The following is a 144,179-nucleotide window of genomic DNA, read 5'->3' on the forward strand; positions in this document are numbered from 1 at the left end:
AAGTCTTCTCTGTGAAGGGGCCCACAGGTAACACAACAGTGGATTGCGTAGCCTGGTTCAATTATGTGTTTGCTCTGGTAAACAAACAGGGTGCAGAATCCAGCCAGTTCCCAGATTTCATACTTTCCCCAAATGTTTTCACAGGAAAGAATTCACATTTCACTTCCTCTGTTGTTGCAAAGGTTCAAAGTGTTCATACTTGGCATATGGTTTTATTTTATTTTGAGCTTTATTTATCCTTGTTTTCCCTGAATATAGAAGCCACCATAACTAAACTGTGCTGTAATTCAAATACATGTTTAACTACGTAGTGAAAAAATGAAAAGCAAATTTAAACAAAAAGTAAGTGAACGTAGCACTAAACCACAGCATATTTCCAAATGAAACCCCTACAGAATCATTACACTGCCTGTGTGGTGGGATAAAATGAAAATTACCTCCATGAACATTTTTCAGCAAAGTGACATCACTCTATAAATATATTTATATATGTGTGTGTGTGTGTATATATATATATATGTCTAAGGTAAAACTGGCTAACATAATTTGAACCTTATTCCTCTCTAGAATATCCTTGTTTACACAGTTATTTACCTTTGGTTTATATCAGTACAAGTGAGAAAAGGACCATGCCTACCACTTACAGATAATCATACCATCATATTCTCAAATGTAACCTCTGTAACAAGCACATTTTACATTACTTTTTTTCCTTCTCATATTGAAAGCTGTACATGCTATCTATATTTGTTGTGATTTTTTTCTTCTGTGGGAAGGATGATTAAATTGATTTCAGCAGCTCTTGAACTTTTCAAAAGTAGAAAAAAAATGATTATACAATATAGTTTTGAACTAAACTGATAGTTTTGTCCAAAAGTCATATTTCTGAATTGTTTGGAAACAAACTGTACATGATGAGAATAGATAATCCCACATTTCACCTGAGATTCTAAAATTAAAAAAAAAAAAAAAAAGAGAGAGAGAAATCTTTCTGTGAAGAGGTGAACTCTACACTTTAGAAAGACAGTACTTTTTTAGTTAAAATAGTACTAGATATGGGATTCATTAATGCAGGCAAACATCGGTCCTTTATCCTTTGAAACCAAATGCTTAATGTAGATTAATAGAATTCCTAGCAGTCACAGAAAACACCACTGTTACAGCTGGAGAAGAAAATGTTGGTAAAATATGGGAGAGTCATGGTTAATCTCATGAAGAACAATGAGTTCTTCAATTAAAAAAATAGGAGTTTCTGCACTCCAGTAATTTTATATCCCCCATTTAAAATGAAATAATGATCAAACAATTTGCTGTGCTGATGCATTCTCACTGCATTAATTGTGGCAGGGTGAACAAGTTCTAACAATATGGTGATTAAAACTGATCATATTTCAATCCAGAGCTAAAAAAGACTGTAAGGTTTCAGTAGATAAGTACTGCAAGACAGCATCTTTCATCTTTCTCTAACTGGCTGGAAGCAGCCCAGGTCAGTGGTAACTAGAAATTTTTATTGTCCTGAGTAAAGATCTTCTGAAGTTTGTTTTCTTGGTGAAATGAAGAAACAGTTTCAGTTCCATGTACCAGTAAACCTGATAAAAGTGTTGTCAGGGGTTTTGTGGGCTATCTCAGCACACATGCAGGAGTTCAACATTCAGGACTGTGCATTTACATCTCATCCTTAGGAATATTCCCCTGGAGGACAGGTTGGAAGAGCTTGCTGTGGGAATGTCTGCAGGACAGGCAGCATTAAAGTCATACACGCTAAATTAACATGTAAAATATACAAATTATTTCAAATAATTATACTTTTTTATTTGACATGTTGAGACCTGCTACAGACCTGCTGAGCATCTTTAGATGCTGCAGGAAATATACTCTAAATCACATGATGCAAGATGTTAATGTCAAACTGAAGAGTGTAGGAAGACTGCTTTATCTGCACCTTATACACTATTTCTGTTGGTCTGTCTTTTGTAAGACAGTTATATTAACACCCACTGAGAATCTTATACTGCTTGTTTCTGAATTTGAACCAGTCAGGAAAAAGTCTGCATTAAATTTAGAAAGATAGACTTGCCTTCTTTCTTTATTAGTGCAAATGATCTTGCTTCAAGTCAATACCAACCCCAAAGCTGCCAGACTTATGGGAAATGATAAGTAGACCTCTGCTTTGCATATAGGAGAAAAAGGCAGGAGGGAAAACCCCTCTAATTTGTTTGTATGAATTATAGCATTTCTCTTGTGCTGAGTGCTTGAGGTAGTCTCGTTGAGGAGCTGTTGTTCCAGTTTTGGAAATGACACCCTGTAGTGAATCTAAGCAAAATCTACAAAACTGGAGGCAAAGAGAGGGGTGGCTGATGGGAGGGCAGGAACTGCACACATCACTGTGAAAACAGGCTCAGGACTCCTGCCTGAGTAAAATATAGCTTTCAACACGGTAGACTGACTGAAAAAATTTTTTCATCAGATCTTGAATTGCCCAGCTCTATCTAGATGTTATTCCTCCTACTGAGAGCTTCTGTGTGAGACTGCTCAGGCAACAGCTGAATTCATGAGCTAAATTTGTGAAACTGGAGCATATAGCTAATGCCACAGAGACAGCTAAGGTCAGGCTCATCCTGCCTCTTTGAGCAGTCTGGGCAGATGGGCATGTAAAATCAATTTGGGGTGAGAGAGAATTGTTTGCTAATTATCCTGGAGCTAATCAGTTAAATTTTTGAACTGCGTGCCTGATACTCCTTTATTCTCTTCTAGCTTCAGATTCTGTAAACATCTTCCCAATCAAAACCCGCTTGTATTCCCAGAGATCTTAGGATGCTTTGAAAGAATCACTGAAAACATCACTGGTGGTAGGGACTACTTGTGACCCTCTGCCCTCCAACTCCAGCCTGAATATGACCCTGCAGGATTTTCCCAGTTACTGAGAAAATCAAAATGTTCTAGAGCAGACTGGCAACTTACCCTCTTGCTTTTATGTCCCTATCACAGCATGTGCACTGATGACCAAAGAGATGGGAGCCTATGAAATTAACTCTGTAATTGGTATGTATGTATCTTGCAAGTATGACAGGCAGGAACCTTAGTTAAAGATTTTTGCTTTTGCTCTTGAACAATAGTAAAAGGGTATGTTGGACAAGAGAATCTACTTGACTATTTTCAAAGTTCAAAATGTATTTTTGGAGAGTTGGGAAAGAATAAAAATAACTCCAGATTCAAGAAATTTAATCTTTTGGAGTATAAAAAACCCCGTGAAAGTCTTGAAAAACAAAGAGGTTTAAGAAAATACGCCAGATACATAAACATTTCTTGAAAGTTACTGCTCACGTTACCAAGAAAGGTAAGGAAACCAGAGAGTCACTTTGCACACATGACAATGTCACTTCCTAGTAAAAAAACGTAATTTGATGAAGACTTTTCACTCTGAAGGCAGGAGCGTGAAGATGCTTTTCTTTTTTTGCTTGAGCACAAGTCCTTTGAGGAGAGGCTGAGGGAACTAGGGTTGTTTAGTCTGGAGAAGAGGAGGCTCAGCGGTGACCTCATCACTCTCTACAACTACCTGAAAGGGGGTTGTAGCCAGGTGGGGGTCAGTCTCTTCTCCCAGGCAATCAGCAGTAGGACAAGAGGGTACGGGCTTAAGCTCTGTCAGGGGAGGTTTAGGTTGGATATTAGAAAGAAGTTCTTTACAGAGAGAGTGATCAGGCATTGGAATGGCCTGTCCAGAGAGGTGGTGGATTCACCATCCCAGGAGGTTTTTAAGACAAGGCTGGATGTGGCACTGAGTGCCATGATCTAGTAATCACAGTAGGGTTGGATCAAGGGTTGGACTTGATGATCTCGGAGGTCTCTTCCAACCCAGTTAATTCTATGATTCATTCTATTCTGTGATTCTATGGTGCCCACAAATAAGCGTAACCTTGGGCAAGCATGAATTTGATTATAAGAAAGCTGACTAGAAGGAAATCAAAGAAATTAAAAGGACACACATTAGAAGTGTTCTTACTGCAAATGAACCACATTTTGAACTCTGATGGATTCTGGTTTGTCTATAGTGTTGTGTGCAAGCTTGAATTGTAATGTTTTATGTACATGTAATGGTAGGTTAAAGTTACATGTTTATTAAAAGAAAAGCTACAAGGCTTAGCCAATATATGATCATCCTAGATAAAAGCTGATTCACTCTGGCCCAAGGGCAGAATCACTGGGATAAATCCTACTAAGCACTAAAATCAGAAAGAATCAAAGCTACAAATCTGGTATGCAAGAGCTTTAATCTAGAAGCACTATATACATTGTATTATAGTTTTGATTTTAATGTACTCGTTGCTTGAGGAAAAACCATCTGCTTTACATTATGCCTGTGGTGCAGAGTACATTGATTTCATCATATCTCTGTACAGAATAACAATAAATGGACTATGAACCATTCTTCAAATAACTTCTTTAAGAATATAACAACTGGTATAATATTTCAAGGTATGAAAACACAATGAGAATGAAATAGAATAACTGCAAAAATGCGCTTTGAAAGCATGTTTCAGAATGGTATTGGTCATCTTCCATTTACTTTTTTTTCCATTTTGATGTCTGGCTATCTTCTGCTGTCACTGAAAAACTTGATTCAAAACTTTCACTTTTTTCTGCTTTAGAGATACTGTACTATATTCAGAAGAGATATTGATCTTCTGCAAAAATGCGAGATATGTCCTGTGTTTTTTGTGGTTTTTTTTACAAGAAAGTTATTACTTAGACACTAAGGAAAAAAATTATAGAACTTCAGATTTTCAAGAATAGATTAACGCAGAAAACATTTCTAGGCTTTACAAATAGCTGGGTTTAGAAAAAGTTGACAGGTTGCTTTCTGGAATAGAACTTCTGAACAAAATAAAATATCCAAAACAAAGACAAAAGCACAGTGGTTGCAAGTAACCTGTTTTGATGCAGAAGAAAATCTAATGATTTGGAACTTTTGGAAAAGCAGCACAGATGTGATGATGGGCATAATGTTACACAAGCTATATCACTGTGCAGACATTATCTGCAGCATAGGGTGACATACATGGTTATTATGGTCATTGGCTAGCACAGAGAAAGTTCAAAGGATGAGGTAAAGAGGTGAAAGTAAATACAGTCAACAGCACAGCTGATGAAGAATGTGTGTTTGCTCCATGGAGTTCAAGGCAACAGTATTACAGCAGGAACTCATCCAGAACAAATTGTCAGAACAGAGCCTGAACTTTCAGTAGCAGCCAAAACAATACTGAGCTGGACTTAAGCAACTGCACGATGTGAGGAGGAAGCCGTTAAATCCTGTTGTTCTATCACTGTATCATCTGGATTCCCCTACTTTGGAGGATAAATAATCATTAACCAACAACAACTAGGTGAGGGATTAGAAAATTTGTCCTAGCTGTCAGAAAAATTCAGTGGTGCTTGATAACTTTGTGTGTGGGATTGTATGATCATATTCCTTTAATACTGAAGGTCTAGCTCTGGTGACCTACAAGTTCTTCTCAACTGATACTGGAGACCCTTTTTGTTTAGACTAAACCAGACTCCAGTATCTAAATCACTCTCCAGACTTCACTTGAATGTAGGTCAAGATCTCTGGAGACAATAATAATTGAAGTACGGGCATTAAGCTCACATGTAGATTCTAAAATTAGGCTGATGCTGACTCCCCACCCTTTCACTCTGCTGTTGCTGCTGTTGCACTTTTTCAGTTGTATGAGTCAAAACAGCACTAAGTAATGGCCATGCAGACTTGTTGGCGCGGATCATTCTGATTCATCCGTGAGTCTGTAAATCAAAAGAAGTTTCAAATGTTCAGTAAAATGGTCTCATATGCTGAGGTCTGCATACATGGAATATGAAACCACTTTTTTTCCTCAAGTTTAATTAAAGGGCCTCAGGTCTAAATGAGGATCACTTTATCACTGTAGTAATCTCCTACGTTTTGGGTGAGCCCCGCTACATGACTCAGTGCTTCACAAGTAAGCAACCAGGAGTGCAGGTTCCCATTTCCATCAAGAGCTAGCCTCTCATACTTATGAGAGAGGTGAACAGCTCACTTTAGAACAAAATCTGCTGCTGCAAATGCAATAAAACAGGTAACCTTTTGCATGGGAGTCCACTAATTCTCCCTGCTCAAGTCAGAAAGGCCCATCTCTAGCAACTTCTACGACTGCGCCTGGCCCTGTCAGGAGAGAAAGTACCTGAGCTCTTCTGTGAATACACCAAATAAGCTACATTTCTTTGAACCTATTTTGACATATTTGTGAGGACAGAAAAAGCAGGAAATGCCTAGCAAAACATGAAATGTAGGTAAGAGAACCCCAAACTAGTTTACATTTAGATTTATTACTTTACATTTTATTTTTAGCCTGGGACTGAAAATGATTTTGATGCAGGAGATCATCAAATCATAGAGTATCTCAAGTTGGAAGGAGCCCATAAAGGATCATGTTATACTCTAAGCCTTCATTTTTCATGTTTGTGGACAAAGCACACTTCTTTCACTGCAGTAGGCAGAGGAAGTGACTGTACATTCAAGTTCCCTTTTTGGTACCTAAAAGAAGACTATGAAACTAAGTGAAATCACTTTTGTGTGATGTGACATTGTAGATATTCTTTTCTTCCTCAATATAATTCAGTGGCTCTCAGCATACAGCAGAACCCAATTAAATCATGATAAATATAGATTCAAATAAGAGAGGGGGCTTTCACAAAACTAGTCAAGGTAATGGGGAAAGACTGCTAAGTGGGTCAAGGGGATAAAGCAAAATATTACTCTATCTTTATGCTAAACACAAAGGAGTCTGAAGACCTGACTCTACCTGACATCTGTTGGGATCCAGATGTCAGATCATACCTGTAATGTGCAGAGTCTGGTACAAGTGGTCAGTGGCTGTATGAGTTCAAGGGACGGTCATCCCCAAGCAAAATGTGTTGTACAAAGAAAACCCCTTAAGTAAATGACCTTTCCTGTAAAGACCATGTTGGTATTTCAGGTAAATCAGACAGTGCTTAAAAAAAAAAAAAAAAAAGAGCAGTAAAACCTTAATGAATGCTTCTGCATTTGGCATAAAGCCAAAGAAAAATGTTGTACCACTGCTTTTCAGAGAAAGTGAAGTTACTATTCACTTCATGGGTTTGGGAAAATAGTTTTGCACTTCTTTGAAGCCAAACTTTTTAAAAGGCAATTTAATGCATCAAGTAAATTGCATGTATTTTGAAAATAAAATACCTTTTATTGATGATACCAGACATTTGGCCAGGAGAAAATCTATAAAAGGAACAGATTTATAGGCAGAAGTGATAGGAGGTTTTTCTAAAGATTAGAACTCTATAAAATACAATCTTTTGGGGGGTTTTATTTGTGATTCTTACTGCATCTATTCTAACAAGATGCTTTCAGTGGGAATTTGGTTCCTGTGTATTTATACATATATATGTATATATATATATATATATATATATATATATATATATATAACTGCCTGATTCTCCTATGAGCCCAGATATCTTGGTGAATGATAGGAGTTCTCAAACTTATTCACTTTATAGGGGAGAGGCAGATTTTCAGTACACTTCCTGGAACCACTCTGCTTGTATTTAAACTTTATTTAGAGTAAAATCTTCTCTTGGATAGATAGTCTGAATGATTTAATGACTTGCAACAGCTAGTATGAGGGCTTATATTGTGCACGTCCCAGGTGAGTTGTTGGAATTTTTTCAGTCACAGATCAGCCAGTTTGTAAAACTGTGAGGCATTGTCCAGAGAATTTTTGGCCTGGTCAGCAAACTCGTCTTTAGTCAATTACCTCATCTGCAAACCGAAAGATTCTTCAGAACAAGAAATAGAAGATAAGAGGGGACCAGTTATGGTAGAGCTCCGATTGGAGAAGTGGATGCATCATCTATGAAAAATATCCAGCACTGTTCCAGCTAGCTGATGCTACCCAGAAACATGCAAAGGATATGCCTGAGGAATCACAATGAGCTTTGAAAGACTTTGCTTCAACATTATCTCTTCAGAAATGTTCTTCCTCTTTACCAGGCCAGACACCTGGAGAAAAAAGAGTTAGCATAGAAAACTAAGCTGAGTGCCAGCAGTTTCAGCAGAGCTGAAGTGTTGGGCTCACTGTATTTGTGCTTTCCTAAGGCAGCCTGGACCAATTGCTGTAGCACCCACTGGTACTGGCAGACAGCCTGCACTCTGCACTGTAAAAGCTTTGTGATCGACTTTCTTATTCCCTGCCACAGAGAGGGAAAGAGGCAAGATGTCACTAGCAGCAACAAATGGATGATTCCAAAGATCTTTTGCTCCCAGAACACTTAGAAGCAGGGTGCAACCTGGTTGAATGTGTTGGATAATTGATAGAATGGTTTTATATTGAAGGCTGAGCACAAGAGGCCAGAAATGATGTGCTATCAGGCGGTCATATTTGGACAAAGTGCTATGTCTTCTTCAGGGAGATGAGATTGTCAATTTTTTGCACGTAAAAGTGTAAATTGCTTCTGCATTCCAGATGCTTTGGTGATACAATTATCTCTTTCAAATTAAAAAAAAATAAAAAAAGAAATATCAGTACAACGTATACCGGTTATGAACATAAAAAGACTGTGACCTGGAGGTGGATTAAAAAGATGTTATTAAATTCAGTTTTTCCCTCCTGATTTTCATGTCTGTGAGAAGGTACTTAACTCGAACTGATTGCCTGTTAACGTCTTAAGCAAATCTACATGTTGATCACGTCAGAATGTAAAAGAGATGTAATTATTTCATAATTTTTTTCCTAGTGCTCCCCAGCAACGTGTGAATGCCACAATGTGGCAGTGATTCATATACATGGAATAGGCACCAATCTCTCCTGGCTTACCAACTGCTGCTGTAAAGGGTTGTGAAATTGCTAATGTAGATACATTGTACAGCCTGTAGCTAAAATGGCACTGGATGCCTGTGTTTAGGTCCCTGAATATCTTCCAATGCGTCATTCATCAATGTGGGTAGGAGATTGAATTTATGAGTTCTGAATTTCAAGATTTATTTGTGTAACCACTAGCTATGTACACCCTAAGTAACTGAACAGCTTATACCTTAGTCATGCTCTTGATATTCTGTAAAATACAGAAGAAAGGTACATCTAGCTTTACATCTGGAAAGAGATCCTTTCCCTTTGCAACAGTGAAGTATTTCAAATCGTCACTTTTCATTCCTCAGACTTAAGAGCAAAATGGATGATGACATTATCGCTGAGTGAGAAGGAAAATATGCATACCAGTAAGACTGTGTCAGGAGATTGCTAATTGCTGTGTCAGGAGATTGCAAAGGCTTCAATTTCTCAGTGAAGGGCAGAGACTACATTCTTTAAAACTACACAGTTGCTGAGGAAGGGCTGAGTGGCTGAGGAAAAAAATAGAAATTAGGAACAACACAAAAGCTGATTTCTCCACCTGTAGAAAAGATAATCTTCCAAAGGTGTTTGGAAAATAAAGTGCACGTTTTTTTCTATTGCCTCAACCTCTTTAAATAATATATCATCATTTATGAAAAACATCTGCCAAGGAGTGACAGGACTGAAATGTGGAAAGAGCCCTGTTTTTGTTCCATTATCATCAGTTTCTATCTTCCCTTCTTTGATGCTGAAACTGTTCTAGCACAGATCAGAAAAATAAAGTTAAGAAATACCACAGTCAGTGTTTTCCAAGATATATATACATTCACTTTTTAAATGGACATAAGAGCTTTTCTCTGTTTTGCAAGAATGACAATCATCTCCATCTTCAGAGGCAGTAACTATTACTGCTGGGATGGGAACAAAGTTAGGAGACCCAGAGGTGATATTCAATGCCAGAGACTGCCAGAATTGTTTTAGGTGTATGTGGACAGTACAGTTATTTTCACAAATATGTTCTGTATTTTTCTACATGGGCAAGCAGAAATGATCCCTTTCCTGAGGCATATAGTTCCTAAATAAGGTAGGCCACTTTTAAACTCACCTGTCAGCTTTAAACAAGGTAATTTTCTTACTTTGCAGACTGAGCTAAATCCACTGTGACTGGGCCTCCAGGTGAGGAAAAACAGTCAAGGGTACAGACACTGCCAGGGATAGAGGGAAACACAGAATGTCAGTGGGTAAATCTACACTTATCTTTTTGTTTGTTTTTTTTTCCTACAGGCCAAAAGAATTCCATGAAACATTGTCAGAAATACTGAGAACTGGCAAACATAGGATTTACATGTAATTTTTGTGAAGAATCTCAGATACTTTATGATGCAGTTTGCCAAGTTCCACGAGGTAAAATAATATCAGCAGCAAAGGAAGATGTATGTTCAGCTGCTACAGAGCATTCTGATGATAGCTGAGAACACCTGCTGCAGGCTGAGATATGACACACAAAGGCTGTCAACTAGGGAGTAAACACCTTTTCTCTCCAATTATTTTGGATGGATTTTGAAATGTTTGTGTGAGTAATTACCAAAGGTTTTGTAAGATTTTCAAAAACACATGAAAACAAAAAGCAAAGGCAATTTGGCAGGCAACTATGAGCCTTTCAAAAGCACACAAGCAAGCATCCACTCTTGGGCTGTGCACACATGTTTTTTCCATAGAATGAAAGGCCCCAGTCATGGACTAAGCAGTCATGAATAAAAGATGGGAGAAATCCATTAAGTCATATAAATTGTTCCCAGACTACAAGCTAGCTCAGTCTAGGTCTGAGTGTCCTACACAATGGCATCTCTAACTAATCCCAGGAGACCATCACTGGATGTCCTATTACTCCCCAAGATTCCTTAATACTGTATTTTATCTTTCTTTCAAAATTTTATCTAACAGCTCCCTGCTGCATCCTCTTCTGGCAAAACAGATCTCCCTCACCTTTTTATCTTGATTGCTTTGGAATTGCAGACTGTCACCTCTTTCAAGGTACAAAGAAGAAAAGGCATTCTTAGTGATGGAGAAAGAGACACCGGATAGGTACTTGACATGAGTTTGCAACATAATATTCAGCAAAACCAAAGCAATACAAATTTGGCATACATAAGGAATTTCATATAAAGAAGGAGGCAAGAGATTTTCCCATGTGTATAGGTCTCTAATATGATGAACAGTCAATTCAACTAATGTGTCTTTGTCCAGCACTGACATAACAGATTGCATTCACTTTCAGAAAAACAAACAATTAAAAAAACCACCACCCCTTTCCCTCCCCCAAAACACCCCAGCTTGCTGAAACTAAAGGCTTTTGGAAACACAATAATAAAAATGTTACAAGGGAAAGCCTTGGGGATTTTTATTGAAGAATTATCTTATCAAGAAAAAAATAGTAGCTTGTCACCTGCTACTTCTGCTGGATCAGTCTATTTCTTTTTACTCGTCTCTTCATGCCAATTATTTTATAGCATGGTGTATGGAAATACCAGTCCCTGAACACATATTGTTCAAATTGACTAAGGGTAATAGTCAAGAAATATTTTGTTGAGTGGCTGTCTGGAAAGCAGTATCTTGACATTGCATAAAGAGACTAGAGGGAAGCAATGAAGAACAGAAAAACATAGGATGAGTGAAGGGAAATCTTTCTCCCAGGGAGAGCTCATGCAGGCCTGTTGGGCTCTTGAGCGAATAGGAGGTACCACAGTTATCCTAGTCAGACAGATGAAGCTTTTATACAACAACGAGGAATCCTGTTCTGTCAGTGAAAGAGAGATGATGTAAGAGGTCTTTGTATCATTCTGTGATTCCTAGTCATGTTTCTGTTTACTGACACAGTTGAATAAAGCTAGTCAGGTGATGTACTTCTACTAAAGGCTCTGCTGTGAAATAGCCATTTTGAAGGTTGCTCACTGATAAGCAGTGATTAAACATTCTGATCACAAGCTGTAGAAAACCATAGGCCATAGCTTGTTTATGCTGCTCCCCAGAAAACGCTCAGAAGACTGATGACAAGTCTTATATGACCCTGCTTATATGAGCAGGGTAAAGAACACAATATAGACATAATTCAAAGCACTTGACTATTTTTAGTTTCTAGTGTGCCTAAAAACAGGCTTTGAAACATTAAAAATCAAAAAAATCAGAACAGGATGCAATTTATCCTGCAAGGCCAGAAATGTTAGCCTAAAGATCTCTTTAATGTGATCTTAATGGCATTGTACTGACATTCATCTGATGTGAATGATTTTGTTTAGGCAGAATAACAAAAAAAAAAAAAAAGCCACAGAGCCTGCACTGTGGTTACAAATGAGTATGATCCCAGAAGCAGATAAGTAGCTGATCTGCTCCCAAATGTGCAGGATCTCAAAATACACTCACGGTGGGTGAGACTTTTTTAATCTCCAGCCAAGAGTTACTATATTTTCTCCTTCTGCTACTAGGCAAAATGTGCCTGGACATTTTACAGTGTGTCATAAATTAAAGAACACCAAAGGGACCTTTCCTTTTTATTATAGCAATCCACACCAAAACCACAGTCTGATTTTATATTGTAAATAAAACAACATATCTAGTTTCTAATTCCAGCAAGCTGAGCAGCTAGTTGTTAATGTGGTTCTGGAAAAGCATTTCATGCATGATTTAAGAAGCTTAGTGTAGATAATTGTATCTCAAATTATACCACTAAAACTATAGCATGGTAAATGAGAGGTCAAATACTGGCTTTTGAGGGATGGAAGGAGGTTACTTCATAATTTGTTGCATGCAATTTCTACAGAAGTGTTTCTCAAATTTTGGGTTGCAACTAGGAAGTTATAAAAGGTTTCAAAGATGTCATGGGTGGGAGAAGTATGTACAAGTTCTATTCCTCTAACATGCGGAATGACAAGTGAATATGAGTGGGTTGTAATACCTGACTGGGTATGTTTATCTTAGCCAGAGAATTGCTACCTACCTCTCCCTACTGGCAGCAGCTCAGTTCCTCCTCGGCAGAAGAATTGACTCAGGGCTGCATGAAGACTGACAGGCCAAAAAGTTGAGAAAGATTGCTTGAGAGAAGACATGACTCAAGAAGCGACTGGCAAGGAGAGAGCTGAACGATTGCTTTGAGTCTGGCACTGGGGCAAGGTCCCTGTTCCCAGCATGCAGGGGGCAGAGGAGGAACAGTGATGACAAGGGACAGTCCCAAGACTGTCTACTTGCCAACTGTGCTGTCTCTGCTGTGAGACAGATGGTGAAGGCCTAAAAAAAGAAAAAAATCAATCTCTCCTCTAAAGCTGAGTAAAGAAGTATTATTCAAAAATTCCCTTTATGCTGCAAAGTAGGAAAAGCTGTTTAAGCTAACACACATAAACGTGTGTGTTAGATGTCTGTTACTTCCAGTGCTCTGAGCTGCTGTAGCAGGAACCATTCATTATGTGCCACAGTAAAGAGAGTGGCTAGCAAAGAAAGCAAGGAACAAGGCCAGTGAGAAGTTGCAAAGAACAGTAGCAAAGAAGTGTGGCAAAGCTACAAAAAGCAAATAAGCAACTTAGCAGCTGTTCAGATTAGGTCCTGTTACCCAACTGATTTTATCAATTGAGGACTGTTATTTAAGTGATATTTCAAAGTGGACAAGAACTGACCCAGCAGTTGCCACATCAGAGGAAAACAGATTCTAAAATAGTTTGGTATTTGCTTTAGGCATTAGGTGTTATAAATCATCCTGTTTATCTAACTTGTTGGAATTTTTCTTTCTTATCCCCACCCGTAAATAACAATGTTAGGTGATGTGTGTTTGCAAGCAGCTCATTTTGAACATCAGTTCAGATCTGGTATTCTAATTCCTGGGTGCAAGCTCAACTGGTGTGTTTGTTGTGATGCTCCACATTTGAATGCAGTCCTTCCTGATGCCAGTCAAGCCCTGGCAGAAAGCTTGTACTAGAACCACAAGGCTATTGCATAAAAGGGAGTCACCAGTCAGACAAGTCTGGTCTAGGAGCTTACAATTGGCTCTGGGCCCTGTGGTGTGAGCATTACTTAGCACTACGGGTCTCCCTGCACTGTCTGTACAGGAGTTAAGAGCCTTGGCAGCAATTCTGAGCCATATTTGTCCTTTGCATATCCTATTAATGACTTCAGCTACTGTGCAGCGTTTGGCAGGAGCCTAGCTACCTTGTTCCCTGACGAAATGGGCAACTGCTCCAGCCATGAAGCAACTGTTCTTGCTCTACAGACTCCCCTAGGCTAAACTCATCTGCCTTTACCATCTGGGAGCTATCTGCCAAAGTGATTTGAAGAGACTCATATTATGGCCCTTTCTGCAGAAGCTACACAGTTGTCTTCATTCAGAAGCAGCAGAGGGCTACAAACAACATTGATAATATCTAAACCGTGAGCTTAAATTGACCTTCTTGTACTATTATCTATTGGAGCAGGTTCTGTGTAAGGTTTATATGTCCTCTGAGAGTGGGTAGGCAAGTTTGTCCACTAATATACAAATATCCTAGTCCTAAAAAGAAATAAAAGCAATGAAAAATGTTTCAATGGTACATCTACTCAAATCTGGATCTTTTGCCACATGTTTCCCTTTAGCCCAGATTCTAGCACTAGAGAGCAGTGGGCATGCTGACTTCAAAGCACTTTTAACTTTCAGAAGTTTTGAAGTCACAGCTGAGTCAGAAAATCTGTATCTTTTTCATGTGTAGCAAGAAGTATTCTAAATGCTGTTTTTAGGTGCGTGCAAAACAAGGAGGGAATGAAACAAACCTGATGAATGTGACTTCACACAGCTATATTTGAGGGGAGGAGCAAGAGCTCAGAAACATGTTGATGAAGTTTATCTACATTCCTTAAACTGATCATTTCCACATTTTTTTCTACTTAACAGTAATATTCTTGGTCTGAAGATCCTGTGATTGTTATTTTACTTTGCAATATTAAAACTGAAATAAAAAGTTAGCAAAACTTCTTTTTTGCCTGAGAATTTCCTTTTATTTATTTTATTAAGAACTATTGGGGGGCTGAAAATAGATCTGAGCCATAAAGCTAAGTACATAAAATTTATGTACCGATAATAAGCCTAGGTCTGAAGTTGAATGCAGATCCTTCTTTACACTGAATGAGGCATCACAGGCTTTTATTACCCTTTCAAGGTTTGATTAGATGCCACTATAATTAGAACATTCTTTGGCACAGATCATGTGCCTTCATGATCACAGGCTGCTCTGTGTGCATGTATGTGCATGTTATGCAGCAATGCTTCTACCACACACAAATTATTTTGTCCAGTAACTTTAGGGACTTCTGCAAGCAAAGGACTGTTTTATTTTTTATAATTATTGGAAATACTGTGAAGTCCTGACCAGCTCTTGGCATTGTATTTGAAGCTCTACGGGTAGGAAGTCATTCTGCTCTTACTCCACAATTCTGTTTATAACTTGGAAGAGCAACTTGCAGTTTTGTAGAAAAAGGTCTCAGAGACACTTATAATGTTGATGAGAATTTGGAAAATATGTGCTTTAAAAACATATATAGCAGCATGGACAGCTAAAATCAAAAGGAATAAACTCTCTGATAAGGCCATTTATAGCATATTTCAGCTGCAGAGATCCTTCATCTACTGCAGATATAAAACCAAGTATGAAAATCATGCTGTTTTATTCTGTTTGTGGGCTTTTACATTTAAACCTCCATCCAAAATGGATTGCATTTCTCCCCTCTAGAGAAAAAAAAAGATGTTGATGAAGAGCTGAATAAATGTCCTAATTGCTGGGTCAGAGAGTGCCCTGGGCACATCCAGACAATTATGGTTATACATAACCTTCAAAACAGTGTTAAAATATCTGCTGAACTTATTAATTCCTGAATGTTGCTCATAATTTTATTTACATCCAGGCTGGATTCAAGAAAAGATAAGAGCCTGTTGGCTTATAAAAATATTGAGGGTTGAGGAACCCTTTCTCAAAGACTGCCTGCTTTGGAAACTAAAGTGTATATAGATTTATTTAATGCTAATAACATTGTCTGCTGGATGCTGGGTAGAAAGGTCAGGTTATGGAGAAGAAACCTCACTATCCCATCGTCTGATCACATTTTCAATTTCACATACTCAGTTGAATCTTCAAAAATTATTCACGTAGATGTTGATGGTTTACTATTATGGTCCTTCTTTACCTGTCAGGAAGACAAACTGCAAGAGTCTGCTAGAGTGGAAGAAAGGATATTTCTCTACAGAGCTGGCTCTGATTCCCTGGTAAGTAATCAAAGTGAGTAATGGTCCCTGAAAAAAACTAAAATGAAATAGGGGAAACCAAACAGTGCCCCACACTAGAACTCATTACATGTTCAGATCTTGTAAAGCGTACAGTGGGTGGAATTTCAGGATTAGTTTTAGATGTCAATTTTTATTCTGGATGTCTAAAGCTGTTTTGGTCTAGTATTACTTATTTAGGACTACAAGTGTCAGCTATAGAGAAGGATGCTTAGGCAGAGAGGGAAAAAGGTAGGTAGATAATTTGCCAAATTCATCAATGAAAGAATAAAAATATAAAAAGTGGAATCAGGCTCTTACTCCAGACAAAACCTTTAACCTAACTTACTAAGCCAGTTCTCAGACAAACAAAATCACCTGAAAATAAAACAGCTCTCAGATTAAGTGTGTGAGTGGAAAAAATGGTTGCTCACTAGGAAAATCTTCAAAAGTTTTCCAAAGCTTCAAAATTTTTTCAAATAGCTCAAAAGAACTATCTGGGAAAGTTTCCCTCTGACAGAGCCTTGAGTAAGTTGATGACTTCCACCAACAAACTGCCTGAGTTCTTGATGCAGTGCCCTACTGCAGGTTAGGGACCACCATGGTCGTTAACTTTCATGTTGAATTAGAAATAGAACCGAACTTCATTAATCATGAAGGAAATTGATTTCTTCAGAATAAAGCATCTCTCTCCTTTAAACAAAACTGGACAGTTAGGTCTTGTGCTTCTGGGAATAGGTTGATGTGCGTCTTGAAAGTATACTTTTAATAAATGCAACAGACTACAAAAAAAGGATGACCAATGTTGCTTATATTATTGCTTGATTATTTCCAGATGTTGCTTAATAGATTTGAAGTCTTGTTGAATTATTCCTGTACCTTGGTATGTCTTTTCATACTGTGCAAGAACAGTAAGCCACAGGACTGACATACAGAGTTCACAGCCTAGTACTGATTCCGGATAAGACGTGTCAACGCATTACAAGACAATAGTGTAGCTGAAACCAATTAAATCCATCTTGGCATTAAATTTGGTAAACTGCATGTGGGGTTACAGTGAAACATTTGATTCAGCATTACACCTGATTTTAAAAGATTATCATGCAAAGACAATATAGCACACAGAAAACAGTAATATTAGTAAATAGAAAGAAACGAAAATAATTGTTTTCTTAACTTAAAGTCACTATTTATGAACCAACAATAAACAGTAAATAGGTTACTAATCTCCAGATACAGATCACAAAAGAGAACATGCTTCTTTCTAGCAGCATCTATGCAGAAATCATTCCTACCTCAACTGTGAATTTGCTGTGACTAAGTAAAGAATATAAGAGCCTTCCAACTACTGACTGTGGCTTACTATTTACAAACTTTATTTATAAACTCATTTTCATGCATGTATAAAATGCTAATTCCATGGACAAATACACATTTGTTCACCACTCTAAATTATATACATTGTATTTGCATCTAATATTCACAGAAGTGCAAAGTCCACAGTGATGTAAATAACAAGTTTTGTAAACTATTAGATAACAAGCTCTCAAAAGATATTAGTAACGGTATGATAACGTACTTTTGTTGTATACTGCTGAAATCAAACATTTTTGCAGTAAAAGAACATACATTTCAGCTACATTCAAGTGATTATTTTATTACCATGTATTATGTCTTACAAACTTCAGTGGAGATGAGCAAGAGCGCTACAGAACCATACCTTAACGCAAGAGGTGTATTGCATGGTATGTGCAGGCATAGCTAAGGAGAGAGAAGAACTGGAAAGAAAAACAAGGTAAGAAAACTTGTACAAAAATGGACAGTAATACTGACTAACACTGGGTTATAAATCTTACTTATAACAGACCTGAAGGGCTAATAGAGATCCAATTCAGAAACACCTGTGCACTGTAGGTACAGTTTGGTGCAGATCAAGAGTGCACTAATACAGTCAACATTTTACGCTTAAGATAATGCACAAAATACGCTGATATGCATATCAACAACTAATTTGTTTACATTAAGTAGAGCAGCACAGTTTTAGTACTGCATCCTTGGCACTTAGTGATAGGACAACATGTATTTGGTTTAACTAAATTCAGAAACAGGATATATACTGGTTTGTAAGATGGAAAACATACATTATCCCTTTGAACCTTCCAGTTTTACAGCATTATTCTAATTTTCAAGTTCAATTGCCAACATGATACACTAGCTAGATATGGAAGACGTTTGAGATATTGGCTTAAAACAAGATCTTCAATTAAAAAAATGACAGAATCACAAATTAATTCAAATGATATTAAGTAAATCTATTACTGATGTAATTTGTGCTGAAAACAAATTCTGAAACTTTAAAAGAAAAAAGCAACCTCATAATAAAACCCACAATGACTTTACAGGCTTTTCCTGAATAGTAATTGCATCCTTAATGTCCCTTTTATATATGGTAATTTTACGTAAAAGAACTGCTTAAGTTATTAATCTGAACATTTATAACTGAGTTAGAAGTTTGGCATAGCATATCATATCACAATGAAGAAAATATGCTGTTCTTCAAAGAAAGCATGTTTCAGCTATGAAAGGATTCCAGTTTTATGTGATTGTCCTTTATTAAACAACATTAACAACTGTCTGGAGAGAGTCAATTTACTTTCGCCTGTTTAAAACAAACTGGCTAAATTGCCATTTTATATTATATATAACAAATGTAATAAAATTGTTCTTAACATATAGTGATGTAACACTTTAAAATTAACGGTTTAAAATATTTTACAAAGACATTTTATTATATATGAACTATACAACACACAAGAGTATGAAATATTTTGAACATATACACACTTCTGTATTTTTCATGTAGATTATTATTTTGCACCAAACATTGGTGTCTGCAATTTAACAATCCTCTCAGATAAAAGCAAAACAAAACCTCAGAATGTTTAGTGGATGTGTTTAGGTTTTTTCCTTTCCTGAAAATAAAACCTATTACAAGGAGAATTTCTCTAATGACTTTTTTCTTTCCCCAATTTCATATTTTGCACACAGCTTTCAAATGGATCAACATACACAAAAAAGAATAACCTCTTGTCAGTGCAATTTGCCAGGGATAAAGTTTAAACCAAAACGGACTCTTTCCCCACTACTACCATTGAAAATGCAATCCTTTTCAATATCTATTTTAATGAAAATATTTGCATAGAGCAGCCTTGTATTATTTCTAAAGAACATTATGAGCGTTTTAACACAAGATAAGGCACATGTTTTTCAGCATTAATAATCTAGAACTAATCCTGAGGATCTGCTCCTCCCCCTCAGCAAAATCTGCTTTTTTAATATACCCTGTATTACCTGAAGAAAGCAGAAAAGCAGTATAGAATAAAACCAAACTCTTTAGTTGAACTAAATTCAGAACATCAACAACTCCTGATAATAGTGTAACAAATCCACAGATAAAGAGTTAAGTCACTCTCTAAACAAATTATCATTAAAGGGAAAGAAAAAAGATACAGCCAGTAGCACTGTAGATGTTAGCTAAAAGTTCACAGACTACAGATGACATTTATAGTGAGCTTTGCTAAAATAAGCTCCCATCAGAAACAAGGTAGCTAAATTGTGAGGCACTTAAGGTTGACATGAAAAGGAGGAATGCAAGGGGTCTGTTTCATAGAAAACCTGAAGTTGCATATCATATCCTTGTATTAAGCCTTCTATTAAAGTGCTAGAAATGGAGACTTAAAACAAAAGGATTTAAATACAAAATAAGTGATTAAAGAGCTTAGTATGCATTAAAATGAAGTGCTTTTGATTCTTACGAATTTAGAGCTTTTTTAATAGATTTTAAAAAATAAAGTCTGGAAATAATCCACGTGTGAAATCATCTTCCTTGTGCCATCGATGCTGTTTGTAAAGTGCCCAATTATTTTCTAAACAACAAAACCATTTGCCTTATCTTATGTTGTATAGCATGACATCCTCTGTAGTACGTTTGTAATCCATACTGCAATGACAAAGTCAATCTGATGGAAAACAGCACATGCATACTTTTAGTCGGAAGTTTAATTCCACTGTCACACTAAAAACCCAGGTCTTAGATTACGTATCCACCAGTATATAGTGCAACCAACCTCATATTCTCAAAATGCAATTTAGCTGTTAAAGTCTGATAATCAAAGAGAGACTTATCAAGCTTTTCCTCAGAGCAGCCTGACGCCCAGACAAAATCACAGATGGAGCTCTAGATCTGAATCACATAAATCCACTAGATGCCACATCTGAGAAGGATCTGGGTTCTTTCGGATGATGAAGAGGCTGGAGATGTGTGGCAGTCTGTGCATTACTGATCACATCTAACTGAGAGGGATATGATTCATTTACGTTTCCTCCATTGAAACTGTTTGGGAACTGGCAGGAAATAAAGAGAATATAAATGGTTAGTATGGGAAACCAATTTATTTATAAGTATATAAAAATCCTCCTAAAGACATATGTTGGATGAAATAATCTTAAAATACATAGATTAGCTGTAAAACTTTTTTTTTTTTTAATGATGAATGAGAAGTTAATTTGCATTAAAGCAGGGACTGAATCATCATGAAAACTTACCCACGCTGAGGTCAGTGGGAGCCCTACTTCTGGCTAAGTAAAGAAACAGTTCTATTATCTAAAGCATAACATAGTTTCCATTTGTAGAAAATACAGCCTGACTGAGCACTCCTAATTGTCACATCCAGCTGTTACATTTTAAAAGCAACCTATTTACGTCTTTCCATGCCTGCAATAGCATTCAGACTTTACAGCTCTTCCAGGAATCCACATGAAGTCCTACTGGTAAGCTGAAGTGCACTGCGTTCAAATGGCTGAACTATTGCAGGGTGGGCTTTTTCTGACAAACAGTCTTCATATTGACAATGCCAAGTAAGAGCAATGAATGGCTTTCATCAGTTTTAGCATAATTGTTCACAGGATTATTTTAATCATCTTATGTAATGATTCCTGTCATGCTATGGAAAAGTCACTTTATCTACAAAATACTCCCTTCAGTAAAAGACAAGACAAATGCAAATAAAGTACAACAAAGTATTTTAAACATTTCCATCATCTCTTCTGGAGCAGCTTATATCTTAAGTACTAATTCATTCAAGATTTGTCCTCAAAAACATGTCTTACACATTCATTCATCTATCAAAATATGCTGGGTTTTGGTTCTTCTTTTTCTTTCAACGTAAGCATTGAAATGTGACTGACTGTGTAGAGTTCTGCTAAGTTTTTAACAACAAGACTATAGCCATGTGAATTAGGTTTTTAATCAAAGTTGTCATACTTTTAAAGACAGTCACAACAGCATATACTAGGATTACTTTTGACAGAAGCAGATTATTTCAATATTCTTCATTAACAGGATGACCATGTTCATTAAAATTTTTAAGAACATTCTTGACACAGAATCTAGTACTTAGGAAGGTTTCTCCTATTTAATAAAGGAATACTGACCCCAAACAAGCAGCTTAACTATCTAAGACCTTTCTGTCCACCTCCATCACTGAAAATGTTTTTAGACTACATTGATCCTACCACAGTTACAAGTTAGGCAGAAGGTTAAGGCAGATGACCACAACAGACCCTTCCGCCTTTCTAATCCCCTAGTCTTTTCATGTAGAAATCAATGGGAGTAAGAAGTCTGAGGAAAGGATAGCAATCATGGCTTGTGCAGCAACATCTGTCCTCTCTCTAGACTCTAACCACTGACAGGGATGTCAGTGTGCTAAATCCAGCCACAAAGACTGTCCTACTTTGGTTTGGCTGTGTGAACACAGGCTCAGACAGCAGTATCCTATCTGCTTAGTCTCGTGAGGCTTCTGCTTGTGCAGTGCTATGCAGCCCCACAAAGCACAGGAATACCCTAACAAGAGGGGCTGAATTTGCCTCTGAACAACTTAAGTAAGGAAAATTTTTCACAAAGTGGCCTTTGTTCATTTTTCGTGACAACAAACTAAATGCAATATAGTTATTGCAGCACAGCATTCTTGTAAATATGAAGCGATGGACAATAATTTTTTCAGAGGTCCTGTCTTAGTCATTAAACTTTTTACAGATAGATGTGAAGAAAATGTAAGGAAGAAAATAACAAAAAGGGGTCATGATTAAGGCAGTGTAACAACAAAATAATCTGCAAAATAAATGCAATGAAAACCAAATATTAAAAATAAAGAAATGGAATTGTGAATGCACTGGTCATTCAAAGCTCATGCATCACACCAGTATAGCTTTTGTGAAAAGAGCAATTCTTTGTTGTTATACAGGCAAATTTGGATGACCCTGGAATTGCTCTGCAATCCTATTATCAAGCACTATGAAAGACTAATAACACTGATACAGCCAGGCAATATCAAGCCAAGCAGTGCTCAAGTTTGCACACTGCAGTTTGTCAAAGTCACTTCGTGCTTTTTCAGCCCTTGGGCACTCAGGGAGAAGCCATTCATCTTGCTGAATTGTTCTGTATTTTAGGTAAATTTCTGCAATGCTCCAATTGTATTTTTTTCCTATAGTGAAGCAATTTTAAAAAGGGTATGTTTTGTACTTGTATTAAGCATATCAAAACCCTGGATATGTTCTAATTGCATTCCTCACCTTTGCCTTGCACAGGTTAAATGCCAATTAATACTTTAATTCTGTAAATGCTTATGCATGTGCATAAGCATTTGCAGGATCAGTACTTCAGAACATTAACTCATTGAGGAAGAAAAAAAAAAAAGAATTGTCGTTCTGTACTTGAGCAGTATGAACAGAAATAAATGGTACAATTGAAAGTACTTCAACAAAGATTATTCATATCAGGAATTTGTAATAATTTTGTTTTATTTCTAAGTTAATTTTACCTATGAAGAACGATGTTTAAAACTGTAGTGTGTGCTACTGCCAGGGTGCACTCTTCTACAGCTTTTATTGTGCATTCTTCTTTGTGAAAAAGGTCTAGCTTATCTTATTGCAATATAATTTTTCCTCTCTCCTATCTTCAGTAGATAATTTAGACAGCAGTTTGAGGAACTAGTTGACTTTCCCTTAGAGCAATATATAATTTTTTTTTTGCAGTAACATTGTGTGCAGGAGTACAATAGTTCAAATATTTCATGCCATTAATATATTGTAACCTAATACTTTCAGTAATCCTAAAATCATTGAGAAATCTGAGTAGCTAGAAAATACTAATACTTTGAAAACAAGATTGTTTTTTTTGGATACTTACAACATATGCTAATGAAAATCAATGTGCCAACAGTATTCCTGACATCACTCCTCTAAAAAAGGTGTATTAGCAAATTCCAAGCTTGTGACCAATCTACTTTTGTTTTGCTCCTACCAGGAAAATTACTGGTAGGTACAGCAGACCAGTTCACTCACTCTTGGTTAATAATGCCAAAGAGAGCTATCAGGTTGCCAATACGTGTACATATAAACTTGATCAAACGCAACCCTCTTCAATCTAACGAACCAATAAAGCAAACACATTCACACACTGCTAACCCATCTGTTTCAAACTCAGCAAGTCATTCATGACAAACTCTGCACCCTGGTAGCCACACAAAACAATATAAACTCGATTCAAAATGCAAGCAATGCAGCAATGCTGTTTACCATACCTTGTTCACCAAGGTTTGTTGTTGTTGATTTGTCATCATAGGATCATATTGCATTTGTTCCACACAGCTGGGCTGTGCCTCCTGCGTGCACTGGTACATGGAAACAGCGCCTGCATAGCATGCTTGAGGAGTTAGCATAACAGACTCAGAGTTTATCCCACACTCGAGATTTTCAGGGACTTGCTGCAAACGACTGAGAAAATCCTCAAAGTTGGAAGAAGCGGAATAGCTCGGTCTGTCAAAACCTGCTGCAGGGAAATCCATTTGAGCAAAATTAGAAAGCTGTGGTATCATTGCTGCGGGTTGCTTGTAAGGAATAAACTCTTGCCTACAATCATAAGGAGAAGTGTTCACTTCTGATTTGTAAGAGAACTCAGATGTAGTGGCATGCATGCCAGGGAACATGTATTGCTGGGGCTGCTGCTGTGAGCAGCTAAGAGGCATGCTGATGCCAGAGCTCCAATTCGTGAACATCCCATTGACTTGCATATGTTTCATCTTTTGACAGAGCTGCTGCTGTTGTTGCTGCTGTTGCTGCTGCTCCACGAGCTGTTTCTGGTGCTGATGAAGTTGATGCGGATCTAAGTCTTGCTGTACCAAGCAGCCTTCATTCTGGACCAATGGCTGCTGCTGGTTACAGTCTGAATATAAAAAGTCAGATTTATTTAAGGAATCCTGAACATAAGTCAGGATTTCATCAGTTATGTTGATGTCCCCAATGTCATCCACATCAGATAATTCAGTTTTAAAGAACTCTTCATCCTGCTGAATACACTTTAGATCTTCAAAGTCAATACCCAGACTTTTCATGATGCTGTACAAATCACTGGTTTTGTTATCCTGAAAGAGTGCTGCACTGTCTTCAGGAAGTTCAACAGTACTGTCCTGGGAACACTCCATCAGCTCCCGTTTGAGAATGTTGTGACTTCCAGCAGGTAGGAGATTATCTGTCCAGTTGCTGCTGACAACATCACCCAGTTCATCCCTACTGTCTGCAAAGAAGTTCCGCTCAAAGGAAAGTTTATGTGATGCTGGAGGGCAGAGATAAACAGACTCATCCTGCCTTAACATGACACCTAGGAGGGAGTTTGGATCAACAGGATCATTGTGTAGCGTTGCTTTGGCTCCTTTTCCCATTGTGCTTTTACTCTTCGTCTGAGAGGGATCCATAAGGCTTGACATAGGGAAAGATACCTCATATAACACAGCCTCACCAGTGGCAAACATGAAGGGCAACTTCATGTTACGCTTCCGTAGGTGTTCTGCCCCTTCTTCATCTCTGAAAATAAAGCATATACATACTATAATACTGCAGTACTAAACAGTTATCATAATTTTTTTGTCTCCTGGAATTATATAAAAAAATGAACTATTCTATTTGTAGGCATTTTTCAAATTCCTACCTATTCCAGTTCAACTTGCCTGAGTTAAACCAAGAGGCAGATTATGAAATAAGGAGCTTATAACTGTAATACCACATTTACATATTACATTTCTAATTAAATCTAGATAGCATACACCATTTTCTGTGCATTATGGGCTGAAATTAAAATAAATGGGCTTTGTTACATGCATTATGCTTTTCCTGGTGTAGCAAGTAAATGTATACTTCAAGTACCACTTTTTCTCCATTTTTACAGACTCCTTAGCAAAATTATTTAACCTGTATGAAAATGCTGAATTCCATGTCATGTAGAACTCAGTTCAGCACCATAAAGGACTGAATTTCTTTATATTATTTGTTGGTAATGAGGTCAATTTTTGCTAATGAGGATACCGAATTAAAAACAGGGTGGATGGAATAAACTTTGTCCTTGTACCACTGCCCTTACTCTCTACATGAAATCAGTGTCTAAAGTTTTACTCAAAAACAACTATGCCACTTACTGAAATATCAGAATTCTTTTAAGTGTTTGTTAGTAAATTGAAAGGTTTTCTCTTTGGAATTTAGAATCTAAAGGGCATTTATTAAAAACAAAGAAATCCTTTCTGAATATAAACAGGCTCAAAAGGTTTCAGTTTTTGAAGTGTGCAACTTTATGCAGTAATGACTTACGTGAGAGGTCTTTGTGTGGCAATGATGTAATCTGGTCTTCCATTTTTGTAGACAAGACGAGCATTTGCCTGTACCCAGGCCCATCGATTTTCTTTGGTTAGAAGCCTAAATACAGTCATTCCACTCTCACCTGTCTTCATCACTAGATTTAAAGAGTAAGCATACTGTTTACTGTCCAGCAAACAAAACCATGAAAATCTGTATGACAGTCATGAAAGGAATCCCATTTGCATAGCAATTTTACAAATCCCATGTCCTCCATCACCCAATTCTGTGTGGCACTAATGCATTTCCAGCGAAACAAGATGATTGATCACTTTAAGATGTTTAATTTACTGGTAAAATAAAAGTCAAAAGTGCAAGCAGTTGTAGGATATCCACTACAGATTGGTAGCATTCTGTATTAAGCTTCATCCTTTATTTCTTCAGTAACAGAAATTAATAAACATTAGAACATGTAAGTGACAAAAGCCTAAGACTCCTGTTTCCAAAAAGTGACTGTTACTTAAGCAGTTAGAAAACACATTGGTTCTGAATCCAATACTTCCACATTTTGACTAGTTAATGCAGAGGTACTTAAAAATCTAATTTTCACTCACACTACCACCTCACTAACAATGCTTGATAAACACAATACATTTTCATTGTACATTGCTGAAAAAAAGAATTTCTAGATAGAAAACTTAAATTAAAAGTATTAGGAAAGCTTAAGAATCATAACCAAAAATAATCTTTGCTACAAGATCTTTTTTTTTAATCTTAGCATTCTAAGTAGAGCAAAACCAGTTTTAAGACAAAGTTTCAAACCATTCATCCTAAACTTTCACCCCATTCTATTCTGGAACCATTTCTTTCTTATTTTTTATGAAAGAAACAAAACCACTGATAGGCAACAGTGACTGAGCTATACCTGAAACAGAAAATGAGCTTAATAAAGGCTGAGAACTAACCTACTGAGGGAGCTATTTAACTTTATATAAGGGCATAAAAGAAAAAAAACCTTTCAAGAGAAGTCAATAGAAAAGAACAAGCACCAAAATATCCTAAAGATGACTCTGTCAATTCCGAAGACAAATATGTTACAGCTAACAAAAATTAAAACCAAAGTCCACTAAATAGTTATAGGTTAGATAGCTCATACTTATTTCCTTAGCTTAAAACACCATACTTCTTTCCATAAAATGTTAGTTAAACCAAATCAAGCTGCCAAGAATCAAAACCAGAAATGGATAGGACACTAGCATGTTAAATCACAGATTAATTTCTGGTAAAAATCTCATACTAATATCAAAAGAAAATGCTTCATTTAACTTGCTAACAGGAAAGTTGTCTTTGAAAAGGTCTCCTTGCCCAAAGGAAGTTGTTGAAATAGCAGAAGTTGGGTTGAGCAGAGAAGGAAGTGAGAAGAGCAAGATGTGACAGAGACTGGAATATATATCCTAAAAGGGTCTAGATAGAAATTCTAAATATTTCTTCAACCACTATAAGTTTTTATAGGGAGGGAAAGATTACGTGAAATAAATAGTGTTCTTTTTGTTAGCTTTTTTTTAAACAGTCCTTCATATTACATTCTTACTGAAAAAATACTCCATACTTTGATTTTTCAGCCTTTCTTGGGGAACGAAACTTACTTCGGACATGATTTTCAGCACAATAAAGCATATCAGCTGCGTGAACAAACTGGTATCCTGTTCCTCGCATACACAGCTCTGCTTCAGTGTATCCCAGGACAATCTTTCCTCTGGAAGTTAAAAACAAAAAATTGCAAAGCTGCTGATGAACCAATTCACAGAATGAATGCTAAGCAAGTTAATTATGGCTAGCACATTTCAGATGCAAGTGGTAACTACCCTTTGTTGCAATATCAGTTGTACGCGGAAGTAGGACAGCTCTAATAAAAAATACAGTTAACAAATTATAAAATCTTCACTAGTCTGCCAGGTTGCATTCAGTGAGTAGAAATGGTTTCAAAAGTTGTTACATCATAAAAAAAATGTGGATGCCTACAGCTGGACTCTCAGTTCCATACTTTTGAACATATTCACTCCTAGCAGGCAGCTCCCATTTGTTACAATGAAAGACACTGTTTTCTTAGCCTTATTTCATAGCATTTACCTGTAGGTGCTTGCATGTAGAATTAAGTAGGGCTTTAACTGTAGTTATCTAAAACTTCTTGCCTAACTCAGTATTTTTAGTAGCTTAAAGTTCAAAACAGGGTGTATCTCATAACTATATCCCCTTTGCTATTTACTGATCTGGGACCCTTGTGTCTGCATTTAAACAAGATATGCCTCAGAGGAGTACTGTCAAGAGCCATGTTTGACCCTGGTAGCTAAAATTAGAGTACTTTACTAGATGTCAGGGAGATGAAAACTTAACAGCATCCATGTGATCCCTATGAGATACATGATAAAATAAAATCGTCAAAAAGAGACTTAAACAGGATTTAGAACAAAGAAATGGAGATTCAAAGGTAGGATGGTAAAAAAAGGAAAAAGTGGGGATAGGAAACAATATATGTAAGAGTAAAAACTGTTACAAAAATTGAAGGTTTCAAGTGAAAGAAAAAAAAAACAGAAGAAAGAAATGCCTGTGTTAACATTTTGTTAACTTTTACTTGTATCAGTTTACAGAAGTCAAGAAAAACATTTTGGTCTCACAGTAGACAGAATACTGAGTAATTTGAATCTAACCTACAAGTAGACATAGAAATCCATATGAGATTCCACTGAAAATGAATCTGAAAGCATTGTCAATCAAAAATAGGAGGGAAAGGAGAAGGAGGGAAGGAAGGAGGCCAGAGGCTTTTATTTTGATAAAGAAGCATCTTTATGGGTTTCTTGCCATGTTGATGCATAGTTACATTATTTTGATCTAGTAAGGCAGTAATGTTTCCAAATCTTATACAGAGAAAAGAATGGTTTGGAAATGGGTAAAAGTCGTATTATAAAAAGGACTTAATTTGTTTATTTTGAAGAAAATGACATTTCCATTGTATTTTACATCTATTTGAATTGAAGAAGAAAATATGCATGTAGAATAAAATGAAACACTTTGCCTATCAGTTCTAAAACCAAATTTCAAACCAGATTTAAACATGAAACTTTTCTTAACTCAGTAGTATTCTGTCTTTTGGGCTTTTTATTTTGGGTTCTTTGCTTTTTGTTTCATCATATTGTTTTTTTTTTGGTTTTGTTTGTTTTTGGGGTTTTTGTTAGTTTGTGGTGGTGGTTTTTGTGTGTGGGGGGGGATTTGTTTTGGTTTGGTTTTTTTGAGGGAGTCAGTGGTGCTGTTCTGGTTTTTCAACACTTGAAGGTCAGAAAGCAGTATGCCATTTCAAGGAAGTAGACTATGACAATGCCATTTCTGTTTACTTAGTAAAAGAGTTGAAGAAAAATCTTAGTAGTTTCTAAGCAGTCATCACTGAATCAGTATATATACTGAAAGAGTAACCTGCTTTATATTTCAAATACATACATGAAACCTATCTCATCAGCAAACTAATTATTAGACTATTATGCAGAATAATTTACACCTACTTTGCATCACAGCCAGTAGGTGTGAAATCCAGTTTGTGTTTAGTTCTGAAGATGAAGTTTTTGGTTCGTATCTCAAGGATGGATGGTGGCTGCAGGGGAGTAGCTACTGCAAACAGAGCAAGCTGAGGAGACAAAGTAGCACCATCCTTCCCTTTCTTGTTTTGTCCATGGAGAAACTTTAACCTTCCTTGAAAATTCATAGCCTTAGGATGAAGAAAAAAGTAACTGTTATACATTGGAAATATTTAAGAGTTAAGTATTTCTGTTATGGCATAAAACATACATTTTTATTTTTTCTAAGATCATCAGATTCAACCTTTGTAGCATGGCACACATAAAAGTTACCTAGCAAGTACAGAATACTGTTGTTACACCCCTGAGTGTGACACTTCAAGATCTACTAATTACCTCACTCAAAAAGGAATTAACAGAAGGTTGTTCTGTAAAAAAACCTCCAAACATGTAATAGCAAATGTCAACTGAGGCTTCTAATATCCTAACAAACATGGCACTATACATACATACAATTATAATAACATTTCTCTTGCAGATGTATATATTTGATTTTGCAATTGTAAACAATTCTATTTGTAGAAAGTCACAAACAGGATCATAACGTAATTGTTCCAAAATCTGCATAAACCCACATTAAAAAGACCAAGCACAGACTTTCCATAATAAGGGAAAACTATGGTCCTGTTAGTACCAATAACTTAGTGCATCTTAAGATACCCAACAGAAAATAATCTTGTAATGCTTTTTTATCTGCAAATCACACAGTAATTTACAAAAGCAGATGCTTATTTGCATTTCACTGAGGAAAGTGAGCCATGAGAAATGAGAGAAGCTGTACCTGGTTGTGACAACATCATGAAGGAGGCACATTCAGTGTCACTAACTGAAACATTCTCATTCAAGCAGCTCAGATATCTTTGGAGACTTAACAAATAAGTTTCTGTACATCTTGTTAGGATAATGCAGATGTCCAACTTCTAAGCATATGTGGAAGTTTTTACGTAACTCTATACTCACCAGGAATCCAGATGAATTATCAAGGAGGCATCGTAACCTGCAGATGAAATTCCTTTCCATAAAGGAAGAATTCTCTGGAGGAAGTTGGTCTGGGTTATAATAGGTTGCTGGCTGTGAAAAGCCATTATCTCCTGCAGGAAAGGATTATTTATAAGGATTATTTTTAGAAGAACACCTAGTGAAGGCTATCTATAACAAACGATCTTCCGTCTCATAAACAAAGCGTTAGGTCATGACCAGAGCAAGAACAATGTAAACTGGAAACATCCTCAGAACCTATAATGATTGCAACACTGGTTAGCTATCAGTTCTTCTGATGGGATTATGTTTTACAGACTATGGTATTTGAAAACTGCATACAATTTATTTGTAAGAATTTTTTCTTTGGGGTTTTTGCTGTGTTTTTAATTTATTCATTATGTTTGTCAACAACCTAGATTCTGAATCAGTTACAGAGAGCAGAGTTCTCAGCAGAGAGCACATCAGTAGGGTCTGCAAAAAGGGTGTCTGTAGTAGCAACTACAGGAACTCAGAATTCAAAAATTCAGGAGATCAAATGGTTACTTTCCAGACAGTCAGGTGAAACCTGTAGTAATAAATAAAAATAAGCATCTTTAAGAAACCACCACAATAAATCAACATTTCTCTAATGGATGCAAAACCACTCTACTAAACAATGAAAATGTTTCTGGGCTCTACTGATCAAAACACCCTAGTTACCTCTCCAGAGGTACCTGGAGTACTTGCATTTTGTGGATTGTTTTAAAAAATACTAAAAACCATGACTGCCAGCTAGGATAACAACATTGTATCCTACCCCTTCAGGAAAAGCGTTTGCTGATAAGTGGCATTCACAAAACAGACTTAAACATTTGTAATATAAAGTAAAAACAGAAGGTAAATCAATAAACTTCTGATAGAATACATGTGGTCTGCATGAGAGTACATATACAGAAACACCAGAGCATGTCTTCTCACATCAAATTCAGCAAAGTGATCGTGTTTGCAATACATATAAAAACCCACAAACTGTTGATTCTGTAGGAATTCATACATGTAGAATATTAAGAAAAAACAGTTTAAAATGTTATTCTAGAGTGTTAAATGCTCTACTATTTAAAAAAATATTCCACATACTCTGAGAACTGATTGTCATGTATGGACAAAAGAAAAGTACAGATTTTAAGAAACCATATTGACCTTCCAGAGTTGGAGATGAGGTGGAGAGAGTATATCACTTAATAAGGCACCAAATTATGGTTTTGGAACATAACTTTGTCTCTTGGACAGCTGGAAAAACTTACAGATAGGTTTAGTGGTTTGCACAATGGCGAACCAAACCCAAAGGAAAACAAATCCTTACCAAGAGCCAGTTCAATTTAATCTCCTATTAATTCAAGAGTCAGAACTGGAGCCAAATGAGATTGCTGATGGCTCACCAAGAGGCCTTGCAACCTAAGGCCATCTAAATCCAACAAAAAATGTTGATTTATCCAGCTTTTCAGATAAAATCAGGAGATGTCTTTTTTTTCTTAAAAGAACTGCTATGCAAGGTCAATTTTTGTTGAACAAACTTCAAGGTATGGAGAAAAAGATAAAAAGGGCTCTAGGTTATAGTGTGCACAGAAAGGGATAATCTGAAATTACAGCCATCTGCAGAACTGTGTATTGGCTAAAGCCACCATTATAAGCTAATCCCACAGGCCCAGAAACTCAGAAACTTGTAGTCCAAGATAGCTACCAGCCAACTTTGATATCAAAAAATAACAAATTCCCACACTCATCATATGAGTGGTTCTCAACAAACAAAGCAAATTTACTTCCTTACTTTCTGCTGTTGGAGATTTTATTTTTTTTTCTAATTAATTCCCTAAATGCAGGTGAGAATTTTCAACACTTCTGAGACAGTGCTTCTCCAAGAGAGAATTAAACAGGTTGGATGCTCTCCGAAGAAGCAATGATTATGAAGAAAGCACAAAGAAACGGTTTGCAAATCCTAACTTATTATTCAAAAATACCAACTCTTACTGAGTGCAGCTCTAGTATTCAACAAGAAGTGCAAGTCCTTCTTTGTTGAACCCCTATCTCTCATAAGCTTACACTGGATCTCATCAATATCACGGAGCGACGCGCAGAACATGCAGTGCATTAAGTCTTGTCTTTAAGTTCAAGACCATACGTGGTTGCATAGCATGCAAACTTTAAAAGATAATCCAGACTTAAGGTCCCAAAGCAGATATTTGGGACTGAAAAATAAGAATTTTGCAAACTTCTCTGGGATTAGACAGGACTGAGAGGATTGTCTGGGAAGCACAGTAACAGCTGAGAAAACCAGTGGTCTAGGGGCATACCAGACTACTGAGTGAGAAATAACCAGTCCAGGCTAACTGAAAGCAGTATTAGTTCCCAGACTCAGGCTGGAATCTGTGCTGAAGCCTGAGAACAATTATAATATATCTATAAATATCTACATAATGCTAGCTGAATGTATTAAAAGGAAAATTATTAACTTAGCAAAAATGGAGGGCATCCTCACGATCATAGCATTATCCTTTGTTATAAATCTAAATTCAGTTTAAAAATCCTCACCATTCAAACCTTTCATGCTACCTGAGGCTCAAAAGTCATCATAGAATCATAGAATGGTTTGGGTTGGAAAGGACCTTAGAGATCACCTAATTTAAACCCCCCTGCCATGGGTTGAACATCTTCCACTAGACCAGGTTGCTCAAAGCCCCATCCAACCTGGCCTTGAACACTTTCAGAGATGGGGCATAATTAGCAGCTTTTAGTAAACTAGAAACACAAGATACTAAAAAAACAATTGTAATCCTGCTCAGCACTTAGAGTGATTCAGTCAAATCTGATGTCAATTCAACCTGATGTTGTACTTTTCAAACATAACCTTTCATAAATCATATGCACTTGCTTAAGCGCTATAGAACACCATTTCACTCTAAAGCAAACAATAAGTCACCACATAAAAATCTGGTTTCTGAGTGCCAGCAGCTGTTTGCTATACTAAACTGTACTGTTAACTATTGTGCAGCATATGCAGCAGGACTGTGTAGATTGATCCACAGATGATAGAACAATGTTGAGCACTAAATGAAAAAAATGAAATATACTGAGCTGTGTTTCAAGCATCACAACATTTGTTGTTTTTTATTTCTCTCTCAAATCATGGTATTTCCTTACTCTAAAATATTAAATATGAAACCACTAAGAGCTTTAAATCAAATTACTTTATGCATGGTAGATTTAGTTAAAAACACTCTGGACTTCTTATGGATTAAAAAATAATTATCTATAATCAAGTCACAGTAACAGAGAATTTAACCTACATATTTCATCAGCAGTTGTGTAAAATGGAGAATTAAAATGTAGTAGTTGTCTCAATGGTTTTATTGTCATTATAAGGCAGGCATATGCTTCCTGGATTACATATAACTATCTGTACCTACTCTTTGTTCTGATACATAGGCAATGACTTTCCCCTTAGTTGTTTCTCAGTACAGCAGGTCACTTAATAACGTGACAACCCAACGCTCTAACAAGCATACTGTTTGATCTTAATGGCTCACCTATTTCGTCTTTTATTTCTCTACCCCTTTTATGCCCAAGAGAAGTGCTGGTCTATGTGGCAAGGAATGCACTATGCCCTATATTAACACCATCACTAACACATTCTTAGACTGATCAGACATGTAAGACACTGCCATTTGTGCTCCAAATTAAAATCTCCCAATTTAAAGTATAATTAATATTGTTACGATGCTGTGCTATGAATAGCACTGCCTATTTAAAATGCAAAATAGAGTAATTCTTACTGTTGCCTAAATACATACATAAAATTCTAATAAGTTTAAAAGATGTTATTCCTTCCTTTCTTCACATATTGTTAACTAAACTCTTCTACATACAAAAATCAAAAAAACCCCAGCTAATCAGACAGGTAAACACAGAAATTGGCTGCATTCTTACCTTGTACGCTTGGTCCAGAATCTGCCGACTGGGAAGGATTTAATGCCCAATGTAGCTGTCGCTGAAACTCAGGTCTGTCTTCTGTGTGAATCAACTCAAATACGCTCTGGTGTATAATATCCGACTATGGACAAATGGAAAGAGGTGGGAAAGAACAAGAATAAGAAAATTATATGACAATATGATACAAGTTGTCTGGTTGACAACACTGCTATGGATAAAGGAAAATCCATTTTGCTCAGGGATAAATACATACAATCATATGCACTTGGTAAAGCTTCACAAAACAGTTTTTAGCAGCACAGAGAATTCAGCTACACCCACGACTGCAAACATGTGAAACAATAATAAAAAATATTATCTTAGGAAAAGAAAATAACACTATGTCAACTATTTCTTAACCTACTTTTATCCAAGAAAGGCTGTAACTTTTATGCCTAGGTTCTGTTTAAGTAATTTAATTTTACATACTGGTAAATAAAGTACTTGCCAGTTAGCACTTGACTTGACCCATTACAGGTGCTACATGAATACAAAAGAAGCCAAAGACCCTGAACCAAACAACTTCCAAAACTAAGCCAAGTAGGTTATGAACAGTGGATTTGTTTGCCTGAAAGATTTGTCACTCCTTAAGGATGTGTAAAACATGTAATTATTAAGCTCCTATATCACCACCAATTGTTTTGTTAGGAATGTGATCTAAACGGCAAAGGTACAACAGTGGGGATCAGTCACTGAAGGAAATTAAGGAGGAAAAAAGCACCCAAAATATTCAAGAAAAGACTCAGTTGACTGAGAGGAGTGAAGTTCCCTGCTTTCAGTGTGTTTCAAAGACTCAACTATTATATAAACAGAAAATATTTAAAATAAAACATAGATCTAAAGCAATTGAGGTGAACTGGCAAAAGCCTAACTCAAAATTTGCTTTGATGAATTTAATAAAACAATCAGTATTTTCCAAAACAAATTGCCGGAAATGCTAATTTTTGTAAATTTAAGACTTCACTTCTTTATCACGCACTTGATTTACTAGTATTACTATATAAATTTTATGCCAAATTTGTTTTCCAAGCTTTTCTCTTTCTTCATTCCACAACACTGAAAGAATATGTATCCCCAGGAATAATGATGTTTTGTTTGAAATAATTTCTTTTACACAAACATTCCCCAGTTCAACAGATGGCAGACCAACCAGAGTTTCTCCCTATTTTTAGACAGCAACTATCAACATTCAGTATCCACAGATATACATTGATAACCCAGCTTCTATCATCTCCACATAAAGTAATCTCAGGAGTTCTGTAACGAAGGCAACATTTGCCTGCTCTGCCTTGGTCTTTACTACTTTGGTACCTGGCTTGCAAGCCCACTAAAGTCAGCCATATGTGATCTGCACCAGAAATAGTAAAGGAAAAAAAAAAAAAAAAGCTTGTTTTGAAAGAAATAATTAAATAAATAAACATGAGCAAGAGAACACTAAAATTCTAAAAATACTAAAATTACTCACTTGATACTTAAAATCTCAAGGCATATGGAAATAATTTCGCATGAAAGGTTTCCATTAAAATAATTACCTTCCCATTGAATTATGGCTCACTCAGCATCATAAACTGGGTAACACCACAGTATAAATTTCAAACAGTTGTTACAGTGAAGACTAATTAAGTGTGAAAACTTCCTATCTTGCCTAACTCAACTTTGGAAATTACATTCCTGTTGTGCTTGGCCTGACATCCTGGCTATGTAAAGCTGATAGAAAAGTAATATGGTTTCAAAGTGATCCAACCCAAAGTACCTAACTGAGGTTTTTATTACACAAACTATCAGACCCTAAACACAAACACTGATGTTCTCTGAAATTAAGCAAAACCTCTGAAAAAAATAGAGGAAAAAATAAACTTACTTGTTGGAAGCCCAAGTAGTCTTGGATGGTAGAAGAGACGTAAAAAACCAGAGCATCTGCTGTAACAACTAACACAAACCCATTTAATGCCTGGGGAAGAAACACACCAATCTGTCAGCTTTACAGACAAAATTCCAGACAATTATTGTGGTTTTAAGTCTACCCATACTCCACTCTCCCAATAAAATGTGAAGCATGCAAAAGCATATCATTACCTAACAGCATAAACAGAAGGATTCTTTATTGCATCTCTCTACCTGTTACAATGAAGAAAACTGGATCTAACAAAAAAACAAAAAAAAGTTCCTTTGGAAAATTCAGGGGAGGAGCCAAACCCTGTTGATGACTTTTAAATACTTTTGATTATGGACAAGGGACAACAGTATGAACAACTATAAGTTTTTCTGATATCAACCACAGTTCACAATGGTTGTGTGGCTCAAGCCTTTGGTACCCCCAGCTGCCCACCACCACAAACAAGAGCCACGTTACAAACCCAGTCCCAAAATCCACTTTATTCATAGCACTGACAGGCCTCTGTGAACAGGAAATCAAGCTATCAAGATCACCCATACAGTCCAAGAAAACATTTTATAGCTTACTTAAAATAGAAAACCTCTGCACAAGTGGACTGTTGCAAGTAAACAATGTTTTTGAAGAGATTTCCCCCTCTATGAAGCAGCAGACTAGGCGGCTCCACACTCAAAGTCACGCAAAGGGCATTTATCTGAACTCTCAATCAATACGGTTCATGGCAATTGTTGTGATAGCAAACAGTACATTTGTGACTTGGCAGCTCATCTGAAAGGTGCCGATTTACTTCTATGGATTTCAGTCAAGATTTAACAAAAGGTTGTCTCAAGGGGCTGGATTAAGTACATCGTGCCACTTAATTTCCTCAGCTGCATTCAAAGTGAAATTTGGCCAGCATACGCAAAACATTTTTAAAAAACTTTATTATGCAAAATAATGTAAAACAGAAAATGTTAAGTAAGTGAAGGATATCCTATATCTTACTGTAACAACCTAATAATATAGAAGTTAATTATCTGATTAAATGACTGGCCTTTAAATGCTGTGAACCACTCCTATTTAATGTGTAGACATTTCTTAGTCTACACTCATAGAGTTGTGAGCTCCGTAAAAACTCCTTATATAAGTTGAGTAAATTTTACATGAATAGTGTGCTAAAAAAACCCTTAATAATCATCTGAAATTAAATAGTAAAGCCAATCCAAGAAATCTTGATTTGTTACATAGAATCCTTGGGTTTGATGAAGGTTGCAGTAATTTCAAGAGAGCAGAATGTCGCAATGACAGGTGCTTGTGTCCTCTGCTGACCTACTCTGCAGGGCATTTCACCTCAAGTGCTGGATATAAAAAGTCTGCAAGCTGCACAGTATCCAACTCTGTCTCAAACATTAAAATTGGTTATTCTGGCCATGTAATATAACCTGGAATTCAACCACATTTTACTGTGGCTCTGGTACACAGTTCACCTTGAACCAGGATTGCTAATAAAAAAAAAAATGCATTCTGTAAGCCAAAAATACTGTAAAATGCATGTATCCAGATATATCAATAAAGGGGAGGTAAGTTCTGATGGAGGTTTTTGCAAAATGCAATCCAAAAATGATTATTTTTAAAGACATAATGAAGTTTCTCAGTGAGCACTCTGGAGCACTGAAGATAAAATATGTGCCTTTAAAAAATGCTCTCAATACTCCTAATACAAAGGCAACTACTGATGAGAAGTTTTAAAAATTTCTTAGAGGTCATCATTTGTCTTGCACTTTTTATCATAAATTTGCTTAGACCATAAGAGATCATGTGTTTAAAATAAGAATTGGAAATAATTTAAAAAATTATGAAGGACATAATTTTGATTTTAAGGAAGGCACATTTATGTATTTGATCTCTACTTCCACTTGCCTTACCACAGAACTGGTAAGGCAATTGCTGTGTTGGTAATTTAAGATAATTTCCTGTTTGTTAGGAAACAAGAGAAAACATCTGATGAACAAACAGAAAGAAATACAAACAACATGGTGTATATTCATACCACCTTTGCTAAAAAGCCCAAACTCAATTATACTTTAAGGGAAAGATTTTATCAATATTTACATCTTACTGTATTCCCAGTATCTTCTAGAAAATTCCCACTTTCATCTCTCATGAGTTCTTATTACCTAAGATAACTCTATCTGCATATTCATTCTCACAAATTTTTTCACATATATAAAATATTTACAAAACAAACTCCTGTAGGAAGTTCAGTTAATTTACTTACTTCACAAGATGGGCAGAATTTACAGTAAAATAAGTATATAATCCATTTAATTTTCATACTGGAAAACAGTTCCCTCATATCACTTCCACTTGGAAGTCATAGAAAACCCCTTATATTTCACATAAAATATAAACTACATAATTTACCTTTTCAGATAATTTTTGTTTAAAAAGAAAGCTGTTCACCGCAGTAACTCCATAACAGTTCTTCATTACACTTTATTAAGGTTAGAAAATTACATACATGTCCTAGCTTTTTAGTTGGTTAGAAAACAATTTTAAACTAGTATTAATTTAAGGTAACTGTTTTGTGGGATTCTTAGAACTTGTTTTCATTTCTACTCTTTGAACACTGAAATTAATTTTGCTCTAAGCAATGATTTGCCACTTCTAATAGATACATCAGTAGGAAACCTGTGAAGAAGATAGATTATCAGCATATTTCAAATGAAGTTGCAGATCACAGTAAAATCTGTTTTGTGAAACTAATTAGAACACTGTAATACTTTTATTAGCAATTTCTCAAGTTTAATCTGGACTACATCAGTATTCATATGTTTTGACACTCTAGGACATCAAAACAGGCTGGAGAATTTAAGAAAAATAAAAAGAAAACCACCAACACTGCTTTTTATTAATACTTTCCATTAGTTCATAATACTGAAAGTTATTGGAAGTACCTACACTATGGATGCTGAGTTCTTTCAAACCACCAAGAAAGCTAGATATTTCAGCAACCCTGAGGTCTTTTAAAGAGAAATTGTTTCTTTTAGACAATTAGTCACCAAATTTATAATAAATTACTAACTTATCTGCCCCTTACAAAGACAGCTACTTTATATTAATATCTTTATTATCAATAGATGCAAAGAGTTGTGAAAGAAACCTCTATGAAATTACTTGGAAACACTGAAGTGGAGCCCATATTATACCACCAGTCTACATCACTACCAGAAAAAGTGCATAAGCTATATAATATTACCTTAAAGGAAGTGAGAAAAGGATTTTACAATAAGAAAATTTACTGTTTCAATCTCATCAGTGAATCTAATATGCTACGTACAACAGGTTTTTTAATGTAAATCTTTGTACAATACATCCATTGCAAAAAATACCTGCAGTAGGAGTTCTCCTTCCAGGATCTGCATCCCTTCTCCACACTTTGCTGCTCTACTGTTTTCCTGAATGCCATTTCTTTCTGGTCTTGTAGAGTTAGAAGATTTTAATGCAACTAGAACAAAGAAAGAAAAATGTTGAGCTATCTTTGAAAGGCTCATTAGAAATGTACGTAATGATGTGCTATTTTGTGTAAGAAAAAAATGTATTTAAAAGATGCCTACAAAGTCAATCTAATGAAAATTTCTGTTTCCATGTCAAACTTCTTCCTTACCTTTAGAGCTAACCCCCAAATTTGTCATCCTTCTCAGTTCTATATTATAATACTTTCATAACAGAAGCAGAATTCTTGAAATCAATCCAAATCTCATTACTTTATACCTCTGTGTTTCCTTCTTCTTGTCTTTACTATAAGACTCACTTCTAGTCTGTCACTCTTGTGACAAACAAATGACACTTGTTTTCATACACCAACCTCCTATAACCTGATAACAGCTCTCTGTTAAGGTATGAAAACAGTTGCACTTATTCTTATCCCACCTAATTTCAGACATCAAACCATGGTTCATCAGATAGATAAACCTGCTCTAGACATAAAGTTCCCTTCAGGGAAAGGAGGGAAAGAAACATGAACCCTAAATGCACATTACACATTAAAGAAAACAGAGAAAGGTATTCCAAGCAAAAAGTTTTGGATTGGGGTTTCTTTTTTCTGTTATAGTTAAATTTTAACCATTTAAACAACTAAGCAAACTTTCCAATTTCAGATAAAATACTACAACCATGAATCATCAGTATTCAGGTCACAAATATATCCAATTGAAAGAAAAAAAATTACTTAGTGACTAAGAGATCGAGAATCAGACCATATTGTTACAAAGTTTCCAAAAGACATTCCCATCTCTGCATCCTTCCAATAAGCAGGATGCTGTCAAGTAAAATTAGTTACTAGTAGATCACCTATAACTCAGAATTTACCTACCTTATATAGTTCTAAAAAAGAGAGGAAAAAAAAAATCTTCAAATCTGAAGTTAGTCCGAGTAGGCTGGTAGTGCCTAAACAGCTTTAAATTACTTGAACAATTGTAACTTAAACCTTTACCATAAAGTTAAAGGTCACCACCCACCCCAACTCCAAAATTTCTAAGATGCAAAGTAAAGGAAATTTATAAAAACAACTGCACTTCTGTAAAATATCACAGTTTATCCTGTAGTGATGAGATATCCACCCTAAATTCCATCCAATTTTTCAACCTGCTGAAAACATTCATTTTTCCACTGTTCAGAACTTGAGTCAAGAATCCTGAAGAACTTCTGTTCACTTGTTTTAAACTATGCAAAATTATATTTTACACCACCTATAATGATGCCTTTCAGGTTTTTTTAAGCTATCACTGCAGTTAACAACTTTCAAGCTAGAGAGTTTTCATTAAAATATCCCTCAAAGGCACCACAGAGGAAATACATGTTCTAAAAAGACATTAACCGATTAATCAGATCAGAGTCATAAGGGTTTGCTTTGAAACTTAAACCTTGATGCTGTTCTTCCTACCACATAGTCAAAAAGTCCTGCAACAGGCCACACAGAGTTGCAGTTGCAAATTCACTTTGAATTCAAGTGAATGGGATATGTGTCAATTTTTTTTCCTGAGCATTATCTGAAAAGGATATCTAGAATATTCACTAAACACCACTGAAGTCCACTATCAGTAGAAGAAAACTTATTATCTTTTTAAGTTATATTTTATGATTACTGAAAAAGCCCCATTCAGCTGTGGAAGTCGCAAGTAAAGATGCCTAATCACATTTGCCATTCTGAAGAATACCATATATAATGATATACAGGTGGTTTCTTTATCTTTTATAACGTCTTATAGAATAAAATCTGATAGATAAAATCTATCAATTAACAGAGCTCTAGAGCTCAAACACAGACGGTGCACTGGTGTCTATATTCCTCCTAACTTTCTAAGCTTACAAGAGGTACACATGAAGTTAAACATTTTTCTGAATTGGAACCTACACCTTTTGCAGAAATCAGAATGTGGATAGAATCAAGCTGTTGTAAACTGAGGTAAATGGAAAATTGCTGACAATCTAGATTAATAAAAATGGAAGATACAATGGAAATTAGAGCTGTATCTGTCATTGGGTGTGTAGAGCTCCTGAAAAAAAAAAGCAACAAATCCAAATTTACCTTGTTTTGACAGATAAATCACAGGCCTGCTAACATCCAAGTCCCTGGCACTGAACAACCCTGGCTATGTGGATGCACACTATCAGTGTGTGGTTCTATACAGTCAAACTGAAGGCTACTGGAAACAAGGGACCTCACAGTAAGGAAGGGTCACCTTGCCAGGCAGTAATTCTGAACAGATGTGGTCACAGCACACAATGATGTGGCCTCAGAAATATCAACTGGAGATACAGTAACAGGTAACGGAAAAAAGAACTAAATCTGAAAAGCAGAACTTACCCAAAGGTAATATTACAGTCAACATCACCTAGGTAAAATCAGTCATGTGGTCTAAAAGTCTATGTTACTCATGTCATCAGACAAAATAATCCCAGTGGTTCATTACTCTATAATCTTTGAATCTCTGAATTAAGTAAAACTCATTTCAGCCTACCCCCTCCTAATTTTCAGCCATGGGAAAGCAAAACTTCCACAGAGTAAACAGAAAAAAATCTGTAAACATACTCTAGAATGCATTCATAATCAAACTACTTCTCAGAATTCCTCACTAATAAAATCAACAAAAATAAATCAAAAGTGTTTATACCTGTGAAAAACCAAACCAACCAAAACCAAACCCAAACCAAAAAATACCTGTTACACAGTTTTAGCAGGAGGACTGGATTGTATGCACCTGCTTTCCAAGTTAATGATTGTCATTTAATCCTATGTCCAGCAATAAGCATCATTTCCATTGCCTAGATGTTCCTGATTAGAAGTACAAGCTGTATCCCAAAGACAATAAAACTAGATAGTGAGCTTTGATAGATTTTTCTAGACATAAACCAATTGTATTTTCTGGTACATTTCCTTCATAGTTGTGGAATGCTTTAGCACCCAAAACAGCAAATGTAAAAGACAGTTGGTTTTACATTTTGTCTATAAAGATAAATTAAATAACAATGCTGACACCAGTGTTTACTCACTTCTTATCTCTGGTTCTAACTGTTACACTCAGGTGATAAGAGACTTCTATGGAGACGCAGTGTATTTTATTAGATTAACAGCATGTACTGGGGAAAAACACACCCCAAATTTGACATACAACTACTTCTTCAGGTCTGAGAGAGAATCCCAGCAACTGAGTTCTAACTACTGCCAAAAGCCATCTGTAATTTTAAAACCGCGTAACTATTTATTAAAAAAATTATATTCAATACCTTAGGACAACAGGCATTAAGGAATCTTTCTTTTTTCCAGGGACCAATGGTCAGTTATAAGGATAAGTTATAAGCAGCAGGCTGAATCAACTGGTAATACATGATAGATTAATGTAATGAATTATCTCTTGAGATATTCAGAAGTTAATCTGAGGAAAATTATTTAAAAAATAAGTCTATCCATTGTCTCATTTAACCTCCATGCTGTCCTCAAAGAAAGGTCCTAGTCCAGGATGAAAAAGGCCATTTTCACTTTCAAAACCTTGATCTCTAGGGTTTCTGCTTAGTAGGTATGCTCCCCTCCCTCCAGCTTCAACTCACAGCTGGTGTCCTCTCGCTTCCAGGCTGTAGCTCCTGTTCTCAATGACAGCCATTGTCATGACTTCCTCACTTGACAGCCAGCTGCTCCAAAGTCCCAGCTCCACTATTTCACCCACTTCAGCTTGCAAAATCAATGACCATGCAGCCATCTGTACCTATCAGAACACTTTCAGCAGAAATTCTGTAAATGATGATTCCTTACTCTGTTGACCAAAAATTCCAACAGCAGAGAATCACAAAATTGTGACAGAGTAAATGTGAATACACTCTACTGATTTCTTCAGCAGGGCTTTACCTGTAGTAATTGTTGCAAACTTAATAAAGTAACTGGAGATGCAGAGAATTCAGCATAAGGTATATGTCAGCAACTATTAGCCAAGTTTCTGATGGGCATTTATACTGAAGCCTAATTTAACACACAAATATTTGAGATGTTGACTTTACTATTACTTTAAGAGAATAATATTAACTGTTAAACTTCTTAAAGTAATAGAGAGACATTTAAAAACTGTTCCAGTTCCCCTTTTCATGAAAGAAGTGACAAACCTACAAGTACAAGTATTCAAAAGACATATCAGTAGAAATGAAATCTAATAAAAATGCCTCTAACATGCATGTGACTAATGTCTGATGCAATAATCAGTTATCTGCCCATAGAACAAGAGATAGTATTTATCACAGCCACACTGTGAATACTCAACTCATTCAAATCAAGTTTATTATATTGCTTTCCTCAAATCTAGAAACTACTAGAGTTGGAAAACAAACAAACAAACATTTTGTTTCAAAGCATCAGAAAGAACAAAATAAACAGGAAAAAAATAAAAAGGGGTGTTTTTTCTGTGTTGAGTGAATAAAGAAATTTTTCTGACATAAATCAAGAAAATATAACACATTTGCTAGTGTTCAGCCGTGGAGTCTGGAGAGAATATTCTCCATTGAAACCTGAGCATTCACAAACCAAATGTCTCTTCTTATTATCAAAGGATTGAAGAAATGTACGATTAAAGTTTCCATCTCAAAATTCATCTAAACCTGCCTTGTGTTATTAGAGTGCTGAATATAAACTGTTTCAGCAACTGCTGGCTGAAAAACTTCACAGAAACCATATGAAGGTACTCTGTGGTTATATCTTTTTCTTTTTCCTACATTTTTTTCACCAAAGAAAAAGCATAGTAAATAGTTTTAGAGGAGTCAGAGTAGCTCACAGCAGAGAGGTGTAGAGAATGGAAAATCAATATGCCAAGCTTTAACCAGACCTTTTTAAATCATATTGAGATGCAACAAATTTCTTTAAATAAGGTTCAAGACAATTTTTAATTTTAGGTGAATGATCTCTTCTAGTCTAAAACTGTATTAAAGTAACACTTGCCTAATATCACAAGTATATTGCTAGCACATCAGTCATGCAGTCCTGAAATTTAATCTTAAAAAACTTCACAGAACTGCTGAATATCAAATCTTGGCACAGTTTCCACAATTCGGCCAAACAGGTCAAAGTTTGCAGTCAAAGCCAATTGAGATTGTTTCATAACCTTTTCAGCAGATTTATAAATTCTATTAGTCTGTTCTGAATTACTTTGAAAAACCAACAGTCCTCTTGAGGGGGGTGGTCTTACTTCAGCAACAAATATGAACCCTCAACATGAAGTTCACCAGCCAAAACAAGACAAGAGCACTAATGAGAAAACAGAGATTAATATTAAACCCTTGCCTAAATCAGTAACATAGGATGAACTGTTTATACCGGGGAAAAATCCATTCCAAGTGGGAGAAAATATTATACACATCCACATTTTGCACCTGCAACCTCTGACACTGTAAAGGCAAAAATTTTTATAGAAGTTAAGTGACATGAAAAAAAAATCAATTACTTTTCTAGAAAGATAAAAGATGCATTGAACGCATATTTTTTAAATAGCTACACTTCTAGATAGCGGAAACTCTACATTTGACTAATAAAACTTCTGAAGGATTGCTCCATATTCAGAGTTACAAGAGAAAATAAATACAATTCAGAATTATCATACCTGTAGCCTGAAAGTTTTAGCTGTGCTACACAAAAAGGCAAGATGAACTTCCATGTAGGCTGCACGTACAAGTAAAACATGTTACATGCACTGGTGGCAAGTTTTCACTCTATTTTTCACACTTAAATTTTCCATTTACTCTTTTTCATTTATGAATTCTGAGTAACTTTCAAGATAGCTTTACAATGGATCATATTGTAAAGTGGGGATGGAGGAATGTATAACAACATGCATTTTCCATTATTATCAAAACTCCAAAATGTAAACACATTAATAAAAATGTAAAAAATACATCACTTTCCTAACACAGTCCAGAGCAATATCGGCTGAAAACAACTTACAAAAGCAGTCATGGAAGTTGAATAACCAGATTTTGTAAAAATATGAAAAATGAGGGTGATATTGTACATTTGGAAGTGACTAGTAATAAAGGATACCTTTTTTCCTCTTAAGCATCAGTGAATGAACCAAATTATGACAATACTAATTACTGTCATACTAATTCTAATAACATTAAAAATATATTTTAAAGCAGAAAAGTTACCACTAAAGCATAAGCAGGAGCTGCCTATGTTTTCCAGAAAAAAGTCAAAATAACTTAAAAAAATAGTAACAACCAACCTTCAGCCTCAGAAGACACAGTACTTTGATACATGAGCATATTTTTAGCTAATGTGGAGTCATATAAACATGTCTACATATTTAGGGAAAGCAATTGAAAGAAGCATTGAGTCACAAATGACAGGTATTTCTTGATTTGGCCTCAAAGAAATCGTTCATGGTTCAAGAGAAAAAATGCCATGAAGCAGTTATCACAAGAGATAAATCATCCCACCGTGAATATTTTAAAGAAATATTAGTAGGTTATGTAGGTTGGTGAAAGAAATAAAAAAAGAGATTGAGGGGAAATAACACTTTTGCCAGAATAAGTTTTAACAACAGAGATTAAAAAATATTAATTTTCACTAATCAAAAAAAGAGAAAGGAACAGAGGTAAAAAGTAAGTGGTCAGGTTCTCAGCAGTTTCTGGGCTTTTGAGAGGCAGTAACTTAACTGCTGTACAGATATAGATTGCCTATTGATGTACAAGTCTAGAAATCAGGAACTTCTATGTGTGCAGACTTTGCAAGTGACTCAAAACAGAGCCCCACGGTGCCACAGACCTGCACTGTACACATTGCAACTTCGCATGTGCACTCCTCCACTTCCAGGCATCCAGTACTTTCTTTATAACTCAAATTCAAACCCAGTAAAATGCAAATTTATCAGCTACACAGTCAGACATGGCAGAGAGAGCACAAGTCTACCCAGCTGTGAGGATGCTCAAGTATATAATAAATTTTATTTAAGGGAGAAAGAAATTTAGGATTTGCCCAAAGATGCTTAGGTTCGAGAGAATAACAGAAAAAGGAAATTTTCATCTCTAAAGTTGATGATTCCATAGGTTAAATGTGTCTTAACATAAATGGTTTTGACAGAAACTGTTAGGAAGCTTTGGTGAATGCCACCAAAGCAACTAATACAATAAATCTGTATGTGTTTGCCAGACTATATAGAAATATTTATACTCTGACATAATCAAGATAAAGAACTTTCAATATTAAGGTTCTATTATTAAGAGCCCTACTTGAACATGTCCCAGACCGTGGATGAAAACAGACCTACAAACCAAAAATAAACCACTCTGTCAGCATTGGACTGAAATTACTCAAGGTAAAGCTTCAGAACTTCCCAAGGGCCCCGCTGTACTTACACTTCAGACATGTCTTCATACATATTTTACACTCAACAAGAGAAAAGCACAGAAGTGGTACACATTACTTGAACTGCTGCAGGAATCTAAAATAGTCTCTTCATTGCAATCAATATATAACGAATATACATGAGGAATAAAAACAGGACACAGCATTTTTCTCAATGCCAAGTACCATGGTTTCTGAATGTGTGATATTTCAGATTCACCCAACAAAACCCATCTAATTTTAAAATGACCTTGGGTTTCCGCTACTAGACAAAAAAGGTCCAAAGTGCAAAATATTATTTTTCATTTATCTGTGATCAAACACTATGCTTAAATATTTTAGCACGAAAGCTATTTTTGGCATAAGGAAGTCTGTTGCTTGCCCTTTTAAAATTGACATGTCTGTGAGTTCAGAACAATTCTACTTGTTTTCCAGGTCTATGGCAAGGATACATTTCCAATGTTCAGAGTTATAAATCATAAAATGGACAAAAACTTGGCAGGATAATCACCATTTTTGTACATAAACTTCAATCAAATTTCACTGGCCTAGACTCAAACGGAGCCACAAATTTCCCAGAAATGACATTCCTGGATCACATTATTTATGAGATAGTAAATGAGCACACAGTTCTACCATGGGGGGAAAAATAATTTTTAAAAATCTAATATTGCTGTTTGGTAAAACTTATCAACACTAACAACAAACAGAAGCAGAAAAAAAAACTTTCAAAAAATTAATTCAAAATCTTTCTGTACAACTTCTGTTGATAAACCACCATATCCTGGGATACTGTAGCACATTATTTTAATTCACCTTTAGTCCGGTTTTGATATTTTATACTTGAACATAGCATGTATTTGAGTATATATCTTTTACAGAATAAGATTTTAATTTAAGTTTGTATTTTTTGTCTTTAAATTTTTATTAAATTATATAGAGAGAAAAAAAGAAACAAACCCATATCAGCTACTTTTTAAAATATCTTGAAAATTCACAAGGTGAACCAGCAAGCTGGCAACTTATTTGCTTTTTTATACCATTTAAAGTTATGTGTTCAATTAACAATTTAAATCACAAAACTCATTTGTAATAAAACAAGGAGATATATTTAAATAGTTGGTTGTACTAACAAGCCATTGTTCAGCTAAGTGCATAACTACACGTGTAAATACCTAAAAGGAAGAAGAAAACACTTTCTTTCTAGCATCTGAAATATGAGGAAGCCTGTATGAAACATTTCTAACTTTCCCTAGCATTATTTTTATACCAGCAGAAAGGCTGTTGGAAGAAATGAACCTTAACCTCCCTCTCCTATGGAAAGCTGAATAGGTAACAGCAGGTAACCAGGACAGGAATTAGATCTTACCTAATGAGTTTATTTGTGATGGGCTAAATGCATAGCAACTTCCTGAGCCGGAATTTGGACAAGATATTGAGTTTCCACTGTTATTTTGGAGAAACATCAAAACTTCATGGTTTAATATCCTGAAAGAATGATGTTTTAACTGCAACACTATGCAAAAGTGACAGCTGTCTTTCCCCATGGTTTTAGTCATGATAGCATTTTTAGACAGCAGAATCACGTATCCAAAAACAAGGAAGGCAAAAAACAGTGCAGCATCCGTAGCTTAAGTATATTTTTCACATGGTAGCAGCCACTACTATACTTTTCAAATAAATATAGGATTGTAAGATACACTACAGTGTATACATGGGGCAGAGTAGGTGTTGGGCAGGCAGGAAAGAGAAAGACTGAAAGGCTGAAGGAGGAAGTTATCAAAAATATGCCTAAAAGTTGAGAGGATGGATGGTTTTGTGGTTCTGACATCGTCTTCCTGTGCGATGTGGTAGAAATCAAACAGGCATCATACATTTCATTTCCTGAACTATGAAACTAGAACAGGTGTACCTCAGCTCCAGCAGCACTGCAAGGATAAATGCAATAAAGATTTGGAAGTTCAGATTCTCTGATTGAGAGAGATTTTAGTGCCCCACGAGAAAATCATATTAGATAACCAATAGTTTAAAGCAAATAATTGCACAGTACTTCAATATCATCTTTCCTGACAGTTTTGGTTTGCTATACTGAGCTGTAAAGTTTATGAATTAAAGACCTATGAATGGTTATAGTCTCAATATAACAAAAAAGGTAAAAATTTCAGTGGATTTCTACACAGAGAGCTGAAAAAGGAAAAAAAGGTTGGACTGGATTTCATCCCAGGCTCTTTTACTGAACACTGTGCTTAGGAGGTCGCACAGGACAGAGGTCTGTATTTCTGATCAAGCATCAGAAAACAGAAATAGCAACAGCAAGCATTATATAACTTATGTTGCTAAGGGTTAGACTGTGACGCAAAGGAAAATTATATTTTATTCATGATGACCCCTAGGAGGAGGGAAAGAGAAAGGCAAGGAATGCTGCAAAGAAAGGAAACTGGAGCAAATATACTAAACTAGAAGAAGAGTACTTGGGGGAAACAGGAACCTCTGTCATTTGCTCCCCAATAGGGATTCATTTCACAGAGGGCCTGTTTTAGTCTGTCCACAAGTGAACCTGACAGAGGTGGTCTGATAAAAACACAGACAAACCAAGTTTTAAAAAGTTTATTCAATTAATTCTAACTATTAAAATATACCTTAGATACAATGAGTACTAATACAAGCCCGATACTGGGACAACTCCTTTACTCATCTTTCAGAAACATAATTGCTCAATTGAGTTGAATGTGTATGAAGACTGACACAGCAAACATAAAGCAAAAGGTTATTATTTTGATTAGTGCATTACCAGGCTCATCTACCAGCTCTCACAGACAGAACCTTTTTTTTAATATCTCAGAAGTATTTTAACATATTTAATTTTTTAAAATTCTAATCACTCCAATCAAGGCTCTATTCCCAATAATACAGAAATTATATGTCCTTTTCATAGTATGAGCTTTTCAGTAAACCAAAAGCTACATAATAGTGTCTAAATATTTCTAATATTTCCATTCTACTTTTAATAAAGTCCCTCAGAAATCAAGACAGATACCAGAAATTATTCAGTAAATATCACAGCTTAATTGACCCACAGATACACATAAACACAGAAAGCTCCTGTCATGATAAGATTGCCCCGGAGCGCAACCACACACACATACACCAAAAAAAAAAAAAAAAAAGAAAAAAAAAGAGTGATAGTATCTCAGACTTTAATACAAGATTTCAGTTTCTTGTTGCAGTTTCACGTTTTAGAAGAACTATGTGACTTGTGTGGACTTGCAGAATGTTTTTGGTTGGGGAGAAGAGGAGTTAGGGGATGTTGAGGTTATAGGGGTTCTGTTTGTGTTGTGGGGGATTTTTGCTTGTTTTGAAACTATTTATGAATACAACTTTGTTTGAGAATCTGATAGAACAAGGGACCTTTCTAGAGTTGTGACACTACCTAGCCATGGAGTTCACAGGGTATCCATGAGGTGTTGTTGCAGTACCTTGCACCACCACAATTTAAAAGGGATTTCCCTCTGTTTCCACATAACTTGATTCCACAGTTTTACAGAAAATATGATACTTTGCTAGATGCACAGAAGGAATGGTCCATTTCACTGGCTCTTCATTTTACACACATTCCTTTCTTGTCTAGGAATTCCATATATTTTTATTTCTAAATAAACTGACAGTTGAAAGGCTCTACACAAGTAACTACCATTTCCTCAAAAATGCTTTTTGAAGTATATTCAACCTTCACTACACCTGAAATGACATTAGAGAGCTAAGCTGGAAGATGCAATGTCTTAAAAGGGATAAAGCAAAATTTTCAGACAATAACTGCTGTTACACTTATGAGGGACCACATCACCACAGTAAATATTTAGTTAAATCTCCAGAATATTTAGTTCCTCCTTTTTCTTTAAACCCCTCCTTGAAACTCTAGTAAGGCTTATTTTGACACTAGAAATCCTCAAATCTTCAGCGAACATCTTATCATGTCCAGCTTATTCCCATGTCCTCCTGTGGCAACACTGCCCATTAACTTCAACAGCTCTTCTCCCTTCTCAGTGTTACCCCACCTGACATATTCACAGAGAGGAATAATAATCCCTGGCCTGCATTCTGCCATGATAAATGTAGGAAACTCAGGGTCCTCTCCTATCATATACACTCTCTAGCCCTTCTACCCATTACAATTACATTCATGAGACTCTGTCTTGATTTTACAAACTGAATGACATCTCTCTCTCAGATCTTCTGGTGAATCTCTTTTTTTGAAATTGAATTTGATAAATGGAGTGCTCGTGCTTTACAGGAACGTACGATTCAACGTTATCTCCAAGACTGCTTCAGGAAAATCTACCAAAATCCTCCCTATCACTGTATTTTAGTCCCACCAGAAAAGTTGAAACAAGAACAACTACAAGTTTACAAAAATGCTTTTTATCAGTATTTATTAACTGTAGCTACTGAAGTGAAAAACATTCATAACATTTTAGTTTAGCCAGTTATTGTCTGGTTCCCAGACTTCTGAAAACAGTTACATAATAGGAAATACTGTTTTAACACAGACAATTGCAGTAGAGATGGATATGGCTATAAGCCAGAGTACTGTACAAAAATGACAGAAGGCCAGATCCATCTAAAGGATCTGATACATGAAATTTGGGGTACTATACCCAATATAATCACAATCTAAATACCGTATCTACTTCAGTTTCCTAAGTTCCACTGTAAGCCCCACCAGGCACAGGTGCCATAACACTCCCTGGATGGGAAGGAATGGCTTGGCACCCACTTCATTCTGACCCCAAGCACTGTGCAGAAACTGGATTTCTCATGGCTCTCCCCCCATGTGGCATAAATCCAGTTTCTTCTGACAGCTGGTAGCCACTAATATCTTCTATAAGTCTGGAGAAAATTACATAGCTCTTTTTTACAGTATTGGGATATAACCCCGAGTTTTATTCATTTGTCTGCTACAGGTGGTTCCCACTCCTTTCTTTTCCACTGCAGGAGAAGTGTTAAAGCTGCAGTTACAGGTAATACCTATTCTCGCTGTTGAAAATTATCTACCATACAGAAAATAAAAAATGAAATAAAACCACAAACAAACAAACAAACAACCCAAAACCAAACAAACAAAACCAAACCAAAAGCAAAAAAAACCACCAAAGTACTTTCTCAAGTCTGAAAGATAAAATCAGAAAGCAGGTTCCCATCTGGGGCACTGACCACAAAAGACAAGGTCAATTCCTGTCCAGTCCCTATTGAAATAGCCATACCACTCTGTTATGGATTGGACGTTTCATGGGAAATGCATAACCTAGTCTAGAAAATTCAGTTTCCAAAAGACTTTAGATCTAGTAAGGTAATAAAGAGAAATCAGAAGTCATACAAAAGGCAGCATATTGAATTAATCTTGACAGCACATTTCTTATGTTGTAAAAAATGGGGTTTATAGGTAAGACTACGACCAGGATATCTGCCCTCAGAGTGGACACTGCAATAGAGAACTGGCAATCACTGATATTGGCCCCTGCATACAAGAAAAAAGAAACAGAAACAAGCTTAGAGCCAAAATTTGATTGCAGGACTATTTATAATGAATGGAATAATATGCATATATTTGCTTATGAACACCTGCATGATATTAAATTTGTTTTTACAGTTACACAGATTGTTCACATTCTTACCAAGATAAATGTACTTTGCTTCAAAATTTCAGTTAGAAGTTTGTGCCATGCCTTTATCAAGTATATTCAGATTCATATTAGAGTAAGCACAAATCAACTCATATTTTAATGGTGCCCTCTGTCATTTTTTTTGGTATTCTCCTGCCAAAACAGCGGATGATCAAATGAAATATAATCTAAACATGAGGTTTCATTTACCCTGCCATAAGAAATAACGTTCAAGGTGGCAAAGACAGATCTGTTTGATAATTATGTATTTTCTGCTAAATTGTTCCATATGCTTAGCATATTTGGGATTTAGCCTGGAAGAAAAGCAAAAGCACTTCTGGTAGTTGAGCAGTTCCCCCCTAAAATATGCATCAATTTATCTTTGTACAATTGATTCTTAGGTAAAAAGATTTACATTAACTGTTTCTGCTCACTATGTTCCCCAGAAAAAAAACCCAACACACAGTTAAAGAAATATAAGCACTTATACCTTAGCAATGTAAAATTTAAGTAAAGGTAGTGCAAAAATACTTTGAAATACTTTATTGACAATTTCATTCAATTCACTACATCTGCTTTACTAGGTCATTGGACTTATTAATAACATTTATAAATATATTCCTTTGACAACTGTCATTAATGAAAAGATACATTCTTATATAAAATAATCCAGTTCCAAGTATTCACCATATTTGTTTAATCTTTTAATAGAAACTAAATTTTGCCTCCATGTTTAAGACATTTGCTTTAGTTCTAAAATTAATCCATCTAATTAAAGACTAGCTTTGATAAAACAGAATGAGAATCTATTATTAGCTTTAAAATGTTAGTGAGGAAGATGCATAAAGGCCAGATTACAAGATGACAAAGAGCTCTCTGTGGGATTCAGATGGTGACTGTTACTGAGAGGAACACCACTTCCTTCCTGCATCCCAGCCCTTTATGCAGGAGGATTCTGAACTTATCAAGACTTTTTTAATTTGTGGTTGTAAATTACAGTATATTATCATAATATTTTTTTTCAAATATACTGCCACTATGAAGTGTTTTGTACAAATGAGCACTGATTGATTCCAGGCACAGCTTCATCCTGATTGTCATGACCTTACAGTACTAAAGAAGGAAAAGCAACATGAGAATTTTTGGCAAAAGTTTAGATGCATCACCATTACTGCCTTGTACATCATCATTTCTGTAACACAACTGCCAATCACAATTTAAGCACTTAACAAATCACATCAATATATAAAAGGAAATAGAAATATGTTTCCATTTCTGAGTAGTTTTCATCTTTGTTGGAGAAGAGCTTGATGACCCTTACATACAAATATATTTTTTATATAGTTTATTAATTCTGGAACTTCAGATATCTGCATTCCAAATGAGTAAGTTGAATGATTCTCATTCTTATAGCAAAACACAAGTAATAAGATGGAAACAAATATTCAACTAAGACAACTAGGCTATGCAAGGCTGTTTGAAAAGCTCATGATTTATGGTTATGTTACCAATTTAGGAAAAGTGAAATGAGCCTATCATGATTCCAGTTTTGAAGTATATATGTATATCATCTACTGAGCAAAATAATTTTACATTGACCCTCCTAAAAGCATGACTGGGTCCTCAGGTACATTTAAACACAAAAATTCAAGTGCAAAGAGGCAATTAAGAAGGCATATCACTGCTAATGTCTACACTGGTGTGTGAGCAGAGCACAGTACTGACATGTACAAAGATAAAATAGTAGGTGGGATAGTATAGTGGTATAGTATAGTGGTATAGTGGTATAGTGGTATATAGATAGATATAGATAGATAGTATAGTAGGTGGTCATTTTTGCACAAAGTATGTGCATAACCTCTGAGATGGAACTGATCTTGTTCAGTGTTACAAAACACAGACAAAATTGTCAGGCGCTCCTTCTTCAGGACAGCTTGGTTTTTCAGGGAAGACAAACAGTTACATTGCTACAAACTTTCCTAGTCTACTTCTATTTTTAGTAACAAAAGAAGTTATTAAAAAAGTAATGTCTACAGTATATCAGATTTGTTTTCCTGCTCTATGCATGGAAGGCTGTGAAAACTATCAATACTTGTCTCTTTCCTCAAGGATAATTGGCATAAATAAACTATAGGGAATTCCTTTCTTATGAAAGGAATGGGTGTTTAGTCTAGTTAGTACTGTAGTAATTTACAGCTTTCTGCTTTTATGTACCAAATGGTATTTCCATCCTTAAATCTTAGAGCCAAAAAAATCTACTGTTTCATTCCAAACATGTAGCAGTATTACACAATGCATACATAAATATATAGCTGCCAGCCTTGCAAAATAAATTCAATTGACAAATACTTTACATCCAACCTGGAAGCAACTTATTCTGCAAGTACACTAGCAAAAACTTTTGCTACAAACCATTCCTCCTGCCCATAAAACAAAAAAATCACAACTGATTACAACTTTCATTGTTGCATGTCATAAAAATACAAAAATAACCAGTTTCTATAAAATAATTTATTATTTGCATCTCTTAGTTCTGTTTACCTCATGCACATTACTTTCTTAAATAGAAGCTCTAATTGAGGTGCCAATCTTTAAATTCAATTTGAGAAACATGTAGCCCATTATGGCATTCAGAAAGTAGACAGCAACTTTTATTTTCAGAGATGTATGTGGAAAAGGTGATGCTGTAGCAATCTCTAAAATGTAATAGCCCTCCCAAAAACGCATCTTTGTATACAGATGCAGCAACTCATTTGAGTCATACTGTTCAGAGAGGAGGTGCATTTCACAACATGAACTGCCCATCATGACTGCTACTTGATCTGATGAATGGAAACTTGATGGAAACACAACTAAATAGTAGCACAAGAAACACATCTCCTTTGCAGACTGGAATGGCAGTTGCTGGTGACATACAATGCTGTCAAACTAATCTGGAGTTGCAAGGTATGAAATAAAAACACTAGCTAAGGTTCCTCTCAAACACAGCAATGTTTCTCAATTTGATGGGAGCTTTCTGTCACATTCTTCTGTTTTTGTCTAATTCAGATGAATTTAAATCCTGGAAGAAACAAACTTATAAGATTCCACCTGTGTTCTTGCACTCAACAGGTAAAGACTAATGTCATGGTGTTTTTTTTAAAGTTTGTCTGTTCAGGCACTTCCTCTTCTGTCATTATTATCTCCAATACTTTCTTCTCTTAAGTTAGAAGAGGCAGTGTAAGGCTCACTAATTTTTTTGCATTATTAGTAATCCAATTCTTGATTATTTTTTCCTATATAGCTTATAACAGTTATTACAATATTCCACCATTTCATCTTGTTTCAGGATTCCTTATTGCTTAACATAAAATGTTCCTTTTTGTTAGTCTAACTATGCTTTTAAACTTCTCATTTGTGTGCACATTTTATAGCGTTATCTTATCAGGTGTCTCTCTTATGTAATTCTCTGACTATCCAACCTAATGATTTTGTAAGTGTTCTCTACTTTCATCCAGTCTTGAATTCAATTTCGTATTTTTTTACAGTCTATATTTTACTGGAAAAGCATTTTATGAAGAGGTCAAAAATACTAAACTGATCCATGTCAGGCGTTCATCACTTCTTGAAATTTTGCCCCAACTTTTGATTCTGAACATAACCTAAATCAGATTTTATGAGTAGGCAGTGCAGATCCATTTGATGAAAGGTGATCTGCTTGCACACACAGGCCCACTCTCAGAAACATTTTTTTTTCCTAAATTGACTCTTTTTATTGTTTACAAAAGTTAACCTAATTCCTTGGCCTGTCCAGCAAAACATAATTTATTTTTTTAGGGTTGTTTCCACTATTGCAAGCACTTTCAATTAAACAAGCAGTTGTGTCTGAGAAGGAAATCACCTTGCACAACATAATACTCAGAAGTCCAGGCAATTAACCATCTTTTCTTTTAAAAACATTTTCTGAATCAATGTTCCTTTCTGTATTAGTAATGCAAAAATGTTAAAACAACGACATAAACCCATAACTGATCAAAAACTGAAACTGCCTAGCAACCTTTTCTTCTGATATGGTTTGAGTGAAGCAAATGCCCATTTTCCCCTTGAATTCTGAAGCGAGTTAAACATGTAAGCTGGTTTCAAAATGTTTTCAAAATATACAAATCAGGTTAAATGCAATTGGAAAGCCTGCTGAAAGCGTTCTGTTAAATTTTTCCTAACTCAGGTCAAATATACAAATCTCATAACATCAGCAGTCTATCCTCAAAAAAATTCTTGACAGAGATCTCTTGACTTTTGACTTACCAGAAATATCACACCTAACATCCAGTATTCTGATGCTAGACCCACTAAAGTGGAAAACCAGCATGAACATCAGCAGTTAAATGCCTGAGCTCTTACTGTTGTTTTCTCCTCCCACCCTGACAAATGTATACATTGTTGGCTAAATCCCACTCCTGAAGTCATGGCCCCTGCTGTCTATAAAATTTACTACTACAAAACAGTAAATTTGCATTAGCAACTACTGAAAAATTATGAATAAAAGTAATAACAAAAACATGCCTGCTGCGTGCTTAGAGCAAAATATTAGTTACAGAGTAATTGAACTATTACCTCTAGTATCACACCCACTTTTAAGTGCATTAACAGTAGCTATGACATTCTTAAACTTGGCTGAAGTTACAACATTGAAGTAATACACTTACTGGGTTTAAAAACACTTTACAGAATGAAGACATTAGATTTTACTAGATTTGCCTAACATGTATACCATACCCTGTTTTAACACATGTACATAATCCAAGAACTTGAAATTTAAACGGGTTGTGTATGGAATTTTTCCTCAATTTTCATAGTATACTTCCTTTTGAGCCATTCCCAAAATGCAACTCAGCAAGCCCTGAACTACTTGAAGCAGATCGGTGTTTCACCTAAGACCGTTAAAAGATTAAAATAAATAAGTTATCTGTTGTTAAAGAGTTGAAAAAATATTATACACTATTGAATTTTGCACAACACTGATTAAAACAAACCCAAGCTCTGCTACACAGATAAGCTGCACTCAGTTTTTTTATATGTTTTTATTCTTCTTAATGTTCTTTTTTAAAGAAAGAGTTAACAGCATTATTAAGTGTGGAATGTTAAGTGTTTATGCAGTGGTCTCCCTTAAATGGGGGACATATCCTCTGTTGCCACAAAGTGGTACTTAACACATAGCTATGTTTTCTTAAGTTGAAGGAAAAACCAACAACCAAGTTGTGTATTTTTCTTTATTAAGTGACTGAGTGATGATGAACTTATTTCACAGCATGATAATTAATCAGTCTAGAAACACCACAGTAAGTCAACATGTGCCAACCTACAAAACCAGGAGTTCAGATGCTGCATTTGTAAGACCCGAGTCTTTGTTCACACAAACAGTTGCACTACCTAAACCAGATGTTCCCAAACTGTCCTATTCAAGACACTTTAGAGTTATTTTATGTGTGTGGTAGGCATTTGGAGTCACCCCTCCTGAGCTGGGGGCTGGAAAGAGAGAAGAGAAAAAAAAAAAGAAAAGTAAAACAAAGAGTCAGAAGCAGTTGCAACCACCACACACTAAATGTTCACTCCCTGAAAGCCTACAAACATGTGTGTGCTTATTGCTCACAACACCCCCATCAGGCTCCCAGATTTAGAGAATGAAAAAGGAATACAAAATGAGATTTATATGGGAGTTGAAAGGCAAGCAGCCATTTTTGAGAGCAAAAAGTAGGCAGAAGGTTACAGGACCATTAAGTGTAGAACCAGGAATAAACTATTGTGTCTTTGTCAGAGAGGGTCAATGGTATCTGTATGCTGGGTGGCAATTTCTGAGTTTCCAGTACATCAGTGACAGTTCTACTCAACTTAAAGCAGAGCCTGGACGTTGAGAAAAAATTACCTTGAAGAATGACTGCACATGACAAATATATAATGCAGCAGAACAGCAATTAGTGTGCAGCACTTTTACGGTTAGCCAGTTGTACTTATTCACCTGATAACAGAATTTTAGTTCAGGATTTTTTAAATTTTTTTAAAACACATATAAGGAATAAAACTACTTTTGCTTTTATCTTGTACTTTAAAACAGAAAAGTAAATCTCAGGAAACATGCAGTTGTTCAAATTTCTAAACTCTCACTTGGGCTTTGAAGCTTAACAACCACATACCAAACCATACATTGTTTGTGGTTTCAAGACTTAGAGGCACTGAACTCTCATTCCCTAACTATCACATAGACAACAGTCACCTGCTGAATCATCAAAACCATATCTAAGCACACAGACATTTCTTCTGAGCTATTTCCCACTCACTTGCTTGTCTGGGTGCATCTTCCTTGCCTCTACAGAAGAGTCAGCAAGAGGTGCATTCTTCTAAATTGTAACTTACAGTCAGACCTACTGACATGATACTGCTATAGCCACAAAAAGGGGGAGAGAAAAAAGTCTTCCTAAACTTTTTGAGGTGAGTGATGAAAAAATAATTAAAAAAAAAAAAAGTGAAGCAATTTATTTCCTTGTGGAACAAGCTCTATGGGAAGTTGAGCCTAGATTCACAGTTACCTACTTTTGAAGCTTTGGTTCCTAAACCAGAGTTTTCCTATAACATAATTTTTCCATATGTTAAAACAAAGAAAAACATTTATATGCATAAAGCTCCTCAGACATTACATATCATTTAAAAATCATCAGGCACTTGTTATGTTTTTGATTTGTAGAAAAGACAGGTCAATATTGAGTAAAAAATGACAGTTAATACCACAGTTTTGTGGGATTTTTGTGTGTGGTTTTTTTTTTTAATTATATTACCAATTCTGAAATGGATTAAACTCTTCACTAAAATCAATCTTTTTGAATTAACTGTTCTGTCTGGTTTGTACAATGATCATAGTTTTTAATATAAAGCCTAGAAATCTAAAGTGATTTTTAAATCCCCTTTACAGTTCACAGTTTTTTTCTTACCCTTCAGTTTCACTGACAAACTCATCTCACTCAAACATGGACCTCAAACTCAATAATTAACTCAAATTCTTTTTTTATTTTTGCTTTACTGAAACCATGTCTTAACCTTCTCTTCACTGAACTGATGGCTCAACAGCAGCTTCATAAATTTTTTTGCCTAGGGAATTTCCCTAGAATTTTAACTGGAAAAAAGGGAAATGGTCAATTACATTCCATGTATGTAACAGGAGAGTTTATTTTACCAGTAAAAGGCAATGTTGAGTTTTGCCACTATTGTATTAAAAGGGTATGGAGGTGGGTTTAGAAGGTTTCTTTATAAGACCATTCAAGTCCAACCCTTGTTATCTACATAAAGGTATTAATGAATATGTACTTTCTAACAGAAATCTCTTATTTAAATTGAAGGGGAAAAGAGATGAAGCTCTATTTTTTATACCAACTCAAAACTTTTCAGCTATTTAACAGAAGACAATGATTGAAGTAGCAAGTGAGCCAAGTCAGCTTTTGGAGGGTTGTTTCCTTTCCAGACCAATACTGTCTCTTCTCTGCTTGGGATATGGCACTTATTCCAAGCTAATTTCACTGTCAAAGCCCATGGATTTATCTTCTTTAAAGTCACATGCATGTCCTCAGTCTGAAAGATGACTCCTTCCTTGTCCCTTGAAGAAACCTCTAGTCAGTCCCTAAGTGTTGTCAGCCATTGAGATCGACAGACCTCAGTTGTACTACACAGAGGGAAGAGCAATGGATTGCTTGGAACAGAACTGGAAGAATGCTCTGGAGATATCCTAACTTGCCAGCCTGACTCACTACAAGAGTCAACATTGAAGACCCTGATAAAGTTAAGGGAAACAATATCAACTGCTCTCCCATTGTCCACAAACCCAGCCATGCTTCTTAAAAGGTAGTTGGTCTGTGAGGCATGATTTGTATACAGATGAATAAGACACATATGCTCACAGGATAAAAGCTGAGTAAGAACTTATTCACGTAATTAAGACAGCAGCCATTTCAGAGTAGTAAATCCATGTTACAAGAAACACTGAGGGATCCACTGTACCTGAAGCTCCTAATGCTGAGGGTAATTAACTGCAAGGATTCAAGTACAGGGCTCTCAGTCAGCTAATACAGCTCAAGACAAGCAGAGGGAAAATACAGAGGCTAGTACAGCCCTAAAAACTCTTACAGTTATGGGACTCAAACCTTCCTGCAGAAGACCATAAGCCTTGCGTTCTACCTTCAAATGCTGACAGGGTACATGAAGAGGGTTTTTTGGTTTCCTTTCACATCATTAGGTATAACCTATTAGCATTTATGCCACCTGATAGCATATGGACTGGGAATTCATATTTGCATTGCTATCCTTCTGAAGGATCAGCTACAAACCACAAAATTATATATATTACGCTCCACCTGTCTAAAAAGTTTCCCATTAAACAGGTCAAGAAAGCATATTAACAAAAGCCTTCAGTATCAATGTGCTGTATTACATCAGAAGCATTTCAACATCTTTTAATGGGATCAAATCAACAGCCTGGTCTCTGGTAAGATACTACATAGTAGTGTCTTACAGTAGTACCATACAGAACATAAAGATATCAAAGTAAAAGTAAGAGCATCTGTGAGGACAAAAAGAAATACTGGAATTGTTTTCTCTAGGCACATCTCTTACTTGATTATAGTCTGATAAAAGTACACTAAACAAGAAACGGTATAAGCAAGGAGGAGACAAGGCTACCATGATCTTTTCCTCCAAAAATGCAAAATATGGCACATTGAAAAAAATTATCAATAAAGGAAAGACATCATCCTTCGGTTTGTGACTCAGATGTAGACACCAAGAGGAAAAAAGGAATTCACTAAAACTGAATATTTCAGTACAAAAAGCTAGTGTCTTGCACTGGGCCATAGAAATTGTACTGCTGAAGATGTGACAATGGAGTTTGATGGGGAAGCCAAAATATTTGACCAGTCAGGCCATGGACTTACTCCAGTAAATTCCTACTTTATGTGATCAGTTTGAATTTGTCTTGAGGGGCCAAGTATGTATGTCTTTCAGCTTATAAGATGTTATACAATGCCACGCATAAAGTGTGCAGCACTGTGCAATTCAAAAGGCACATGGGTTGAATTTCAAGAGGCAATTATTCAGTGGAAAAAAACGAGCGTATCTTTGTTCAATTAAAAACAGAGTTTAGCATGCATCACTGAGGGCAACTAATTCCTATTTGTAAGTCCCCTTTAATGTTCACAGCTGGCAGGCAGCAAATTTACATTTTCTTAAGGCAGTTTCAGATAAATGAAGTAAACTGTAAGAACTAGAGTAAAGTTTCTAGAATAACTATGCTAAGTTTTATCATTAACATAATAAATACCCCGTTAAGCATACAGTTAGGCCAGCCCATCACTGTACTGAGGAGCAGGAACTCCAAGGAGACTTTCCCCAGGAAACATTTATCAATACATTCAGCTAAATTCTGAAGCCTACTTTTGAAATTCACTATTTTTTACCTTCCCAGATTCTCTTAAAAAGAAAAGTAATTTATAAATTAATCAATTACAACAACCAAGCTCTGGTAACTAGAATTAGCTTCTAATTATCTAGCTAGAGTTCCAAGAAAATTCACAAAGCAATGATTCTTTAAGTAGTTAGTGCTCTATCAAAGCACGTAGGGAACAGAAACTATTTTAACAGAGTTGAAGTTTTTGTTTACTCTGGAAAAATAAACACCGTTATAACTAGCTAGAACTGTAAACATCTACAGAGCTCAGTCATACAAGCATGTCTTATTTCCTGTTTGACTTTATCTGTATTCCAATAAGGAAACTCTAAGGCATTTCTCCTATTGAAAAGCCCTCACAGGAAGAAAACTGCTGAGTCATAAGGGCACAGACAGCAATAAAAGCTATACCAGTATTAATAGATTATTTGTACACATTTCTAATGTGTATTCATGCTGAAGCCTTAAATAACCAGGACATACTTTTAAGGTCATAGCCAAGCAAACCATATTTCTACAGCTTTAGATGGATGAATCATGAAGTACATGGAAGACAGATGTTGAGAGCCTGGTGCTACCTCTAATTATACTTTTCTACTCAAGCTGTCTTTGGAGGAGGAATCAACAGTTACAGTGATTTGAAAAACAAAACCAAAAAGCTCCAAATCTCATTATCTTTAGGTGCTACAGTACAGTAATAAAAATCTTAGCAAAGATTACAAGACTAAGAATACACTATGCAGGACAAACAGCAGTGCTTCCTGAGGCTAAACTTTTATCTTGCTACCTGTTCTGGGTCTGAACATCTAACACTAACAGTGTCAAACTCCAAAACACTTCCATTGTTAGAATAGGATAGATTATATTTTAGGCTCTGATCTTGCAAACAAGAGAGTCAGAAATACAGAGAAAAGCCCAGAACCACATGTTTAAAACTAATCTCCCTATTAACAAGGCCTATAGAGAAAAAAACAAATGCTCTGCATACTGGGACAGGGTTTTCAAGAAGTTTTACAACAGATTTGTGAAACATAAGAGGTTCCTACACTGACTTTCCATATGCCTTTGATTAAATAATATCCATAGGGCAGTGAAAAAGAGATAACTTTTCATTTCTTTTCCTTGCAAAGGGACTTCTAACAACGTTTAACATCCATCACTGAAATACTGCAGTGTAACAGGAAAAGAAAATCCAAAGAACACATTCACTATTAGCACTTGTACCTGGTTTCTCCTCTTTATCCAACAAATGCATTGACATATTAGGCTCTTACTTAGATATAAACAGAATTTTCAATTTTAGATGTTCAGTTTGGGATATATTAAACCTCAGTTGCATCATTCCTTAGGGGTACAGGGCTACCCCAGCTGCACCAGATGCGTAGTGACACAGCACTTCTAAAAATAAAATTTTTCTGTGCAAGTTAAGAATGAGCATGTAACAGAAAAAACACACACATTTTGAGATTTAAGGTGATGTCATAGCTACATGGCTTTAATCATAATTTTTGAAGATCAGAATTTAGGACTTCAAAGCCTAAATCCCTGTTTATCTTCTGTTACGTAAAATACAGGCTAAAATAGCCTGTAGCAGACAGTCAGAAATGCTCAGTATGAATCTCAGAGGATTGTGGGCAGCAGGGGAGGTCTGGAGGAAAAAACCCAATCAACCAACCAAAAAAACCAACAACGACAAAAAAATAACACACCAAAACCCCCAAGTACCGCAGTGTGAAAGAATAAGCATGGATTAGGAAATAACTTGAATAGTATGATAGTCTGATACTGAAATACCTAAACAATTCCAAGGTTCACGTTTTGTAATAATTCTGGATTGGGGCCAGGGGGAACGCCAGTGCAGACAGAAACATCATTGGTTTGTTTGGGTTGTTTTGGGTTTTTTTCCCCAATTTTTTTTCCTCCACCTCTCAGATAAGATTCAAATCAGTTGTCCACCTGACACCTGGCAAAAAGGTTATCTATATCTATAGTTTAGAGATATGTTGCTGGCCTTCTCAATGTAACAGAATAAATACACTGTCTCCCACTTTGCCTGTCTTTTCCATTTGTACACCTCAGGCATACTTTCCAGAGTAGGAACTACATGCAGTCTGTTTTCTCCAGTACACAGTGATAGAACAGTGGCCATCACAACAAAAATACATTATCAAGGAATATATTTTATGTGATGACAATGTCTGCACTGCAAAATGGAGCTATGCTATGCCAAAGAATGTGTGTTAATTATACTACAAAGTAAAAAAAGGCAATGCAAACTTACTGGAAAAAAAATTAATTATTTTGTTATTGCTGTGCTTGCCAGAATCACTTGCATACAACATAAGAAACTAATTCTAAACTAATTTTGAGCAGAAACTTTCTTCTATAAATGTAGAATACTGCCCAATAAGCAAGATGGAAAAAAACTCCATACTTTAAACCACAAGAATTCTTAGTGAAATGGATGAAAGGATAATTAATAAGTAACATGTTGAATTTTGTTTCTAATGTATTGATATGCACACATAGCACAGCTACTTCATTTTTGATTCTGCAAGTCTCTCCTTTATTCTCAATACACCTTTAAAAAGAAAAATCATGCCACTAGCATTAAAAAAGTGATTAGTCACACAAACTCTACCTTTAGCCCTTTAATCTGTTTCACCAAAACCCCAAGAAAAATCTTTATAAATGTTCTTCCTTATTGCAGTAAAGTATTTAAGTGATTATCAATTCATCATATAAGGACCAAAGCTAGAGGCAAAAGGGCTTTTTCCTTTCATATGCATGGGGAACACAGTCTATGCCTAAATGATTGTCCAGTTGTGTTCCAGATGCTGAGCTCACACTAACCTGCATCCACACAAAGAGCTGTTGTCCCATATTCCACTTTATATTTTTCACTGCTGAACGCACACATGCATGGGCACTTAGCATCAAAATAGACTGAAATAATACCAGGACAACACAAAGTCTTTACTCATTGTCAGCGGACACCTGCCTGATTTATCCTAGTCTCTTAAAAATAAAAAGCTTGCCCTAAGCCACTTTCAGAAAGTATCTTACATGCACAAAATAAACACTCTAGCAGTGACTTAAGCTAACCTGCTTGACTTTGAGGACTGTTAATCCACTTGAGTACAGGCAGGTAGCACTGCACTGCTGAGAAGCGACGCCACCCTAAATCGCTTCTTAACTTTGACTCACCACGTAAGACTTTATAAAGAAACAGACTTGAGACATATTATTTTAAGCCACTACTGAAATTTCCTTCTTGAGTACAAGGTCAAATTCATACATATACAAGCATGCCTGAGTGCTTGACAGCGGATACAGAAAGCTTTCTGACACCATGTGGACTTGAGAATAACCTGACCACACAAAACCAATGTAGCTAAAGGGTCCCTTCACAGCACAATAACTTTACTAACAAATGACAAAAATCAAAAGCAACTGCTTAACAGAATACAACCACCAACACAAGAAAATAAGATGTTTTGAAGTTGTGAAAGAGAAAAAATATGTACACTTACTTCCTACAACCTGAAGTATGTCAAGCATGCAGAAGTCTATCACATTTCAGCAGACACTATAGAAACACTCACCTGTCTTTAGCTCTGGAGAACATCCTGTACCATTTTAATGACTAGGGTAAGGGGAATATGCTTTTTTCTTGGTAGGGATAGATATGTATATATACAAATATATGTGTGTGTATAAACACACACACTTAGCTTTTAAATGTGCCTTAAGTGAGGTACATTTATTCAAATTGATGTAACTTTCAGAGACGTCTTTCACAAAACAGTTCTTTTTTTCACCCCAGACTTCCGCCTTCAGAAAACAGACATTCACTCTAGATTATTTAAACTTGGAAAAATGCAAGTGTTTTCTTTGAAAAAAATATCTATTGTTACAGCAAAAACTTGGGTTTCCTTTCAAGCAAGATCATATGATTACGCATTTATATTTTACTTTCCGCAGGAATTTACACACCCCCCATTTGCATCCTGTTATTCATTTAGCGTTTCCCTTTACTTCAGCATGCTGCGTTAATAAAGTGGAGCAGTTGGCTCAGTCTAGGCACTCAAGGTGACAATCAGTGCTCACTTGTGCATTTGTCAGATTTATTCTACAGGGTTTTCTGTATATATTCAATTACACAAAAAGAGCCATCCTGAGAAATATTGCATAGATTGATCATGAAAATCTAAACTAAGGGTTTTCAGGGGTTTCTCGTTCATTCTCAGCATTAATTTTTCTTCTGAAAGCTGAATTTCACTGCAATAGATTGTATTTTATTTAGGAATGTTAGTATAAAAGACCAAATTTTCACTACAGTCTCTGTCATGGTCATAAACTGGTTACTCTTACTGAAGTAATTGATTTTAGTCTTTAAACACCTTGAGATGGAAACTAATGACTAACCTGGCTTGTAGCCCTACAGTTCAAAGGCCTGAAAAGAAGCAGTAAAAAGGTTTCTGCTAAAAAAGCGTTAAGACAACTTCTACTGAAGCTATTCTGTCTGAAGGTATAAATTAAACTTGCTTAACTTTATACTACTAAATAAGCCTTGCACAAGGTAAGCAAAATCAGATCATTTATCTTTTCCATTTTAGCAGGCTTTTTTATATTATGGAGTCTAAAGGAAAAATATTCTCTTGTAATGCACCCTAGTATATGCACTTGTTGCTCTCCTAGCAGGTAAATCAAAATTCTGCGCCTTAATTAATTACAATGCAATTAAATGTTCTGTATTCTACAGCAGTTGTCCAGTATGGTAACATTAACTATGAATGTTTGCTGAAATGTATACAATCCTAGTGCTATGCTACTAAGTTAAAAACACAGGTTGTTTGCCTGAATTCCAGATCCACAGTAGTTAAACTGCAACTTGAAACGCATATACAACTTCTCTGCCACTAATGCACATCTAATTCAACACTACTCTAAATGGCTGAAAGTTACCATATGTTCAAATTAAAAACAAGCAACTGATGTAAATTTTGGTGTGAAAGAATTCTGAATGTCTCTTTACAACTAAAGGCATGATTTTTTTTTTCCTATACAGAAATCATAGCCTTAAACCCCTTATTACATGACCTTCAAGTGCAAATTGGAGGGAAGGGGCAGGAAGAATAAAAATCAAGCATTTCCATTGCATGAGAAATTGGGATTTGTTATTATCACTCCATCCCAAGTAAAACAAAAACTTGCAATCTTGGGCTTATTTCAGAAATCACAATATTAAAAGCCACAACAAAACACATTTCATTGAGACTAGAACTACTTCAGTTCACCGGGAGAGCACAGACAAGCAAAATAACTTCTTTTAAAGCAAGCCCCCTGAGATATCTTGCAAAGATTTTTATGAAACTGATGTGCCAAAAGATTTCTCTCATTTGATGGGAGAAAACCTTTTCATGTGAAAAAAACACTGCCAGAAATATTTGCCCAACTTTAGCCTTAGAGTGGATTCCATATTAAGAATTGTCCAGAAACCAAGACACTTGCATATATTCTTCAAGCAATAAAACATAGAATGTGAATTTATGAGCATTAATAAATTGAAGTCAGTTGACACAATAAACGAAAATAAATGTTCTGTATTGCTGCAGAAAAAAAGTGGAACTATCTTAGTTAGGTTTCTTTAATCCTTTCAGCTACAGCTGATCAACAGAATTTCATCTTTAATATAATATTGTAAAATCTGATTGACTGGTTCAAGAAAAGGACAATTAATTCAACACAAGTTCATTGCTTATTCCAGCAATGAAAAGGATCAGGCTATTTCCGCCTTTGAGAAAACTGGCATGAAGCCAGCCAGCACACCTCACTCTACAGAGTAGCTCAGGTAGTGATGGAGTGGGGTAGGACTCCAGCTCTGAGGTGGCCAAGGACACCCACTTCTGGCCTGATGACTATTCCAAGTGCTGCTGTATTACCCTTGCCGGGGCTGGGGTCAGTGAAAACCTGCCCACACAACTGGAGAACCTTAGATGTCGTCTTAATGCCTCACATCCTACATTAATCAGGGCATGGACCCAGGAAAGACCTTGTCTCTATTCTTTACAAGTCATCTTTGCAATAAACTATAGGAAGAGGCAGTAGCAATTACTTTATATCAAAGTTATTTTTTATGTATCATTAAGCAAAACATATAGCTGATGGTGAACAGTAATAGTTCTACAAAGGCAATTTTCAGAGGGGGAAAAGAGAAATCTCTTGGGTAATTTTGATAGTCTGATGAAAAGGACTGGAGGACTCATTAACGGCAATATCAATTCCAAATGCAAACCTTTGAAAGTCTCCTGACCTAAGTGAAATATAAGTAGTTACATTTGGTTTCAAGAAACTGGAAAGCTTACTTTATACAGTTACATTGTATATATCCACAAAACTGGATGTTCCATTAAAATACAGATAAATTTAACAGTTTCAAGTACTTGAACAGCTGAAATCAACATACAGTATAAACTGAGTTTTACAAGCAGTTCAAAACCAAATAAATTCCCAACGCTTACCATCAAAAAAACTTTTGGCTCTCAGGTAACTGACGCTAAGCCTAAGCACAGACAGCTTATCCAATTTGGCAATAACATCTTGGGGGAAAGGCAGGAGGCTAGCCAAGCGGTCCAGCTCCGCATTCAAGCGGTCCCTGTGTCTCTTGGATGGATTGGACTTGACTCCTTCAGCTGGGGACGGCTTTACTCTGTGGCAATAAAACAAACACAGTATAAATGCAAGTTCCTTTCCAAAAAGGAAGGCAAATATTCATCAAGGTTAAGATTACAAATTGTCTCAAACTTTAACAACCAAAATGTTTTCCCAAGTGATTTTGTTTCCCATCAGGAAAAAAAAAAAAAACCTAAGATGGCTTAACCTCCCCTCCAACACACACATAATGTTAAATGAAGCAGTTTGAGCTACAATGTCTATTTGAACATGCAATGAACATTTGAAACCTTTGAGATTCAGCTTTTTTTTATAAAAAGTTTCCTACATCTTCAGTCACTTATTCTTCCAAATGTTAGTATTATAATAAATAATAATTATAATAATAATTTGATAAATTTTAGTAGTATCTGTGTACAAATACATTCGAAAGTACACTTTTAAACTTGAATAACTATTTCTCACAGATGTCCCTAATTTTTGTCAATGTTTGGATTAGGCTATTTTCAACTGAATACAACAACAGTTTTAGTAACATGCTAGATAATGAAGGATCCAAAACTGCACAAAAATCCCCCCTGAGATACAGTTGGTCAGCACGTAAAATCTTTGTAGCAAACACTATTGAGCTCATCCTTTGAGTCACCTCTCAGCTGAAGGCATTTCGAGTACAGCATGACAAAGGGATGCCTTTGTACCTTACAAAGAACAATTTCAAAAGCTTTTCTTGTTATGAATTACATAACGAAGTTTTTATAAACTTGCTATTTTCCATTCATATCCACCCCAAGCTCCAATTCCAGATATTTGGATATTCACACCGCACCATGCACACAGAGGTCTGGGAACAAGTTTAAGCCCCTACTCCTTCGAATTACAATTAGTCATTACAAGCCAATACTGAAACCAATTAATTTATCTTCACAAGCCATAGTAGATTTTATGATCTTTATTAAACAGTTTTCTAATTAAAGAGTGATTCATTCTCACTTTTCCAGTACTGAGGTTCTACATGAAATATGCAGCAGTTATTAATTTGTGCTCCTCTCGCAGGAATGTTTGTTCTGCAATATTCATCACTCAAAAATACTGAGCATAAAGACATTCAGCAGCTAATTTCTTTCGTATTTCGTTTAGTCTGCTTCCAACTGTCATATTTATATCAATTTTATGATGAGAAAATGCAAAAGCATGAATAGTTATTTTTGCCACTGCTTAAAGTAAACCATACAGAAAAATAATTTCACCTTGTGTTTCCAGCCAAATGAGTACTGATAGAGTGGATATTCTTATTTTTAGCTTAGTTTTACTTTATGTCTCAATTACACTTCTTGTTAGTTTAAATTCAAGCCCTTTTTTTTTCAGCCATTGCTTATTCAAGTGTCACTTGTCAAAACCTTGCACTTAAGCCTGGCTGCCTGTTCCCCATCACTATGACTGTCCTTTTGCACATTAAAGGAGGCACATGCCTTATGTAGGGCCTGGAGACATGAAGGTGCCATAATGCAAAATGTTGTTAATAGGCAAAAATATAAATATATCAGCAGCAATTACTTACTCCCCAGATAAAGTTAAACTTGCTGCAGGGTAAATATTGTCTAGGACACAGTTTTAGTAGAGCCTTATCCTGAAAACATTGGAACAGTGGGCAAAATGAATGAAGAAATATGAAAAGTCTTTCTCTTGAAAAAACCCCATAGCTTTATCATCCCTTGCCATGGATGACAACCTATTTGGTTAGATGTGTGCTTCAGTCACAAGTCCTGAGTTTGACACCGGCAGTTCACCATATTCCCAAGTGAATATTAAACTTTTAGCAAAGCTTTCTTCATATTCTCTTATGCTGGCAGAATACTAACTTGTACAAGTCATAGGATTACAGAATTTAAGTATAACCATAACAAATAAAGTTCAAAATCACCAACTTTTAATGCAATGCTAATGTTTGTTTCTTTAAGCAGGTATCAGTTGTATAACATTTAGGGAATGGCTAACTAATATCCAGTTAAACTGGTCTGCTCCTGAAAAGTGGAGGACCCCATAGAAACCATTCAACACACACAAACTTTTCAAACTAAATCAGAACTAAATAACAGACTTTTCTATTTTAACAACTTTTCACTGGTTTGCTTCAAACTTACAATTTGACAAAGTAGTTGAAACTATGTGCAACTGTGTAGTCATCTCATCAGGTTATTAGCTGTTGATTGTTTTTCTAATTTACATTGACTTTGTAATGATTTCTCTTTTTTACTTTTAACTAGTGGAAAATATTTCTGAATATTACGTTATTATTATTTGCAGTATAAATCTTGCCATATTCTCTCCCTCCAAATCAAAGAGTGATTATCGCTAATTTTCCCCTTTGTCACCCAACTAAAAGCCATTACATAAAAATGGATCCTTCAGTGACGAAGGGAATAAGGGCGGAAGTGCCAGGGGCATAAGCAGCAAGCTTAAACCATTTTCCATCCACTTACATAAACCCTCGATGCTAAAGACAGCCCTAGCTTCACTGCAGAAAATTATCTCCAAGGCAAATTATGTACTATGTCAAGATTAAATCCATGCATGTGTTTTATTTAAAAGAAGAAAAAAGCACTAAAGGAGGGAACATATTTTAAGCTGATCTTTTAGTTCTTAATCTTTTACCTTCCACAGGAAATCTGAATTCCCCAATCAAAGGCCAGAGGTCCCTGTACACTCAGTACCTCTGAACTGAGAGCTACAACCCTTATCATCCAACAGCTGCAGGACAAGCAAGCACACTTAATTTTTAATTTACAATTTTAAAGGATTTGCCGCCACAGCACTAGCTAACTACTGTTTTCACTGGTTTTCTATAGCCTGTTCAATCAGAAATTTTCACTAGACATGCTTACCATGTGTGCCTTCACAGATATTAACAGCAATAAATTATTAGAAAGTGCACAAGTACCCAATGATTACATGCTAATTTTATCATTTTAAAGGGAAAGTGAAGCAGTTTTTGAGAAAATGCAAAAAAAGCACAAGTTTGTTTTCTTCATAATATGACAACACAAGCTTGGGGAAAAAAAGGAAAAAACCCAACAACGAAGCACTGAAAAGCATGATACCTTATTAACAAGACTGAACAGTGAAATGAAGAGAATAAAAGAATGTGCAAGAAGAGCACTAAAGATACAGTGACACGTTTAAAAGAAACATAAATTTCCTAAAAAAACTTAATTAGAAGTTCATCAGAACAGCTTTATTGCTGAGGAAAAAAGGACATAAGAAAGAACATAGTCAATGTTCTTCATGTTAATCCTGGTTAATGGATTTAATCTTCTCAACTATGTATATTTTTTATCTCATATTTAAGAGTAAATGCGCATATGATTTAATTCAATGTAGTTCGGGTATATGAAATGCATCAGTTACCACTAAGCAAGTAATACAATCCTAAGACATTCTCTATTTACTTTAGGAACTGAGAAATACTTTTAAGCGCTTAGTCCTATTTCCCACACCGAATTTACGATTACTGTAAATTCAGCTGATGATTCCTTTGGAAGCAACAGATATGACACAGACTATCAAGCTCTGAGATCTAAAGTTGTCATCAACCAATCTTGAAAGGGCAAGATACTCTTTCCAGTGGCTCTTTCAGCAGAGACTGAAACCAGCAAAGATTCAAACTGCTGAAGGGATTAAGTCGATTTACGAAAAAAACCTCAAACAGTTGCATGCTACTTGTCCAGTGCTGGGCTACTGTTTGTCCTCCAGTAGAAAATAGAGTTAGTTTGTTCAGGTTATTTTTTTTTTTTTTTTGGTGCATGAAGGATTCAACCAGAGTAACAGAGACATCCAGAACACCAATCAAGAATGAAAGTTTAACACTCAGTTTTAAAATATTTCATTATTATTTAAGATAACAAGCCAACGCTACTTGAATAAAAAGAAACAAAACATTATGTTTCTGTCTCCTGACCATGTTACCTACATACCTATACCTCCATTTGCTGCAGATTCTTTCCAAAAATGTGTGCTTTTGCAAGAAACATTGACCAAAACCAAACCAAAAGAACCCATTAACCTTAAAACTAGTGAATTTTAAGTAGCAGTCTACAGGTAATGTACAGCTACACCTGACAAATATACAGACTAACAAATATATATATAAGAAGTTTATTCTACAAATGATTACAGCCTTATTGCCTTCATTTCAAATAAAAGGTGCAAACTGCTGTTTGTAGCCAATACTGCTTTACACAAACGAATATTTCAATGATTATTTTTCTTTTCTGATTAACTTCCTTTTTGAAAGCTTGTTCTGGCACTTTTTGTTTGTTTGTCTTGAAAGAATACATAAACTGTTTCAGTGTTTTAAATGAAAATATCTCTGCTCTGCTTTGTTACATTACTAGGACTACTCATCATTAAGGATCGAGTCAAACCTCTGGAGTACTTAATGTCATAAATATAGTTAAGATAACACAGAACAAAACCCTATCATAATTTTTTATTCAGTCTACTAAAGAAACAAGACATGATGCTTTTTGCATCTGCATAGTATGAAACATTTAGAAATCCCCACCCCATTCTTTGTGTATTACATTTATCCAGTTATACAAAACAATTCCTATCCAAACATTGAAAAAAATGAAAACAAACCAAATCAGAGATAGTGGGCAGAAAGACATAAAAACTGCAAGTGGTACTTATATAATACCCTTCACCTCATGTTAGAATCTATCTGCAGTAAGCCCCACTTCCATAAAATTTGCATTTTATCCTTCGTACTACAGTGCTAGTATATTAGTTCACTTAATAATCGCTAGATAAAAGAAATTTAAGTCTTGAAAAAAACATCAAAGCAAAACTCAGGAGCCACCCATTGCTCCCCGAGTCTCGGTGGGGAGAGAAACACCCCCCAGCCCTGCTACCACCAGGGGGACTCGCAGGGTTCAAACACTAAATAGGGAGGAAATTGAAAGACTTCAAGGTATTAGGAAAGTGATTTCTGTAGCATATTACAAGCAATTGGAGTGCACATGTTTAGCACACTCCTTTTTTTTTTTTCTTTCTTTACATGACAAGATAAGATGAATTGCAGGAACAGTTGCCTATTATGTTCCTCCATGATTGCTTTTCTTTTTCAGCTGTGATACCGTAATTCCCTACTGAATCAAAAAAGCACATTTCAACACTTGGCACTGTCAGGCAATAGCCTGTGATTCCCTTTCAAGTTCAGTTCTTTACATGGCAGATAATAAAAAGGGAGAGTTGCAGAAGGGATGTTTCTTAAACTGGTTTTGAGTTACTACCATGGCTTTCATGAGTTACTTGCACCTGAAGTAAGAAGTATTTCTTCTATTTAATTTTTTTTCAATGGCAACTATGGCATTATATTAAGACCTTCTTCCATTTCTAAAGACTATCTGCCTGTCACCACAGGTTACCAATTATTATGTGCCATTCAGAGTTACATGTATGGCAAACAAAACATTACAACTATCAACAGAAACAATCTCTTCTATAAAAGATACTAGTCCCAGTAATGTGAATTCTACTGAGGGTAGGAAATATCATTATCAACTTCAAACAGATTGAAATGACAGTAGTGTCAAAGCTTTATTAACCAGCACCAAAAACATCTTTCCTCTCTCCCTCAATCAGTTAAAAAAGAACCTTATTACCTGTCTCTTTTTTTTTTTTTTTTTTTGGCCTAAAGGTGTGGTCTGTAACTAGTTATGTGAGAAATCGGAGCCCTCTGACCCACTAGAAATGTTCTGCAAGGTTGGCCTAACAGAAGCAGCAGCCAAAGAGCATAATCATTTTGAGAAGAAAAGACAAACATAAACATTACATGTAAGATAAATGTCTTGCATAAAAATAATTTCCGGTAACCCAAGCAAGCAAGGTAAGTTAATAATCAGCCTCCACTTCGATTATGGGTGAGCACACTATTTCAATATGAATACTTTTATTTTGAGAAGAAACTTTTCCCTCTGGTCCTAAAGGGCACAGTCCTTCAATAGATAAATAGTTCCCATTAGTAATAAAAAAAAAAAAAAAGGCTTCAAGTTCAACTAATCACAGCAGCTCAGACAACTTACATAACGAGGAGATACAGGGAAAAGGATTACTTATGTAGACATCACAGTATGGTAAAATACAAGGTTTCACATCTTCTAGCCAAGGTTAACCAGAAATTAATAGCAAGTCAGACATGAAGCTATCTTACCAGGCAAGGCAGAACACCTCGCCCTTACACAATCAGAACTATTTGCCTTTAGCTATTAATAGCCTACAAATACATGTCATTTCCTCATGAAAAAACACTGATTTCATTCTTAAAAGTCCAAATCTACAGTGTGAATATATCTATGTACCTTTACATTTGTATTTGGAAAAGAAAGGTCAAAGAAGAAAGCACTGTTCTTTTCATAACTAAAGCATTTTCTAGTAAGGGAATTAAAAAAAAAAAAAAGATACATTTTTAGACTTTCTGTGCTAACTTGTTGTGTTACATGCACTCATTCTAACAATTCCAACCACAATGAAGCAAGTGCTCAAGCTAATTCCCTTCCCCCCAAGACAGTTGTCTGCTGTGAATCTGAAAACCTATCATTCACAATAGGATTTCATTAAATATTTGTCATTCTCTCCTTTAGTGCTTTTGTAGTTCTGGTAGTTATTTTACATCTACAAAAGTACCCCTCTGAAATGCACAAAGATTTTTTTAGCTTTGCTTATTTTTCTTTCAACTCAGTAGTTTAGCTTTGCTACTTTTTATGACCTATAGATTCTTGACTTTCGGTCGAAAGTGCAAGTTAAGCATCTCCTCTAGCCTGAAAATTCCCCTCTCATGAGAGCAGCCTTTTAGTGGAAGCATACAAAGCCTCGGATGCAAACCTAAAGCAGGTGCATCGTAGAAAATTACTCAGATACTACCCTGCTCCCACAGTTTCAATAAGATAAATTAATAAACAAAAAGATACATTACACTAGACTTTTTTTCCCCCTCTTTCGACCGGTCTACAGCACTCGGGTTTCTTTGGCAAATAAACGCATCTCATGCAATACCGGAGGGTTAATGCTGGGGGTTCAGCCCTACACGGTGGGAACCGGCCAAGCCGTTCCCAGCTCCGACCACTCGCTCCGCGCAGAGACACCTGAGCGGTGCGGGCGCAGCGGTGCGGGGGGAGCGGGCACCACCGCGGCACCACCCGCGGGACCCGCTCCGGCGGGGCGAGCGCAGCCACCGCGCGGAGCCGTCACCTCAGATGCCTCCCAATCTAGGTCAGCCGGCTGCGCCGCGCTGCCGGCACCGCTCCCTGCTTCCCCCGCCGCGACCCTCCGCGCCCCAGCACTCGCTTGGTTTTTCTGGGGGGAACTTCCCCCTAAAAACAGTAAGAACCCTGCCAGGATCTCGCGGCACCCCTCTCCCGGGCGCCCCTGCCCCGCACGGCCCCGCCGGCCGCCCTCGCCGGGCCCCCGCCGCAGGACGGCGCGGCCCCGGGAAGCCCGACGCTCCCACCGCCCTCCCCGCCTCGGCCCCCGCCCGCCCGCGGGGCCGCTTACATTTTCTGCACAGGTTTCCGCCGCTTGCGACTGGCGTAGGTGACATTGGGGTTCATCCTGCCGCGGCTGTAGCGCCCCGCGCCGCGGGCGCCGCCGGCCGGGGGCCGCCGCCCCTCCCGCCCGCCTCGCCCCGGCTGCCGGGAGCGGGCGAGCCCCACCGGCGCCGCAGCGCTCGCCTCGCTGCGCCCGCGGGCCCCGCTCCTGCTGCCCGCGGCCGCCCGGAGCGCGATCGCTCGCTCGCAGTGGCGGTGGCGCCTTCCCCGGCCGGGCGAGGACGGGAGGCGGAGGCGCTGCGGGGCGGGATCCCAGGTGATCGGCGGCGGCTACACCCACTCACCGCCCCCGGAGGGCACAGGTACGGGGGCGGTCGGGGCTTTCCAGCGCCGCTCGCCCCGCGTCTCCTCGCCGAAGCGATGCCGGTTCCCTTTGCGGCGGCGGGAGGGTGCGCGGCCGGCTCTGCACCCCAACGCGGCCGCCGTCTGCTGGCCGAGCGCCTGTCAGTGTGCGCGGCGCCGGGACCGCCCCGCCCGGCCCGGCCCTGCCCCGCGCCCGCTCCCGGCCGGGCCCCGCCCCGCCCGGCTGACAGCGCCACCGCCCCCCGGCCGGGGAGGCCCCTCGCGGCGGCGGCGGGGCGGGGGAGGAGGGGGCGGCCGAGCCGCCATGTTGGGAAGGTCAGGCGAGGAGAGGGAGCACAGGCGCGGCAGCGGGGGAGCGCCGGGAGCGCTCCGGGATGGTGATGGGAATGGGGATGGGGTGGGGAGAGGGAAAACCCCCGACCTTCTGGTGTCCAGGGAGGGGTGCGCGGGGGGCTCCCGCGTCCAGTGAGAAGGAAGATCATCCCCGAGCGCTCGTGTAGCCCCAATAAGAGAAAGTAACCGTGGAAAAAAAATGAAATCACAACGTTCAGGTTGGAAGGCAAATTACATCAGCTCAGTGGCACGGTGAGACCCATGTCTGTCACTCCGCCGCCCCTTTTTTCCCCCTCCCTACCTCCCCCGGGCTGACACCGTCTCAGCCGCAGGTCGCCCGGCAGAGAAACCCGAAATAACACGCGACCGCCCAAAACAGCGGAAAGGCACCGGGCTCCACCGAGAACAAGGGCAGCAGGACACCTGGGGACAGAAGGGGAGTCACTGGGGCAAGGCTGCCCCTCGTCAAGCATCAGAGGACCGGCGGGGCTTACTGACCGAGGGCGCCGCTCATCTCTCATAAGGCATGAATCCCTGAGTTATTACACTGACATTTTCGGCTAAACACTTGCTTTAAACGAAAGGAGCAGCATCGGAAAGAGTTACTCCTGAACTGCTGGCAAGGAACACCATCCGAGGAGAGCCCGGTGCCGCTCTGACCCGCTGCCGCTTCCCCGCCCATTCTCCCCCTCCGGTCCCCTTCGCAGCCGCAGAAGCATAAGAACTCTTCCCTCCCCCGGAATAACCGCAATAAATTTTGTCTCAGCGCTAAACTTGGGAGCCTGGGAGTCGCCCTCTGTAAACACAGGTTGTTCGCGGTCACGGCTGAGACGAGAACCGGGAAGAGCTCCCCTTTTTCTCCCCTTCCGACCCTGCACCGCCGCCGGAGCGCGACCGCAGCTGCGGGCTCGGCCCCGGCCCCGCGGTCCGGTCCCTCCGCAGCCCTCCGCTCCCGGCGGGCGGGAGGCTGGGGCAGTGTCCGTGGTGCTGGCCTGGCTGCCCGTCCGCAGGGTCTGGCCGGGCTGTCAGCATCGCACCAGCGGCAGGAGGCTTGCCCCTTCCCTCGCTGTTTGCTGGGGCAAACATCGATTAGACAAGCGTTTCTGCTCCGCTCTGCCGACGAAGGCGATAACAGAGGCCCCGATATTACCGTACGGTAAAAACTTGGGGGTGTGCAAAGCTGACCCCCGGACACTGCGGCTTTCCCTGGGGCGCCGTCCGGGGATCCCGCGGGTCCCTTCGGGAAAGGCCGTCCCGTCCTGCCGGGAGCCTCCGCGGGCGCTCGCAGCGCGCATTAGGCAGCACAACGCGCGCTTCGTTACCAGCTTAATTGCTCGGCTTTAGTTTCCTGGGATGCTATCCCAGAGGCAAAGTACTCTGAAGCCACAATATGCAGATAAAATTAAAATTGTCTAAGCCTTAACGATACTAGAGAGGCTTGTCAAGTGCCAGAGGTTTGTCAAATTATGTGTCTTCAGCAAACAACATTTTTGAAAAAATATAATAAGATGGCTTTATGCCTTACGAGGTCAGTGCTTTGCAATCACGTTCCTGCCACATTCCCAGCCAAACACCTTTGCAGAGGATGCCAACTTTTTGCTAGCTGCTATGTCTCCTCAGTCTCTTTCCTCTTCACTCTTGACTCTCTTCACAAGATCCTAGAAGCATCCTAGAAAATCAGGCAGGCAATACTTACTGTACATGTCTTACTTCCTTCTCTTCTCCAGTCCCTTTCTTCTTTTGACCTTAGGGCTGAAACTGGAAATTCATGCACTTTCTTCACACATCCATCTACTCCAAGCACTTCTCAGTCCCTTTCAGTATTCTTTTCAGCTCTAGCCTCTCCCTGCTCACTGGTTTCTTTCTCTGTCATCGCAACTGTGGTGTGATCACTCCATAAAACATAAAATGCTGCTCTGCTTTCGTTCCTCTCTGCACCCACATTATCTTTGTGTTGAAAGCTTACAATCATTGGTCAAGGCTCCTCTCCTTCTAATTTTTATTTAATTTTTTACAGTCCAGTATTTCCTCACATTGAGATTGAACAAAGTCTCTAGTGACTTCTTATTCTTCACTGGACTTCAAGATTCCAACTGTTCCATGATCATTTGTGCTACTTAGGTTACAGAAAGACACTTGTATGTATGCTGTCTTATTTGCCAGCTCCAAATGTACTGGGGGTTACATGAAAAAGGCAGGCTTTAGCTTCTCAGGATAGATTTCATCCTCCAGTTCCCCTCTGGGGCCATGGGACTTTCATGGTGCCAGTGAGGCACAGTGGTCACTCTTCAATTCCCTGATTTGGAAATAGGGAGTAAGGTAAATTCATGCTGCTAGGCAGATACTGCATCTTCTGTGCATTTGCAATCCACTGCCTGCTGTTAGAAATCCACTGCTATGGATCAGCCACCCATGTAACAACAAATAGGAGATTTCAGATATTCAGCACATAGAGAACCACAGAATACATGGAGAATGTCTTGATGTATCACTGGGGCCTTTTAGACATTTACCTAAAAATTTCTGTATCACATTATCCACAACTTTTGCAAATCTGTCCTCATCTGATGTTCTTGCTGTCTCTTTGTCTTATGTATTGTCTTAGTATTTTTTTTTTCTATTTGATAATTTGGGTACAGTAGACATCTTGCATAATATTCAGTGTAAAACAAGCACAAACTATGCAATCTTAGAGCCTTCTCTACAGTATAAGATTTTTATTGGACTTTTTATTATTATTTTCTTTTGAACTAATAGTTTGTCAGGTTTAACAACATGTTTGGTCTTGCAAAGGATGACTGTGGTTGATTCATGTGGACAGATCACTTTCATGTGTATTTTACAGCTCTCGTCTCTTCTCATTGTATCTCTAGGCTACTATTCAGGTGTTTTACTACGTCTAAAGATCACATCTTCTGTTAATAAATTCTATCAAACTCATAGCAATCACTTTTCTCCTCATGCTCAAATCCAGGATTTTTGCCCTTATAGTCATGAATCATGGTGCCATCCAAGGATGAGATTTTTATAAAAAATGTGTCTGTGCACCTAGTGAACTGTGGTTTTACCTGTCTCTAGCATGTATGAGGTCCAGCAGCCTTTGTGGTTATTCTCTGAAGCTTCCAAAGCTCTTACTTGTCAGCAGTCACACCTGCTGCCCAAACTCCAAAATGAACAATACACTTTTGTTCCACACAGCTTCATGTTCTGCCCCATTTCTGCTTCTCCTGTCCTGAACAGTCCCCTCCTGAGATCTGTTTCCTGGCCCCTCACTCCTTTCACAAGGCAGAGGCTGTTTGGAAGAGTGAGGACTTTTACTAAATGGACAGAAATTCCTGAGTGGGCTGTAGTTTTGCAGGGTCAGTATGAGACCAACAAAAATCTTGTCATTTGGGAGGAGTTTATAGGAATTATAAACACTGCTTGTTATCTTAGGGTCATCTCTGACTCACTTCTAACTTTTATCCTACTCTTTCTGTCTGTGTCCAAAATTTTACTTCCCTCAGCTTTATTCTATGTGCTGACTTCTAGCAGTTTGCAGTGCAAATAACACAGAAGAAATCTAGTTTGGTTATCTGTGACTTCTTTTTTGCTTCCTTTTCTGCTTCTGGAGACAAGGAAAGAGGATTGTGATTTAAAGCTGTTATTTATGCATATCAGATTTTGGGGATATACAGTACTACTGATGATTTAGCTGTTATTTTCCTTGTTCTGCTAAAAAAATGAATATCTATGCAATTCAGATGAGCTGCTACTCTTCCTGCTCATTTCAGGGAAGTAATCATCTATGGAGGCTGAATCAGAGTCAGTGAATAGCCTACATACTTATTATTTGGTAACTGGGAAGGTCACATAAACAAATCACTAAGAGAAATAAGGATTATTGAGGGGAAATTCTACCCCAATTTTTAAAACTTAAGAAGAAATAATTATATAGAGAAAAAAGAAAGTCAGCAATGGGACTAATAGTACAGAAGCCTCATTTGAAGGTACTAATTGAACTGTGTACAGTTTTATAGAAGCTTCCCCCTCCCTCAGTCCACTGTTTGTATTTTTGTCAACACAGGACAGAACCAGCACATTCTTTTTCTTTTCTCCCATCCCCACACCTGGCTCCCCACTCCCACTACCTTTGCAGGTGCTGCTGGTTGGTAAGCCTTTAAAATCACATCCAGTTTCTATTGAGTGTTTAACTTAGGGAGAATTTCCAGAAGTGGAAGAGCTGTATAAAGGATGAAAAATATGAAACATAATTAGTATTTGGGCAAATAGACTGTAATCCTCACATAATGGTTAGTGCTGAAAGGTCTATGTGAATAATGGTATTTTAATTATATTAAATTCAATGACTTGCACTAATCCAATGAAATCTATAGTTTTAATTTTCCAGAGCTCAGGAAAAAATTCTTGAGTAGATGAAAAACACATTTAAAGACTGTGCTCAAGATTTTTTTCATGTGAAGAAAGTTTGAGAAATTAATAAGTTTAGAAAGGCAGGATCATGATTTTGCTCAGATACTATGATATGTAAAGCAAAAAGCATATTTTGCCTGTAAGCATAGGAATAAAGGAACAATATTGTTATAGGGTAAGTATAAAAGCCAATACATTGCTTGCTATTCTCGGGTTTTTTTCTCATGTGCAGAGACAAGCAGAAGATAAAAAGTTTATACAGAAATTGCCTCTCTGTTCAAGAGAGCTCTCTTTTTTAATCTGAAACTGAAGTTCTGAAGAGCTATACAGATATAGCAAGCCACCTGAATGAACCTTTCCTGCCTAAAACATTCAGCAATCCTCTTTTTCCCACAAGAATTAAAAGTAAACTTTATCGTATAGCTAAAATAGTCTTACGTTATAATTCCCAATGAGCTTCTTTTTTGTCCTGTAAAATAGTTACTCTTTATTTTAATCCAACATTATCCACTCCCAATCAAATACTGGGAGACATAAAGCAATCAGTGACAAGTCATCCCTTTCCAAGGCAAAGTCAGGATGACCTAACAGAGCCTCTTAACCAAGACACCGGTTAGACACCTGTATGACTGGCTGACACTCCTTCATTCACCTCTCCTTCCTTGTTGATGGAGGAAGTCTATATTTGCTATATGAATATACAAAGAGTTATGTCTGCAACTACAAACATATTTAAAGAAAAATACTGTTTCTGCGTATATTGTATGATGTTTTCTATACTCAAACCACCAGGATCGACAGATAGGTTATGTTCCCAGGATCCTTCCCTGCCACTGAGGCTCACTGGCACACAATCAATCAGATCCAGACTATTATATTTTCTTAGATTCCAAACTAAGGTGTCTGCACACAGACTGCAAATGGCCAATGGCCTGTGCCAACACCTGAACTGCCCCCGAGAATCATGTGGAAACATGCCCAAACTGTCTAAAGGTTGATTCTAACCATTTAAAACTATCAATAACTGAGTTTTAACATCCTGAAAGTTCCACTTGTTCAATTTACTAGTACCTATATAACCTCAGAGTACATTTCCATTACTTTTGGCCATGAATGTTACAAATAGCCTACAATTACCAGTATGCAGAAGCAGGAAAGTTTTGATAACAACAATAAATCACCATGACAATCAGCAAATGTGGGCAGCATATGATCCATCTGCACCAAGACATCATCTTGCTGCACTGAGACCTTCTGTTCTGTTATATGCATAACAAATACATAAAGAGCCGATCATTTCACTTCTGATTTAAAAACACTACTGAACTATATTTATTAACAGGGCTTTGTTGCTAAATTGGCTTATAATTTTAACAAAACCTGTGGTTTGAGAGGCTCTGAAACAAGCTTACAATTATGATGGCTAACTCAGTAGGCTGCAAATTCTCTTTCTGCTCTCATTAAGAGCAAAGGGTATACACAAAGTAAGACTAATGAGTTAAAAAAATTATCTAAATTAGAAGTGACAATGCAGTTGCCATGCCAAAGTTTAATTTCTGTACCAACAAACCTAAGCCAATTTTAATAAATAAAGCTAGTTTTAATGAATTTTAATTTAGCCTTATAAAACCTTTCCATGACTAAGACAAGCTACAGGTATTGTATTAATGGTGATTGTATTATCTCTCGTTTTAGTGGGACTTCTTATCAAATGCAGTAGGTATACAAAGAGAATAATATGACAAAAATACAAATAAACACACAGATACCTAAATGTCAAAGGCCAGGGCTAAAACCAACACAAGATCTGTATGATTGCACTGAGATTTCAACATACGTAATGTATAATTAATAATAGACAAGGACAAGCAAACAAGAAAGTCCAAACACAGTGATTTTAATACCTACTCAGGAAATAGCCTGCTTGAGAATGAAAATGAGGACTGTGTTAGTTACATTCAAACTACTTTCATTGACATGATACAAAATGCAGTCATTCATTGAATCCATACTTCTCGAAAGCATGGTGAGCTGTACCTGTGTCACCCCTGATGGCTAATTGCCCTACCCATCATTTACAGCCTTCCATCTCAAGAAGCCTGCAGCCTCCCTGGGTAACCTGTTCAGGGCTTACTCCTAGAGACTATTTCTCATTGAACAATTGTAATTTTTTTAGGTTTTGTCTTTTAGACGTCTAACATATTTTCCCATCCAGACTGACTACAACTTTCCATCATTCCAACAATATATTTTCTTTGATTTCAACTCTGACTGAGAGCCTGAGGAAGTGACGAGAGGAGAGAAGACAGTGACTCTGTTAAGGCAGGAAAATAGGGAAACAACTGCCTCTGAAGAATTAAAGGCAGCATGAACCCAAACAGCCACCACATTACCTAGAGCAAGCAATAACATTGGAGAAAGGGTAACAGGAGCGGGTATCTTTTCTGTGGGAAAAACTTGAATGCTTTTACTCCACAGATAGTAGTCATGACCTGTTATTTCTTCTCAGCATTAAAAGAGAACATGCATGTACTGAAAACTGCCCACAAAACATTTGATATATTATTTGCTTTATCCTTTCTATTTTTTTTCCACATTTACCCTGTTAAGTGTTCTAACCAGACTGTGTTTACATGTATCCCTAAGCAAGCCACAACTGTTGCTAGCTACATATCATCTTTATAGTCTCATTATCTCCGGTTCTCTAAATTCTGTCTGGCTCACAGAACTATCTTGTAGTATTTAACACTTGCCTGTAATGAGTCTTCTGAAAACCTTCTAATCAAGGTGCCCTGCATACAACATAAATATTTTGCTCTTAATTATAGTAACTGGCACGTTACTTTTCACAACCAGCTACGTAGCATCAGCTTCACTGTAGAGTCTCGGGTGTTGTCTGAAAAGTCAGCTTTTAACAATCTCAGCTATGCAGAAGCTGTCTCTTGAATGTTTTTGTATTATAGACATACAGAAGAACCACAGACCAATGTCTGGAGTGTTTTTTGCAGTTCAGAATGTCCTTTAAATATTTTTCTGTTTGCAATAATAAAGATAGTGAATAATGAAGATACTGAATTAGAAAACTATCTGTCCAATGAAAAAAAAAAAGCTGATCTTCTGTTTCTTCTAAAGAATGTTGCTTCCTTTATAATTTGTATTCCATATTATGTATATAATGCTTTAATGTCCCTGACAAATAAAATGCTGGCGTGGATAAAAATATCACAGGCACTCTTTGCAGTAGAAGATCTTTTGAAAAGAATTGCTTATTTTTAGTGTGTGTCTTTAATCTTCTAAAAAACTGTAGATAAAACAGCTTTGAAACCTGCACATTGCCAGTTTTTTATGTCAATGCTCTTAGCAATTCTAGTAATCTCAGAACATTAGTGTTCAGAACTGTTCTTCAGTGTTTAGCACCAATATTCTTGCTGTGTCCCTGCAGCTACAATAGATTGCATCATCAAGCTTTAGAAGTTTATCATTTTCCCTAAATAGTCAGTGGAGCTGTTATCTAGACTATCTACCAGAGACAAAAAACTTACTAGTTTTGGAGTAAAAAAATAGTGCTTGTTATTTCTGAGGGCATATATCTAGAGCCAGTTCACAGCTTCTTTCTTAAGGAAGACTTACTACAAGAGATATCCTAGAGGTAGCAAAACTCCAGCAAACATGAATTTTTCATCCAGGATTCCTCTTATAAGAATTCCCTGAGTCCACAGTTGGTAAGTTTGAATCTGGGCTCTTTGAGCTTACAAATGGGCAGCATGATGGATGATCCTTCAGAAGTGATTGCTAGTCCTTTCAAGGAACACGCAACAATATTGTGATATTGTGGGATTTGAAAAGAAGCCAAACAATAAGGACAGAAATTGGGTGAGGTGATCTATGTTAGGAAAGACAAACAGCTGCATGTTGGACTATCTGAACATTTCGGCTGACCTTCAGTCTTGGCTGAGGGTGGCCTGTGGTTTGCATAATGTCCCAAGACGGGTGTGATATGCTTTCCACAGATGGAAGAAGTAATTCCTGGTTTTGTTGTTACCTCAAGCCTAAAAAAACCAGGAGCTGCAGTTGAAGAGTACTTCAGTTATTGAGGTTAACTTATTGAATGAAATGCAACAACTCTGTCTAATTTTCTTTTTTTTTTAATTTCCTGATAAACATTCCTACTATCCCTATAAAACTACAAATAGTATAAAAATATGAAGTGAATTGAGTCTATGTTTCATCTAGTTCTCTATTTACATCAGATCAGAGTATCTGGCACAGTCTTGTGCATGCTAAATAAAAAGACACCACCATGTTTTTCTTGGTGCAATTATTCATTCTTTATCTGATAGAAGTAATTAAGCATCTCTATACAATCTTCAGATGTTTAAGAACAAAAATGGTCTTGTGACAATTTATCAGAGTCCCAGAAATGTGTAAGTCTTACTTTCTAAAAGTGGGATTCATACAGTACATTCCTAGAAATGCAACCAGATTTGAACTGGAAGATAAAACTGATGAAAAGGAAAGAGAATAAGCACCATAGATAAGGAAATACAGAAATAACAATAGGCCAAGAGCCAAAAGAGGTGATTATTAAAGAGAAAAGAGTTGGTTATTGAATAAAAGCTGGCAATGGCTAAGGAGAAATTTGTGACCAAAAAGAAGACATTAAATAAGATCTGAAAAAAGAAACAAAAGAGAAAACCGAAGAATTCCCCTAGTAGCTCATAGAACCATGGAAGCTATCACCTTGTAATAAATTCATTTAAGAAAGTCACCACAGGATCTAATGATCAATATATTGTTACATTAAAAAGAACTTTCTAGAGTTTTTCATGCTGGTAGTTAAAGTGGCAGAGAACCAAACAAGGAATTCTACAAATTTAACAGTGCATTTATGTCTGCAGTATCTGGGTCATTGCCAACATCTAAGCTCTACTTAATTTCCTAGGTAGATGCTGCCATTCACACTCATGTTCTAGAATTAACCAGTCAAAAAAATGGACAAAGAAAGGAAACAATATGGGCAGAATCTTCAGTTTGTTCCCATGGATCCAACTTTTGTCCTTTGGCTCCACAGAGTATCTTGTGAACTTACAATGATTCTTCCACAGTGAAGCCCTCAGGGAAGGGCATACACAGGGAAACCTCTGACTGCCCCACCACACAGTCCTTCTGCAGTGAACTGAAAAGAGAAAGACTTTCTAAAAGGAGACTCAAAACCAAATTCACTCTGGGATATTAGTCTTCCTCTCAGAACCTCTCCCCAGCAACAATTGTTTGAGATGTGCCAGAATGTTATGACGAGATAATGTTTGTTCAAGACATACTGCTACCCTTGTATAAAATATTTATCTCATTCCCATAACATTCTCAATATGTAGCAAATATGCATTTTGTGGTCTCCATTGTTTAAGGCCAAAGTTTGAACTAAAGTCATGACAACATTTATAATGGACACAATGAGGCAATTATCTTCATCAGGGCAGAGCCTGATAATTACCTTACGTGTGTTTTCCCCTTTCTTTCCTTCCCTTTGTAGCTATACAGATGGAAGAAACACAGCTCAGTGGGTTTTTTTGCCCTTCATCTCAATTTTTTCTATTGTAGGCAGAGTAGAATAAAGAAAATTGCCAGTGTAGGATTTTAAGCCTAAAACAGTACAGTTCCTGGTGGTTGGAAATATGGTTACCTTAAAATAATGGCTGTGGGTCACCAGAGCTGCTTTTATAAGATGATAGTAACAAGAATAACAAGAATTTCAGACATGTTTCTGCCATTCTATTCCTGTTATGGTTATTGATACTCTGACTTTGCTGAGTTTGCTCCTTCAACATCTATGTACATCTGATCCATAAGCAGCTAAATAGTTGCTACTGTAACATAATTTCACACAGGCATGATGAATGAGGTTAAATGTGATGATGATGCTGTAGATAGTTTAGGCTTGCGGTGGCTAGAACAACCTACTGGGATCCTCTCCAAGCTTATTACAGCTGCAGCCCATAAGCAGTGAAAGCTGCATTACATATATAAACACACACATATATATATATATATGCATCAAACTCTCATTCAATGAGTTATATGTGCCTAAAATACAGTCAGAAAACCAATAATTTCCTACATCAAGTTATATGCAAACCTATGGTAGAATTTTCCACAAATGAATAAATGATTCTGGCTTAAGCCAAGATGTGTTATGGGGGAAAGAAAAGAAATAATATGATATCTTTTTTGCTGTCGAATTACTAGTGTTAACAGTTGGCTTTTAATGGAGTTTCTTGGTATTCACATGGTGTAAGAACATCCAGTATTGGTAATATTTGATATATTATATTCATTTATTTGAGCTTCTTTCACACTGACAATATATTTGAATGTATCCAAACAGGAGAGGTAATACATGTTTTCTGAAATACTCGATAAAAAAAACGTAACTTACAGAATAAGCTTTGAACAGTACTCCATATTCTAATTCACTTGTGTCTTCTTTATGAAATAAAACATTATTTTTGAGTAGCTAGGTCATTTCCATCTATAAAAAGCACAGAAATCACAGTGTTTAGTCTGATAATATTTCCCAATCCCTTCAATCTATTTAGCTTAACAGATGTACAGAGGCACACAGATGGAAACAAATCAGTCTTTTTCAAGCTTGGTGCTCAAGAAAATAATCAGGACAGCAAGCTGGTGACGCTATTCCTTGTCTTCTTCGTAACTGAAACTGTTGCAATGGTGATATGGGAAGAAAAAGCATATTATTTTCTAGAAAACTATGGATACTGTGTGTGTTACCTCATATCCAGCCTATCTCATTCCCAGAAATCACTCCAGTTCAAGAGCAGAAGTGGCTCTCCTACTCAACTCTGAGCACCATGCTGCTTCTGTTAAAATTAATGATTCATCCAAACTGCACGTGCTGTTAGACCCTGAGCCTGGGTGCAGGTGCTGGCTGCATTCTGCAGTGGGATAAGGTGAGCTGCAATTCTATATAGTTTTCTCTCTTCCTGTTGCCTTATTTCCTATACTCCAGTTTACACTGGAAGAAGAAACATCGATAGGAAGGATAGTCAGCGGGCACTGTGCATCAGTCTGTCCTAAGCATCAAGGTACCTGAACTGCAGAATCAATTACAAACGGCTTGAGCTTGGTTGTCTAACTGTGATCCAGGAAGAGATATTACTGAATATAAAATCAACAGAAGATAACCAATGATTACTACTTTTGCAATTTCATCATACTTTTTTTAAGAAGTGATCACACTTTTCTAAGCAGTAATAGGGTTCACTTGGATAGGAAAAAACCTCCAGTGGTGTTGTTTGGTTTGATGAGCAGCCACCTGTACTGCCAGATGTACAGATCCTCAGGCTTTTCTACCTTTCAAGTCGGTGTTCTGCAATCCAGTCACTCCGACCAGCAGTCAGGTAGCAAATATTCAGCATGGCTCACTCAGGAATTTCAGCTGGGATTTGACCCTACAGGACTTTCCTTGAGGGAACTTGTCACAGCGTGTTTCTGCTGACAGAGGGCTTTAGAAAACAAAGTAATTTATATTACTTCTTGCAAGGTAAAAAAGCCTTTAGGAAAAGTAATAAATGAATAAATCCTCTTTGTGAGCAAATCTCACCACTTAAAAGAAAGCAAACAAAAAATCATCCTGTTTTTTTTAACAGATGTCAATTGCGCATTTTTGATAACATCTTCTTTCTTTTCAAACTTCCATCTATTTGAAGGATTTTTGATATTTGCAGTTTCCCCTGATCCAAGGATTACTGACTTATCTAGGTTGTATTCCTGCCAAACACCCTTATCCCAATCTACCCAACGTTCAAACACTTTTCTCTATAGTTTTGAAGAGGTAGAGGAAGTTTGTGCCAGCATCATTATTGTACCTTTCTATCTCACTTTTTAAACTCTTCCCTTATTGTTTTCTTTTATCTAATGCCTTGCTGTTTAGCAGACAGTCAAAAAGACAAAGCCAAACACATTAGTCATTGAAACTACCTCCCTCACCCTTTATCAGAATCTCTTTTGTTTCTTCTGCAGCTGTATATAGCACAAAGACACATTCATGAAATCAGACACAACTTTGGTTATTTTAAAGACACTGGGAAAACAAGCAACAAGAGAAAAACAAGTAAAAAATCCAGAAGTAGAAATATTCCCTTTAACTGCTTTATTACAGAAATTAAACTATATTCTCCAAGAAAATGTTTAAGATGTCTACATTAAATATATGGAAATTGATATTAGATGCAATGAAAATAAGTACGTTTTTATGTAATTGTTCTTTTGAAAATGCTTACATGAAGTTTTACTCGCTGTGACACTTACTGTGTAAGGAAACAAATACAGAGGTTGAAATTAGAAGTACAAATAATTCTGATATATAAACATAATGGAAAATTACAGATGTAGTGTGTAAGCTGAGGCTTATTCTGAAATATAGACTCTCGTTTTTTCTAGAGATGAAAAAGAAAGACGGGAGAGAATCAGAAGAATTATTTATTTGGGTTGAATTGAAGTGGCAATAATTCAGCCTTGCTAGAAAAATGAACATTTTCATACCTCCAAGCTTCTTTTACAAAAGAAAATTCCTTCATTTGGTCATGGGTCAAGGTTTTGAACCTTTGGAGTAAACACTTTAAAAAGCACTATAATTTTTTTTTTCAACGTCACCTGAAAAACAAGTCAAGATTAGTGCTCAGTGGATTCTCTGAAATAAGTGAATCTCATACATATAATAAATAAACTGCTTTGAATCCAGCTCTACTCAAAATGGATACAAATTTGCTTTTTGCCATTGGTGTATACAGTACCATGCACAATGACTCCAGCACAATTCAGGCTCAGATTTCTAATGGAATGTCAGACACATTTCCCATATGCTGCTTATTCCACAATCTATCAAGAGTAAATAAATATACATCACTTTATATTCTGCATAATAATTAATACATAGATTTGAATTACCTAGAGAAGTTGAGTCTTGGAAGAACAGAATTAAATTGAACATTCTTCCTGAAATCTGACAATTATGGAATAGCTTACATCCCTTAACATATCGTATTACAAATAAAATAACACAATTAACAGATGATACAGGTAATAGCAATATCAAAACCAAAACCCAGGAACAATTTATTGAGGCCCAGTCACCAAATCTCCTGAACAGCTGCTGTTACTGTGTGGAAAACAATACAAAGCAGAAGAGTTCCCGGGAAATGTTTTTAAGGAATCATTGCTCTTATGTGGTAATGTTGCCGGCAAACATATGGTTAACAAAACACTAATTTAAATAACTATTAAACAGTTCCTGAGTCATAAAAGTACTGCATAAACCCTGACTAGGCAGAACTCTAAGTCAAGCCTATTTTCCTTCATTCTGTATTTTCATCCTGGAGGGAAACAAAGTCAACCATCTCTCTCAGTTCTCCCCACAGAACCTCCAGGAGTCAGGTATTCCAAGATCAAAAGAGGTAGTGAGAAAGCAGGGGGTTTAGGGTCGTTGTAAGCAACTTCAGAGGGCAATAGAAAATTCACATCTATTCTATCAAGCACTGCAGCAATCATTTAACAACTTCACTAGGAGTGAGCTAAGATTCACAAATCCATATAGCCTTAGTCTTAAGGTGAAGTTCCAGTGGCTCTGGCATTGCAAGCAGCAGTTATTAACAGCTGCTTGTTCATCTCAGTTTGTGAAGAAGGAAAGAGATCATTATTAATATCAGTGTAATTTCATGTTTATGTATGGTACAACTAAATATTTACAAAAAAAGTTACAAAAATGAGAAGAGAGAAAATCCTAGAATACAGTGTTTCGGTAATATTATCCTCATAGAATCAGTTATATGGTGGGAATGGGCCATAAATAAATATAAATGGGCCATAAATAAAAATAAATAAAGCAATAGATAGTATTAAATAAACATAGCATCATGTCAATAAATTGGAAAGAGTAGCCTGGAAACAGCACACAAATTGTTTCCAAAATCAAGGAGAACTGATCTAAAGCTTTGAGAGAATGAAGTCGAAGAGAGGTTAATCTGATCATGAAGCAATCCTTATGACCTCTTTATGTTGATAGGATCATTCCTCTTAAGCGGAATTAAAACTTATGGAGAAATAAATATGCTAAATTGCGCCGAGATGAAAATGCTTGTCAAATTATATATTGCTGAAAATAGCTGTGCTGTGGAGGCTGCCCATGAGACAGCCCTTGCCATCACTGAATCACACTACCTGCTTCTGAAGACAAGGTACTGAATGACCTGCTTCTGCAGGAGTCTGTTGATTTTCCCAGCATGTTGCCTTACTACTTCAGTAGTCTTCTCTCTTCTCCAGCATTTAGCAGACCACTATGGGGCACCTAGGTTTTCCATTTGCTTCAACTAAAAATAATGCTAATGAAATACCAACCATATTCCATTCATGACTGGTCTAATTTTGCCAGACTGAAATGAGTAGGTGCTCTTATATTTTTTATATCACAATTCATACACAGACCTGGATGTTTCAAGAAAAATTTAAATTAAGATGCCTATCATTAAACATTTTGAAATGAACCCAGAATTTCTGATACAGATTGTGGATACAAGATTGTGTGTAATGAGTATAAACACCGAAATAAAGTTAGAAAGCTCAATCAACTTTAATGCTTTGAATCTGGAATTCAAAAAGCATTTTTACAGGAATGGCAAATGAACTGAATAAAAGGGAAAATAGATTAAATGAAAATGCTTACACAAATATTTTTCTTTAATTGTGATGTACTGCTGGTAACTATATTCACTTCAAGCTTTTAGCTCATTACCATTGTGTCTTCCTTTGGACACAACTAATCAAATTGCCTCAGCATAATTTAATTCTTTTGGGCGTAATAAGCTTAATGCTTTATATAGCAGTGCTAAACCCAACAACTGTACAGAGTCCTGTAAATGCGAAGAGTAATTCGTCATTGTATAAACCATCGTGCGCAGTTACCCCAGTTTAGACAAAGCTATAAACTACTTCAAGCACGATTTCAGAGGTGTCAGTATGTGGTGCAACACAAAACTATTTGTGCAAGACACCTTTCCAGCCACTAAAAATGTATTTACAAAGCATGGATGCTTTTTTTTTTTTTTCATTTTGCAAGACTCCATAGCATAGCACAGTATAGAACATTGCCCTCTACACACACTAAATGCTCAGATGCAGTTTCAGAAATATTTTAATTAAAGTAAGTTATCAATGACTTGAAAATAATTGAGCTCAAACATTTCCTTACTCTCTTACTAGCCGGGAAAATTTCTGAGTAATAATGCTTTCTGGGAGTGAGATGGGGAAGGAAGACAGCTCATAGACACTTTTTATTGTAATGCTGAAGGCTATGTCTGTAGCTGGTATGCGGTATATAAAAAGACAAAGTATCGGTAGGTGTGTTTACCTTTCTCTTAAACCCAACATGACTACTGAGTATACTGACAAATCTCCCATGAAAAAGCAATAAACCTTTTATTTAAAACATAGAAAGATATTTTACATATAAGCATATTTTAAAAACCTTGTTTAACCATAAGAAGTAATATTTGCATTGATATCATATGATTAAATTAGCAGTTTCTCTTGGAGCATAGCTACTATTATTAAGATACAGTTGCAATATCTTTTATATCTGAATTTCTTTTCGTAAAAGTTTTTCTTAAATTTTCCTAAATTGAGAGTCCCATCTCCTCTCCTACTACAAAGGATCAGTTCTGGCAGGACTATTTAATATCAATAAAAAATTTGCTATTTGTGAGTGATAGCCACAGTTATTTGTATTACTAGTAATGAAAGTACAATATGTATTCCAGTTTACCTTCTGTGGTGTTTGCTATTTGCTTTTTTTAATTAAAAAAACAAAACAAAATAACCAACCAAAGAAAACCCACCAAAACCAAAAAAAAAGCATTCTATGTCCTATACAATAGAAAATACCAGAGTTGTGAACAGACCTGAACATTTCAGGGTTTTGTTTCATGATGTCATTGTGTAGGGGTTTCTGTGTGTGTGAATTATTCTGTGGAAAAGTGAAACCCATTTGTATGGTTTTCAAGGTTATGCAACTTGCTGAACTGACATTTGAAAAATGCATATGACTCAAACTGTCTCTGATTTTGGGGAAAACTTCTGGATTCTCACAGTTCACAAAAGAAGAAACCTGAACTGACTAGGTGGTGTGACCAACTTCACCCACTTCCCATCTCCAAACAAGCCACCAGTTGTCTCTCCCCTGTTGCTTTTGTAACAGCTGGACACTGAATCTAACACACAGAGGAAATATTGAGCTTAAAGGTTGTTCCAGACAGAGCATCAAAGAAATTAATCCCTCTTTTGCATTATACACTTGGGAAGATACTGAATAAAGGCAGGAACCAAAATACAGTCCTAAGGCCAATGTAAGGGTGTAAGGCTGATGTCCTGCATAAGGGTGTCAGCTCTCTTGAGGATTAAGGCAAAAGAAGTAAAGGCTTGTACCATACTGGGGAATTACCTCTTCCTCAAAGGCAAAATGTTGCCTGTCTCACTTTATTAGCCATCATAATACTTCCGTATTTCATCTACAGAGATTGTAGTGTCCAACAGATACTGATAACTGTTATAAGACAGTCCTTTTAACTGCTTTACTTAACAAGGAAGAGTAGGAAAATTAAAAACCAAAAAGCATTACTATAAATAGTCATTCCTTCATTCAACTTTATTCTATTGATACATTTACTCATTCTATTATTTTTACCAAAACAAGGGAAACCAAACAAAGATTTGGAAAAAAAAAATAAAAAGAGGAAGAATAGTGAGGTAATAAGTGTTTCCTGGACTTCATCAGACTTCTTTATTCTCATAATTTCGTTGTCTTTTTCACACAGAATCTACACAGCAACACACTGGCAGTGCTGACAAGTCCACTCAGTTCAGGTTTACTTCCCTTTTCCGTTTAACGTAATAAAAATGCTAACAAGAATAACAAAGATGTTTCAGGTCACTAGTTTCACAAGAAATTCAACAAATATATGTGACTGGTTTGTACAAAATAAAAAGTTAACAATACACTTTTAAATTATAGTCATAGTTTTCTCCAAACTTTGAAAAGATTTATACTACAGCTTCAGTGGTACGAGAAGGCCTTCTTTTTTTTTCCAATTTTTTTTTTTTTGGTACAGTGTGATGAAAAAGCCATTTAGAAAGATGGGAAAAGACAGAATATTGAGATCCAAACCTACCATTCAAACACTCTAAGGATTTGCACACATCCAAATCCAGGTATGAAAACATCTGTATGTCTACTGGTCCAAACCTAAACACTCACACCAAAAAAACTGATATGCAAAATGGCTGAGACCTATCTGATTTTCATGATCCTTATTATAGGTTTGAGAATATAAATTATTTACCATTTTGTTTTGCAGGAGATCTTTCTAAAGCTGTGGATGAAGACAGCACCTCCATTCAGTAATACTGATTGTATACACATTTACCTTTCAGAAAAAAAAAAAATTAAAAAAAACCAACACCCACATTTGGACTTACACTTCTAAATGGGGATGGATTTCAGAAGACTGAGGGGTTTCTCCAGCAGATGCAATGTCTCAATTAGCATGGGAATATGTGAAACACAAAACATTATTTCCTTAGCCACCACACAAGAACATTCTGTATTTTGATTAGAAACACTGCAAAGAGGATAAATTCTCTTCTCCTTATCTGTGTCCAAAATGGATATAGTTGGCAGTGAGAAGACTGCACAGCTGTAACTGTCCCATCAGCACTGAGGAAGCTAGACCCTAAAGCATAATAGTCAGCATATAATCTAAAGGAACTTTATTTGATCATAGTATTTAGAAACAGAAAGGTTATAGATTAAATGATGCAACTCTATGTTAATGCATCGTATCAGATGAAAAAAAAAATAAGATATCCATGATAATTCTGAATACATTTAATACATTTAATACATGAAGAGTATCTTCTGTAAAATGTATTGAAATGATGAAAGGAAAATGAACAATGGTAGTATTGACAACCTCTACCTTGATTCTTATTTTCGGGATTATTCAATAATTTACCCAACATAGGTGTGTATGTAAATCACCTATGGGACTTATGTGTGGGCTTTTCACTACATGAATACTGTCAAATATGATATTCTGGTATTTATTCTGCCCTTGTGTGTTGTTCCTGTGACTGGAACAATGGGAGAGATGACTGGCTCCCCAGCATCTTGCTGTAATCACCAGTTCTCAAGAGAAAGCTTCCTGCAAATCAGAAGTATTCACTCCTCAGGTGCTTTCCCACAAAATCCTTCAGACCAGGGGCTTAAAGTAAGCCCTTAAAGGGATCAGATTGTGCTCCTGGGGAGTAGTTGCTTTTATGTTCTCTTCTTTTTCTGAGAAAAGGATCAGCAAAACATCTGTTGTAGGATATGAAGTAGTTAGAAAAAAAGAGGCTTTTGATAGGCCCAAAGAAGAATAAGGGCGAAAATGAATCCTAGAAAATGGATAAGCAGTATTAATATGCTACTTGAATGTAGTTTTGTAAACTACCAAACATACTTCTGCCGTGTCTACCATTATTACATACAAAAACATAGTAAATTTTAGTTTACTGTAAATAAAATAGTAAAAAATCTAGGATTTACAGTTGTTTGGGAAATTACTTTTTTTTTAAATGCAATTCTTGAAACATCAGAATAAACAGAGTGCTATGGAATAATATGACACATGATCATGTAATTGAAGGCAGTATTATAATAGGTATATACAAATGCAGCTACTGTTATCTTTTCCTGCACTGTAGAGTTTGTCCTCTCAACTCAAGAGTGTGTAGCATTTTACACTAAGCAGCTCTGTCTTCATGTATTTCAGTTCTACAACTCGTAATGCTTGGGACAGCCCTCAAGATGTCAGCTGCAAGACACCTCCACTATGGAGAAAATTTGCAACTGTGATGTAGTTTTATGCACTTTTCATCTTCTGAGATAAAATGCCAAGGGGCCTGATGGGGTAGCCAAGAAATTAATTCCCATGGAAAATATCTACATTATCATATACATTTAATTAATATCTGGGGGAAAGTACTAGTATTATTTAGGATGCAAAAGCAGCTGTTGAAATGTGGGTCTCATAGATTATGAAAGGAACATTCCAGTTCTGCAGTAAATTCTGGATTCCTCAATTACCTACTGATACTGAGGTTTAGTTGCTCAGTCTTAGAAGGTCCAGGAAAAATACATGAGAAAGGGAATATTTTAAGAATTTTTTGGAAGTTTTGTGGCCTTAGTCACTGACACCTGGACTGTTTCCAGTAACAACTGTTCTGAGGAAACAGCACAATCAGCAACTATGAAGTCAAAAAATTAGAAATTAGTAATTTTGAGGAAAGGAGCCAACTTAAGAGTACTTCATGCATCTGATGAATAGCTGCTCTGTGTGGCATGAGAGGGTATTGTAAGAAAAGATTTGAAACAAACTGGAAACAAGTAGCTTAAAAGAAGCCTTCTGGGAACTGAGAAAGATTCTGTGTTGATATCAATATGGAAAAGCTAAAATATGAGGCTGCTGGGAAATGGGTGAACCACAAAAGAGACATAAATAGGAATATGACTAAATAGAACTAAATATCATTTTCTAAAATGTTAGTGTGCAGATAAGCTAAAACTAATTCTCTCTTAGTAATGAAAACAATTGAGATTTTTAATACATAATTAACTTCATGACAAGTTAAAAAAAATGTTCTTTTTAATTTTTTAGAAATACTAATGTTAATCTGTCAGTTCTTAAAATGAGCCATTTTCAGTGTGAGCGAGAAACATGGAACTGGGAAGTACCATATTAAACAACTCTGAATAATGATTTAATACAGGGCCCTGTCTAGTGTTAGATGAAAGAAGGCTGTAAATAAACTAATGTTCTTTAAGCCCTAATAGGATTAAGGCAGCAACATGATGCAATTTGATTATTCTTTCCAATAAGAAGCTGAAAGCATTTGGTTTTCACTGCCATAAAATAATCAGTCATTTCTAAATGTTTTTTACTTTACTGGGGTATCCAATATAACATTATGTGGATCAGCTTAAAGGCAATTATGTTTGATTATTTTCCTCTCTTTGTTTATTATGTTTCTACTGTTATTTTAAATAAAAGGATCTCTGTAATTCTGGGAGAACTGATTCAAAAGCTGTAATTAACAAACTCTAGTCATGGGCGACTCTAAATGTATACAAATACAAAAGAAATCTTGAGACAAATCTGAGCCTGATTACTAAATTATTCTAAGAACCATTACTTAAGTATCATCAGCAACGCCAGGACCAAATCGTAAATTGAAAACATGATCTTATATCTTTCCTAACTGGAAAATTTGCAGAGCCTGACCTGCTCATAATTGTGAGCTCCTAAGTCTCTGCTAGAGAACACTTGACCTCAGGCATGAGACTGGGTCCACAATCCCCTTTTCTAAGTCCTGTGGCCACATTACTTTGGGATTCCTTCTCCTGCCGCACTGTAAGAAGTGATGCACATGTAACTATGACCTACCAAACCAGTCTGCAAGGCTCCTTTGGCCTTTAGCAGGAGGAAGTTCTCTGCCCTCTTTTCTTCTAGGCTTTTCTTCATCTCAGTCTCTGATTTTAGCATTAGTCTTTTAACCATATGATTGCCTGTTTTCTTTATCTGGACAGCTTCTCATGAAAATGTCTACGACACTCATCTGAGCATTAGCACATCAACATTCCCCTGCATGTTTGCGCTGGATAGGTGCTACTGTTCATCTCAGAAGTCTACCTGTCTGACAAGAAGAGAAAGTGTCATTTCTGTTTTGTCAGATTACAAGATGGTGGCTTCACATATACAAGAAATATAAAAGCCAAAGCAGAGTGATGGTGTGGGGAGACAGTCTTCTTCAGGCATTCTCCAAATCCACAGCTTCTATACAGTTTGAAGGGCCTCCAAGACACCTCTGAAATGCAAACATTTACTAGTGGCAAAGAAATAAGGAATTTTGCCTTGGGACATTGTAGTGTAAAAAGCCAGGTCAAAAGATTCAGAGAGCAGAGCTTTTTGCTACTTTCAAGTTGTCAGGTTTAGTTTGTGCTAAAAGGCACTGTGGTCCCCAGTGAAAGGTAAGAAGCTGTGTACACCTCAAAGAGAGAAGAAGCTACCCTTAGAAACATAAACAGCTGATGTTTATGAGAAGCATCCTGCAACCAGAGTCCTTCATAGTGCAGAAACCTGGTTTACCTGCCCTAGCTCCCAGGGCATTCCTGCTGGGGGATCATCGGCTTCCTGAGGGGCAAAATCAGACCTCACTTCATATGCCAGAAGCCTACCTCAGTACTGAGGGTATTCTTCCTTGACCTCCTGATGGAGCCAAGGATCAGGAATAGCTCCAATTACTCCCAATTTTGCCAGTTTACAAGAAAGAGCAGCATTTGTCTCTAAAGTTCCCATCTTTAAAACAATGTGTAAAAAAACTGTTTGGTGGAAGGGTGGTTATTATTGTTACTTTAAAAGTCATACTTGAGTGGATGTATAGTGAGCAGAAAACATTAGTGTTTTCAGGTAGATTTGTGTTCAGTGACACCATGTTGACACTGAGGTTTGCTGTATTGCAGCAAAGCACTCTTTTTTTGGTGTTGACATTTCAATTTTACATTTTGGTAGGATCTAAAAAGTCTCAAAAATAGTGGCTGACACTCCCCCTCCCCTGTTTCCCTTTAGTACACCCCCTGCCACTGCACAATGTGCATTTTTCTGGGTATATTTCAGACCAAAGCAGCCTAGTAATGCCTTAAGGCTTCCTCTTGTGATCTGTTCATCTGCCTAATTTAGACAGGAGTTATTCTCTTACCATTTTTGGCAGAGTTAAATACTCGGACATGTCAGCTCAGAAGTGAAAATTTCTGTCGTTTCTTGATGTTTATACCACAGAGATATTAAACCACTTGATAGACAATACATTAATAGTTAATCAGATAAAATGACGGAAGTTCAACCACGACTGAGAAGTCACGTGTTTGTTCTAATACCAAGTTCTGAGTGATACAACTAAATAGTGAAATACAGATCTGAAACTATATCCATTGCTTCTGAAGCTGACAAAATCTTCAGCTCAATTTCTACTCCCACTGTATTTTTCTGTACTCCTCTGGCATTTTTAATCTATAGGCTTACACACCCACACAGAGCTACTAATGAGTCATTTTCCTGCCGTCCCATACCTACCAAAAAAAAAAGAAAAAAAGAAAATATTTTTAAATTGAATAGCCAGACTGTTAGATGTTGTGTTGCCATGGTTTAACTGAGTATGATGCAGCCACTTGCTCACCACCCTCCACCCGTGGTGGGAGGGGTGGAAAATCAGAAAAAATGTAAAACCTGTGGGTTGAGATAAGAATAGTTTAATAATTGAAATAAAATAGAATATAATATAATAATAATAATAATAATAATAATAATAATAATAATAATAATAATAGTCATGGAAAGGGAGACATTAAAAGAGAGAGAAATAAACCCCAAGGAAGATAAATGATGCACACCACTTGCTGACTGATGCTCAGCTCACTCCTGAGCAGTGATGGGCCCTTCCCAGACAACTCCCCCCCACAGTTTATATACTGGGAGTGGTGTTCTACAGTATGGAGCAGCCCTTTGGCCAGTTTGGGAGAGCCCCTGTAGCTATGGTCCCTCCCAGCTTCTTGTGCACCTGTTCCCTGGCTGAGCAAGAGACACTGAAAGTTCTTGACTGAGGGTAAGCACTACTTAGCAACAACTACATATCAATGTGTTATTAAAGTTATTCTCATACTGAATGAAAAAGCACAGCGGAGCAGTACCAGTTACTAGGAAGAAAATTAACTCTATCCCAGCTGAAACCAGGACAGGTTTTTATAAAATTGACAAGCAAACAAGGAAACATGACTTCTCAAAATGTCACCAATAACATAAGTTCCGTAAAGGACTTTGAATGAGGTCACAGTTGCATATAGAGACAGAGTATGTTGCGCTGATCAGACTGTCAGTTCCTTATCCAAGGGAGGCTCCCTCATAAGAGCATCTGATCACTTCCATGCAAAAGCAATCCCATTGAGGTAAGAGGAATACATGACTGCAAAGTTTAGCTCAGCTTATTAAAATGTCAGAGAACGGGGGAACACCCACTTTACTCCATGACTGCTTTCTTTAAGTATCTCAAATCAAAAGTATTCTTTTAGTGCTGGCAAATATCAAGAAAACATATATGATACGCCTACAAACTGTGCAAAAGTGCTCCATTTCAAACTGTAAGAAAATAGAGAAATCCTAAGAAAGAAAAACAGTGAGAGAAAATCCCAGCACAACACCACTGAGCAAAGTTGTAACCAAGGATGAAATAATTTTTCTTAGGATCACAGGTGAATACATCAGTTTTTTAATATCATTCTGCTTGTCAAACATAACACATTTCTACCTTTTGGTAGCAAAAAGCAGCCAAAGGAAAAATCATTCTAGGAGGAGAGAAAACATCTGTTACATTACCTACTTAGCTGTGGGAATATATATTCACATGTTTTAAAGAACCAGTCAGGATATATGAGCACATATTTAGTTTCTCATATTCTCTAAACTCTACAATGTAATTTTAGTTTTAATAACTAAGAAACGAAGCTGAGCTCTTCTGTGGACAAGTGAGCATACTATACATATGTAACATTGATTTTAAAACTTATTTAACTATGAGTAAAGGGCTATTTTCAGCTACCCTATTTTTTTCTCTTTTCTTGCAGAAAAAGTGTAATCTTTTTTTCCTGTGTTGCAAAACATTAACATGATATGGGGGAACATTTGTTTTCGATTGTATTTTATATGGTATATGGAGCATGGAGAGCATTTGCATCTGAGGTTTTCGGGGGGGGTGTGAAGAGGTTCTGCGAAATTTCTGTTAAATGTGTGAGAACGAAGAAACAGGAAGAACAGAGGGCTGAGTATGAAATCATGTATGTACATGTATGTACTGGATGAGTATGTATTTATCTAGAATGAAGTCTTTTGCAAATATTTTAGCATTATCCCTCTGCTTTTGACAATTGAGGTGGAGCGGCTTGGGATACCTAACAAAGCAGATGAAATGCTAGCCTTCGTGACTGAGGAATAGTTATACACAGGGAAATTATAATTGTACTAAGAGCCAACACACTAGTTACTTTTGTCTGAGAATTCACTAGACTAGATCACATGAAGAGTTTGAAGGGGGGCACCTAAATATGAGGATGGATTTCACAGGGATCTGCTTTTGTATTGTTTGAACTTGGAAAAGGCACAGAAGAAGGGTGGATTTATACAGTACTGACTGTTACTGACTTGGACTACCACGATCTCCTGTAGACAACTTGTTTTATTGTTGTCTGCTCAAGGCTGCAGAGAGGTATTTTTACCCTTAGAGGTGAGATGGTTAGGAAATGGTTAAGCATCTGCTAGCTGTGGTTTTTTAGGCAGGAAGATAAAGGTCCTTAAAAAAAATGTTTAGCTTTTCCCGTTTTTCTTTTCACTTTCACTATGCAAAAAGCACATTTCTTTAACATTATATGCCTTTTGATTAAATAAGCAAACTACATAGCTTAATAGCTATTTAACAACTTAAATAGCTACAACCAATAAAGGTATATAATAACAGAAAACTCAGAAAGATTTTCTTATACTATAACCACTTCAGAGAAGCAAATCTTTTCCTCTCTCATTATCAGTCTGCATACCTGGTGCTTTCCTTAAGGCAGTTAAAGTCCCTAATGCAGTTATCATCAAAGTCCCAACCCTCAGATTTCATTGGAACAAATTATTATCTTAAACCAACTCATTATTCTTTATACCCTCCCATGTCATAGCCAGGCAATCTATTTATATCTGTGCCATTAAAATAAAGTAACAATAATTTAGAGGAAAAATGTATATCCCCAAGGACTGTGTGTGTATGTAGAATCATAGAATACCAGGTTGGACAGTGACCTCATGGATCATCAGGTCTAACGTTTCTCAGCAAAAAGAAACCTGTGGGTAAGAAGTGGTCACACTGGCATTTTGTAATGACTCTCTGTTTTTCTCTTTGCTAGAGTAAAAAACCCTCTTCAGCCCTATTGCAATCAGGATTTCTAGCAGGGCTGGTGTGCTCCAGCACTACATATTGACCATGATGAAAGCTGGAGGCTCATCTTTGTCTATATAACAGGTGCTGCACAGATGAGAGAAGTACACGCTCCTACGTGGTGCTTGCACTTTTTTTGTGGATGAATCCAGAGCTCATTCTTCACTGTTCATCCACCTTCTACAGCTGACATGAGAGCTAAAAAGACATGAAAGGGGTCATTTTATCTGTAGGTCTGTCAGTGCTGTACTGTACTCTTTATACACTGAAAACAGAAGTAAAATATAACCTGTTTCCTATGTGATAGCAATTGTTAGACAAATTTTTTCTGGCTGCTCAAAACTAGTACTAAAGTAGACAATAAAAACAATCTGGAGTTATTTCTCATTTATCCCGAGTCTGACAATGACCTTAACTGAGAAAATAATAGAAGCTTGTTGAACAGTTGATAATATCAAATATTATGACACAAAAGAAAGCCACAAGTTTTGTCTTTTTAAAATTCTCCCTCACCTAACTGCTAAAAAAATGCTAGACAACAGTGTATTAATGATTTCAATACAGTGATCCAATTAAGGCAGCCTGAACTTCAAAAACCTCACAAGTTGCCTGTCTCTCACAAAATACTAGCTTTTATTAGGGACATGGCTTAGTGGTGGATTTGGCAGTGTAGGGTTAACAGATGGACTCAATGATCTTAAAGATCTTTTCCAAACTAAATGATGCTTTGATTCTATGAAAATTTTTACTGCAAAATTTCGTGGAATTCCAGTTCCCTTCAATATTACAATACACAGTGACAACACTGTGTTGGCCAAAGAGGAAGCCCTTCAGTATAACCACTCTGTAGTGTGAACAATAATACTATTTCTCCAGAAAGATAGTGTTGAATTGTAGTAATAATTCTGTTTGCCAAGGAAATAATTTATTTTTCTGTATGTACAGAGCAAGGAAATGCTGTTTCTGTGTCTCTCTAGGTAACATGGTACACTTCTAGGTGATCTGCAAGTAGTACAGGCCTGGGCTGCTTTGAGGTAGGAAATAAAAGGTGCATCTCTAATTTGGTGAGAAAAAGGTTTTCATTTCTTATCCAAGAGAATTGCCTTAGCCATCAAGTATTGAGGAAGGTAGTGTGGCTATGTAATAGGCACCATTGAACACATAACAGAAAGGTTGGAAGTCTTCTACTCCTGGGAGTTGTCCTCAGTTGTGAAAGGGGGTGGAGAAGCATAGGGATGCAAAAGTACTGGTCTAGAAATTTTGAGAGATGCCACCAGCAAAAGGGAGCTCCTGTCAATGAGTATTTATGTTGTAACATGACAGACAATTCCCATTAAAGCCTAATAAACTGTAACTGAATAAGAAAATCTCTCTGCTCTTAGGACTTAAACATTGACTGAACAAGTGTTTCTTGGTATTGTAGGGAGGCTTTAGTCTGTGCAGTAGAAATTATTTTATTTAATACTTATTTAGATTATAACATTTTAAATTATAGTCTGCCCTGCAATAAGACAAATGTATGCATCTAAACCCTGGAAATCATGCAAATCATACACATGTAAATATCACACAAAACTTTTCTTTCTAAATAGAAAAAATATTTGATCACACAATTAGTGGGTAATGTGCCAGCTCGAGTACAACTGTGTGAATAGTGTTGTCATTTGTCTTGTGATGAGTCTGTTCTTACTAGAGGAGTTTATAAAGAATATATATGTCATTCACAGACTACAATCTATCTACATTTCAGCAGATGTTTTCTCACAGCAGAAATTTCGGAAACAAAAAGTCAGTCATTTTCACCACAAGATATGAATCACACTGCAGTAGTGTGGAAACCACAGTCTGAATATGATGCACATTCAGAAATAACAAAATCAAAGATAGCAGTCTATTGTGATAACTGTAATTCTTAAGAATTTCTACTGGAAATCCTGTGTTCTTTATGAACAAAATAGTTTACTTATGAATGAGAGTGATTAAATTCTTCTTTGTCTGGGTATCATTAATTTATATTTATTCTCATATTTAAAACTATGTCTCACTGAGCTTTGTGGATGTGAGATGCTATTTACACTTAAATTTAAAAAAAATTAAAAATAAAGTTGATTTCCTTTTCTTGCATCTTTCCATCAGTCTTTTGCCATACTATGTTTTAGATTATCTTTCTCTTCTTCTTGTAGCCCTAACATTTCCTCACTCCAGGACTCAGGAGTCACAACCAGCTTCTGTCCTGACCTTATGGTGTCTGTGGACTAAAAAATAATAATTAAAAACCTTAGTTCCTGGGCATCTTTGCTTTTACATGAAGTTTGTTATATCCAAGCTGCTAGTTCTGCAAATGAATATAACCTTGCAGGGAGGTCTCTAACCCAGGTCAGCTGTGTCTGCTCTGCACTGTGACACAGATAGTGAAGGCAGCACCAGTATCAACTCAGCATGCTTTGCTGGAGAGATGCTGGATTGGGCATTGCTGTGCTGTGATGTGTGGCTTTCCCAGCAGATGTAGAGCTGGCTCCAGCACAGTGCTCTGCTGGGGGAACTGTACCTCACTCCAACAGTTCTCCACCTGCTTTGTACTTGGACTGTGTTCATCACTTCCTTTTCTTCCCCTTCACTGGTATGTTTATCCTACAGTCCTTGAATACACAGTATTTTTTCTCAATACTAGTAGTAGTTACTCAATATTAGCATAGTTTTAATTTCATCATAAAGTCTGTGTTGTAACTGTAGCACAGATGGATGACGGGGAGAAAAGAGAGATGAAACACTCAGGGGAGAAGAAGCTACGTTAAATAGCTATGTAAGCTTGGTGTGCCTTGTCTTCATGAAGGAGTTGCAAATCTGTCGTACTTGGGGGCTATCATTTTACCACCACCCCCAGACAGGTAAACTCTAACATGTCTGAATGTCCTACAGACATTTATTTAAGGCTAGAAAAGGCAGATAAACCTGTACAGAAAGTGACACGTAGAAGTAAAAGAATCCAAAATATATGCATTTTGTTAGCAGGCAGCCAAGATGCATGAAAACAAAGTCCATCCACTCCATCAGAATTATTAGAAAAAGCTCTACTCAGGTTCTATAACTTGATCTCATCAAAAATTTTGGTGTTTTGGCCTGTGAAATAAAGGGCAGTTTGGCACAAGGAAGAATATGTTTATCCGCCTTTTCCCCGATCTTGCTGAGCAATTCTGAATTATCCTGCATTTAAAAACTGCAAACGACATAGTAAGCATGTATGTATTCAAAAAAGTTCTAATTGAAATAATAATAAAAAAATTAATACTAACACCCTTTATTGTTCTTCCATACTGCAGGGCAGAAACGAAGCAAATAAATAAAACTGAATGCAACAGACCTCCGCCTTCAGCTGAGATTGAGATTAGTAATGCATACAGACAGGTCAAATACTGTTGTGGCTTCACAACAGTTTCTTCTGTTTTAGTTCCATATTTTTGAGAGCTTCCCTTAGGTAAGGAAGGCATCTGTTTATGTCTGAAAACAATAGATATGCTCAAGCTGGAATGTGGAGGAGGTTTCTCTTCTCAAAACAAGCACAGCACTCTCCTGGCAGGCTTGCCAGAGGGCACAACATAACTAAGAATATGAACTGCTCCACTTACCATCTCTGTAAAAACAAAGGGTTTTTCTCCAAACATGCCCTTGATGATACCAGGAGAATGTATCTGAAGCTAACACTGGAATATTCCTATTTACTTCCTGACACTGAGGTAACCTATCCATCAAAATTCACAAAAGCACGTTACTTTCAACATACTATTATTCTGATTATTACAGTGCAAAAAACAGTAATAAGAAAAAGGCAATGTGCCATATCAGCAATAAACTTATGCATGGACAGAGCAAAATTCTGCCCCCCCTACAGTCAGAGAGCTTTTGTCCTCATTTTTAATTAAATTAATGTTTAACCTTAAATGTCTACAATTATGCATGCAATAATAGAAATGAAATCAGGTCTACATTAACATGGTAAAAAAAAAATTTGGCTAGGTTTTAAAGAATCAATCATGAAAAAGTTACATGTACACTACTAGTACGAGATCAGTGTTAGAGATAATGCCTTGGCAATGATATTTCCTTCAAGCTATGGTGAGAAGAGAAAAACACATTTTTAGTGCCGTCATTAAGTTAACATATTTCATAATTAATAAAGAATCATGAGTCACTTTCTGGGAACAACATTAAAGGAACTTCAGGACATGGTGTTTGAAGAAAGAGAATTTGTGAATCACAGAATAGAATCACAGAATGTGCTGAGCTGGAAGGGACCCATAAGGATCACCAAGTCCAACCCTTAACCCTACACAAGACCATTCCTAAGACTCACACTGTGTGCCTGAGAGTATCACCCAAACTCTTCTTGAACTCTGACCGGCTTGATGCTGTGACCACTTCCCTGGGAAGCCTGTTCTAATGCCCAACCACCCTCTGGATGAAGAACCTTTTTCTAATATCCAACCTAAACCTCCGCTAACACAACTTCAGGCCATTCCCTTTGGTCCTGTCACTGGTCACCACAGAGAAGAGATCAGCGTCTGCCCCTCATGAGGAAGTTGTAACCGCAATGAGGTCTCCCCTCAGTCTTCTCTTCTCCAGGCTGAACAGACCAAGTGCCCTCAGCCACTTCTCATATGGCTTCCCCTCAAGACCCTTCACCGTCTTTGTTGCGCTCTTTTGGACACTCTCTAATAGCTGAATATCTTCCTTATACTGCAGGGCCCAAAACTGCACACAGTATTCAAGGTGAGGCCACACCAGTGCAGAGCAGAGCGGAGCAATCCTCTCCCTCGACCAGCTGGTGATGTTTTGCCTGATGCCCCCCAGGACACGGTTGGCCCTCCTGGCTGCCAGGGCACTGCTAACTCTGATTCAGCTTGCCATCAACCAGCTCCCTTTCCATGGGACTTCTTTCCAGCATCTCATTCCTCAGTCTGTACATACTTCAAGGGTTGGCCCATCCCAGGTGCAGAATCTGGCACTTATCTGGTTGGTGATTGCCCAGTCCTGTAATTTGATGAGGTCTCTCTGCAGGGCTTCCCTGCCTCTGAGAGAGTCATCAGCTCCTCCCAGTTTTGTGTCATCTGCAAACTTGCTGAAGTCTCACTGAAGTGAGACTGACAGGCCTGTGGTTTCTGAGATCCTGCTTCTTGCCCTTCTTGAAAATTGGGACAATATTCACCAGCTTCCAGTTATCTGGGACCTCTCTGGATTCCCAAGACCTCTCAAAAGTCATTGAGAGAGGTTTTGTAATGACATCAGCCAGCTTTTTGAGGATTCTGGGATGAATCCTATCAGGACCCATAGATTTGTAGGGATCCAGCTGGAGCAGCAGATCCTGCATGATTTCAGGGGAAACTTGGTGTTAATCATTCTTGCAGTCATCATCCTCCAGCTCAGGGCACTGAAACCCCCTTATTCTGTCATGTGTGTTGAAGACAGAGGCAAAGAAAGCATTAAACTCCTCCTGTGGTAGTGTGGCAGGTCTGGCAGTCCGTGAAATGGATGGAGTAAAACTAAAGTTCCCGGATCTTCTTTTGGGTATCATTCAGACAGACTCTGCTCTACTTCTTTATGAAATTCCTTTTCTAATCACATCTGATAAGAAGGCTAGTCCTTCTTGCATTGAGGAAGAGGAACCTGATCCTATGCCATAATTTCACACTTCTCTAATTTACTTCAAAGGAAAGAAAAACAGATTAATCTGTTCCCTTCCCTCTTCTACAGGAAAATTACAATTCTTTCCTGAGACTTGTTCATCTACCAGAAGCTTAATAGTAACATTAGTACATTTAATAAATGAACATTTAATAAATAGTACTTTTTATTAATAAAACATAAAGACTTTTATAAAGTAAGGTTGAAAGTTTAAAGGTAAATGTAAAAGAAGTCCCTAGTTATCTTCTCTTCTTCCTTTTCTGTTCTGCTTTTTAAAAAGTCTTTCTTCCTGAAATAGTTATCTTTGTCTCACATTCCAACTCTATTACACAAAAACTCTTACTAAGCCTTTTTTTCCCTCTAGTAATTATTTTTTGCCCCTTCTAGCAGAAAGATGAAAGGCAAACAATTTGTCTTCAGAGTCTCCAGAATTATGAGTAGCAAGAGATCCACGCACAGAGGAAGTTCTACGCACACTCAACTAAAGAAAACATCACAAAAACGTTTTTCTCAGTGACACAATTATTATCTGGAACAAGTCATTTTTCAGGTAATATATTTTAGGTATTGCAATGAGAAAGTAACAGTCTGTATTTTAGATTAAAGGAGAATGTTTCCACTGAAGACAAAAAAAAAAAATCGATTTAATTTTTATTATTATTTTGCTTGGTAATAAGAACCAAGAAATTACAACCAAGTATTTGTAACCTTCCAGAATAAAAGTATTCAATCCTCATCCTTAAGAGGAAGCTTTATGTGTGTATTTTATTTTCATTAGCTATTTTGTAATTATATTCTTTCTAATTTAAGAAGTAAATTTGGAACATTTCTTCTTAAAGAGAAAAAAATTTACTTTTTGAAAGCTGAACAAATCCACACAATGATTTGTTGAGCTTATTACAACGTTTGAGGTGCAAGTTGTGGTGGGTACATCTGTGCTTTTGTATTTTAATAGAATTTCAGCTCAAAGTGTGAAAATAACTGAAGTCAGTTTACTCTTGCAGGTGAATTAAATGGGTCCTGACATGAGCAACAGAAACAGACAATCCAAATTACTTTCAAGAATAATGCCTTTTATCTAAAATAGGTAGTCCACCTGCTTTTTGTTTCTGTTGGTTTAAGACTGACTCTTCATTTGAAGAGAAGTTTTCATTCCCTGAAGGGGAAATATAAAGAATGGGAACTAATATCAAAAGACGACAAGCTTTACAAATGTATCCAAGGGACACAAGTACACAGTGGCTCAGAGGGAAATTTAAAAAAAAAAAAAATGAATACATTATTTCCAGATATTTCTAAATTGTTAGTAATGGCAGTCTCTCCATAACTGGTGACATTATTTTAACTTAATCATCCACCCCAACAAATCCACAAAACCCTTAGACAAGAAAGATCTTTCCAGTTCCTCTGTTTTCTTTCATATCTCAGAAGGGAACCTGAGGTATAACTCAAGAGAGAGGTGAAGAGAAAAGTAGCAGAAATAAAGTTTACCATTTTACTATGCAAACCAATAGGAGACTTTCAGTGAAGCTCCTGGCAAAGCCCAGGATGTTCCCACTGACAGCTGAGTGAAGGCATTGGCTGGGACCAGCTGCTGCCCAACTTTTTTTGCCTTTGTACTCTTTCATTCCAGAGACAATCAATGCATTCACATTAGACCTGTTCATAGATTAAAGCATTCCCTAAGTAACTCTGCTTATTCTGGTTCACATCACTGAAGGAAATGCCATGCACTCTCCTTTATTTTTTTTCTTCTGTAATTTCTTTTAATTTTTATATTCCAGGCAACATAACATCTGCACAGTATAATCAGTAAGTGACTTCTTGGGGATCCCCTCCATGTCCTACCACATCTCTCCTTCCAGCCAAATCTCCTTCTCCAGCCTCTCTTCTTTCACCCTAACATCCCACTGCTGCCAGTATGCCCTACAGTTATTCAAAGGCTCCTTGGTGTACTATGGTAAGTGTTGTTCAAGGGCTATATTTACTGCAGAAAACTAATACTTATTAGCTATAAATCTCATGGTAGGTATGCAAAATACAGTTGTGTTAGACATCACAACTTTGCAAAACATAAGCATACCTCAACAAGTGCTGGCTGAACATATTTTCTTCATTCTTTCTTCAGTGAAAGTAAAAAAATGAAGATAAGGCAGATGACCCCTGCTTTGTTTTATTACATGAGTGATCTGGAACAGCCTTTGCCCCCAAAATCTATCATCAAGCATTTAAAAGATGAGAGTAAATGCTTGCAGGTATAACATTGACAGAATTTCACCAGGTTCCTTTCCTTTATGCATGTCACAGGCTAATGGCTCTCCTACAAATACCTGTGTTGCCTCTGCTGCTTTTCTCTCTTTGCTCTGCATTACTTTGACATGCTGGTGTAATTACACTGTGTGTCTGACTCTCATCTGGTCATAAATGAACAAATTAAAACAGATTCAAAATGAGCATTTAAGGATCAGCCTGTGAAGTATATAACTCCATGGTTTCAGATGAAGGATCTTAGTTTAAAAGTTTGCATGTCAATCTGAGAGGAAAGTAGAAAAAAGAAGAAAGAAACTCTTCCATGGGTGAGTTTCTCTATCACCGAAGTATAGGTCACAGTATGTTTTAACCCAGAAGGACTCTCTGAATACAAATCTTCAATAAGAAAAAGCCAGTGCACAGCAAACAAGTTCACACCCTGTATACAGTTACCTGAAAATTCATGCAGTGAGATGATCACATCCATCATAACATGCTGATGACTGATTGCTAGTACAAGAGAAAATAATTTCCCCTCAGGGTCAATAATAGCTTATCTGTTATCTCTCATTTGCCAAGAGAAAGAATAATAACCTTGAAGTCATAGCAAAAGATCTCCACCTGTGACACTGATGAAATACTGAGGTGGAGCTGGCCAGGTGAAACTGTAGAGGTTGCAACTGTGAAAGAAAAACATCGGTCTGAAAAAGACTGTGTATTGAGAAACAGGACTTTGTTTCAAGATTAACGAAAGGACAATACTCAGTTATGATTCCTGTAAAGGAATATAATGAGTCAAATAGCAACTGTGTATGTTGTAGCTGGGGGGCAGGGGGAGACAAAAAAGAAATGTCTTCTGTCTGAGTTTGGCATCTATGAGAAACAACAAGTTCCTTCCCTGAATAAGTTTCTCTTCTTAATAACTTCCTAAACTCCCAAGGTATACTTTTCATTTTGCTCCTTAACTAAGGAAGTTGAAGCCAAAAAATTGAGAAAAATTATTGCACAACATCACAAAGAAGAGGCTATGTCTGGTTTAGAGAGGGGTCAGATCAGCCTGTGAAAGCAGAAACTTTGTACTCATGAAATTTAAATGTCAGTATAAGCACTTACTATATTTGAAAACATGTAGATGTTGAATACTCATGTTTGGGTTTGTTCATCAAAACTGCAGAATTTTTCTCACCATTGAAGTCAGCGAAAGTTTACTTTGTTATGGATTAGGGCAACCATGGGCCCCCCAGCTTTGTTCAGGTGGGCTATTAGCATGGTGAGATAGATCATGCCAATCACCCCCACCAACTGTGTGCAGTTTCAGTAAATATCTTTATGGGGAATCACTCTCCTAACTCAGTCTCATTTTAGTTCTTCCTTGTTACAGTTTTATTTACTTGTGGTAAACTTACCTGTAGTGAAGGGTGCTCCACTAACATAGGTCCTTCATTTCCTGTGCAGTCAATAGAAAGAGGGAGTATTTGGAGACCAGGACAGTAAAACACAGTCTGTTTACCACAGATGTTTTCTATCTCTTTGGATGCACAGGCAATTTATAAAATCTTCTCCTGTTAATTTTAGACAGATATCTGGCTCTTCTACTGAGGGTATAAGGGACTGAAAAAATGCTAGAAAAAATCAATCTCTTCATGAGACAACTAACCAAGTTTGCCCTTGACAAGCCTAAATCTATCTTCTAATATGACTCAGTCAATGTGAAACAGTTCTTAGACTTTAAATACTTTGGATCATTTGGGATACTGTTACTGATAGAAATAGAAACAGAGGTTGTAACATACACAAGCATTAATTTTTTTACCAGGGTTCTGCTCTGGGAAGGTTTAGTAGGTAACTGTAGCACATGGAGAGATTATCTGCGTTTGATAGAAGTAAACTCAGCAGTCCATGAAAACCACCTGGTGAAGCTGCATTGAAGTAATCTCTGAATAGCCGACGACGTTCATAAAGGTATGCTGAGGAACTGGTGATATATGTGAGACATCAATGAAAATATTGTCAACCAACCATAGTCTTTCTTGATCAACCTTTGAGTCAACACTACTGCACTTCCACCAAGCACAGAGTTGTCTGGCCCTTTACCAATAATTATGGGCTTCAGTTTTCCGCGTGGTAAAGGAGGCTTTATTCTGAAGTTTGATAACACAAAAATCAAAGTGGACAAGACCCTTGTATCAAGTCAAAGTTAGAGTCAGTCTGGGTCTAATCGGGCCACTCATTCTCATGTTAAGAATTTCTAGTTGCTACTGACAACACCACGAACTTGCATGATGTGGATTACATTGTGCTTTTAACTCTACAACCTCAACATTCAAGTATACATTATAGGTGGGAAAAATTTATGGAAGATTTGTATTTCAATTTTCACCTCTGCAGAGAGATTTATTGACCACTGCAACAGGTATAGAAGAAGAAGCTACTTAGCTCCAGTAAAGACATCCAAACCCCTTGATTTTCCCAAAAACATTGTTTTTCCAGTTAGCAGGGTGTATGTATAATTTCATGAGACAGAAAGAGAGTAATAGTTAAGAACATTGTGTCCTTGCTTTGCAAGCTTTCGCTGGAAGCAAACTTTTATGACTTAATTCCACTTAGAAAATAACCCAACAAGATCTTTCAAAGTTGAATGTGTTTCTATAATTTAAAACGTATGCCAGAAAACTCAAAAATCAAGAAAAGTAGTGATGGTGTTGTTCCCAAGATAATACTGGCCTTGTTCCCAAGATAATACACCCTACACACTGATTTAAACCTACTCTTTATTCTGTCCTGGGATGTCAGTCAGAACCAGTTTCAAATTTGTTAATTTTCTTTTAACTGAGATAAACATTTCACAAAGCATTTATTAGAGCTTAGATGATAAAGAAAAGATAAATCAGACCAACATGCAGCACAGTGCTTTAATTCTGAGGAAATTTATCTTGGTAGAAATGAAAGCATTAATACAAAGCATATAATGTTGTAAGTCTATAAAGGCACACTTCATTTTCATCATAGCCATTACACTGTCACTTTGTCATAGTCCTAGATAATCCTAATGCTTTTTTCCTTCAGCATCATTTGCTTATTGTAACTCAACCATCATAGAGACAGAGGTAGATTATATTATTAGACTATTACTAATTCAATGCAATCAATAACAGAAAACAAAACTACAGCCAATAAAATGGCCAATAAATATCCAAACATTGCTGTAAATATTCACATCCAGAAACGTTCAGATGGCAAACCTGCCGGATAGATTTCTTGCCTTGCTGTATTGAAACTTTCTCAGGCTCCTTCTGGTGCTGCCTGCTCAACGAGGACAGTTTGTCACATAGTACTGAACAGACAAAACAAGTGGAGGGTAAAGTTTCTGACATGGTAGATGTGGTGTCTGTCCAGTTCCATCTGATGTGACAAGGCACCAAAGCCTAGACCTTCAGTTGGTTCATGTCCTACTGACTGAAATCCCACAGGAATTCAGAATCAATGCAGAATAAACTCTATGTGTATCTTTATAGTATATATTTTCATTTATGCAATTAAATAAATTCAGAACTGACAATCTGATCTCTGGTATACCTTTTGTAACTTCTGTTTAAAATAATTTCAGCATTACTAGTGATGATAACCCATGTATGTACACCTACACACTCACACATACACACACATACTCTAAGTAGATAATCTTATCGTTCCCTTTAAGAGCCTATTATTTTTTATTTTCATTTGTGGCATCATGTCTTAAGTTGGAAGGAACTCCCAATTTCTCAGATTAGCATAGGTTATCACTTTATTTTTGTTAACTATCAAAATGTTTATATTAATACATAGTAAAATCTACTGTAGTTCATCTTCCAGCTCAATATGTAGTACAGTGTGTGATTAAAGAACATGAGTTCTTGTAAACTTTGTGAGAGAAATACAGACCTCTCTGAACTCTGCTGAACTTAGTGGTTCTGCTGCTAGCCACGAAGAGTTCATCCTTCTATCCTCATCCTCTCTGTTATTCTATAAAGAACCTGGACATCCTCTAGCTCTAACTGATATTAGCCAAAAAACCCCAATAAATGCTAGTTATTAAAGCTTCCTGTTTTCATGGTGTTAGGAATTCTAATAGCAATCTAACCCTTACCACACACTTGTGAATGCTGTGAAGTGTTCACCTTTACACATCACCTTAAAATGGTTGTAATTTTAGCATCTGGTAATAAAAGCCAAAAATCGGAAGCAGAACTCTGCTAATGATTCATTGGTGATTCAGAGTGTTTCATTTATCCTCTATTTGTTACCAAGGAAACTTGTCACCCACTTCCTACCGCATCATGGTTACAACCAAAGAATGTCAAGCCACAATATTACTTTGTTTCTATTTATGACTGCTAAATACCAATTTCTTGCAAAAAATGGCTGTGTAAAATAGGTTTTCTTAATATCAGATTTAAGTTCTTAGCTGAGAGCTAGCAGTGACCGGCTAGAAATCACATCAGGAGAGAAAGACAAGACATGCAGCTTCCACTCTGTCTTCTGCAAGACTTTTAATTGGTTCTGCTAAGTCACTTGAACTATAGCACAGTCAGAATCTTGCATTGTGTAAGGGGGTTGATGGTCTTTTACTGAAATATTTTCTTGACTTCTGAAACCATCTCAACAACAAATAAGCTAGAACTGGAGCTTGAAAGTGGGTTTCTGTTCTGTAAAAATGTTATTGGTTTGTTTTGGTTTGAGGTTTTTTTGTTGGTTTGTTTTTTTGTGTTTTGTTTGTTTTTCATTTTGTTTAGGGTTTTTTTATTTTATTTTTAATGTGGTTTACATTCAAAAATGTTTTTCAGCAGTTTCAATGAATTGCAAACTTTCCTTTATCTTATTCATTGCCAGTGAGACTGGCATTCGTGTCACCAGATATGTCTGCACTGAGTTTAGGGATTTGAAGTGCCATCCAGTACATTTTAACTGAAATTTTTTAGGCTTGAACAACTGACCTCCAAAGAAAGCAAGATTTTGCTGAAGATTTTATGTCCTGATATGCTAAAATATTTTATACTTGTCCTCTATTTTCTGATTTTAAATGAGTTTATCTGAAAATATTTCCAAATTCTTTACAAAGCCTCACATATACTTTAGACTGACCTATGGAATCACTTAGTGATCTCCTTTGCCTTCCTCATACAGCTCTCTGTCTATCACTGTAGAAGAAGAAAAAAGATTAAAGTAGTTTCTTAATGAAGAATAAAATAATAATATTAAAAATAAAATATACAGTATTTTCAAAAAAAATTTAAAACCAGTTTTTATGTATCACAGTATTTATCTTGTCATAGTATATATAGAAAGGTTTCTTTGGAAGTTTGCCTTTTGGTGATCCTTTTCTCACTGAGGCCTGGGTGTTACAGATTGCTGGATAGATATGTATTGGGAACATTTCCTTGTCACAAACAGAAAATTAGTCTCTTTTGGTATCAACACAGAATGAATCCAAGAAAAGCATGGAAGGTGGAGAAAGCTCCGCTTCCTACTAGGAAGGGCACTCATCCCAAACTTATGGCTTAGAAATTGTAGGCTGAAAGTCAATAACTTTTTAATTCAGAGTAACCTGAGACAAAATCTTTGCTGCAAGTCCATGAGAAAAGTTTTCTAATTAAAACATTTTCCAATTAAATATTAGAAATAAATATTAGAATTAAATATTAGAAATATTTCCTAATTAAAACCTGCATGCTCTAATAACAGAGTAAAGGTCACTCCCCACATTAATCTATGCTTTGTGACATACTTTCAGTAGAAATTCATATTCTTCTTAAAAATTTTTTAATTTCCTTTTTGCCAAACAAAAAATTTTTGGTTATTACTAAGATCTGTTTGGGTAGTCTTGGTAAACCCATTTCAGTGTTAAATATGGTGGGTTTGGTCTGACAAAGCACTGACACTCTTAACTCTAAAGAAATAGTTAGATCTTATTCTTCCAGCTACGTGAAATTATGTAGTGTTCCTTTAACACTGGGGTGTAATAAGATAAGAACTTAATAAGAATATATTCTAAGGCAAACACCCTTCTATGATTCAAAACAACCATGAGTAACATGTTCTAGGAATTCATTAAAGTTGCTCTGTTTTGGTTTAATTTGTCACAAACAAGTAGAAAATAACTGGAAAAATATTTTTTAACTTTCTGTTTGTAGTTTGTCTAATTCCTCAAGAATTAAAAATTAAAACATGCTTAGATTACTGTCAAAGCCTAGGACCTACGGAAAGAATAATTCTGTAGTACAAGAAATATGGAAATGGAGGATAATTCCATTTTATGTAAGTTTTCTTTTTAATATCATATCATACAATATCTTTTTGTAATATGAAAACGAAGTATACTGAAATATACAGGTATTTATAAAATCTATTTACTTGTTAATAAGAAGCTGTACACATTTGCAACTTTTAGATATATGAAAGTACAAAGTATATGAGGGCCAAGTGAAGACAAAGGTGTATGTTTCTGTCTTCCCACGGTTGTGTGAATAAAAGTAACTTGAAATAATATACATATCTTTATATCCTCCTATATACAGAAAAAGTGGGAAGAGATTTCAAAAAAATGTTTCAAGGCTACTTCTGCAGTCAGTGTTTGTCACCTGAGAAAGTAAGTATCTCCTACATTTTTGATGTTTAAATATACTTGATATAAAAGGTGTAATAATCATGAATAACAAAATGATAGGTAAACAGATAATAAGATAATAAGCAAGAGTAGATAGATAACAAAGAAAAGTTCCCTGTAAAACTAACATTTGTTGTTAGACTCTGCAGTGTGAGATGGAATAAGGAGATCATCATGTTATAGTTTTCAGGGCATACAGTCTATATCTGGGGCCAGAAAATATTTTTTAACTGACCTTTTCACTTCAATACATCGCTGGTTGGGTAAGGGCTAATGACTAAAGCTGGATGCAGATGCAGAACACCTCACTCCCCCCGACTTGCCTTTTCATGGTCTACTGCACACACTCTTTTAACTCGTCGGGAAACTGAAGCAAAGTAGGTGATTTGCCCATCCCCAGAGTAGATTAAAGGACCTGTGGCAAGAATGGAGAGCCGGTGGCTCTCAGCCAGCTTCTGCTGCCGTGTGCAGGGCCCTGTGGACTCAGCTGGGTGGATGCTGACAACCAGAGGAGAGTGTGTGACACATCAGCAATGGCTTGGTGTGAGAGACCAGGTTGGAGTGGAGCCCCGTGTTTTAGTGATTTGGAGAGAAATGTAGGAAGGAAATGTAGACTTCAAAGACCTATTATACTGCCAAACAAGGAAAAGGGAACCTAATTATAACTATGAACATTTCTTACATTAGATAAGGACTCCATTTGACATCAGGTTACTTGTAAACTTTTTTCATTGATTTCTTTTGAGGGAAGGTATTTGCACCCATGGGGAAAAAAAAAAAAAAAAGGATAATACTGTGGCTAGTACTTTTGGGAGAACAGACCACACTCTTCTGAATCTTCTCAATAATATTTTCATGCCCAGAAGGGAGGCTGAACAACACATTCCTGTTGTGAAACTTTCCTTCAGTTACCGCTAGAAAGAATGCCTTAGGGTTTTTTCCACTTTTAAAGCATCAAGTTTTGTAAGCACAATTTAAAAACATGAAAGAACTTTCTTGTGTACTGACTAAGGAAAATTTTCTGAGTTAAGGAAAATTTATATATACAACGATATGATGTGACATTTGTTTCAGTTCTGTAAAATGATCATAGTTTTAAGAGATTTTAAACACATGATTAACATTAAGGTGCCATCAATTATATTTTAATATACTTCTCTATCCCCAAATTTTTTGATGGGCAAGGTGGATAAAGAATATGAAAATTTTGGTAACTTTTCTATTCTACAGAAATACCTGGTGGCTGCAGTGAGACATAGCAGCTCTTCATCTGACATTTTTTTTCTTGAAAGAATAGGTCTATCTTTGGTCCCTTAGCATCCTCAAATCCTCATTTTCAGGAACAGTTACTTTTAGATTCTCCTTCTGCAGATTTGTCAATTTAACAGCAATCTGCACCACTCCTGAAGAGAGGAAGGCTGAAGCTCTACTCCATGCCAGCTGTAGTCTTCAGGTGATTGTTCGGGAACTCGATCATGGATTCAGTCTACTTGAAAAGTGATTCGGTGAAAGCAAAGACAAAACAAATCCAGTAACCTACACTGTGGCTGGGTGAAAGCAGCTCTACAGGTGCAATTATAACAAAGTTGGCATTCACTGAAACATAGCGTGGCCTTGAAACTTTCTTACAATATCCCAAACTGCCACCCAGCCAGAAAACACCTCCGACCTCAGCTGGGGCCCAAATGAAACAGATTGTCTGAATTGCTGGGTGGATAACCATCTTTCTCAGCCTGGAACTAGATAATATTAATGCTGAAGGCACTCACGTTGCTACCTGCTACGGATCTCTACTTTTACACATATTAGAAATGTTTACTAACTTTAAAATATTTCTTTTCCTGCTCTAGTTTCATCCCCCGCAAAAAAGAAAAGCAAAACAACAGCCAGGTATTTTCAGGGTTTTCCTGAAAGTTCTGTTGTATTGTATCTGGTTATGTAATCATGGTTGAAACAATGTGGTTTTTTTTCCTTGGGTTACTAAATCCATGCTTTGAACTCCAAGTGTTGGTATGCATTAAAGTCAGAAAAATATCAAAAGTTCAATGCTTGAAGGCATGTCTTCTTTTTTAGGCAGTGCTCAGGTCTTGAACTTTGGAAAAAAAAAAAAAAAAGTCTATTTTTCTAATACTGCTGTGACTACATCCACAGCTGTCAGGACATCTATATCCAATAGCCCAAAAGGCATTTTTTAATGAGTTAGATTTAATTTTTAATGTGAAATAAATAGCTTAGTCTGTTTTATTAATTCATTTTACCTCCATACATTTTGTCCTTTTGTCTTATGTTACCAAAAAGACTGTCAGCACTATCTTTAATATCATTGGAGAATATGGACTCTTGTTATAGAACTATGAGTGTAACATATTTTCTTTGTACTTTTTACTGTCTTATGCCAGAGCTCACTAAAGTGACTGAAGGAAACACATGACTGAAGGAACAAGGAGATATTTATGGACTGCTTTACTCAATACTAAATTATAGAAAAATACAAAGAAATCCCAATCAGTAGCTACAAACCACCTAATGTTTTGATCCAAGAGTTATATTTTCCTGGATGCATCTGAAATCACTGCTTTTGTAAAATGTACCTTATGTTGTATACTTAACAATGTATACTTTTGTCTGTGTACTACACCTACTCATTCTAGAAGACAGCTATAGATAGACCCTGTTTTGGTTTCAAATAATGTTTTTCTCTATTTTTCTGCCTTTTTTATTAAAAGACAGTGTTATCAAAGAATCTTCAGCTATCACTAGTGCTGAGTGCATGAATATTATACCTTATCTGCAAAAGAACTCTTCCAAGAATAAAGATTATCAGCCATATAATAGCAAGGCAGTGGGTTAAGTCATTTTGTGATTAAACTGCTGTTCACAGAGGGTCACATGTTGTAGTTATTTGTTTTCTCTTGATGTCACCCCTTCTTTATGTTAAACTAATCAAATGCTTGTTTGTTGGTGATACATGATCTCAGAGTAACATAGCTGCATCCAGACCAGCTGCTTTGGCTGCTAACAAAATTGCCCTGTGAATGTGGCTTGGCCATGTGCAGTCACTGTTGAATGGTTTGATACTCTGATAGTGTGACCACTGGATCTGGCTGATCCTTTTCTTTAACTGAGACCTTTATAATTCAATCATCTTTGCAAAACACAAATATTGTTCTAATAGAAATAAAATATAGAAGTGAAATTACATGTGTAATCTTTATTACTTTAAAGTCTCAAAGAAATATTTTATTTGGGTTATGAGAACTAGAATTAGAGATTTATTCCACCTTGAGTTGCTATAAAAAAAACAAAAGAGAATTTTATCACCAGCTAACACAAGTGTCATGGCACCAGTTTTCTTAAATTAATGGGTCTGTATTGAATCACAAGGCCAGGAGAATAGGAAAGATTGTTAAGGCCTGATAATGCTGAAGGGCTGCAAGAAAAAGTACCATCAAACGACAGCTTTAAGCCATCCCTTGGACAGAAAACTTATTTCAGCTACCTCTGTAGTAAAAATAAATCCTCAAAGTAATAGGTCAAAACTCTGAAGAAATCTCACTGAAGTGAGCAGGAGTTTGCTTTTAACCACTGGTGCTGGTTTTGACTATGGGTGTTGGAGTTGGCTTGAATAGCACTAGTCAAAGAATGACTTTACCCTCTCCATCATGAAACTGCACCCACAGGGCAGCAGCCCCAGAAATCACAGCCCACTGCAGCTTTCTAATGCTTTGTGTGATGTTTTCAAGAATGCACTGAAGGTGTGGAACTGCAGTTGTAATGAAATCTTCTTTGATGCACACTGGGATGTTTCCTTCCTACCCGACAGACCATTTTCACTCCTGTATCAATATGATGAATACATTCTTTTTTGTTCTTATAAAACTGGCTTCACAAAAGAAACGGTGACTGAGCAAATTGTTTTGAAATGATTGACCAACATCAGGAAATATAAATAAGATCTTTTAACTTCAAAGACCCAAAGTCTTTTAAAATTACTATGCTAAAGAAATTAGATTTAGATGTATCTCATGTTCCTCAGTCTTCTAACTGAATTAGTATACAAGAACAATCTTCCCATTTCACCCAAGTGAAACTATCTTGGGTAATATTGCCCTAGTGTATAGCTGTATTTAGGTTAGGTAGTGGCTGAATATTTTTTCATGGTAACTAAATCCTTTAGCCAGCAGACATTACAGTGGGATTTAAGAAAGATTAAACTTCTAGGATCCTGCCAAAAACAATAATTAAAGTAACTAGGATCTGCTTATATAAACAACTGTCATTTTATTTTAACTGGGACTTTTGTATTTTTCTAGTGTCAAACAGAATAAGCTTCCAGGAGACTCGACTTTCAAGATGTTCTCTTTAGTAACTGTATTTTTCATTAAAGAAAAGATGTGTTGTTAGTACACCACATTATTTGCATACTCTGCCCCCACTGAAAATATAAACTCTTGAGAATTAATTGCTGAATTGATGATAAACCAAGTTTTGAACAGAAAAAAAAATTCATTAAATGCCAAGGATGGTGCTCAGGGCATCCTGCCTCTTGCCCTGTAACAAGGTGTAAGTCATCTGGTCACAGTTCCTTATGAACTTCAGTGAAGAATGCTCATTTCTTTAGGATGAAATCTGGGCAGGGTGCGTTCCTGGGCGAGCTGGGAAGTAGAAGGCTTGGTCCCTGCTGAGAGAGGAGGAGTCTATTCATTAATAGGATAGTGGACTCCTGGGAAGGGCATGCTCCTCCCTCCCCTCCTCTCACTTTGATCATCCATCCATGCCACACATGCACAAACAAGCCAGCCCTGAAAGTCCCTCAGTAGGAAAGTGAGATGTGCTGCTGAAGGCATGGTTCCCATCTTCCCTCAGAGTACAGGTAGGGGGAAAAGGCTCCCTCAAACTCAAAGTGTATGTCCAGCTATCAGGGGCTCCTCAGCTACTACACAGTGATGGCAGAAATGACACAAACCTCTTTCTGTTTTCTTTGGAGTCCTATGTTATGTGTTTACTCATGGTGGGCCCCTTGTGCTCATTTTTCTCCAGTTTGAAGCCCCAAATCCCATCTGTGTCTTCCTGTAGTTTGCAGTGAGCTCCTATCCAAGTGCTCCATGAGCACATCTCCCAGTTTTATGAACTTGTTGGGTACTAACAGGAATTCTAGGATGTGGCCCATGTGCTGTTGCTTTTAACATGTGTTTCACTTATGTCTCTACTTTTTGTTGTATTATTTTGGCAGAAAAAGAAGTAAAAAATTGTGTCAGGCTGCTGAAAATCCATTCTTAGCCACTGGCAAACCCATCACTTATTTTTCATTCTCCTCTAAGTCCTGCTTGGAGGACCATGATTTTAAATCTATTTTCCTATCCCTTAAGTAAATTAAAAACATTGTATTAAAAACAGTGCCAGCAATGTTTTCCCTAATAGACAGATAGACCTACAGAGTTTATTGGCATAATTAAAGGCAGACTGGTCTTTAAAAGCTAACAATTTCCACAGAGTCTAAGAGTCTGTCATTGAATTAAGATGAAGAAGTAGATGTATTTCGTGAGCTCTTTGCTGAGGACCTGACCTTAAAACTCACTACCAAGTTTCTAGGTAAGCCTAACAGGCTAAAGGTCCCTCCAACTCTCAGGATGTACATTATCCCAAACAATATAAATCTGACTGATTTAGTTAAAATTCTGGCTGCTGAAAATCACACTTCGAGGAACTAGAAGAGAAAGGTGTACAGGAAAAAAATGTAAGAAAAGAGGGTGTAAGAAATTTGAAATTAAAGAGACCACGAACTACTTTTACACAGATTATGATCTGGCCTCTTGCCAGTGGAATTAGCAAAATTTTAGACAAATACAACAAAACCTTTTCAGTCTTATAGAGCTTTATAAGTGCAAAACATGCAAAAAAAAAGAAATTTCAGATGATATTTTATATGTCTTTTTAGAGCAGTTAATTGTTCTTTTTTGGTTTTCATAATCAATTGTGAATATAGTAATTGCTGATTATTGATCCCAGATATAGCGTTCGAGAATATTGTCTTTCCTTCTGCAACCTGTGTCCAATCTGACACTGCTATATTCCCCTGTCAGAAATGGAGACTTGAAGGTTGGTCTCTCAACAGAAAGGATATGTCAGGATTGGGCTATATTTGGACTTTTGTTGATTCTGGCATTCAGTGGCCACATCTGTCAGTCACCAGTTCTCACAGCTGTACAAGTATACAGAATTAGGTAGAGTAGATAAGTTGATTTCTGAAGTGTAGGCATTTCTGTGAGTTAGGCTGACAACTCTGTGGTGTTGATGTAGTGTAATGGTGTTTTTATCTCCTCCCCTTCTTACAGTACTTCTCTGTACCTAAAAGTTCTGATTCTGCTACTCTCACTCTTACTTGTCTACGCTTCAAAAGCTGTATATCACTAAACTCTATGTTTAATCTTCACTTTCCCCGTACATCATTCCAGACAGCTTGTGCACAGTTAACTTGGGTTATGTCTCGCTCAAACAAATTTTCTAAAAATAACTCAGTTAGAGAAAAAGAATGATCAAAACCAGGGTGTAGCTAACCAGGACCACTACAGAGTGATAGACACTATAGAGTGATGACAGCCAGAACCTTGAGCAGTTTACTGAAGAAAGTCAGGGTAGGGAATTGCTGTCAAGGGGTAAGTTCTTTCTACCATATTTGTTACTGGCACAGGAGAAAGAGGATTATAAACAGAGAAGAATCTTACTCAAAGAAACTGAAAACATGACATGTCACAACATGAAGCATTGGGTACTGGGGATCATGTCTCTGTAGGGATGTTAAAGGAACTTGCACAGATCACCAAAATATCACAGCTTCAGAATATAACTAATACTCTGGGAACAAGAAGAATCATTAAACCAGTGGTCCACTGACCTGAGAATTTTTTTGCCAACATCCCAGCAGCCTAACTGTAAAAGACTCATGAAATTCTACCATTTTAACCTCAGTATTTATTTATGTTTTCCCCGAAGCTGGAGGAGTTATACTCCCAAGGGACATTCATAGTTTGATTTATGAAAATACCGTGTTATTGTATAATGACAGCAGTGTAACCATATAGATAGCAGTGCTGCTAGTGTGCACAGTTCTCACCCTCCCTTGCAGGCATCACACAGATTAACAACTGCAGTCATTTGTCAGAAAATGACCAAGATGAGCAGGACAGTGAACTAAAATCATCAGAGGATTCATAGCACAGGCAAATTCCAGCGAGCAAGCCAAAGGAGGGGCAGGTTCAAACTACAGAAAGCACCAAAGGAAGGAAGGAAGGAATTTCCATTTCATGCTGAATAATCTTTATAACAGGAACTCATAGTATTTCTTCATACAGATCCTATAATTGTGGAAACCGTCAGCCTAGTTTAGTGTAGCCTTCTATTTGTTCGATGCTATTAGCAGTAACTTCTTGCAGAATATGTTGAGCATCTTGTGGCACAGGTATATGATGGATCTCTCTCTACAGCCTATTTTAGCTGTAGAATTCTTGAAGCGCATGTAGACTATTACCGGTAAATGTAATGTTGGAAGTCACCCAGCTTGCCTATCTCTAGTTACACTTCAATGGATCTGGCTGGAAACCAGCTTGCACATTTCGTTGACAAACTCCTCTGTTTGGTTGATTTCTGAAAGAGAACATAAACTGAAAGTGCTGGAATGCCCCCTGGGAAAAAACCCACATAACATTAAGGTAACTGATTTATTAAAAAATAAGGTACTGTATTCTAGTTATGAACATTTTAAATATTTCCAGTTTGAACATTAAAAAATGGTTTAATTTTCTTAGTTAAAATAGTAAATTTAATGGAAAATAGGAATAATTCCATTAAGGTGCCAGAGAAGCTTTTTTTTGATATTACTAAAAAAAGCTATTTTGTCACTTTCAGATTACCCAACTTACATTTTTTTAAAACAAATTTAATTTTCCTCCAAATCAGTACATTTCTCCAGCCTTTTGATTTTCCTTGATTTAAGCAGCAGTTCTCCTTAAACCATACTATTCTTGCAGAAGGTAAATGGGAATGTGTGTATACATAAATCCTGCACAAAGATAGGCAAGTTTACCTCTAAGTGCCCTTCAGACTTTCAATGTAATCACCACATTCTGGATGGACACACTTATTCTAGAGGAACTGACATCATCTAAACTTGAAATAAATTTAAAATGATTATGGTACTTTAATCACTTAAGAAGTATACCTTATTTATCAGCACCATTTAGAACTTGATAAGATTACAGAAATTGAATGGTGACCTCACTCACTCTCTTATGATCAATGTAAGAAAAAAAGAAATTCTGGCAAGAGAAAGCACAGATGACTTGCCGAGTGACAGAGAGTCTTTGTTGACCACTACTCCCCTAGCAGTTGTCTATATGATGGCATCACAAGGGAAAATGAAAGCTTTGTAAAGCCAAATTGTCAGTAATTTTGTAACCTGGAGCCAATTCATACTTGCTTTTGATGGAGGATAACCAGTCTGGAGTGTGTAAATGTGCCTCAATTTATTCTAGTATTAAAAGACAGTAATACATATGTATGCTCAATGTAAGGAGTATGTTTCAGGATTAGGAACATCAGTTTTGCAGCAGTTTCAGAGTGCTTTTTAATAATTTGGAAGAATATTTCTAGTGCTAACTGTATCTGGCACCATGACACTGCCAGGTCTCATATTTCAAGTATTTCATGGTTGCCAAACACATGTGCAATCTAAGGATGCCAGCAGTAAATTTAAGGTTAATTTCTTCTTTTTTTCTCATTCGTGTTGTTTTCCCCCTCCACCTAATCCCCAGGATCCAAATGTTATCATCTTTAATTTTGGGGTTTTGTATATGTTTACACTGAGTTGGAATAGGTAATACTTTCTTTTAAAAGCTCGGCCTATTTTCACTAATGTAATAAAGTCCATTCTTTTACATATGGAATGTGCAGTTTACACAAGCCAGACCAGTGGTTTGCATAAATGTCATGAAAATGTATTGTTGTTTTGAACACATGTAATGTAAGCACTGTTTATATTGTGCTTAAGGTGCTCTGAAAAGTAACCCAGTCATCATATTTGAACCAATAGGGAGGGAATGGAGTATTAACAAAGCATTTTCAGAAAAATTTTTATCTGGAGCAATTTGCTTAGCAAAAAGCATATAACAAAATACTCACAGAGGGTCAAGCCCAGGGTTCTCTTCCTTGGCTTAACTGGGGTGACTAACATAGGGCCCAAGGGTGCCTTTAGCTTTCCTAAATGTGTGACAGCTGCAATGAAAAGAAGTTTGAATGAGAATAGAGCACCGAATATTGACCGCATCAGTTTCAGTGCAAGTTTCACCAAGATCTAAGCCTGTAAGAACACTCCAATTTGGACTCTGCAGAAAGAGTTACAGTGGGAAAAAAAAAAAAAAAAAAGTAAGCTCAGTATCCTGGCCTGGAAGTAATATTTAATGAAGAGGTGAAATGTGAAGATTATGAGACATAGAAGGGAAAATTATGCCATTTAAATACCAAAACCTCAGGGATATACTAGCTATTAAATGAAGATGAACAGTTCTACATCTGTGCTGGACTTGAAGCAAACCAGGGTTTATAAGACTCTGTTTAAAACCTCATGTTTAACTGCTGATCTACAGCTTACGCCACAACACAGATGCCTAATGAGCAGATATCCATGTTGGACAACTATATAATTGAACATATTTAAATAATTTGTTAGAAAAATAAAATTTTATGACAGAGGTACAGAGACAACCAAAGGGCCAAATCCTGTTCTTAGTTACACATACGTAATTTGTCTGATTTCTAATTCATGTACTTCCATGTAAACTGAGAGGACATGCAGGGAGAAAAACAGATTTGGTCAACATTTGATCAGTTTACCTCAGCAGACATCTGGATTTCTATAATCTGTTTTTGTGCTTCTTTCATTGAGTGAGATCCATCTGCAAATTCAACTTACTATGAATCAAACATGAATGCTATTAGCTAATTTTAGCTACATTAAATACTACCTTTAATACTGAGCAATTCTGGATAAAATGAAGGAAGATTGAAGTGTCTCTAAAACACAGTGGGTCAATTGCTGGTGTAATATGTGGTAGCAAAAATAAAATTATTTCTCCAGATGTGCACAGTGTATAACATATTGTTGAAAACTATGAATCAAGCAAGCAACATGTTGACCCTTTATTAAGAGGTTCTGGGTGACACTTTCAGTCTCAAATGACAACAGTAGAATATTTTGGTACCTATTTAGAGAAAACAAAGTGAGGATTTTACCCTGATAAATCTTTATCAAGATAACAGTTTTGGGCAAGTGCTTTCCATTATCTTTCACAAAATTTACAGTGAGTATTCTCATCTCTGATAGCACTGGGAGCTCAACAACTTTGTAGGTGCTGCACATTATAGCTCAAGAATAGGATAAATTATACTTTCCATGTATAAGAAAGGAGACCTCCTGTGGATGATATAAAGACTCATCCATATGCATTGATCCTTAAATGAGTAGCAATCCACTTAGATAAAGATAAAGATAAAGAACTTTATGTATTAGAGCAAAAGGTTTGATTACTAGAGTATCAAGCCCTTGTTTTCCCCCACAGAATTCTGTAGCCATAGTGTTTATGAATGTTCACATCGAAATAATTTTGCAAGGTATTATTTCCCTTCCTTTTGTGTAGGGGAAGTTTAATTTATCCTTGGAAACATCAAGTTTTAAGTTGTTTACTCAACAATGTTGATATATTTTAAAACCTAGACTATTATTTCTTAATGTAAATCAAATGTAACATTTATGCACTTCATGCCTGCAAGTCATGCTATGTTTTTTATTCTTAACAACTATGGAATACCTTCAAAGAGAACAAGGTTGCTGTGGAAGGGAGTGTTTTCTGTTCTTAGTTTTAAATGATTTTGGCATGAGCCAGATGTTTTCAAAGATACGTATCAAAGAGATAACACATGGAAGGATGCACCTTCAATAAATTTATATCATGCCTGACTGTTCATTACCTTCTCCTATCTTAGTATAATGACCAGGTTAACAGTCCTTCAGTGAGAAGCAAAATTATCCATGTATTAGAAAAAGATGCTAGAAATTTAAAGCTCTTAGCTTAATTTTCTGTGGATTAGCATTCCTGTGGCAGGTTGGAAAATAATTACGGAGGGAAAAAACCCCTAAGTGCGTATCTAACCTTATGACCCAAATCCAGGTCAGACACACTTTTTGGTATGCAGATCTGGCATGCCATATTGAGTTTCCTTCTTTTTCAAACTTTGTTGAACACACCACATGCTCCAACATGATCTGGATTAGAAAGGTTTTTATTTAGAATATGTCATTCTGTTTACCTATTACGATACAGGACAATGCCCACCAGATCTTCCAATCTGATGATTTTCCCTTTCATACATTCCTGAGTAATATCACTTGTTATTTATCACAGCAGGAAAGAGCATGTTGAGCTGCAGAAGCCTCGGATCTGACCTACTATGGTTGTTCTCATATTTTAAGGCAACATTCATCAATACTGCCATGAACTATTTTTAAAGATAGAATGACAGCAGTTCACTGGCTTGTAGCCATACTTCAACTTGCACATTGAATGAATTTATCTGTCTATTATCCCCAGACACCAAAGTTAAGACCCTTAAAGACACCATTTTTTCAGACTCTGTTCCAGGAGAATGCTTGCCACAAGGTAAATACCCCAGTAACAGAATAAACACCCCAAAGCATCCTTAGTGTTAGTGAGTTGCCAGTAAAAGAGAGAAACAATTATGTAGGGGGTTATGATTCAGAGGCACTGACTCCATTGTAACAATGTCTCCTTTATCATTTCAACATAGATCCCATAACAAGACAAATTGCCAAAAATTATCAGAAAAATATCCAAGCAGAGGTTTGGAGCAATAACACTGAAGCATATTCAGAGGATGAGTAACGCCCACTCACACTCATTTGTTGTATTGTATGGGACTTTGAGACCTTTTTTAAGACATTTTGGGTGCTCCTGACTGGGCTGAGCCTATCTCCCATGGTTTAGTATCTTATAGTTCTGACCAGTTACGTTTGTTTTGGGAGAGAAAAGCATTTACTCCAATGTCCAGGTGATACAAGCAGTATTGTTTCTTCCTGTAATAAACAAGATCCTGAGAATGAATTTGACATTTTTGGTCTTTGTGAAAACCTCAGAGCAGCGATGTGCTCAGAAGACAGTCTCTCAATAGTGTAGGACTTTGGCAGTGAATAGCCTCAGACAAAATGCAAGTGCAGTCATGTGAAAAATGAAAAGCTCTTTCAGCAGAGTATGTGTCTTCAGAAGAAATTACTTATTTCTGCATCCTTTTCAGCTCCTAAGCAGTTTCTTGCAGAACTCACTGTATCCCCATCATTAAGAAGACATGCATGCTATTTACTATAATTAGTCATGAGGTTTCCTTCTTATCTGCCTTCTCCACTGAATGTAATTAGCCAGTAACAATTTCTGAATAATAACTGCTTACTAATATAATAAGAAATATCAGGGATGGAATTTTCAAAGGAGAGTAAGGAAGTCAACTCCCATTGCGGGTTGTGTTTTTAAAGGGAAGAGTTCACACACAATTGCTTTTGTGAAGTATTACTCACTAATTAGCAGCAAACTGCCTAGCAGATTCTGCAATTTATGGAACCGGCTTGTAGTTGAAGCACAATTTTCATCAGAGTAATAGAATATTGATCTTATGAGAGAAAATTACTTCCTTTTTTCTTTTTTCATTACCAAAGAGTCAGATGATTGGAGAAAAAAAAAAAGATTTCTAATTGTAATTGTAGTTTGTGTTCTGCTCTACTTAAAACCTAAGTTGAACAGGGAGATAGTTAGACCCTCCCTAGGGGTCTTTTAATTCCTTCCATTGGTCTTTAAAATGGGGTTTCAAAATGTTAAACACTGATGCAAAGACTGAGTCCTTGGTTTCTACAGACCCAGTAGGATCAAGCATCAAAGCTCATTCACATCCTCCTAGATCACCAAATACATCACAGCTACAAGTCCTTGCATAAAGGCATATGGCATCATTTTAGACATCCCGGTTGCCTAAAGGCAGGGTTTACAGTATGGACAACTTGGGAGACCTCCAGTCTTCAGGAAAAAATTGGGATATGCTGAATAGTCGAATATGGCATCAGACACTTACGATTAAGACCAGTAATCTCTCCTGAAAGAAAAACAAGAGAAAATAGCTTCTCTTTTCAATGGAAGTGAGAAGGTAGACTTTGCTTAGGACAGGATGACGAAACCTCAAGTCAGAAAATAAAAATAGTTTGCTGGCCTGTGCTACTTATGGTTTAGTCCCTTTAGCGTATTTTCTAAAGGTGTCTGAACATGCTGTCTTCCCAAGAATTTCAAAATTTCTGGGCAAATTTCCTGGAAATAGTCAAATTATTTTAAAAAGTTCAAATTCCTCTTATGTAGCTCTTAGGTTTGATATAAAATGCCTTACAAGGGCTCGGACACCTTCTAGCTAACGGCTTTCTGATTTAAGTTAGAGTAAAATCCGCACCGCTTTGAATTGTATTCTGCTTCTCATAGGCTTCAGATGGCATATAAAAAATGGAAAATAGCCATACCTCAGCAATGTCACTTCCGTCTCCCTAGGCCATGTCATTTCATCTGGTAAGAATATATTTTCATGCCTTTTCAATCATTGGTACTTCCAAAAATGGTCTTTTCTGTGTTTCCATAAAACTATTTATTATACAAATTTATCAGCAAGCTATTTCACTTCATTTAAAAGACAAAAATAAAACTTTTTTAATAAGACAGTCACTTTAATTACTCCATATATCTGCAGCCAACTGATATAGGATAGTTCATGAAGAAATAACTGCCTAAAGCTGTGGTTAAAGAAGTGTGGAAAACATGTGCCTTGCTTCTCACTTCTTGAGAATTCACTTCAGAAAAACCATCAATGTTGGGAGTTGCACCCTAAAACTAAGATTGTTACATCAATTAAATCAAGTCTCTAATTCTATGTCCCTTTCAAAGCATCTAAATTAGGCAAAAGATTTCTTTTTTTTAATCCAAGCAGCAATCAAATGCCTTGTATAGGCAGTAGTTGGTGCTTTGTAGGAGCATGTATCCCAAAGTCTTACGTCCATCCAAAGAGACACGCTTTTGCAAGCGACATCTGCTATGAATTTTCTTTGCCTAAATTGTGGACTGCTAACCAAAACTTTTGATTCTTTTCTTCTGCCAACAGCAAAGTTCTTGGACTTAGATAATTGCTGTATTGTATGAGCCACAGTCATGCTTTCACACCTGCACATCTTTGTATGAGCAATGCCTTTGGGATAGGACTTAAAAATACACCCATGACAACGGAACTTCTGCTTTTGTTTACTGGCTGGTTGCTCTTTCCGTCACTTGAAGTTTCCCAACAAGCCTGGCCTGAAAAGGAGTTTATTCCTGAGGGGAGAGTGGGAAAAAGGTAATAATGAATAATTACATTGTTTAGAATCTGACATTTCAAAACTCATGAAGTCTTTAGAACAAGAAGCAGCAAATATTCCAGTTTTCAGTGTCTTTACAACATCATTGAAATATAAAAATTGCTTTCAGTAAATTGGCAATGGCACCCAGTGAAACTTATATAACTGTCTGGGTTCAGAAGAATACTTGTTTGAATGCCAGTTCTTTCCCAGATTGTGTCAGACACTCCTTTCATGGCTGCAAAACAAAACAAAACAAAACAAAAACAAAAACCAAAAAAAAACCCACCACCAAAAAACTCACAGCCTTTCCCACCAACTGAAAATAAGCTGATATTCTTAATCTCTTCATTAGTGCTAGATAACGGGGAGCTACAGAGAAGAGTAGCTGAACTTCTTCATGCTATCTGTTGAAAGAGTCTGCTGTTCCAGTTCGAGAGCTTAACAAGATCACAAAGTAGAATCTGAAACAAGGAGGAGCCCAGCATGTCAAGAGTCATCTATGGTACAATTAATTTCATGCAATCCTTTCAACAGCTATGCTGCTAAAGACAGGCCAGCCATGTTGCATTTTAAAAGGGCTATTTTTGTAAAACAATGTTGCCCAAAGCATTTCCTGTTCTTATCGCTCCTACAGTAATATGTCTGGAGCTTATTACCAGTAGCTCCTACTTTCAATAGTCAGTCTTTTGCAAAAGATGTTCATTCATGTTTTCTCCCCTTCCTCACCAATTTGCCTTGTGAATTTTCTGATAATATATGACTGTTGTACTGATTCACTTAGGAAAACACAGACCTATTCATATCTCAAGAAAAATTGTTGAACAAAAGTCAAATTCTTAGACCACCCACTCATCAAAAATCTTCTGTACCTTGCAGCTAAAAAATCAAAATCTTGAAGGAATTCATTTGTATTTTATTATTCAGTGTTTGTTAAGTAAGTAATTAAGTGGTCATGTTGAGAAGTCAGACTATGCATGTTTTTTGTTTCTCTTTTATTGAAAAGTATATACTGAGAACATTTGGTAACAATTTCATGTGTGTTTGTTCTGTGATGATGGCCCTTACGTGCTGGTTGTTATGAGCTCATGGAATTATCTTGCTTAAAAATAGTATCAAAAGAATAAAACAATACCAGTGTAACACATTTTGGAAGCTTCAAGGATAAAACTAAATTTATAGAAAATGTCTTGGGTGGTTGAGTGAGGGTAAACTAATGAAAGGGACTCTATGATGTGGTAGGTGAAGGGAGCTTTTAAACTAGGATGTCTCTTTCAGGACCAAATTCTTAGAGTCCTATTGATGGGACAGGATAAACTGAAGTTCTAAAGTGGTTATGGGAAACCTGAAGCTAAATAGGAAAAAAATATACGTTTATCACTGAAGTTCAGCAAGTAATGGGATCACATGCTTACCTTTAAGCACAAACTTAGCCGTATAGAGAGAAATCCTGCCTTCACTGAAGTTACATTTGACACTTCTCAGAGATTCACCAAGGCTCAGATCTCTTCTCCTGTCCATTAACTTCAGAAACCTTCATAAACTGCATCTAAGTCTCCACCAGCAGACTTTACCAGCAAGAGTTTTCGTGGACAAATTTCACAGAGGATTTTTTCAAGGTGATGGGAATTGCATGCCTGCCTCCCCATTTCTCTAGCGAGATATAGGCACAAGGAAGTGGTATTCACACAGATTCTGCAAGGCATATAATTTTCATGCCAAAACCATTGGAGAAGGGCAGTTTTCTTAGTTACTTGATCAAAACTAACAGCCATGGGAGAGTCTGTATATCTCCAGACAGATTTCTAGTTCATCAGTGACTGACAGCTCCACCTCCACTGACTGGCCATAGCACACCTACTCCATGCCAGCCTGTAGGGGACCAATCACACCAGACCATATGCCACACCATTTCATAAAACAGGAGCAAGCAAACCACCTTTTTTTTTTTTTTTTGGTAGTGGAGATTTCTGGTGGTTTAGTGAGATTAAACTAATTGCAGTGCAAGGGCTGCTAGGGACCAGTGGCAATGTCTTGATCAAGAATGAGAGGTAGGGTTGCACCATCAGAACCATCATTGGTTTGATCATGTAATTCAAGCCCTGAGTTAATGACTTAGTTGCTAAAAAAATAAAAGCAGCTTTGGATTCAAGTCTGTTATGTCTAAACTTCATCTAAGCGCTTGTATATATTATTGGGGAAAAAATACAGAAAACACAACACATTGTAAAAGTGATGACTTGTAAGACCTCAATGTCATAAAGACTTACACACAGGCTTATGTGTCTCTTTATATTCTAAGTGACACTTCTGGGAATATATTGCTTGCTAAGAGAAATAGTGCTATCAAAGCCAGACGTGCCACATAAGAACATGTGAGTTACCAGAATATATTTCTAAGTGATGATCATAGAGTGGGTAAAAATAGCGCATTATCTAATTTTGAGGATTTAAAATTTTCAGTGAATGACTTTTTCAGTGTTGCCAATAATTAAAAATAAAGGAAAACCTCATAAATGAATGAAAGTCATGCAGGCATAAAGTGTACAGTGTTCAGAAATGAGCAGTCTCCTGTGAACCAGCTACTGCAGGGTTAAGAGCACAGTAATTACTTCCTAAAATAATTTAGCTAAATACATGGTTTTTTCAGTAATGGGCAGGCTGTTACTGGAAGTAGACATAAATGTACCACTATTTGTATGCATTATAAAATCTGGAGAAGTGTTATATACAGGAATTCCCCAAGACTGGCTCTGCAATCTGAACCTCTGAGTCAGATTCTAACTTCTTTTGTATGCATTCAGCACTTGTATAGATCCAGCCATCTTAACTGAAAGACATGATTTTTACTCGCATGATTGCAGAGAGGCTTTATTCTTTCTGTTTTCAAGGTAGTGAGGTCAGCGTACTGTGAACCAGAAGGCTGATGTACAGTCCAGTAGCTGCTTTTGACAGGTACTTCATCCTCACAGTGACAATCTGATAGCCACACCTTCAGCACAAGCGGACAGGAGCTTGGAAGAAACAGAAGACAGGAAGTTAAGAGGCTGTTTTCACAAGGCTCCCTATGATATCAAAGGGTAGGGCCTAAGGGCAGAGCCCTCCCTTTGTCTCCTCATGCGTTATAGCCTAACACTCACTGTGCCAGCCAAAAATAAATGAACCTCCCTACTTCACACCAGTTCAACTGCAACTCAGGTCGGCTCCTCGATCTGCTTTAGCGTGTGACCGTACACATTTTGATGTTGACACAAGGCGGTGAGAGGTGCAGAGGAGTAGGAGGGCAGGATTGCCTTTTCCAGGGGCATTTTATTATACATCTGAATTTTAATCACGCTGATTTTCCTGTGTGAACAAGTCCCAGCCCTGAATTGCCTCTCCTCCTGGTTATTGTCATTGACCCACTCAGTCACACAAGTGAGAAAAGGATTAGGTGTATGTAATCTGTGTCCACTCTAAACAGTGGAAAAATCCATAATAAGTTTTATCATTAGAGAATTATGAATATTTATATTACTATAGACTAATGTAGTTAGTCTGTGACAAAAACCCTATTTTTAAAGCCAACACATTAGTTTATCCCACACGTGAAGCACTCACGTTAGGCTATGTCGAGAAATTGGGTTTTTGTGCTATTTTTACTTCAAACAAGAGGTTGCCAAATGTCTTACAAGAAAAATTATTTTTTAGCAAAAGGAGTTTGAAAAGTTTTCCTATAAGCTTAACATTTCTTCAGAGGTTATTCCAAAACAAATTCTTAGCACTGAGACCACTTAAAGATTGAAAAGAGAAAAGCTAACAAACTGAATTTAGACACTTCAAAGTAATCTAGATTTAAATTGCTATAGCCTGAAACAACTCTGCTGCTCTCAATGTGACAGGAATTATGTTCTGCATATTCAAACATGTTACAGGACATATACATTATGAGACAGTATTTAAACCCTGCTTTGTACTCCTAAAGATGCATGAACTAAAATGTATGCATTAACTTTTGCCTAAACCACTGGGGTTTTTATGCTATTTGTAGTCCATACCACTAATGAACTAAGGATGCATGAAAGTCTTCCAGGTTTTGAACCTCAAAAAACTTTGCCATGAATGAGGCAGAAGTTATGGATTTGTAACAGAAGCCCAAACAGGGAAAATTTGGGCCTGCTTTCTCTACACAGTTTTTGATGCCTGGTAGGTTGAAAACTTGTTTTCAGTCGCACTCCTATTTCAGCTTACTCATCACTTTCTCTGGATTATTAATACATAGCCACAAGCTCATGGACTGGGCTCATCACATTGTTGATTTTTGAAAACCTTGAAATAAAACCGTTCTGCTTTCAAATTTAGGCATACATTAATCTTTTGCTGCATTAGATCATTTCAATTTGTAGCAATGTGAGAATTACTGTGAGGATATGTTACATAGTATATAGAAATTTCTTCTGTTAGTTCATACTGAATATGTTTTTCTGTTATGAGGCATTCAATTAGCTCATTTAAAGGCAAGTCCACAAGACTGTTCAAGGTGACTGATATAAAAGGTAAACTTGCATTTAAGTAAACAACATACTAAGGAAGTACAGAGGAAAAAATCCTACTGGCAGAAGTATTTGGAAGCTGATTTTCCCATTTATGTTTGTGAACAGTGTTGGAAGTGAGGTTCAAACTAGTAAGACAAGTACAAAATGCTGAAAAGCATTAGTTTATACAGCAATTCTTACTGGGCTTTGCCCTTCAGTCGTGCCTCTGAGAAAACAAATTGAATTTCCTGATTTCAAATGGCAAACTCTGCTATTACATAGTTGGTGATTTCAAAGAGCATCTGTCATCACACAAAGACAAATACATGTCTTAGAGAAACATCTGGTGCTTTTTTAAACAAGCCTCAGGCCAGGTCTGCGCAATGAATGAAATATGTACTATAGATAGAGTGTTATTTAGCATTGCTTTCCATTTAATCAACTGTGTGTGGAATGTTTGTATTGTGTTAACTATATCTAAAATATTGGCTCTCCTTCCACTTCAGGCGACTGTTAAAAACTAAATACAAAATTATACTCTGAGTATAATAACAAGCTGCAGTAAATCTGCTCCACTTGATTTCCTAGTTCCTTGCAGAATATCTGTGGGAAAACCAATAGGTGTTCACATACCTCTAAGAAGGTGAGTGTGCTTTGCAAAAACCAGCAATAAGCGCTGCTCTTTTGGCTGAATTTGCAATAGAGAAACAAATACATTTCCAACCCCACCCTTCAACTGAGCTAATATTAAATATCTGCAGTGTAGCTCAGAGAAGAATACAGGACAAATAATCAGCATAGAGGTACACTTGAAGCTCTGTTTCTCAGATTGTGATTGCTTTCTTGGGCATTTCTTGCTGTGATGGCATTAAATCGAGTAGCATGTTCCTTGCCTTCTGGTGAGGTGTCACAAGCTCATTTGTAACATTGCTCTTATACTGAAATTCAGAGCAGTGAATGGCTGTATAAAGCTCTTTGATTTTTCTCTGTGGTTAGATTTTGTCATGTCTTTTGTCTAACCATGTATTTCACAGTAAATGTGTACGTGGAGGGAATGGATGGGGGCAATGCTATATGTATACGAAAGTTGCTGGGAAATTGATCTATGGCATACTGGAAATTAATATGAAAGCCAAAAAGAGAGAAGAGGAGCACAAGGATGGAAAGGAGGTGAAGTGCCTACTCCAGATCATGTGGAATGACTATAATTATTCATACCTGGGACAACACTTATCACTTTTCTTGAAATGAAAGGACCGTGCTCTGGTTTTGATTCACTGCATTGCCTGGGGGTGTGCTATTCAATATTGGTCCAAACATAGTTTCTAAATGTGATGCACATCTACTTGCTCTGCATCTCCTTGGGCTCACACTACCCTGGAATGGCACACATTCAATGAGTAGATTTGACCAATCTTTTTTTTCTGTCCCTCTTACGCTGTAGAGGAAAGGACAACATTTCATCTGCATCCTCTACATTTACATCCTGCTTTTAGGTGAATGGTTCAGCAGTCAAAAATGCAACTATTATACTAATGTAAATATACTACATAAATTTGGAGAACAAGGAACTAAAATAGCAACTACGCATAAATAGATAAGTCAAGAAGTACTAAAAAAAAACACTAAATGGCAGAATCAAGCTTAGTGTATGTCTACATTCAAAATAAAACAAAACAAAAAGGACAAACAAGACCTCAGAATGCATAAACAAATAACTGAAAGTCAGCTACAAAGATCTATTTCTAGGCAATGTAATGTCCTTCCCATTGAAGTGTCTTTTGCAATACTGTCTGCAAATTAAATCTTCTAAACCAACCCTTGTTCTAATTAAGGAGGAGTGTCAACTAAAAAAGTAATTTTGGAATGCACGAGAACTATCATGCTTAAAGGCATAAAATAATCCCAGGCTAAAAGGAATCAGTAGGAAATTTACATGAATGGGAAATTATTCCATACCAGCTTTTGTACAATTTTATCCATATTCTTCTGAAACAAGTGAAATGTGTCTTTTTTGGGCTGAAGGTTGGACATAGAGATTAGTGATATGATTTGAGAAGTTTAGGAGTTTTTTTATCCTCTATCAGCAGGGACAAAATGCAGTAGACATCATATATTTCTTTTGAGCTGAATTCTTTCTGTTAGTGTAGTAATTTAGAAAGAAAAATATTCCTTTAAAGGATGATGGCAGCCTGGCCAGCAGTATTGTATAGCACACACATTCAACAGGCAGATCAAATTACAAAGAGCTTTTCCATTGTCTAAGCCAATAATCACAAAGTGTTTGTATGGATGCCAAGTTTTGCACTGACAGATTTGGGTGAGCATTAGTGGCAGTGAACTACAATGTTTTTTGAAGTAAATTTGGCACCAGATGATAAAAAGGTTTGCCATCACTGATGCAAGCTATTCCATTTCAAATCTAATGACCATTAGATGTGTTCTAACATGCTCTCTAAAACCCTGTGAATATTTGAAATCATAGAATCATAGTATCATTTAGTCTGGAAAGGATCTTTAAGATCATCAAGTTCAACTATTAATCTACCACTGCCCAGTCGGCCACTAAATCATGTCCCTAAGTGTCGCATCTACATGTCTTCAGATATCTCTAGGGATGGTGACTCAACCACTTCCCTGGGCAGTCTGTTCTTGGAACACCTGATCACCCTTCTTCTGAAGAAATTTTTCCTGACATCCACTCTAAGCCACCCCTGATCCCCAAGCTGATCCCCACCTTGCTACAGCCTCCTTTCAGGCACTTGTAGAAAGATATAAGGTCTTCCTTGAGCCTCAGCTGCTCCTCAAAAGACTTGTGCTCCAGACCTTTCATCAGCTTTGTTGCCCTTCTCTGGCCCTGCTGCAGCATCTCAAAGAACCATGGAATCATAGAAGGTTTGGGTTGGAAGGGACCTCAAAGATATCTAGCTTCAACCCTCCTGCCATGGGCAGGAACACCTTCCGCTAGAGCAGATTGCTCAGAGCCCCATCCAACCTGGATTGGAACACTTCCAGGGATAGGGCATCCACAGCTTCTATGGGGCAACCTTTTCCATCTTTTTAATATCTAATCTAAACCCACCTTCCTTCAGCCTAAGGCGAGGCTCCTCCTTGCCCTGTCACTATGTGCCCTTGTGAAAAGTCTCTCTCCAACCTTCTGTAAGCCTCCTTTACACACTGCAAGGTCTCTTCAGAGCCTTCTCTTCTCCAGGCTGAACAGCCCTAACTTTCTCAGCCTGTCTCCTTCACATAAGATGTGCTTTATCCCTCTAATCAATTTAGTGGCTTTCCTCAGGCCTTGTTTCAATAGGTCCATGTCTTTCTTGTGTTGGGGGCCCCAGACTTGGATACAGAACACTAGGGGCATCTCATAGGAGTGGAGTAAGGGGGGAAATCACCTCCCTCAACTTACTGGTAACTCCTCTTTTGATGCAGCCCAGGATGCTCATTGAGCTTTTAATTAACACTCATGAGTCCTTCTCCCCAAGGCTACCCTAGGTTCATTTTCTTCCCAGCCTGTATTTGTGCTTGGGATTGTCTCAACACGATTGCATGACCTTTGACTTGACTTTGTTGGCCTGTCAAGATCCCTCTGGATGACATCCCTTCCCTCCAGTGTGGCAACCACACCACACAGGTTGGTGCTGTCAGCAAACTTAATGATGTTTTTCTGGTAGTGAGGTGCCCAAAACTGAACACAGAATTCAAGGTGAGGCCTCACCAGTGCCAAGTACAGGGGGACGATCACTGCCATATTCCTGCTGGCCAAATTACTGCTGATACCAGCCAGAATGCCATTAGTCTTCTTGGCCACCCAGGTGCACTGCTGCCTCATGCTCAGCTGGCTGATGACCAACACCCCCTTTTCTGCCGGGCCATTTTCCAGCCTGTAGCACTGCATGTGGTTGTGTGACCCAAGTGCAGGAGCCTGAACTTTGCCTAATTGAGCCTCACATAACTGGCCTTGGCCCACTGATCCAGCCTGACCAGATTCCTCTGCAGAGCCCCCTCCCCTCCAGCAGATCATCATTCCTGCCCAACTGATTGAGTGGGCACTCGAACTCCACATCCTGGTCATTGACAAAGATATTGAACAGGACAGGCCCCAGCATGATTCCCTGGGGTATACCACTAGTGAACAGCTACCAGCTGGATGTAACTCTGTTCACCACCACTCTCTGGGTGTCAAAGGCTTTACTAAAGTCCCGGTAGACACATCCACAGCCTCAGCCTCATCCACTTAGTGGGTCACCTTGTCATAGAAGGAGATCGGGTTGGTCAAGCAGGTCTGTCTTTCAAAAACCCATTTTGGATGGGCCTGGTCCCCTGGTTGTTCTGTACATGCCATGTGACAGCACTCAAGATGATCTTCTCCATGGCCTTCCCTGGCACTGAGGTCAGGCTCACAGGCCTGTAGTTCCATGGATTGTCCTTCAGGCCCAACTTGGAGATGGGCATCACATTTGGTGACCTTCGGTCAGCTGGGACCTCCACTGTTAGCCAGGACTGTTGGTAAATGATGTAAAGTGTCTCAGTGAGCACTTCTGCAATCTCCCTCAGTACCCTTGGGTGGATCCCATCCAGTCCCATGGACTTGTGATGTCTAAGTGATGTAACAGATAACTGACCATTTCCCCTTGGATTATGGGGGCTTCATTCTGCTCCCTCTCCACTTTCCAGCTCCAGGGGTTGAGAACCCTAAAGAACAACTGATCCTGCTATTTAAAACTGAGGCCAAAAGAGCATTTTCCTCAGCCTTTGCAACAATATTTCCCCTCACATCCAATAAAGGATGGGGACTCTCCTTAGCCTTCCTTTTGTTGCTAACATATTTATAGCAACATTTTTATTCTCATAACAGTCGCAAGATTGAGCTCTAGTTGAGCTTTAGCCCTTCTAATTTTCTCCCTGCACAACCTCATGACATCCTCATAGTCCTGAGCTGCCTGCTCTGTCTTCTGAAAGTGATACACTCTTTTTTTCCCTGGAGTTCCAGCCTTCTTCCCTCTCAGCTCATCTGTCAGCATATGGGGACAACCTGCTCCTGCGCCTTGAAGATTTCCTTCTTAAAGCACATCTAGCCTTCCTGGATTCCTCTGCCCTTCAGGACTCTCTCCCAAGGGACTCTTTCAACCAGGTTCCTAAAGATGCCAAAGTCTGCCCTCAAGATGACTAATTACAGCAGCCACAGCAGACTGCTTGCCCTGAGCACAGAGCTCTAGCTGGTCCTGGTACCCAAGCTAATCCACCAGCCTTCCACCTCCTCTTACCCCTTTGTAGATCCAGCATCAGAAAATCTGAAGTCCTGCCCTACACTTCCTCATTGGGTCCTTTGTGAGGCAGACACATAGCCTGGAGGCAGGCAGGAGGATTTATCCTTCCAAGAAAGTCTGTTCCTTATCCCTCTAAGCAAGCAGTGTCTTCCTCTCATTTACTGTGTGACTGACTCACATCGCTGCTCTTCTGTGTTACTTCACCCACCATCCTCTGGGTAGCAGCAGCCCCAAGTTTACATGATCTTTTCTTTTATGACCATTATCTTTACTCAGTAGTCTTGGTATAAAATTAATCTCTGATCAAAAAGAATAGTCCTTCTCATGCTAAATCTGCAAACAAAGATTAGTCTTCCCTACTCAAGTTTGGATTCCGGTTCAACTATAGTTCAGACAAATTCAATTATATAAATGAAATAACAAAATTACTTAATTTCCTTGATGTTGACCCCATAACATAAAGTTATAAAACTGAAAAAAAAAAAGGATAAATAGGCTGAATTATTGGCCAGAATAATAAATAGCTACATCATATGGATGTAAAGAAAGGTGATAGGGGAGGATACAAAATACACAGAACAACAATTATTTTGCTTTTAGCTAATGTAAAGGTAAGATATATCAGAAAACAGAGAAAATAACTCTAGTCTTATTGTATAGTAAATGTATTAAGTATCCAAAAAAATGTGCAGTCCTAGGCATACAAAATAAAAGCATATTTATATATATGCACAGAATATTGTCTGATTTTTCTATTATTTCCACATGATTTCCTTACACTGAGGGACAGAGCAGGGGTAGGCAAGGCAAACTCTCATGCAATGAGGGAGGTTGCATTAGTCTGAATAAAGCTTTCCATTTGTTGGAGTGAATTCATACTGATTTAAAATTGATTTAAAACTGATTAAAAAAAGTTTCTTTCAAACAGGTTCCCTTTGTGGTCCATTTCCATGTATCAGCAATGAAGTATAGCTGGTGCACTCTGATGTCCATCAAGCCCCTGATAGTAGGGACTAGCAGCATTTCTGGGGTGGCTCAGTCTGGGAGGTTTGTGTCAGGGGCACAATGTCATGTGTCAGGGGATGAAGCCAGAGGCTTGGAGCAGGGCTCTAAGAGAGCTTCATCACCCCTCTTACCCACTGCAGTTTTCAGGCTTGCCATGCTGCTTATTTGTAAACATCCTGGAGCAATTTATTAATGCTGACTTGTTAATTACGTTATTTACTCTGTCTTACCCTTGGCAGATTACAATATTTTGTTTTCTGTAGAAGGAAGATGACAAAAAGATGGGAAAGTAGGAAATCAGGGAAATTAGACCCTACGTAAAGCTAAACAAGTTGGGAAAGGAGCTTTATGTGGTAAAAGCCAGTAAGTCAATGAGGTGGTCCTCAGAGGCAGAGAGATGCAGTGCCAGGGCAGCTGGAGAATAAGAAAACTTGTAGTGTGATTTTCAGCAAAGAAGGAAGATGTGGAGAGATTACAGGAATTCAATTAAGACATGAATGTTTTGTTATACTAAGGTTTGGGAATTTTTTTTTTTTAAATCCCTTTTATTTCTTCATTCTTTATTACTGGCAGAGTGTGGGCTTGTACAGTTTTATGCAGTTCAATGACTAATACGTGGTAGGCACATTAAAAGGTACTTCTTTTGTCTTTTCAATCAGAAATTGGCCTCATGAGAGTATTTCCCATAATGCCTAACAATAAAAAAGAGAAATTATGGACATGTCGCAATAAAACATAATGGCTGCTAAAAATTACTCAGGAAAGAAAATAACAAAATATGCTGATAGTCACTTTACACATGGTTACAACTTCAATGACTTAAATAAATTAAAAATTACCAACCACACTTTCCTCCAGTTTCAAGCCTCTACTTTGATAAAACTCTTTCATTATTAAAACTGGTCAGATACTCCTGCCCTTGAGACTATTTCGCTTAAGATCAATTTACCTCATAAAATGTATTTCCATCAGGTCTTACTGAAAACATAATATTGTTGTCAGAAAGTCATTCTGGTAAAAGAAATAATTTTTCAGCAACTCTTAGTATACAATGAAAAGAAAATTTATGATAAAAATAAGATTAAACTCACTGCTTACAACTGGATAAAAATTCAAACAGTCTATCAGTCCTCTTCTAAAAGACATATATTAAGAAGTCACTTGTAGAGAATGATTTACAAATTGAAATACTCAACGTAGGGTTAAACAAGGGTGACAAAATACCAAAAACCTGAAATTTGCATTAAATTAATCCCAGGTTTGAAATCTTTTGTTTGACTGTGTTAATTTGTTTTAGCTTGATAAGACCAACAGGTTGAAATTAATTAATATAATCATGGAAAGAGACATACAACACATGGAGATGATGTGACAAAGTAGGTTAATTCTAAAAAGCCAATTACTTTATTGCTTCTTACGTGAAAGAAAAACAAATATTTCGTAAAAAGCAGGACAAAGCAAATTAAGGAACATACCTGAAACACATTAATAATGGAAGTATAGAAAAGTTATTAATATAAGCTTAAGTTTATCAT

The 144,179-nt window shown here is 37.0% G+C and overlaps 1 protein-coding gene and 2 long non-coding RNA genes across 3 annotated transcripts; 1 reads left to right on the forward strand and 2 right to left on the reverse strand.

Annotated features, from left to right (window-relative positions):
• Positions 1-8,638: 8,638 nt before the first annotated feature.
• On the reverse strand, positions 8,639-13,845 carry LOC126640645 (uncharacterized). Its single transcript, XR_007629105.1, has 3 exons — positions 12,889-13,845; positions 10,031-10,099; positions 8,639-9,403 (listed from the first exon to the last, which is right to left on the reverse strand). It is a non-coding gene; the product is annotated as an uncharacterized LOC126640645 (long non-coding RNA).
• Positions 13,846-17,517: 3,672 nt separating this feature from the next.
• On the reverse strand, positions 17,518-77,034 carry AHR (aryl hydrocarbon receptor). The gene is given in 12 exon segments (XM_050310201.1): positions 17,518-20,486; positions 20,488-20,568; positions 23,805-25,083; positions 25,861-26,002; positions 27,492-27,601; positions 29,400-29,602; positions 30,432-30,562; positions 34,416-34,539; positions 36,319-36,408; positions 39,723-39,838; positions 68,860-69,047; positions 76,562-77,034. Coding segments are annotated over 12 exon segments (2,619 nt in total). The 5' UTR covers positions 76,618-77,034; the 3' UTR covers positions 17,518-20,387.
• Positions 76,895-117,530, forward strand: LOC126637198 (uncharacterized). The gene is made up of 4 exons (XR_007628263.1): positions 76,895-76,916; positions 108,865-109,024; positions 110,259-110,434; positions 117,282-117,530. It is a non-coding gene; the product is annotated as an uncharacterized LOC126637198 (long non-coding RNA).
• Positions 117,531-144,179: the final 26,649 nt, after the last annotated feature.

This window comes from Myiozetetes cayanensis, unplaced genomic scaffold (genome assembly GCF_022539395.1).
Source record: "Myiozetetes cayanensis isolate MyiCay16 unplaced genomic scaffold, myiCay2020 scf1, whole genome shotgun sequence".
NCBI classification, from domain to species: Eukaryota; Metazoa; Chordata; class Aves; order Passeriformes; family Tyrannidae; genus Myiozetetes; species Myiozetetes cayanensis.